At 42.9% G+C, this 144,179-nt stretch overlaps 3 protein-coding genes and 1 long non-coding RNA gene across 6 annotated transcripts; 2 read left to right on the top strand and 2 right to left on the bottom strand.

The window, feature by feature from the left end:
• Positions 1-23,653: 23,653 nt before the first annotated feature.
• On the bottom strand, positions 23,654-80,249 carry tacr1a (tachykinin receptor 1a). Its single transcript, XM_037778695.1, has 5 exons — positions 79,529-80,249; positions 54,174-54,368; positions 35,914-36,064; positions 31,711-31,907; positions 23,654-24,021 (listed from the first exon to the last, which is right to left on the bottom strand). Exons 1-5 carry the CDS (start codon positions 79,930-79,932, stop codon positions 23,676-23,678), a joined length of 1,293 nt encoding a protein of 430 aa, XP_037634623.1. The 5' UTR covers positions 79,933-80,249; the 3' UTR covers positions 23,654-23,675.
• An 18,069-nt stretch (positions 80,250-98,318) lies between these two features.
• Positions 98,319-140,749, top strand: zgc:110329 (uncharacterized protein LOC550500 homolog). 2 transcript variants are annotated; one of them, XM_037778338.1, is made up of 8 exons: positions 98,319-98,644; positions 105,684-105,869; positions 126,448-126,522; positions 126,637-126,732; positions 128,370-128,486; positions 132,692-132,742; positions 136,459-136,575; positions 139,568-140,749. In XM_037778338.1, exons 1-8 carry the CDS (start codon positions 98,546-98,548, stop codon positions 139,901-139,903), a joined length of 1,077 nt encoding a protein of 358 aa, XP_037634266.1. In that variant the 5' UTR covers positions 98,319-98,545; the 3' UTR covers positions 139,904-140,749. The 2 variants fall into 2 exon arrangements, with proteins under 2 accessions (XP_037634266.1, XP_037634267.1); XM_037778339.1 differs by lacking the exon at positions 98,319-98,644 and adding an exon at positions 98,859-98,984.
• On the top strand, positions 113,613-114,853 carry LOC119493194. The gene is made up of 3 exons (XR_005207927.1): positions 113,613-113,735; positions 114,052-114,267; positions 114,372-114,853. It is a non-coding gene; the product is annotated as an uncharacterized LOC119493194 (long non-coding RNA).
• On the bottom strand, positions 115,077-121,742 carry si:ch211-40k21.5 (uncharacterized protein LOC100332117 homolog). Of its 2 annotated transcripts, XR_005207926.1 has the most exons (6): positions 117,865-118,117; positions 117,540-117,710; positions 117,276-117,361; positions 117,064-117,168; positions 115,836-116,080; positions 115,077-115,346 (listed from the first exon to the last, which is right to left on the bottom strand). XR_005207926.1 is itself a non-coding variant. In XM_037778340.1 (4 exons), the coding sequence occupies exons 1-4, from the start codon at positions 121,716-121,718 to the stop codon at positions 115,327-115,329; spliced, it is 669 nt and encodes a 222-aa protein (XP_037634268.1). In that variant the 5' UTR covers positions 121,719-121,742; the 3' UTR covers positions 115,077-115,326. The 2 variants fall into 2 exon arrangements, 1 of the variants encoding a protein (XP_037634268.1); XM_037778340.1 differs by lacking the exons at positions 117,064-117,168; positions 117,276-117,361; positions 117,540-117,710; positions 117,865-118,117 and adding exons at positions 116,280-116,444; positions 121,480-121,742.
• Positions 140,750-144,179: the final 3,430 nt, after the last annotated feature.

Genomic DNA, 144,179 nt, shown 5'->3' with positions numbered 1-144,179 from the left:
CGGGCCAGCCTTCGCTCCCAACGTGCATCAATGAGCCTCAGGTCTGACCCTGTCGCCGGTTCACCAGTTCTCCATCCTTGGACAACTTTTGGTAGGTCCTGACCACTGCAGATCGGGAACATCCCACAAGAGCTGTAGTTCTGGAGATGCTCTGACCCAGTCGTCTAGCCAGCACTATCTGGCCCTCGTCAAAGTCGCTCACATCCTTACACTGGCCCATTTTTTCTGCTTCCAACACAAAGTTCAAAATTCAAAATGTTCACTAGCTGCCAGGTGCCATGGTAACCAGATAATCCATGTTATTCACTTCACCTGTCAGTGGTCTGATTGTTATGGCTGATTGGTGTATATCGTGATGTTAGGAGGAAGCAGCAGGAAGTGAAAGTAGACAGTTTATTTCAGCGTCTGTCGGCGGACTGTTGTTCTCCTCGGTTGTCCTCCGTAGCGCTCGGCTAGTAGCAGCATGGATTCATCAGCACTTCTACGCTCTGATTTGAGTGGTTAGAGCGTCAAGACTGAGATGCATCTGTAGAAATTTGATTAGAATGACATTTCAAACCGCCTCCAAATGTGGATCCGATTAGCAAAAATCTGATTTCCTGTGTTTTAATCAATCTGGATACAGCAAACAGATTTGGGCTGGTAGTCTGCAAAGGTCTATGTTGATGGGCTGAGTTGTTTTCTGGGTTTTCTGTTAGCTGTGTTTTTTCCTCCTGTGTTCCTGTATTACCTTTCCCTCCTTTACCATCTACACACCTGCTCTGAATCAGCCTCAGTTCTTCCTGACTAGTCAGCTGGTTCCCCTGACCTGAGCTTCTCAACCCATCTCTCCACCTGCTCTTCATCCTCTAGTCACAGCTGGTATTTAAGTCCTAGTTTTCTGATCCTTGGTTTTGTTATGTGATGTTTAAAGTTCTTTCTATTGCCGGTAGTGTCCTGTGTTTGGGTCCACCTGCTCCACTCTTCATGACAGCGTGCTATCCTTCAGGCTGGTCACTGCAGCGTCTAATACTAACTGATACCATAGGTGTGATCTGTTCGTACCTGATCCTGACGGCGACACTGGAAGGTGAAGAGAAAGACCAGAGAGGAGAGAGAGGAGAGGAAACTTTCTGTTGCAGAAAGTTACAGAAATAAACTGGGAAAAACAAAGTTCGTAAACTTGTGTTTGGTGGATTATTTCTCTGTTGTTACAATGCTAATTGTCATTGTATTTTACATCGTTGGAAAGCCTGTTTATTTACCTTCACAATGATGTCCAACTTGTAAGGATCATGCATTTGTGGGATGAGCAGCACAGCTGATTATGTGGGTAGCGCCCAAGAAATATTTGCCAAAATGCTCTGTCAATGGTAAACAGTGTATTCTCCTGTTGGTATTGACTCTTGTTTTGAGTTGTTTGGAGGATTGGATGATTGAACTCTCTATCAGTAACAAGGAAAAAACAAGACATACTGGCTATTTTATACTTTATTCATTTAATACACCGTCAGGAGCCTCAGTAGCGGTGGAAGATCCATACGCAGCCACAACAGCCTGGCACCTCCTCCTCATGCTGGTCACCAACCTGGTCACACGTTGCTGTGGGATGGTGTTCCTTTCCTCAACCAGGATTGGTTGCAGGTCAGCCAACGAGGTTGTGTCGGTCACTCTAACACGTACAGCACGCCCAACCTGATCCCACAAGTGTTGAATTGGGTTGAGGTCTGGACTCTTGGCAGGCCGTTCCATTCTCTCTACTCCCACATTGTGGAGGTAGTCTGTGATAACCCTGGCTCTGTGGGGACGAGCATTGTCATCTTGGAGGATGAGGTTAGGTGCCAGATTGTGGAGATATGGGATCGCCATTGGCTGCAGAATCTCATCCCGATATCTCCCTGCATTGAGATGGCCTTCAATGATGACAAGCCTTGTTTTGCCAGTGAGGGAGATGCCGCCCCACACCATGACACTGCCCCCACCAAAGGCTGTTACTCCATCGGTGCAACAATCAGCATAGCGTTCTCCGCGTCGTCTCCATACTTTGACCCTGACATCCAACTTTGGCAGACAGAACCTGGACTCATCACTGAACATGACATTCCCCCACATGTTCAGGTTCCATTGTCTGTGTTGTGGACACCACCGCCAACGGGCCTGACGGTGAAGGAAAGTCATTGCAGGCTTCCTGGTAGCCTTATGAGAATACACTGTTTACCATTGGCAGAGCATTTTGGAACATTTTTCTTGGGCGCTACCCACAAAATCAGCTGTGCTGCTCATCCCACAAATGCATGATCCTTACAAGTTGGACATCATCGTGAAGGTAAATAAACAGGCTTTCCAACCATATAAAATACAATGACCATTGTAACAACAGAGAAATAATCCACCAAACACAAGTTTCCAAACTTTTTTTTCCCAGTTTCGTTGGACACAAGCTGTTATTGGTAAGGTGTGGGGGGATTCTGAAGCTATTCAACCATCTGACAAGCAGTTCTGAAGCAGCATACTGGCCCCATTAGAAAGCCTTCTCCTACAGTATGTAATCTAATGAAATGATGTACAATACAATAGAAAGCTGGGTGGAGTAAACGGCCCTCCTGGGTTTTATTCCATATCTAGGGTGATCATATTGTCAAACCCCCAAACCAGGACCCTTAAGTGCACCGCACGTGCATGCGCTGCTCCTAAAGGCTGAGCCATGTGTGTGTGAATGTGTTTGTGAATGGGTGAATGCTGACCTGTAGTGTAAAGAGCTTTGAGTGGTCAGAAGAAATGAGATGTATAAATGCAGGTCCATTTCCCATCAGGCTACTGGTTACCTGAAGCTCTGCTGACACTGTGGTCGCTGCTATACAGCGTTTCAAAAGAGCCGCCTGAGTGTACATTCTCCGTAGTAGAATTTATTATTATTATCACTTCCTGCTGTTTCTATGTGGAGAGTGATGCTGTACATCTTATACATTCACATAATAATCTATTCCACATGAAATGACTGCTGCAGTACCATCCAACCTGATTCACATTTAACGGTTAGTTCACACTACACAACTTTAGCCCTGTTTTTCCACTCACCAGTTTTTGGAGCTCCCCAACAAAAGCCTCACATCAGACGCAAATCTGCCGCCTTGCAGACACATTCAAGATATCTGACAGGCTAAATATGTGGACCTGTCAGGAAGCTACAGCCAATGAGCGCACGAGACACGATGGGAAGAAACCTGGCGGTAGGGTCGCCCGTACCAACAGGAACTCACTGTATGTGTTGCATACATGCAAAGTGTCCGTTGCACCAACAGGTTGTTGGATGTTAGCATGAGTAAACATCCCAGTGACTGATGTACGGAGGGGAAACAGCGTGGACGTGTGGAAACAGGTTATAATTTAAATGCGTGCCAACGACAGCATCAACGAGCATGTCCACGCTATCAGGTCATTCAGCGTGTCACTTCTCTCGTGTGTTTCCTTGTTTAGTGTGTTGACCTCACCGTGGATTCCTCCTGGTGAAGACCTGGTAGTGTGACCTCCTGTCGCCGGTCAGTCATGTAGTGTGAAATACAGCGACGCAAAGACTCACGATGACGAGACAGAAAGTCATGTAGTGTGAACTTGTCTCCAGGCTGCCTGTACTGAACTCAGACAAGACCAAAGGCATTTCACTCATTTTCCTTCTCTTTTGTGAAAAACCTCGTTAAAATAATATAATAACAGAATATTTACAGTCTGGTTGAATCCAGTGTCACTTATTAAAGACTGGTATGTCTGCATTATTGATTTGATTACAGAATCAATATGTCTGTCAAACACATTTAACTGTACTATGTAGTTATCCGAAACCTCATATTATACTAGTAGTACAACCTCATACTATACTAGTAGTACAACCTCATACTATACTAGTAGTACAACCTCATTCTATACTAGTAGTACAACCTCATACTATATTAGTAGTACAACCTCATACTATACTAGTAGTACAACCTCATACTATACTAGTAGTACAACCTCATACTATACTAGTAGTACAACCTCATACTATACTAGTAGTACAACCTCATACTATACTAGTAGTACAACCTCATTCTATACTAGTAGTACAACCTCATACTATATTAGTAGTACAACCTCATACTATACTAGTAGTACAACCTCATACTATACTAGTAGTACAACCTCATACTATACTAGTAGTATGTACTGATTTGGCCAAAGTGTAGTATGTAGCAAAATCTACAGAATGCCAAAAACACCTGGATGTCGTACTGATTTTGAAAGTAGTCTCCAGTATGCATCGGAACAGTTTACCTCGTCTACTGTATCCCACAATGCAAAGTGCTGGACCGGTAACTTTCGGTCATTTTTGTAATGTAGAGTAGCAGTAGGTTTGCTACTGTCTGTGCTGTTGACTTCCGCTTTCCAAAACCGGAAACCTGCGAAACCCGGCCTAGCGTACTACAAAATAAATCCATTTATGTACCATACTACATACTACTGACGAACGCAGTATGCAGTAAAGAGTACATACTGCGTTCGTCAGTAGTATGTCGTGTGCGGTTTCGGATACAGTCTATGTTCTAAAACAATCCCACATTAAATGGGTCTGTGCTTGTTCTCCCTCTGAATATGGAGGATCAAAGGGTGGGAGGATGTGGAGGACGTGGAGACATGAACAGGAGCACAGATGGTGCTACCTGGAGGTTGTGGTTCCTCTGACACTCTTCAGATACGAGCTCGCTGAATGTCTCTCCGCTGCTTTGGGAAATGACAGGAAGCAGCTGCAGCGCTTGGCTGAGCTTCATAAAGGCTGACGGGGGACCTGAATATTATGACCTTCTATTATAAATCACACATTGGCTGTGGTTCATCTCTCATACTATTGGAGGTCCTCCCTGACCGGTGGTCAGGTGGGTTGTTTCTTTATCATCCTTCCGGTCCGTTAAACCTGCAGTAAGCATCCATCACCATGTTAATGAGCTGCTGGCTTCACTGGACACATTCACTGTCCCCAGGTGGTCTTTTCTATCCCGACAATAACACTTAATCCAGGCGAAACACTCACTACTTTTGAGGAATAGAATGAGAAAATGTAATAATATCAAACATTAACAGAAAATTAATCAGCAGCTTAAAGAACCATGTTGTTGGTTTTTCATGTTTCAGCCAAATCCGTTTTGTACACCAGGCTGCTGCGTTTTAGAGGGTACAATGTGCAACCGAGACGATAACGTTTCTCTCTGCGGAGCCCCATCACTTCACAAGACACGGGAAACCTCTGTTGGTCTGGAGGAGCTGCAGCAGTTATTTCTGCACAAACGTCCACTGTACATTCACTAGATATTCTCAGAGCTAAACTAACTCTTCTGCAGTGTGGAGTGAGCAGCATGCACGTGAGAGTGGAGCGAGAGAGCGAGTGAGAACGAGCGCGGTGTGTGAGTGAAGGCAGGCAGAGGAGCAGAGGAGCAGAGTACAGCAGAGACTCTGGCCCTGGAGACCAAAGCTACGGTCTCCAGGGCGTCCTCCGACCGCGGCCAACACTGTTTAACAGACGGGCTTCACTAGATACAACCAAGAGGTTTTGGTGCTTCACTGTAGTTTGTGTTGGAGTCTGAGTCTGAACAACGTAGCCACACGCGAGCGACCATGAGACACCGACCAGCAATGATTTATACCTGTAAGAAGTTACAGACAGTACCTTTACATTTTGACTAGTACGATTTCAAACTACTTTTGCCATTCATGTGTATGGGGTTTCTCATTACGGATATCCACAATTTAATTCTGACTAGTCATAATTCTAGTTGCAGATATCTTTAATTCCCCTCAACTGTAGATATCTACATGGTCCTTTTTAAATACCTAGAATTAGAGTTTTGACTAGTCATAATGATGTTTTTCAGTTGGACCCCAAAGCAGGACTGGCACAGGTAAGTAAAAAAGGTAACAAAGTTTATTATTAACAACGAAGCAAAAACACGAGCAGGAGGGCAGGGAGCTGGTCGGCTCGTGGCTCGGAGGACTTGGACCACGAGGACCAAGCACATGGGATCACAGTCACTGAGGATGCGGAAGCAGCAGCAGCGAGGCAGACCGGAGGATCTGACAGCAGGACAAAAAGACACTGGTAAGTAATGCGCAAAAGTGAACACTAGAAAAAGCTTAAACTCGAAAATCTACAAAGAGGAAACGTGATGCTCTACCGCATGAGACGGAATTATCTAGCGCCGTAGTGGAGTGGAGACCAGGCTTTTATGGAGAGGTTGATGAGGTTGAGTGGGAACCGGTGTGCCTCGTCTGTGTGTGGCAAGCGGAGATAAACACTCCCCTTACACACATGCCCTGCCATGAGAAAATAACAGAGGGGAAGGGAACAGAGAGAGCAGGCCAACACAACACAACCAACAGCAAAAAACAAAACAACAGAATCAGAACAAAGGAGGTTGTAGATATCTCTAACTGGAGTTAGGGAGAGTCTAAATTAATTACAGACATCTAGAATTAGTGTTTTAGAGGTGAACGTACGGGTTTATAAAGTGTGTCTGGAGACAATAAATCTATAATAGGCTGTACATTTCTAGCACAACTCTCTGGTGAACAAAGCTCTCGTTGGCCACAGACTCCTGATGATGAGCTCTTTCTATTTCATGTCATTTTCTAACTATCTGATCCACAGCGGTCCCGACCACTCGTCTCACAGCCGGCTGCACATAGAGACCGATTTTATGTGTCCAGCTCGGAGGACTAAAGGCTGGTTGTGATTAAAATGAGCTTGTAGCTCGTTGTCTACCTCACTACGGTTAGAAAGAGACCTCGTTGGTGTTTGAACTATGTTTCTCTGATGAGTTATTGATCCGGGAAGTTTGAATCTGTCAATATCTTTCACACTTTACCGAACTATCCAAGTTAGCTAAAGCTTCTGCTGACACTGTTCAGATGCTTTGTTGGGTCGATATCCAATGGGAAGCCTTGATGAGCAACGTCATGACAACAACTCTGACTAGTCATAATGAGGTTTGAGATATCTGTAACTGTTATGTAGGACAGTCAGAACTGAATTATAACTGTTGTTATGACTAGTCACAATGATGTTATAGATATCTGGAATAAGAACTCTGACTGGTCACAATGACGTTATAGATATCTGGAGTAAGAACTCTGACTAGACACAATGACATTATAGATATCTGGAATAAGAACTCTGACTAGTCACAATGATGTTATAGATATCTGGAATAAGAACTCTGACTAGTCACAATGACGTTATAGATATCTGGAGTAAGAACTCTGACTAGACACAATGACATTATAGATATCTGGAATAAGAACTCTGACTAGTCACAATGATGTTATAGATATCTGGAATAAGAACTCTGACTAGTCACAATGATGTTATAGATATCTGGAATAAGAACTCTGACTAGTCACAATGATGTTATAGATATCTGGAATAAGAACTCTGACTAGTCACAATGATGTTATAGATATCTGGAATAAGAACTCTGACTAGTCACAATGACGTTATAGATATCTGGAGTAAGAACTCTGACTAGACACAATGACATTATAGATATCTGGAATAAGAACTCTGACTAGTCACAATGACGTTATAGACATCTGGAATAAGAACTCTGACTAGTCACAATGACGTTATAGATATCTGGAAGAAGAACTCTGACTAGTCACAATGACGTTATAGACATCTGGAGTAAGAACTCTGATTAGTCACAATGAGGTTATAGATATCTGGAATAAGAACTCTGAGTAGTCACAATGAGGTTATAGATATCTGGAATAAGAACTCTGACTAGTCACAATGACATTATAGATATCTGGAGTAAGAACTCTGACTAGTCACAATGACGTTATAGATATCTGGAATAAGAACTCTGACTAGTCACGATGACGTTATAGAAATCTGGAATAAGAATTCTGACTAGTCACAATGACCTTATAGATATCTGGAATAAGAACTCTGACTAGTCACAGTGTAGTTATAGATATCTCTAACGTTAATTCTGGTTAGTCAAGTTTAGCTATTAAATGTTAAAACGGCTTGCAATAGATGACAGTATCATCTGGTCAGTGACGGTCATCAAACAACCTGAGAACATTGACTCTGGTGCTGATTCTATCTACAGGAGGTTTCTTCCAATGGATTTTTTTCGTGTAATGTTGTTTTTCCATTTCATACGTACGACATGAAATATAATGTTGTAGTCATCTGACAGGAAGTGTCTAGGTATTCTAACTGACAGAAGGTTGAGGCCAAGGCTCCAGGAAGAGTGCCGGCTGTTGATCCCAATGTTCGTAGTGGCCAAACAGCGGTACTACAACTTCAGTGTCCATCACGTGATGCCATTGGGCCCAAAAAGACTTTTTGGCTGGACTACAGAGGGCCAGCCCTACAAACGCAAAAGTTTGCCACTGAGTGAGTGACTGACTGACTGAGTGATGAAGTTACAGGATTGGTCGGCCGACTGTTGGAGTTTCCTCATTGGCCGTTGCTCTTTCAAAATGAAAAGGCGGAGAACAGTTCTGTGTTTAGGTTTTCTGGTGAGCGTGTCAGCTGTTCAATGTATCATTACATCGTGCTGTTGTTGTACATGTGCTATTGTTTATGTTCGTTTAAGTTACGTTACGTTGTTGCTTCGTATTGTGTTACCGTGCATTCACACCAAACCCGAAGCAAATTTTGCCATGGAAGAAATAACCACTGATGCTGCTTTGTTCATGTTGTGGAAGTTCCAGATATGTCAAAAAAAACAAACGCCGTCGTGTCTGGGTTCATAACATCATTTAGCGAGCTGTATTCACATACAGTCCATGGCACTGACTGTATCTCGCAAGCCACACGTCGCTACTGCGGTATGAACCCAACATAATAATAATAATAATACAATAAACGGATCGAAATGATGCTGAAATAACGACATTATGATATTGATTTGTAAAAAGACCGAATTCATGCTTTTTCAGGTCTGTCCGCAACACAACAAGCAAACAACTTTAAAATGCTTGTTTTCTGAATGGAGTTCGGATCGATCAGTGCCAGGCTAACATTGTAGCTGCTCAATTAACGCTCCATCTAGGAATAAATATGGCAGCAATGTCAGTGATGACATCGGGAATATCTCAACGCTGATAAACTTTCGTGACGTATGTATATATTGTTACACACCACTTATATGATGAATGCTTTTGATACACATGTTTTAATAAAAAACTGAAATACTTTTAACCTTGCGTACTTTATGTCATGCTAATACCTTTTCACCTTGTATAAAATGTATAATATTCATGTTAATGAGGAGTAGGAGTTAGCAAGCCGTGACGACATCGTGACGTCTTTGACCCCGTGACCAAGTCATCTGACCGAGCGGACGCTACCGCGCCTGCTCTATGGGCCCAATGGATGAGGAAGATCGCCGGAAGATCCGGGTACTTTTCCAGTCGGCAGTCGAGCCATTTTGGCTTGATGCGAATGAACGGGGCCCCGCCTTCAACGCTGTTTCTAGTTCTCGTAATACAGCCATAGTGGGGGCCCATGAAGGCAGCTCAGCGGTGGTTTAATATTCATGCAGTGTGCTCTGTCTGGAGGTCCAGGTCCACGATACAACAGCTACACACTCAGCCTCCTGTTGTTTTTCACCTGTTTATCCACACACACACACACACACACACACACACACATAGTGCGTCGTCGTCTCTCTCATCTCCGTGCTCTGGTACAGCAGGTCAGACTTCACACAGACAGACAGACAGACAGACCTACAGAGTAAATGTTTGTTCTGTTCTCTGTGTGAACATCAGGAAGCTGTACGACTCTCTGTGTGTTTCCATCCTTCAGTCACAACTGTTGTTTGATGAAAACACTCACTTGTACACCTTTTTGTTGCTTGTAATGAACACTGTAATTATTCACTTTCTTTAATAGAAGACATTAATACGGATGTTTTCAAAGATCACAGATAAAAACAGCCACCGTACAGTAAATGTGAGTCCACAGAGAGTCATTAACAATGGAGGCAGTAACAGTGGAAACATACACAACATTAACTCTTTGTTCTTCTCAAATAGTAAAAGCATGATGGAAGTATTGGAGACACGGAGGCGTCTCAACATAAATGTCTCTCAGGAATAAGTAAGCATGATAGAAACAAGCCCAACAGATACAGAACAATAAAGTAGATATAGAACTCTTAGTGTATGTGTCAGATTTATATTTCTCATCCATATACAGTATCACAGGTGTATGAGCAGTATCAGTTATATTATTATATTTCAGCACACTGGGCTTCATAACCTGCATTCAAAGGGCTGCCAGTTGTACACGGCTGATTGGATGTGAATGTAATCAGCTGAGTCAGCAGTTTGAAGGATAAGGCCGTGCTATATTTCTCTGTGTCAACAAATCCAGAAAAGACCAAAATCAACAGCATTAACCTTCTTTCACTACTGTGACTTCTCTATAACCTGTTTGTTCTGACTGAACGATCCAATGATCCTACCAGCAGACTAAATTCCAAGAGACAACGCCTGAGAGCCAAATCGAAGAATCTTAGTCACAGTCCCCAAGCCGAAAGCAGTAACCACAAACAGCCCCAAGAGCACCTAGCGGTTGGACCTGCCCTCCGAATACTACAACTTAATGTTGAAGGCCTGTCTGCAGCCAAGCGGAGCCTCATCGAAGTCCTCGCTTCCCAACATTCCATTGACGTTATCTGCCTCCAAGAGACTCACGTTGGCACAGAGGAAGCAGGCCGCTACTCCATCAATGGCTTTGATCTTCTGTGCTACACGCCCCATACCAAACACGGACTTGCCACCTATGTGCGCTCTGACATAGTTGAAGCTAACCATTTGACAACAATCAATTTCTCTGAAACCATAACCATTGGCGGTTTTCACATCGTTAATGTATACAAGCCCCCGAGTGCCAACTGGGATCAGCAAGTCCTACCCACTTTCCCCCACCCTGCCATCTATGTGGGGGACTTTAACTGCCACCACCCTGACTGGGGATACCCAGCAGTAGATGGTGATGGTGAGGCACTTTCAGCCTGGGCATCCAGAAACGACCTTGTTCTGATTCATGACCCCAAACAAAGAGGAACATTCCACTCAGCCAGGTGGAATAAGGACTACTCCCCTGACCTGTGCTGGGTCAGCTCTTTGAATGGAACCCCCTATCCTGCACAGACCCTCATCCTTGATGACTTTCCACACAGCCAACACCGGCCCTCACTTATACACATTGGCCTACAACTCCCAATCATAAACAGCCCAAGGAAGATGCGTTGGAACTTCCGAAAAGCCAACTGGACGAAATTCAGTGAAACTCTGGACCGGAGTATCGTCACCATCCCACTCCAAACCATCACTGTAGATGAAGCATACAATCGCTTTTGCAGCGCCATCTACAAAGCTACCCACACAGCAATTCCACGAGGCTACCGACCCCTCTATGTCCCATGCCTGGACGGAGAAAGTGCTGCCCTCCTACAAACCTACAAAACATCAGGGGACCCCGAGATGGCAGACCATCTCATTGAATCACTATCTACAGCTCGGCGGAAAAAATGGGAGGAGACTGTAGCAGACCTGAATTTCACCCGCTCAAGCAGAAAATGCTGGAGCCTCATCCGCCGCCTTGGAGCTGCACAGAAACCACCTACCCAAAGCCGACCACCTGTCACACCCAATCAAGTTGCGTCCCACCTACTGACTATTGCAAAAGCAGCCCAAGACAAAAACACCAGAAGATCAATTACAACTGAGCTAAAGGCACACAGAACAAAGCTCAGAGAGGAAAGCAACCCTGAGCCTTTTGAGGTCGCTGAACTGGAGAAAGTCCTGCAGGGCCTGAAATGTGGAAAGGCAGCAGGATATGATAACATCTCTCCAGAGTTCATGAAACATCTGGGCCCCCGAGCTCTAACCTGGCTGACCCAATTCTATACCAGGATAATACAGTCAAACTCAATCCCAAAGAAATGGCGGTCAGCAAAAGTAATTGCCATACCAAAACCTGGTAAAGACCACAAACTACCAGCAAGCTACCGCCCAATCTCTCTACTCTGCGTCCCTTTCAAAATCCTAGAACGCCTTATATTACAACGCATATCTCCAGGAGTAGAAGAGATTCTTTGCGTAGACCAGGCCGGTTTCTGCAAGGGCCGCAGCACAGGAGAACAAGTACTGGCCCTAACCACCTTCATCGAAAATGGTTTCGAGCGCAAACTGAAGACAGGAACAGTATTCCTCGACCTCACAGCTGCCTACGATACTGTTTGGCACAAAGGCCTCCTGCTAAAACTCACAAAAGCACTCCCTGCCTGGGCAACAGCAACAATTAAAACTCTGCTAACTAACCGGAGGTTCAGAGTTCACCTTGGACAGAATAAGAGTGCATGGAGAAAACAGTCAAACGGGCTCCCACAAGGGTCAGTCCTCGCCCCAACCCTGTTTAACCTTTACACAAATGATCTACCCACCACTAAATCCCGTAAATTCATCTACGCTGATGACATCTGTCTGGCAACCCAAGCACCAGACTTTGACTCTCTGGAACAGGTGCTCACGGAAGACCTCGCAAAGCTGGACCAGTACTGCAAAACCTGGCGCCTAAAACCAAGCCCCGCTAAAACAGTCTCCAGTGTATTCCACCTCAACAACGCAAAAGCTGCTTCAGAGCTAAATATCCAACTCAGCGGACTTAAGCTGAAGCACGCCCTCAACCCAACTTACCTGGGAGTGACACTTGACAGGACCCTATCCTTCAAGGAACACCTGAAAGGAACGGCAGCTAAGGTGAAGACTAGAAACAACCTGCTCTGTAAGCTCGCTGGCTCAAAATGGGGGGCAGCAGCCCCCACATTGCGCACCTCGGCACTGGCCCTTGCTTACTCTGCAGCAGAATACTGTGCCCCTGTTTGGTCCAGGTCACCCCACACACACCATGTGGACACCCAGCTCAACACAACCATGCGAATCATAAGCGGGACTATTCGTTCAACACCACTCCCCTGGCTCCCTGTCCTATCCAATATAACCCCCCCACATATCCGGCGAGTAGCATCTACTCAAAGGATGCTTCAAAAGGTCGAAGACTCTCCCCATCTACCAATCCATGCAGACATCTTCAATCCACCCACTGCCCGTCTTCCATCTAGACGACCGATATGGAAGAATACCCCACCAGCCGACTTCACCACCCAATCAGCTTGGGAAAAGGAATGGGAGTCCAAGGATGTCCAAAACAAACATCTGGTGTCAGCCCCCACCCAACAGGTCCCTGGCACCAACCTGCCAAGGATACAGTGGTCAACTCTTAATAGATTCAGGTCCGGACATGGCCCTTGCTTGGCCAGCCTTCACAAATGGGGCAGCAGCCCAAGCCCATTGTGTGCCTGTGGAGAGGTGCAAACAATGGAACACATCATTGAAGCTTGCCCGCTCCATAGTCTAAAAGGAGGGTTAGACACCCTCCATACAGCAGACCAGGAGGCAACTGCATGGCTCAAGGACTTTGCATTCGCTAAATAAAAAAAAAAAAAAAAAATCTGACTGAAGACTTAAATCTTTCAAAACTATATAGTTTCATTCAGTGTAAAATCAGCCCCTTTCTCTGTAAAACCAGTCCAGTTCACAAAGATCAGCACTAATAGCTACACGCAGTTACAGAGGTAGTAATTATTAACATGTTAATTAACATGACCATGTTCAGAGAGCTGGTGGGAACTGAAGCACATTTATAAGGTCTGTCTGCTCAAACTCATCTATATTGGGATGCAATGACAGTTGTGTCATTAAAAATAAATTAATAAAGCTCCCCTTCACGTCATTTTTGAAAATACATGAGAAAAACAAGAGATTTAAACAATCTATGAAGTTCTGCTGCTGTGATTTGTGTGTAAATGTGCAACCTATGGTTTCTGCTGCGGTGGGATCGCTGCAGGTATTTAATACACTCAAAAATGTCTAAAAAACTCTTAAAATAAGAGAATGTAATTAATGTAATCTGGGAAAAAAAGCTCATAAGGCTACCAGGAAGCCTGCAATGACTGCCCTTCACCGTCAGGCCCGTTTGTGTCGACAACACAGACAATGGGACCTGAACGTGTGGGGGAATGTCATGTTTAGTGATGAGTCCAGGTTCTGTCTGCGATAGTTGGACGGCAGAGTCAAAGTATGGAGACGACGTGGAGAACGCTATGCTGATTGTTGCACCGATGGAGTAACAGCTTTTGGTGGGGGCAGTGTCATGGTGTGGGGAGGGGGGGGGGGGAGGTCTCCCTCACTGGCAAAACAAGGCTTGTCATCATTGAAGGCCATCTCAATGCAGTGAGATATCGGGATGAGATTCTGCAGCCAGTGGCGATCCCATATCTCCACAATCTGGGACCTAACTTCATCCTCCAAGAAACAACGCTCGCCCCCACAGAGCCAGGGTTATCACAGACTACCTCCACAATGTGGGAGTAGAGAGAATGGAACGGCCTTCCAAGAGTCCAGACCTCAACCCAATTCAACATGTGGGATCAGCTTGGGCGTGCTGTACGTGTTAGAGTGACCAACACAACCTCGTTGGCTGACCTGCAACGGATCGTGGTTGAGGAATGGAACACCATCCCACAGCAACGTGTGACCAGGTTGGTGACCAGCATGAGGATGAGGTGCCAGGCTGTTGTGGCTGTGTATGGATCTTCCACCGCTACTGAGGTTCCTGACGGTGTATTAAATTAATAAAGTGTAAAATAGCCAATATGTCTTGTTTGTTCCTTGTTACTGATAGAGAGTTCAATCATCCAATCCACCCAACAACTCAAAACAAGAGTCAATACCAACAGGAGAATACACTGTTTACCATTGGCAGAGCATTTTGGCAAATTTTTCTTGGGCGCTCCCCACATACTCAGCTGTGCCGCTCATCCCACAAATGCATGATCCTTACAAGTTGGACATCATTGTGAAGGTAAATAAACAGGCTTTCCAACCAGGTAAAATACAATGCCAGTTAGCATTGTAACAACAGAGAAATAATCCACCAAACACAAGTTTCCAAACTTTCTTTTCCCAGTTTATTATTTCACCCACTTGCTTATGTTTGCTGTGTGTGTATCCTCACACAACGGCTCGTATGATATATTATGAAAAGTTATTCCTCATTTTTCGTGCCTTTTCGTACTAAATGTCCAGCGCCAGTTTCCGCTCCAGTCTTTTCAAAATAAACTTCAGTCTTCACAGGAAACAACTTTGTTAAGTTTAGGGTATGAGGTTTAGGAAAAGGTCATACTTAAGTTACGCCACAGCGGAAGTGGTATAATTTAAGTACAGAAGTTAAAGATAAAAAGTACTTAGTTCGGTTCAGGAAAAGATGGTGGTTTGGGGTAAAATAAAGAAGAAGTGCTGTAACTTAAGTACGGAAGTTCTGTGAGAAATAAATCAACGTTGACTTCTGGTTTCACATGAGCAGCGGTCTCCTGGTGAAAGTCTGCTGTTTTCTGACCCACCCATCCCCCCGACCTCCTCCCTACAAGCCGGTCGTCTCTTTATACTTCACACAAATGCAATTTTTCTTAGTGTCACAATCACCACGGAATGATTCCTGGTGTTTTAGGTTTAATAAGATTTGATAAGTCTTGAAGAGCCATATTGCGATATTAAAGCAGAAAATCATGTAACGAGGATGATTTCAGGCTGAATGAATGATTTGATTATGAGTTCAGGGATTTGTTGACAATAAGAAACAGAATAGAACATTACCAGCCTCATCCTTTCACTTCAAGTTTAAGTTGAATGTTCAGGAGTAAAGAGCCAGAACAACACTGTCCACAACCTGACTGTCAACCTTCTGATTACATTCAGGACATACATGTGAATAACGCTGTAGTATGGCGGCTCACCTGCCTAAGCATGCTGAGGGACAGCTACATCACCATGTGTACTGGAACAGGCACTAGTCTCTCCATGGAGCAGTGGGATGCTGATCTGTACATCTCTCCATGGGTTACGTCATTTCACAACACAACACAGATACAGATATTTCTATATCATGTTCTCTTTTCAGCTCATAATCAAAACGTCACATTAGTAGAGTCACAAAAGAGACTGATGAAAATGTTGGAGTAGATCAGCTCCGTCGTTACGTTGGTTATATACTGTTAGAGGCTGTTCTCTGGTGGCTTTATGTGTGCACGGTGCTGACGTTGTGACCCTGAAACTAAGAGAATTCCTCCTCATATACTATGATGCCATTTATTCTTATTAGTAACTGATGTTTGTCTCAGTGAAGTGATGCATCAGTGAGTGGAAGGACACTGAATGACATCACTCTCAACACTACTTAGGTCACTAATCTGTTCGTCACTGAGGTGGAAATCTGTATCTGTATATATTTTCACCCCATTTAATGATGATGTGTGTGTGTGTGTGTGTGTGTGTGTTGGGCTGGCTGCCCTCCTCCTTTCTGCTGTAATTAGCCTGATTGGAGAGTGAGGGATGGATGGAAACACAGGAAGAGAAGATGCTGATGAGGCTGTTCACCCCGCTGTGGAGCGCGCCTGGCGCCGCTCTTCAGCAACCAGCCGCCATCTTTTGTCTCCATCACTACAAACTATGTGTGTGTGTGTGTGTGTGTGTGTGTGTGTGTGTGTGTGTGTGTGTGTGTGTGTGTGTGTGTGTGTGTTAGCCCGCCGTACGCTCATTTTGAGGAGCACCTGAACAAAGTTGATTACACATTTATTAAAGCCTAAGCTCCTCCTCTGGGGGGTATGATTAGAGTGCCGTGGTCATAAATAAATAAAATACATCAATAAACAGAAGATGAGGTGATATGAATGTTTTTGGAGTATATAGTTCATATAGTGCTCCCTCCACGTCTCCAGTCCTCTCACTGACTCACAGCTGATGCTACGTTATTATGGACACTATGGATGTGTTATGTCATATTATGGATGTTATTTGTCATATTATGAATATTTTGTGACATATTATGAATATGTTATGTCATATTATGAAAATGTTGTGTTTCATATTATGGATATGTTATGTGTCATATTATGGATATGTAATGTGTCATATTATGAATATGTTATGCCATATTATGGATATGTTATGTGTCATTTGCTGCTATAATGACATTTGATGGTTGGGATCAATATGATTTTCTAACGTTGACGAATCACATCAAAATTAATTTCACTGTGACGAGGTTAAAGTGTGACTGAGTCCCATCCTCTGGTTGCTACACACTAAACACACACACACACACACACACACACACTCAAATAGTTGTATTACTATCCTTGTGAGGACTTTCCATCAATCACAGCCCTGAATGTCTAACACAATCGTACCCCGGTTACTCCTCTCCTCTGTGCTCTGTGAGAAACCTGAACCCCTTTAGGAACCTGTGGAGTGACCACAGTTACCAGTCAGTTAATAGTCTGCCACTGTTACCAGTCAGTTAATAGTCAGCCACTGTTACCAGTCAGTTAATAGTCAGCCACTGTTACCAGTCAGTTAATAGTCTGCCACTGTTACCAGTCAGTTAATAGTCAGCCACTGTTACCAGTCAGTTAATAGTCAACCACTGTTATCAGTCAGTTAATAGTCTGCCACTGTTACCAGTCAGTTAATAGTCTGCCACTGTTATCAGTCAGTTAATAGTCTGCCACTGTTACCAGTCAGTTAATAGTCAGCCACTGTTACCAGTCAGTTAATAGTCAGCCACTGTTACCAGTCAGTTAATAGTCAGCCACTGTTACCAGTCAGTTAATAGTCTGCCACTGTTACCAGTCAGTTAATAGTCAGCCACTGTTACCAGTCAGTTAATAGTCAGCCACTGTTATCAGTCAGTTAATAGTCTGCCACTGTTACCAGTCAGTTAATAGTCAGCCACTGTTACCAGTTAGTTAGTTAAAATCCTCCTTTTTTTAAGGTCTCAAGGTTGACAGGTATGGACATCTGATAGTATCCATATTCATCTCACTGTACTTGAGAGGCCTGTTGGTCCACATAAGGAAACACAGGCAGACTCACTGTATGAGCTGATTTACTTGCAGGAGTTCATGCACACAAGGAGCATTTGATCCAGCTCACTGACTCCAAATCATCCAATCAGAACAGGAGGCATCAAGGGTGCAGGTTCAATCTAATCTCTAATCTAATAACTATGTTCTAATAACATCAACGTGATGCTCTCCTTCTCCCCCGGCTCGCTGTCTTTGGTTGAGATGAGCTGATGGTACTGAGAAGGCAGGTGGTCATTCAGTGATATGATCTGTGAATGCTTCTGAAGGAAGGTCAGTGATCGTGGGTCACTGCTGCTCCAGGAGAAGCTACAGCTTCATTTCTCTTCATGCCTTAATATAAACTGGATGTTCGGCTGAATATTTGAAAACTTAAAGGCCCTGAAATAACTTTTCTCTTCAATCAGCTACTTCCTGAGTGATGGACTCTGCATGAAAACACACTTCTGCCAAAGTCAGAGCAGCTGTGCTTATTTCACTAACAGGTTTCTGTGTTTCTCTCCTCTCTGGTTAGAAGTGGGTGGGGCTCAGCTGGAAAATGTGATGTCATGTATTTCTGTGCACCAATCAGGATTTAGCAGTATTTGACCACACCCACACAGCCCTGATAAAGCTGAGTTTGCAAATGTTAAAAATAAATTATGATGGCTGCTTAGATCCTCCTTCCTATTTAATGTTGTGGAGGAATACTTCAGGTTTGTCTTTAAGCCACCAGCATCCCACTAATCCACCAGCTGTGATGATGCTAACACTTTAGCTCATATCATACAGACTGTGATGATGCTAACACTTTAGCTCATATCATACAGACTGTGATGATGCTAACACTTTAGCTCCTAATATACAGGCTATAACTAACAGAGTTCACCTGCTAGCCAGCTTAAAAAGTTGCTTGTCTTTCTGTCTTAACAGCCTTCAGAAAGACAAGATGCTACAGAAATACAATATTTTATAAATACTGAAATATTTTATTTTCATTTCTTCTTATAGTGTGTGCTTTCCCTGTATCACATAAGATATCCTTGTGTTTCCATAGTAACTGAAGCTGGGGGTGATGAGTGACTGCACAGAACACAGTAATATATTAAATCATCATTGAATCAGGAATCTTCAGGACAAACCCTCTGTCCTAACATGTGTATTATAACTGCAGTAAAAGTTCTTCTTCTTTCAGATGGACATCCTCCACTATAATATATATTATTATATTATATATCACTCAACCTAGTCTATGTTCAGGTGAAGCCACTGAACTAAGACATAAATCAGCCAGCAGCTCTGCAGGATGTCTCCCTTTTATATTCAGCCTCTGTGGAGATGCGAGAGTGGAGCGTCATGCTGTCTGATGACAGGATGATTTTTAATGCTGTGTGCTGTACGTGACCTCCTGTCGTCTCTGCACCGTGTTCGTTATTTACTATTATATATAAATGATATATGTATATTATATATTACATATATATATGTACTGGAAAAACAAAGTTTGGAAACTTGTGTTTGATGGATTATTTCTCTGTTGTTACAATGCTAATTGGCATTGTATTTTACATCGTTGGAAAGCCTGTTTATTTACCTTCACAATGATGTCCAACTGGTAAGGATCATGCATTTGTGGGATGAGCAGCACAGCTGATTATGTGGGTAGCGCCCAAGAAAAATTTGCCAAAATGCTCTGTCAATGGTAAACAGTGTATTCTCCTGTTGGTATTGACTCTTGTTTTGAGTTGTTTGGTGGATTGGATGATTGAACTCTCTATCAGTAACAAGGAACAAACAAGACATATTAGCTATTTTACACTTTATTCATTTAATACACCGTCAGGAGCCTCAGTAGCGGTGGAAGATCCATACGCAGCCGAAACAGCCTGGCACCTCCTCCTCATGCTGGTCACCAACCTGGTCACACGTTCCTGTGGGATGGCGTTCCATTCCTCAACCAGGATTCGTTGCAGGTCAGCCAACGAGGTTGTGTCGGTCACTCTAACACGTACAGCACGCCCAACCTGATCCCACATGTTGAATTGGGTTGAGGTGTGGACTCTTGGCAGGCCGTTCCATTCTCTCTGCTCCCACATTGTGGAGGTAGTCTGTGATAACCCTGGCTCTGTGGGGGTGAGCGTTGTTTCTTGGAGGATGAAGTTAGGTCCCAGATTGTGGAGATATGGGATCGCCACTGGCTGCAGAATCTCATCCCGATATCTCACTGCATTGAGATGGCCTTCAATGATGACAAGCCTTGTTTTGCCAGTGAGGAAGATGCCGCCCCCACACCATGACACTGCCCCCACCAAAAGCTGTTACTCCATCGGTGCAACAATCAGCATAGCGTTCTCCGCGTCGTCTCCATACTTTGACCCTGCCGTCCAACTTTCGCAGACAGAACCTGGACTCATCACTGAACATGACATTCTCCCACATGTTCAGGTTCCATTGTCTGTATTGTCGACACCAGCGCCAACGGGCCTGACGGTGAAGGGCAGTCATTGCAGGCTTCCTGGTAGCCTTATGAGAATACACTGTTTAGAGCATTTTGGCAAATTTTTCTTGGGCGCTACCCACATAATCAGCTGTGCTGCTCATCCCACAAATGCATGATCCTTACAAGTTGGACATCATTGTGAAGGTAAATAAACAGGCTTTCCAACGATGTAAAATACAATGCCATTTAGCATTGTAACAACAGAGAAATAATCCACCAAACACAAGTTTCCGAACTTTGTTTTTCCAGTTTATATTATGTAATATTAGATCATGTCTCCATGTCACCGAGACAACATTCTGTTATTATACTTCATATCATAACTGATTTAAATAAAGTCACGTTGCTTCACGTCTGCTCCTCAGTTACACATCAGCTGACGCTGGAATTTATAACAACAGCTTTTATGTGCTGAGAATAGACTGGAGTCGTGGGGTGTGTGTGTGTGTTAGTGTGTGCGTGTGTGTGTGTGTGAAAGTGAAATGATGGGTGACAACAGGGGATCCCTTTCTGCTTGTGTGTGTGTGTGTGTTAGTGTGTGTGTGTATGTGCGTGTGTGTGTGTGTGTGTGTGTGTGTGTGTGTGTGAAAGTAGAATGATGGGTGACAACAGGTGATCCCTCTCTGCTTGTGTGTGTGTGTGTTAGTGTGTGCGTGTGTGTGTGTGTGTGAAAGTAGAATGATGGGTGACAACAGGTGATCCCTCTCTGCTTCTAGTGTGTTTGTGTGTGTGTGTGTGTGTGTGTGTGCGTGTATTGTGAATGCACACTGCAAAGAATATCCATCTTGAAACAAGGACTGTGTCGTATTTTTCACAACAGATATCTGATAAAGTGATATATACTGTACATAACATATATATATATATATAATATAATATATAATAACAAGACTTTCCAAAGCAAAACAAGCTAAACTTGTTTCAGGAAACGTGATTGTTTAGTGTGAAACACTAAGACTAAGACTAAGGCATTGAGTGTGTCTGTTTGTGATAATGACAGCATCACTGTGTTTGTTCTGTACACAACAAAATATGTAAATCTTGAGGATTTAGTTATTAAACTCACTCCAGGATATTTGTAGTAAAAATATTCTGGCTTCCATTAAACCGTTCTAAACTGTGCATGGAGTCTGATTATCTGGATATAAAGTGAAATCAGTTGAAACCAATAAAACTACTTATACAAAGACTGTAGTCTGTATAATTTATGAGACAAGATTAAAATGTTGTCACTGAAATCCCATGCCAATCTTGTCATTTTTTACAGTGGTTGTATGTTTGTGTGTCAGAGGTTAAGACGGTTTTATCCAGCGGGCTTCCGTAGCCGCCGTTACCTAACCAACCTTCTCCTGGAGCCAAGCAGGGTGAGCGGCGTCTCCGCTCCTCTCGCTCTTTTACAGACGTTATGCTACACAGCGAGGCACATCCCTAAAGAGAGCTACGCTCTAACAACGTGCACCACGCCCTTTAAAGATGACACTAACATGCATCCCGTATGACTGGATTACAGTCTGGTGGAGCGACAGCGTATAAAATATGAGAGAGATGAAGATCTGATAGAGGAGGTCAGAGATGACACGTTAACAAACACGACTAAGAAAAAGCACACAAATGAATATAATCCAGCCACATTAAGACACAGAGTGCATGTTACTGCCAGGTGGAGGGGTGACGGCGTGCATTCAGATCACCACCAGCATCATGTGTTTGATGACGGTGGAGCTACACAGACTGTAGCCGAGGTCTCACTTCTTACTGTGAAACCTGAACATGTCATCTGTTCTCCACTGCAGATCCATCTCTGAGCGCCACACCAGGGTCAGAGGGTTTAGTGGTGTCACAGAGAACTAAATCTGGCATTGAGCTGAATGCTGTCGCCTCTTCAGCATCTGGAGCATCTCTACGTTTCAGAGATGATGCTCCCAGCTGTTGAAGTCAACGTTTAGCCGGATGAAAGCGGTGCCAGGCGCTGCCGGTGTTTCAGGTGATTGCTCGAACTTCTCAGCCCGCCTGCAGGGGATCCTGAGAGCGCTCCTCCAGCCAGACAGGCACTGATCCTGCACACTGGACCACTTAGGAGGTCACACACACATGTATGCAAAGTTCAGAGTTCCATCATCACCTCTTGTATCTCCAGTAGCTCCCTGTGAAAACCAGGTTTCCTCCATTAGTCTCTTCACAGAGAACACTCTGTTAAAGGAGGAGCCGCTGTGTTCACGGCATGCTGCTCTCGTGTTATAGCGCCGCTCCAAAATAGACTCTGTGAAGTCACACAGCATGTGAGAGTGAGGATGTGTGAACCTTCAGTCTGCTGTGAAGATCGGAGGAGCTTCTGAACTTGAATGTGCTCTCGTCATCGAAGTGCTCGTCATCACTTGTTTAGTCACTGAGCGAACGTCTCTGATGGGAGTACATTATGACCTGTGAGCAGCAGAAGGGCATTGTGGGTGAGGACAGCGTTGTGGGTGAGTGAGGACAGCGTTGTGGGTGAGGACAGCGTTGTGGGTGAGTGAGGACAGCGTTGTGGGTGAGGAAAGTACTGTGGGTGAGGACAGCGCTGTGGGTGAGGACAGCGCTGTGGGTGAGGACACCTTGTGGGTGAGGACAGCACTGTGGGTGAGGACAGTACTGTGGGTGAGGACAGCGTTGTGGGTGAGGACAGCGCTGTGGGTGAGGACAGTACTGTGGGTAAGGACAGCGTTGTGGGTGAGTGAGGACAGCGTTGTGGGTGAGGAAAGTACTGTGGGTGAGGACAGCGCTGTGGGTGAGGACACCTTGTGGGTGAGGACAGCACTGTGGGTGAGGACAGTACTGTGGGTAAGGACAGCGTTGTGGGTGAGTGAGGACAGCGTTGTGGGTGAGGAAAGTACTGTGGGTGAGGACAGCGCTGTGGGTGAGGACACCTTGTGGGTGAGGACAGCACTGTGGGTGAGGACAGTACTGTGGGTGAGGACAGCGTTGTGGGTGAGGACCACGTTGTGGGGGAGGACAGCGTTGTGGGGGAGGACAGCGCTCAGTGAACAGGGACTTAGTCTCACTTGTAAATGAGCCAACATAACGCTCCGCTGTGAATGAACTGAGCAACAGTCTGAGACACACTCACACATTCACGCCGTCCTTTAGCATGAACACACAGGAGCCAGCAGCGATGTGACCAATCAGCTGCCTCACTGTCCCCGCTGGCTCTATTCCTGCAGGTTGTTACTGGAGTAGAAACTGGACGTCTCCGATACGGTTTTGGAGACGCTCCGGGACGATGACCCGTTTGAGGTGAGGTCCAGGGAGGAGCTATGTGGTCTGGCTCCGACCGCCGCCCCACCGGGCCTTGTACCCGCTACCGCCTTGGCCTTGGGCTGCTCCATGTCATCTCCGACCTGGAGGACGGTGGACACGGTGGTCTCCATCCGGCTGGCCTTGTAAACGCTCGTCTGGGTCTGAAGGTAGCGAGTGGACTTGAGTTCGAGGCCTTCGTAAGAGCCTCGAGGGACGCAGGGACAGAACCGGAAGGCTTGTTTAAAACCGGCACGAAACCTGTGAAAGAAAAACACTGTTAGTCTCATTTATTATTATTATTATTATTATTATTATTAGCCTTTATTTAATCAGGTTAGTCTAGTTTAATATTATTATAATTATTATTATTGTTATTATTATTATTATTATTATTAGCATTTATTTAACCAGAGGCCTGTATTACGAAGCGAGTTCAACATACCCAGGGTATCTTCTCGTTACCTGGCTTCACCAACCCTAACAAACGAGATCACGCTAAGCGGTCCTACAACGGTGGTTATCTACTCGGTAAATCAACCCAGGGTTTCTCATTCTGGATGTGAGTGCGTTCACATGAACGGGAAGGTGTTTGCAGTATATAACCGATCACAGACATGGACAAGTCCACAGATTTACAGACAGACAGGCAGAGCGGCACATTTTACAAAGGAAGAAACTATATTAGACAAATACTAAGAAATGAAACACTTAATCCAGACTAAAAGTAACACAGATGAAGCTGCCAAATGCAGGAAGGAGAAAGAGTAAAAGAAAAAACTCCCGATGTTTGAATGCGTAAATTAACAGTGTTATTAATATAACGGAACTATCAAAAGTCAGATGTAGCTTTCAAGAGTCGAATAGATGAATGAATTACACTTCTTTGTACCCTAAGAGTAACATGTGACCACTAAGAGTAACATATGACCATATCAACCTTCTTTCAGCTGCGTCCCCCCTCTCCGGCGGTGTGAAACGGACTCAAGAGCAAAAAAAAATAAATATAAAAATATAATTCAAAGCGGTAAACACCCACAGCATAAATCCAGCTGTCCTTCCTGCATCTGTCAGTTTAAACTGTGTTGTTTATAGTCTGGATTATGACTTAAACTTCTTCATATTTGTGTATATTATCATACAATCTACTCACTGAGCTCTGATTGGTCAGTAGGAGGTGCTTTTATACGAGTTGATCTCTTATCTGGAACATAACCTGCTCCGAAGCAGGTTAGGTGTTCAGCATAAATTACCATGGTGATCTACCCCGGTAAGAAGTGATCCACTGTCGTAGGACGGAAAACCCTGAAGGGTTAACCCTGAAGTTACCTCGCTAATGCCAAATCCTGCTTCGTAGTACAGGCCTCAGGCCTCTGAGGCCTGTTTCACAAAACCCAGATAACGGATTAAACCGGGGTTTTCCAGTTATCCTGGCTAAGTTTAGCCTTGACTCAGTTTCACGAACGCAGTGGCACATCAGTTACCATGGAGATTTATTCTGTGCAGTTAGCCTGCTCCAGACCAGGCTAACAGCCAGGCTTAATTTATCCTGGTGTCTTATCGGTTCAGTTAGCAGTCACTCCGATCAGAAACCAGTGTGTTTTTTTACAGTTAGTCCATGATCTTATGCATGTATTTTGCCTTATTGTTATTAGCCTGCATTAAAATACCATATTTGAATGCTAATAACAATAAGTACTAACTGAATACATACCACCATTCAGCTAAGTACTTTTATTTTAACATTGTGATCATCATTCATTTTTATTTTTGTAATCATTCATGTGATAATCATTATTACGGTTATATTGTGTTTATGAAGACTGCTGTTCATATTGTTGTTAGAGGTTGATGAATATATTATTGATTAGAAATAGCTGATAAAGTTCACTGGACCAGTAACTATGTAGTGTATATATACTGTACATGTATTGGGTCTGCTGGGGGAGAAACACACAGCAATGATTAATACATCCTGTTACTGTGTATTCTGACAGTGTACTTTGAAATGATCACTTCCTTCTCTTTCTAATCCCCTCAGTATGTATTGTTCAGTGTGTGCTGTACAGACATCCGACAATTTGTGAATTCTGTAAAACACATATCAGTTCTTAATTCTGCATGGTGTGGATGTCCTACACATAACTCTCACTACGACGCCAGGCTGCTCTCAGGCTGTACAGTATCTGGGTCCTGTTAAAAATGATGTTTTCCATGAGCACCACATCACTGACTTCTTATCCATTATGGACTAAATTATAAAAAAAATATTCCCATTGACATAGGCTACATCCAGCCTTCCATCTTTCTTTCTTTCTATATAAATAATGCTAGTATGATGGGACACACCATGCACAATTCCTGCTGTGCTAACTAATGTGTTTTAAAGAATTACAGCCCACACTTAAAACAGCAAATATAATTTGCAGAGGTGCAAATGTCAATGAAAAAAGTGATTTATTTAAAAAGAGTTGACATTTAAAACCACAAAAAAACTGCAGGACTTGGACAGATCTGGAGATAAAAAGACATTGAGGGAATTAGAAAGAGAAGTAAGTGATCATTCCAGTTCACACTGTAAGCATGTACAGTATGTAACATAATGTATTAATCATTGTTATATATACAGAATATGGTCTCGTCGTATTCTAGCATTGTGGATTAGTGGTTGTAATTAATCTTCATAGTAAATTTCCTAAATAATATATTAACTTCAGCCGCTCATTGTTAAGGTGAAGTGACAGTAACTCCTTGAATGGTTAAATGATGACGGTTTCAGTTAACAGCAGAGGTGAGTCAATGTAATGTTGTAGGTAATCTCATAATCTGGCTCAACCTAGTCTCTCCTCCTCAGCCTGGCTCAACCTAGTCTCTCCTTCTCAGCCTGGCTCAACCTAGTCGCTCCTCCTCAGCCTGGCTCAACCTAGTCGCTCCTCCTCAGCCTGACTCAACCTAGTCTCTCCTCCTCAGCCGGGCTTGGCCTTCGTGAAACCAATTAAGCCAGGATGAACTGACTAGACTAGGTCAAGCCTTGCTTTCTCTCTTATTCTGGATATCTTTATTCTGCTTTTGTGAAACAGGCCCCAGGTTAGTCTAATTTATTATTATTATTATTATTATTATTATTATTATTATTATTATTATTATTAGCCTTTATTTAACCAGGTTAGTCTCATTTAGTTTGGTTCATGTGCACATTTCAAAATGGTGCACATGAACTACTGGATCATCCACCAGCGCTGAAAATACACGTGCAACACCTGACATTACTGAGGAATATATTTGAATAAACACATTATGGTCCCTTTAACTCTTCATTTGCTGGTCAGTGTACACCAAAGACATTACAACTTCATGTGTTAAAGGCGTGGCAGGGATGAAGATCATGGATGAGGTCAGCTACATGGACTGTGTACTTAATGCTTCTTTAATAAACTGCAATCATAAAATGAAGAGTTTAGTCATACTATACAGTAAATGGCATCAATGTTGTTGCAGTGTAGTTTACAGAAATCTGAGAGAAATAAAATCCCAACACAGTGTCCTGAACCGTATCAGTATTTGCTGAGTGGAGAGAAACATACATACAGTATATATTTTTGTTCCCTCAGTAGAACCCGTCACAGAACCCCCGGTGCCAGGATGTGATAAAGACTGTCAGTGCGTCATGACGGGGAGGTCTCCGATTAAAGGGGGTGAGATTAGTGAATATGATTGGCCTCTAATCAGCCCCCCGATAATAATGTTCACCACCCTGTGCCCAAGTGTGCAACAGGTGTGCCAAGTGCACCTGACCACAAAAGTACCAGAAGTGCACTTGGCAGAGCCGTCGGTGGAGCTGAACTCTTTTCAAAGTGTCCGTCTCCAACACGCCTGTTGATGTGATAGAATAATGGATCAAAACCACACGTCTGATGTGCACATTAACACGGAGGGTTCTGTGGTTATTTTCAGCAGTCTGCTGCTACGTGCATTACATGGAACCAGCCGAACAGCTGTGTGTAATGGTTCTCTGTAATTGGCTCTCTCTATGTGCATTTATCTCCTGCAAATGAACCAAAACCTGCCAACATCTTCATTAAATTGAGGTCATGAATTATATCTTGTGCGCTTTAATTAATCAAAACGTGTCCACGATTTCATTAAATTGAGGCAAAAATTATATCTTGTGTGCACAAATTAGTAAACTGTGGCTTCAATATGTATTTTTTTTCTCTCTCGGGCTCTGGAAGTATTTACATATTCAGCTGTCAACATTTTTCTTCCACTTCACACCATCTAAAGCAGCCGATGTGGAAATGTTCCCCATCTGACCGACTGTTTACTGTCTGCACCAGAACAGAGGAACAGACTGACTGGTAGAGATGGAATGTAAGGACAGAGCAAAGAGCAAAGAGCAAAGACTGTGTACCTGAAGCCCTCTCACGTTAATTAACACTAAAAGTGACATTTACTGATGACCTTTATTGAAAGGCTCATTTCAGCAGGATAAAGCACAGAGGGAAGAGATGACTGAACAATAAGAAGAGATGAAGAAATCAGACGTCAGTAAACACACCAACACAGACAGACAGACAGATAGATGGATGAAGAGGAGAAGAGGAGGGAAAAAGGGGAAATGTCAATCTCTGAGAGCAGCAGAGGGATGAGGAGAGATGCTTGGAGATGAGATGAGAGGACCATCATCGGTCACACATTTGAATTTAAATAGCTGAGCTGATAGAGAGTTCTCCTATACAGAATGATGATGACTAACCCTGCGCTCACCGACATCCAGCCCACATACTCTCATTTTTAGGACTCTTCCAGGAGGCGAAAGTGTGAAATCGCATTTCTCTGACAGCACAAAGACAATTAACAGGTGGCCGCGGTGCAAGACAATGAGACAATGGGAGGTGATTGATTAAAGACAACAAGCAGAGACGACCATCTGCCTTCATTTTCATAACAACCATCTTTTTATTCATTGATATTTCTGTTGACAGGCAGAATACAGATAAGGCCACAGTTTGACAGTAAATAGTTGATGTTCACAGTGGGATTCAGTCTCAGAGAGGGTTATAAAGTTTGTTCTAACTTCACTTCATGTGTGGAAGTCTTTGAAGTGTGGAGAGTTTCTTTCTAAAGAAGTGACAAAGTGAGAATCAGCAGCCTCTCCACTGAGCTGTCATCTGCTTTACTGAGGCAGCGGTGGAGGACGGACTACTGACTCTGTGACTGTGTGTGATGATCGCTGCTAAACAAGGACATCATGTTTTCCCCCTGAAGTGATGTCATCTTTTCTTTAAAAATGTGGACATATTCCCTCAACAAATGAGGCTATTATTTTGTCATGATCTTGAAAAGGTTTTTAAGGATAGCATCACCAATCAGGAGTCTGTATTGGAAATTAATAAATGACGAGATGATTCAAACCATGGAGTTATGAATAATGTAACAAAACACTGCACCCATGGAGGAAATGAAGTAGTAATAATACTTTTGAAATGATTTACAAGTACTACAAGTACTCCAGTATTCAAATAATGGCCATCAATAACAACATGAATAAAAACCAAATCAGTGCATACCAACAATACAACAATAGTCATTCACTATTTCATTTCATTGCTTCTATCAAGCTGTTGTCAATGAAACTCAGCACTTCCTGCAGAGGTGGCCCTATAGGCGGAATAGGCCAATGCTAGGGGCGCCATTCATTCATCCGTAGGGTTGCCATTCATCCATAGGGGTGCCATCCAGTCATCTATAGGGGTGCCATCCATTCATCCATAGGGGTACCATTCATCCATAGGGACGCCATCCAGTCATCCATAGGGGTACCATTCATCCATAGGGGCACCATCCATTCATCCATAGGGGTGCCATTCATCCATAGGGCGCCATCTAGTCATCCATAGGGGTGCCATTCATCCATAGGGGCACCATCCAGTCATCCATAGGGGCGCCATTCATCCATAGGGGCGCCATCCATTCATCCGTAGGGGTGCCATTCATCCATAGGGACACCATCTAGTCATCCATAGGGGTGCCATCCATTCATCCATAGGGCTGCCATTCATCCATAGGGGCGCCATTCATCCATAGGGGCGGCATTCATCCATAGTGGCGCCATTCATCCATAGGGGCGGCATTCATCCATAGTGGCGCCATTCATCCATAGGGGCGTCATTCATCCATAGTGGCTCCATTCATCCATAGGGGCGCCATCCATTCATCCATAGGGGCATCATTCATTCATAGAGGCACCATTCATCCATAGGGGTGGCATTCATCCATAGGGGCGCAGTCCATTCATCCATAGGGGTGCCATTCATCCAAAGGGGCACCATTCATCCATAGGGATGCCATTCATCCAAAGGGGCGCCATTCATCCATAGGGGTGCCATTCATCCATAGGCTTGCCATTCATCCATAGAGGCGCCATTCATCCATAGGGGGGGCATTCATCCATAGGGGCGCCATCCATTCATCCGTAGGGGCGCCATCCATTCATCAATAGGGGTGCCATTCATCCGAAGGGGTGCCATTCATCCATAAGGGCACCCCTATGGATGAATGGATGGCACCCCTATGGATGAATGGCGCCCCTTTGGATGAATGGCATCCCTATGGATGATTGGCGCCCCTTTGGATGAATGGCACCCCTATGGATGAATGGATGGCGCTCCTATGGATGAATGCCGCCCTTATGGATGAATGGCACCCCTTCGGATGAATGGCACCCCTATGGATGAATGGCACCCCTATTGATGAATGGATGGCGCCCCTATGGATGAATGGATGGCGCCCCTATGGATGAATGGCGCCTCTATGGATGAATGGCAAGCCTATGGATGAATGGCACCCCTATGGATGAATGGATGGCACCCCTATGGATGAATGGCGCCCCTATGGATGAATGGCGCCCCTTTGGATGAATGGCATCCCTATGGATGAATGGTGCCCCTTTGGATGAATGGCACCCCTATGGATGATTGGACTGCGCCCCTATGGATGAATGCCACCCCTATGGATGAATGGTGCCTCTATGGATGAATGATGCCCCTACGGATGAATGGATGGCGCCCCTATGGATATTCATCCATAGGGGCGCCATCCATTCATCCATAGGGGTGCCATTCATCTGAAGGGGTGCCATTCATCCATAGGGGTGCCAAACCCCCCCCCAAGTCCAAACTCCACAGCTTTGGGGACAGAGCATTCTCCAGGGCAGCTCCCAAGCTCTGGAACTCACTCCCCAATCTCATCAGAGACTCCGATTCCCTCACCATATTCCAGTCCCGCCTCAAAACACATCTTTTCTCATCTGCTTACCCATAGCCCCCTCCCACCCCTACCCATCAGTCCGTGTGTATGTATGTGATTGTGCCTGTGTATGTCGCTTTTTGTCGTTCGTCTCCTGTCTGTCTCACACCGTTTTCCCCCCGACTATGTTAAAGCGTCTTTGAGATCACTAAAAAGCGCTATATAAATCTAATATATTATTATTATTATTATTAATTCATCCATAGGGGCACCTATTAAATAGGCCCTATTCACCAGGCAAAAAGACAGAAGTAATTGGATGACTGAATAGTTGCCTAAGTTGAAGTTAGCCGCTATTGTTCCAGTAGCTGAGAACTACTCAGGTTCATAGAAAGTAAAGGTAAGTGGAAACTGTACACTTCTTAGGACAGCTTGCATTCAAACATGTGCGTATTGTAGGGAGACGCTATACCGCAGTAATGGCAACTTGTTTACTTCCGTTATTCCCCCAGATTGGTGTATACGCTCTCTGTCTCTAATATAAGCTACATTCAAATGCAGGCCTGCTTCTCTCTGCAGCTGAAGTAGATATTTGAGAGTTTCCAGTAGCTAAATGTGTGATAGGATGTATTTGTGTGTATTTCCAATAGCTAAATGAGTAATAGGATGTAGGATGTGTGTGTGTGTTTGGTGCTGACCAACCTGTCGTTGAGGCAGCAGTAGATGATGGGGTTGTACATGGTGGAGCTCATAGCCAGCCACATGATGGCCAGGTAGACCTGCTGGATAAAAGTTTCTTCAAACATGTCGGGGAAGAACTGGTGCAGCAGGAAGAAGACGTGGTAGGGCAGCCAGCAGATGGCAAACGTACACACCACCACGATCATCATCTTCACCACCTGTCGGGACACACCACAGCACCATTTTGTCTTCATTTTGTCCTCCCTGTCCATTCTGGTGTGTGTCCATGTATTTTACATCACTACACCATTATTATTATTGCAAAAGCCTTCATGCTGCAAGAGATGCTGCAAGTTTTCAAAAGACCAGATTCAATGATCCTGTCATAAACAGTCCAACAGAACACATGCTCCATAAATAATACAGAATACATATAAAACCATCAATCCGAACTGTGTTACAGGCGGTGCTGTCAAGTTTCTGCTTGTTTTACTGATCTCTAATGATGCTGCTCTACACTGATTGTCTCCTCTGAGACTCTCCTCTCTTTAACCAGCCTCTCTGTTTCCTCAACAAGTGGTGACCAATCTGTCCGTCCACAAAAAAACTCCTCGGCTTTGAACTTTGTCTCTGGCAATGAACTGAAAATAATAGATGGAGAGACGCCACAGATCTGTGAGGCAGCCTCATTAGATGAGGAGGCAGACGGCTGTCTGTCCTGCACATGTAACATGATCAAGAGATTTTTACAGTCAATAAGGAAGACTGAAAAATGTGTTTGCAGTATGTTTGCTTAAAAAGGTTGTTTCTAAGATTTTTGTCTACCACAGCTGCTGAGATACGTCATGTCCTTTCTCCCACAGACACGTCTCCATCCTGTAGCTGTACGGCCGGTAGGAGAGAAGAGTCTGTGACTTAATGCTAACGTTAGCAGATATAATACCATGGATGCCATTCATCTAAGGCTGCATCCCAAAGCTCTTAATTGCATCCCTGTTTCCCTCACTTGCGTCTTTTCCTTGCATCTTAGTCCCTCCCACCATGGAAGCATGGAGAGACGCAAGGAAACCATGTGAGGAGAGAGGAAACAAGGAAATACGTTTGAAGAGACATGAGACGGTCGTTTCCTCTGAAGCGTCACGTGAAGCGACGTCCGTTTCTGATGACAGCAGCAGCTGATCACAGCTGGATTAGCTGTTTATGTCTGAACTGATCTAATACTAATAAAGACAAGTGCAAGCTGCAGTCTGTATTTCTACTGTGGACTGAGTCCTGCTTAGAGGCTCAGGAACCATCTCTACTGGCACAATATCTTTATATTATTTATTCATTATTAGTGTCTGTAGTTATTGATATTCTAATAGTGAGTTAATTATTTCATAATCCAGAATATGACTATGGTGTCTTTTGAACACTGGACATTATTTATTAGGATAAAGGGAAAATGTAAATGATATAACTCATATCAAACGACGTTCAGGAATTATCAGCCTCATGTGACTGAATGGAAATGAGGATAAATGATGTAAAAGGTGTTTGTTGCTGACAGACAGACTCTCCTTCTCTCTCTGACTTTAATAGTATCATTAATAAAAGTTAACGGGGGAAATAACAGATCATAAAAAGAAAAAACATTCTAATAAATGCAGAAAGCTATTTTAAATTAGTTTGTCGGGTATTATAAACCCCTCTCAGTGTCGAGCTCCTTCACTGACGGTGTGTGAAGGAGAGATACTGTAGGTCCTTCTGCTGCTGTTCAGAGCTTCAATTAACACAGATTATAACTAGATGGTGAATCAGAAGACAACTAAAATGTAAAATGTTTAATCTGTGATGTGTCTTCACTCCGGTATGAAACTCCAGTGATGTTAAGAGGTAAAGTTATCAGATCAGTCTGATCGGCAGCAGCGTCCAATCAATAACTGATATCCAATAAGGGGGCGTGTCGGTCGGTAAAAGACTTCCGTGGAGGATATACTGGTGTATCCTCGCTCATAGCTCCTCGATCCTCGATCCTCGATCCTCGATGCACAAATAAGAGCTTTGGGACGGTCTTCAAGATGGCGCACCAGAACAACTTCCGGTTCAAGCGAGGACTGGGAGCGAGGAAATGAAAATTAAGAGCTTTAGGATGCAGCCTAAGACACAAGGAAAAGACGAAAGTGAGGGAAACGTGGATGCAATTAAGAGCTTTGGGATGCACCCAGTGTGTTTCCTGCCTCTGTGATGACCTGCCCCGCCCTAATTAGTCTCACCTGCCCCTGATTACCCTCCTCCCTGGTGTATTTAGTCTATAGGCCTTTCCCATTTGTGTTTTCATACGGCTCAATTTCTCTCCTCGACTCCTCTCCTCGACTAGTCTCCTCGCGTCTTAGTCGCGCCCATGGGAGATGTGAGCGGAGGAGGCGAGGAAAAGACACGAGGAGAGAGGAAGAGAGGAAATATGTTTTTAGAGACATGAGACGTTGTTTCCTCTGAAGCGTCACGTGAAGCGACGTCCGTTTCTGATGACAGCTGCAGCTGATCACAGCTGGATCAGCTGTCAGTCGGCTTTAACAGCTGTTTATGTCTGAATTGATCTAATACTAATAAAGACACTCAGTTATTCTCAGTGGTAGAGCAGCAGTGTTTCCTCTCTGTAGCCTGTTACCTGTTTAACAAACACCTGCACATGAATAACAGCTGCAGTCTGTATTTCTACTGTGGACTGAGTCCTGCTTAGAGGACCAGGAACCATCTCTACTGGATCAATATCTTTATATTATTTATTCATTATTAGCGTCTGTAGTTATTGATATTCTGACAGTAGAAGTTATGTATTAGGCTGAATGTTTCAGGGAAAATGTTAATGATGTAACTCATATCAAACCCACATTCAGGAATTATCAGCCTCATGTGACTGAATGGAAATGAGGATAAATGATGTAAAAGGTGTAAAAGACAGACCCTCCTTCTCTCTGACTTTAACTGGATCCTTAATAAAAGTTAACGGGGGAAATAACAGATCATCAAAAGAAAACTCTTTCTAATAAATGAAGAAAGTTGTTTGAGGTCCGTTTGTTGTCAGCTTTTATAAAGCTCTCTCAGAGTCAGACTCTTTCAGTGACGGTGTGTGAAGCAGAGATCCTGCAGGTCCTTCTGCTGCTGGAACAATGTTCACACCTACAGTTAACACTGTTCACATATACAGTTAACACAGATTTTAACTGGATGGTGAATCAGAGGATAACTAAACTATAAATCTTTTAATCTGTGATCTGTCTTCACTCCGGTATAAAACTCAGTGATGTTGATGTATCAGATCAGTCCGGTCGGCAGCAGCATCCAATCAGTAACTGATATCCAATAAGGGGGCGTTTCGGTTGGTAAAAAACTTCCATGGAGGAGACACTGGAGGATACACTGGTGTATCCTCGCTCATGGCTCCTCCGGCAAGCCTCCTCTATCCTCGCTCCTCGAGATGCATCTTATGTATTGGGACGTCCTTCAAGATGGAGCGCTGAGATCGATTTCCGGGTCACAGCCGGAGGAGCGAGGAGCGAGGAGCGAGGAGACGAGGAGGCAAAAAATCTGGAAATGAGATGCACCTATAGTCAGCGTTCCAGCCTTTCGTTCCTCGTGTGATTCAGACCTTGCTTCCGTGTACTAAGACTTTGTCCAGTGTTTTTTGGTTACTTCTGCCTGTTTTGGACTGACTACCTGTGTACATAGGCACAGTTTGAACTTTAAGGTTCTAGAGAGAATGTAGTGTGTACAACACAGAGAGTTCTAATGTTCATTCATGTTCAATTCATATTACACCCTCCAAACAGAATGCAACACAAAATCAGTTTGATTTCATTGATTTCTATTGGGATGAACTAACAGGCAACGAGCGATGAAGCACTGCACAGCGCCACGTTTAGAGCTGAACTTTTGTCAGACGCCCAGTTTCTATTTATTCCTTATTCCAATGGACGAGGAACGGCTGATTGGTGAAGTTGAAATGAGGAGTTATCTGATACGAAACCTCCTCATTTCACTATAAAACACCTAAAAAAGGAGACAGGAAGACGTTTTATCTTATCTGCCCTGTGTATGGAGTCCTTGTCTATTGGCCCAGCGTGATACAGGCAGACATGAACATTGCAGCCACGTCCTGTTCATATGACACGGTTTGAGTAATCTGATTACACTAGTCTGTAATCCCAGAAGCTGTGGGTAGCTGTCTAAAGTACAGGTTACCTTGCGTTTGGCGGTCAGCTGCTCCTTGTAGCGGTCAGAAGAGTCTCCGGGGATTTCACTGGCCCAGAGGGTCAGTCCCACCACCAGATAGGCACAACCCATCACCAGCAGAGGCAGGAAGTAGATCAGGATGGCCACGCACACGTAGTACCTACAACCACACATACAGTATACATTCCATATCACAGAGAAATCACAGAGAGGATTTCTGACTTTAAAGGAACCACTGTTACCGTATACATTCTCCTAAAATCACACTTGAATAGAACATCAAGCAGTATAGTATATTTACTTCTAAAACCAAACCTACACCCTTTGGCCACACAAGGAGGAGGGGTATCGGATTATTACCAACGAGCACATGTAAACTGTTGACTGACCAGTACCAGGAAGCAGGATTAGCGGTTAGCAAAGTAACTTCAGGGTTAACCCTTCAGGGTTTTCAGTCGTACGACGGTGGATCACTTTTTACCGGGGTAGATCGCCATGGTAACTGATGCTGAACACCTAGCCTGCTCCGGAGCAGGTTATGTTCCAGATAAGAGATCAACTCGTATAAAAGCACCTCCTAATGACCAATCAGAGCTCAGTGAGCAGATCATATGATAATATTACACACATATAAAGAAGTTACAGTCATAATCAGACTAAAAACAACAGTTTAATCTGACAGATGAAGAAGTAACCGTCATAATCAGACTAAAACAACACAGTTGAAACTGACAGATGCAGGAAGGACAGCTGGATTTATGCTGTGGGTGTTTACCGCTTTGAATTATGTTTTTATATTTATTTATTTTGGTCTCGAGTCCGTTTCACACCGTCGGAGACGGGACGCAGTTGAAAGAAGGTTGAAATAGTCATACACGGGTGGAGCACCGGGACCACCGACTCCAATCAGGCACCTTCAACTCAACACAGCCCACGGGACACATCACACCTCTGCAGATAAACGGGGGCCGTCACACAGCTAGTAGTAAAATCAAAAGTTACTCATTGGAGTGAAGGGTTGAATCAATCATCATTATGGTGTTTGCCAGAGGACTGATGAATAGTTTTTCTTTGTAACACGATTAAAGATGTTTGAGGCTTCAGTTAGACTTCTGCTCCAATAACTGTCCAACCAGTTTAAACCCTTAATGACATAATTAAACATGACAGTTTCACTATTTAGCTGATGATGTGGTAATCTATCACAGACACAGTGTTTGATCCGCTTAATTCCCTGTTAGTGTGTACAGGTTAATGTTGGGGTCTGTTTATATACGTATGTGTGTGTGTGTGTGTGTGTGTGTGTGTGTGTGTGTGTGTGTGTGTGTGTGTGTGTGTGCATTAATGTCCATTAAATTGTATTATACCAGTGTGAGCCGTGTAGCGTGAGTGTGTGTTTGCTATCTGACCTCCTGACTCCAGCAGCCACAGAGGGAATATCTGTTTACATCTCTCCCAAAGCTGCAGATGAGACTCACGTGTTCCTGGAAATGAGCTACAATTATGTTAATCCCACTGAATACAGACACACATACAGATACACTATAGGTAGGTGTTATCCGGTCAGGGGAGAAGATGTAGACAGTTAACACAGTGCCTGGAGAGCTCTTCCAGCTTCAGAAACTAGTCTGGTTGACAGGTTTAACTGAGCGGTCTACTTTGAAAATCAACCCTTCAATGCAGTGAAACCCAAAGCTAAAATAAGGGAAGGAGGTGTGTAGTTCAGGTTTGTGCTGGTTACAGGCGTTACCTCTCTCAGTCTAGATCCAATAATCACTATTGGATTGCCTCAATGTTAAAGGGACTATTTGTAACTTTGTATGCGCATAAATGTAGCGGGTCGTCACACATGCGCGCTCACATATGCGCGTTCGCGTGTGTGCCTCTCCAACTCTGCCTGCCTGCCTTCGCTCAGAGAGCGCACGCGTTCTCAGCTCGCTCCACCTCTAGACGTGAACGCGCGCTCACTCCTCACTGCAGAAGAGTTAGTTTAGCTCTGAGAATATCTAGTGAATGCACAGGGGACGTTTGTGCAGAAAAAAAATGCTGCAGCTCCTCCACACCAACAGAGGTTTCCCGTGTCTTGTGAAGTGACGGAGCTCCTTAGCTAGTATTACCCTCTCGTTACCGACCGGGTGCCGGTGTCTCCGGCTGCGGGAGGAGAGAGCAGGGAGACACGCTGCAGAGCGCCGCTGCTTCAGCCTGCACTTAGGCAGGAAAAGCCAACACTGGATCAGATCTAAATCATGTTCATGGAGAGACCTTCGTCTGGTCAGCTAACATTACTGCCAAGCAGCTGAAATATAGAGTGATATTGTGGCTTTAGCTGACTTGTGTCGCCTCACTGTTTTGAGTGATGCTCGTTCAGGTATATTGAGAGCGAGCAAGCGCGAGCCCGACGCTGACTTTCGTTGATTTCACGGCCACAGGTGTCGCTGTTAAGAAGCATTTCTGAAAGTTACAAATAGTCCCTTTAAGTAAATATAAAATAAAGAAAACCAATGAAGTTAATGATCTTAAGTGCTTATTAGATGCGACTCTAGGAAGGTTAAAGGTTAGGTTAAACAGTCTGATGCTTCTATGTGACCTACATCATGGTAAATGGACTTGTATTTATGTAGCGCTTTTCTAGTCTTCTGACCACTCAAAGCACTTTACACTACATGTCAGCATTCACCCATTCACACACCCATTCATACACTGATGGCAGAGGCTGCCATGCAAGGAGCCAACCTGCCCATCAAGATCTGATCTAAATCACCTCCTACTCTATCAGCTGACTACGTTTCATTCTTAGTTAACCAACCACATTCTGCCACGCTGTCCCTGAGCCAATCATATCGTTGCAATCACATTTTAAATTTGTTCTCCTCTCTGCTGCTGTCAGTTTTCATTTCAGTCAGAACCGATGCAACCTGCCTCCATCCATCACCTCCAATCGTCATCATATTCAGCCCAGTCCTGCTCCACATCCCTTCATCGGATCTTCGGCTACTCCAGTCACCACCACAACCAGCACCTCCATCAGTGTTTAGACTCCAGGGGGGAATATACCTATTCTCACCACGGCATCACTACCCCCTTTGATATACTACGTCACCATGGAGTCTAATCAACAAAGACCTTTCACTATTCATCTTATCATGCACCATGTACTAAATTATTGTTCATTCCATATGGAGTTTCTCCTGATTGAAATGCTTGTCATCGTGCTACTGGGTCAGATTCTGCTTGAAATCACACATAATCAAGCAGGTTCATCAGAAACTCCTTCAGATCAGAGTCCGGCAGCAACCAGCCAACTGCGGACAGACCAGCCCACCGACAGACCAGCCCACCGACAGACCAGCCCACCGACAGACCAGCCCTCTGCTGACAGACCAGCCCACCGACAGACCAGCCCACCGCGGACAGACCAGCCCACCGACAGACCAGCCCTCTGTGGACAGACCAGCCCTCTGTGGACAGACCAGCCCACCGACAGACCAGCCCACCGACAGACCAGCCCACCGCAGACAAACCAGCCCTTTGAGGACAGACCAGCCCACCGCGGACAGACCATCCCACCGCGGACAGACCAGCCCACCGCGGACAGACCAGCCCACCGCAGACAGACCAGCCCACCGCGGACAGACCAGCCCACCGCAGACAGACCAGCCCACTGCGGATAGACCAGTCCACCGCAGACAGACCAGTCCACCGCAGACAGACCAGCCCACTGCGGATAGACCAGTCCACCGCAGACAGACCAGTCCACCGCAGACAGACCAGTCCACCGCAGACAACCAGCCCACAGACAGACCAGCCCGTTCTCATTCCAAGGGCATCAAATACTGATGCTTTGTCACGGCTGCCGGTGTTAAATATCCACACTTGAGGCACCCTATAGCACTGGTATGAGACACACCAGGCTTTCCTTTAACTACAATGTAAACCCATCCACGTCAAGGGGAGGTGGATGGGTCCAACAAACACAAGGCTTACATCCAGGAGGCCACTGTTTGTGTCCCGTGCGTTACGTTACAATTAGCTGTTCACAACTTTCAGTTTCATTTTCACTGTACAAACTTAGTATTTTTAAGCCTAACCATGTAGTTCTTTCCTAAAACTAACTACAGTGGTTTTATTGCCTCAACCTAAGCAAGTGTTTTTGTTTACTTGACAACATTAATCACGTGTTTACTGCGACAGAAAAGAGTGACGCCGAGAGGTCTGACAGAGCGCCAGTAACCTGCAGTCGGAGCACCAGCGGGAGGTGGAGAGCTCGGTGCCCGGCAGCAGCGGCTCCTCCTCCAGCCAGGAGCAGAGCTTCACCTTGCTGCTCCGCCGGTCCTCGCTGGGAAGAGCCAACACTGACACAACGCTGCTGGATGCCCAGGCCGTATTGCTGGAGGAAAGGGAGGCACGCGAGAACCAGAACCAGGACTGAGTGGGGCAGACTGTGAGACCCTGCAGCAGTAAAATGAGAGGTTTTCTAAAGGGACTCTGGTGCTCGGAAACGCTACCGCATTTGTCCACAGGGACCGCCACCATCAACACAAAATGAGAGTTCCTCAAAGTAGAAAAGGACTGCAGAGCTGCATGATCTCGACCCACACAGCTGTTTGCAATTACTCTGATTAGACATGTGCTCAGGTTGAGGCAGGGCAGCTATGCAGGGATTTACATGATGCATATACATTATGTGCTAATAATAATAATAAAGGTGTACGTTGTCCTGCCCTAAAAGCTGAGTTTATTGTATGTCATACTGTGTGCAATGGGTCTAAGAAAATTTGACCTTCTGTGTCGGATTGTGTGAAATCAATTTTGAGGCCTGATGGCCTGATAGATGTCTGGTGAATTGTAGAGCTACAGTAGGATGTGAATAGATAAAAGCACATGAGAGCAGAGCACATCACCAGCTCACCTCATCCATCTGCACCGCTCACCGCACAAAACAATCAGCAAGCTTTGGCTGCAGTTCTTCCAGTCCCACAAACCTCTGTTTCGTTTGGCATCCATTGTTTTGGTTTGTGTGTACATACGTAGAATGGCAGATAGAAAATGTTGGCCGACCGCCGGCCGGTGTATCCAGCGTCAGTCTGTGTGGCATTCTGATTGGTTGGTTTGTAAATGTGGGTCACACTATTTCTGACACTGCCAAAACTCCAAACCTGCCGTCAGCGGACGTGTGCGATTTAGGACCAAAGATTTCTCTCTCATCTGAAACATCCAAGAATCCCACAGTGTAAAGGAGCCTTTAGACACACCAGCATTTTGTGGAATAATCAATTCATTCATTCGATTGATTCTGCATTAAGTAAATCTGAAAAAATCGTTAGCATCAAGTTCAGCTTTGGTGAACTTTGTGCCGTTGACCTTTAGCCAGCTGCCTGGTCAGTCCTGACATCTGATGTGTCAAAAAGACAGGAAGTCATCATACTGTAGCAGACTGCGTAGCCTTGTTGCGCCAGCTACTTCTATATAAAAAGTTTATATTGCTCCATAAATAAAAACATGTTTTGTTGATAGTTATGAGACAGCATGATGTCTAACTGCTTATTGTCATAAGAATCAGAGAGCAAAGTCATTTACAAAGAGCTTCAGCATATTATTTTCATGAGCATTTTGCCTCTTGATTACGCCACAGAGCCACAGAGCGAGAGCCACAGAGCCACAGAGCCCCAGAGCCCCAGAGCCCCAGAGCCACAGAGCCACAGAGCCACAGAGCCACAGAACCACAGAGCCCCAGAGCCACAGAGCGACAGAGCCACAGAGCCACAGAGCCCCAGAGCCACAGAGCGACAGAGAGACACAGAGCGACAGAGCCAGAGAGACAGAGAGACACAGAGCGACAGAGCCATAGAGCCACAGAGCCACAGAGCGACAGAGCCCCAGAGCAAGACAGACAGAGAGACACAGAGCGACAGAGCCACAGAGCCACAGAGCAAGAGAGACAGAGAGACACAGAGCGACAGAGCCACAGAGGGACAGAGCCACAGAGCCACAGAGCCACAGAGCCCCAGAGCGACAGAGCCACAGAGCCAGAGAGCCACATAGCCACAGAGCCAGAGACCCACAGAGCGACAGAGCGACAGAGCCACAGAGCGACAAAGCCCCAGAGCTGCAGAGCCAGAGAGACAGAGAGACACAGAGCAACAGAGCCACAGAGTCACAGAGCCACAGAGTGACAGTGCCACAGAATCACAGAGCGACAGAGCCACAGAGCCAGAGAGCCACAGGGCCACAGAGCCAGAGAACCACAGAGCGACAGAGAGACAGAGAGCCACAGAGCGACAGAGAGCCACAGAGCGAAAGAGCCACAGAGCCACAGAGTCACAGAGCCACAGAGCCACAGAGCCACAGAGCCACAGAGCCACAGAGCGACAGAGAGCCACAGAGCGACAGAGCCACAGAGTCACAGAGCGACAGAGCCACAGACGGACAGAGCCACAGAGTCACAGAGCCACATAGCCACAGAGCCACAGAGTCACAGAGTCACAGAGCGACAGAGCCACAGACGGACAGAGCCACAGAGTCACAGAGCGACAGAGCCACAGACGGACAGAGCCACAGAGTCACAGAGCGACAGAGCCACAGACGGACAGAGCCACAGAGTCACAGAGCCACATAGCCACAGAGCCACAGAGTCACAGAGTCACAGAGCGACAGAGCCACAGACGGACAGAGCCACAGAGTCACAGAGCGACAGAGCCACAGACGGACAGAGCCACAGAGTCACAGAGCCACAGAGCCACAGAGCCACAGAGTCACAGAGACACAGAGCCACAGAGCCACAGAGTCACAGAGCCACAGAGCCACAGAGCGACAGAGCCCCAGAGCCACAGAGCAAGAGAGACAGAGAGACACAGAGCGACAGAGCCCCAGAGCCACAGAGCAAGAGAGACAGAGAGACACAGAGCGACAGACCCATAGAGGGACAGAGTCACAGAGTCACAGAGCCACAGAGCGACAGAGCCACAGAGCCACAGAGCCACATAGCCACAGAGCCACAGAGCCACAGAGCCAGAGAGCCACATAGCCACAGAGCCAGAGAACCACAGAGCCACAGAGCCACAGATATTCTTCATATTCATACAGGTACATACATGAAATGTGACCTCTGTATTTAACCCGTCCTTTGGAGCAGTGGGCTGCTGTCTCGCTCAAGGACACATCGACATGCAGACAGTAGGAGTCGGGGATCGAACCGCTAACGTTGTGGTTAAAGGACGACCACCCGCTGAGGGCTGGAACTTTGGGACTTGCAACACCAGTTTTTATGCTTAGTTGTTTTTAATTATTGAGAATAAAGTAGGTAACATTCGTAATTATGGGTGTGTAGATTTAGGGGGGTGGGAGGGTGGATGGGTCCATCAAACACAAGGCTTTCCTCTAGGAGACCGCTGTTTGTGTCCCGTCTTCACAACGTTCAGTTTCCTTTTCCCTGCACAGACGTAGTAGTATGTGTTGGCTATGATTATGGGTTTCTCTCACTGGCCTCATTAATGATATTAGAACCACCGGAGCTCTTTTCACCTCTCAGACGAGTGGAGAAGACAAACGCAGTAAAATCTAATCTGGTCTTTAATTAAACCAAGAGGTCAAACATTCTGCCACAACGTTGCAATGAAACACTGTGTTAACTAAAGCCAACGCACATAGCAGCAGGTCACATGAGGCACAGATAATGTTTAGCACGAGGCACAGGAAAATCAATTCAGAGACAACGGAAGCTGTCACAGTCTAATTAGAAATGTGATTTGTACGCACACAAGTGGCCGTCGAAGTAATGAGCTCAGAGGAACTGTTGAGTAAATCCTGTCGTCTGCGGGGGTGTCGGGTGGAGGTGTGTTTGAGTATGTTTCTGCAGATTGGACAGGACAGACTACTGTGCATCACATCGGTGAATAGAAGTTGTTAATGTATGTCGGTCTTGTAAATGCTGAAAGAACGCGATGACTCTCCAAACTGGGACGTCTTTAAAGAAGAAGAGACGAGAGCATTTCCATTCTTGGCTCTCCTCCCGTCTAAAGTATGTGTGTTATTTCTCAGCTCTTAGGTGTCTGCTTTTTTTCTACAGCCGCTGTCTTTGGCAGACCTACTTTCTCTCTCTGGAAAAGTCCATCATGTCAGTGTGACTTGTCAGGATCAGGCTGTTGTCTTGGTCTGAGAGACACAGAGGTGCTTAATGTCCTCATACCTAGATAACAAGAACAGGTCGTTGACCGTTGTGTTTAAAGGTTTAATATAAGTATAAGTATAGACTGATACTAAAGTAATCCCTCTCAATCAGGCCCTATAACAGTGTGCTGGTGTCTGTATGTAGAGAGACGCTGCAGTCCTCTGCCTGGACTTCCTCTTCTCTTCTAGCGTTGCTGCGGTCAGGACTCTTCTGGGCGTCAAACAGCCTTTGGGCTCCACATGTCTTTGTAACCCTCAGCAGCCAATCACAGCATACAGGGTGTGCAGCCCGTTCTCATTCCCAGGTCGTCAGAATACACAAATTACAGTGCATTACTTTACATACTGTAGGTATAGCTACGAACGGTGGATGAGACCGTTCTGCGTAGTTATTACATTACGTACGTGACGTGATTCGGTACCAACATAGCTACGTACGTAACTTAAAATATCTCAACTCAAGCTGCTCGCAAAACGACCTGCACAGCCATGTTTCCTGTGAGGACAGCTTGGTTCCAACACAGCTGAACAGTCACGTCTCTGCACACGGTAGCTCCTCTGACAAAGAGGCTGTAAATGACACAGTGACACCAGATGTGGTGTCCAGAACGGCATATGGACTCTTTGTGAAGTGCTCCTTCCTCCAGAGTCATCCAGAGTCCTCCAGAGTCCTCCAGGGTCCTCCAGACGGTGAATCATCAACGTGTCCATCATGCAGGGAGAGTTGATGGATCCATTTACTGGTCCTGCTGATTTGCATGATTAAAGTGGTTTGTAAGACGGTTGCTACCACATTCAACACCACACAGCCTCTGCTCAGATTTTGGCTCTACGTTGTCTAAATAAACACCAATAAAAGCAGCCACAATGTGTTAATGAAGAGAGGTCAGAGAGGTCAGAGAGGTCGGAGAGTTCGGAGAGGTCGGAGAGGTCAGAGAGCTTCTGCTTCGTTTATTCTCATTCTCTTTTTCCAGGGTGTGACAACATTCAATCTGTTTAGTATAACTGGAGGATTGTCACTTTTTATATTAAAATAGACACTGTGGCTACTAAGTAATTGAAATGTCTGTTTTAATCCGTTCTACAGTTCTGTCATCACACGCTGTGCCTGTAATAAAGAGGTGCTCAGAGACTAGAGGGTTTCGAGAAGAGTTTTATAGTTTGGAAAGTGTGTCTGACTGGTGGAGCTCTGACAGGAGGAACAGATGAGCTCCTGGTTTAAAGCTGTTATTCCCAGACCTCACAGACACTTCTTAATATGGTTTGATATTTCTCACTGTTTCCCTGGTGTTTCTCCTCTGGTCTCAGGGGGTTCCTGTGTGTGCATGTCGATTGCAGAGAACAACCAACAGAAGGAAGCCGGCGTTCTGGTGATTTTCATGAGATTGAAAATATGTGTGGCTTCAGAAGCTCTCTGCTGACTAATTTATGGAAGAGATGAAAAACGTGTCTGTGCCAACATTTCTTGACACACACAGTCCCAGAGGTGTAAAAACAAGAAGAGATATTTTCTGATATATATTGTAGCCCGCTGGCTGCTATTGATCTGTTATCATGGCAGCAGGTGTGTGTGTTTTTATTGAGAATCTGGCTGCAGGGAGCAGCCACATCACCAAATAATGCTTCTCAGACTGCTTATGCTTGAGCTCCTTTTATAATTTCAATAAAATGTGAAATATGTTTTGATGTTTTAGAAAACCAAAAGTGCTTTCCTGTGTTATCTGTAGCCTATAGTCGGTATCATTCAGGTTATAGGAGCAGTGTCCCAGTCAGGATGCTCCTACATGTTATACAGCAGATATTCTGAATGTATACAGTGAATAAAAGATACGAGGAGATATTATAGATTTTGTTTTAAAACTATGCAGTTTTACATCATTTTGAAACACTATACAGCCTCCGTCTGAACATTCAATTCTTCTGGAAATGACTTTGAAAAAAAAGAGGGACTCTCTGACAGAGGGACTACCTGACAGAGTGACTCTCTGACAGAGGGACTCCCTGACAGAGTGACTCTCTGACAGAGGGACTACCTGACAGAGGGGCTCTCTGACAGAGGGACTACCTGACACAGGGACTCTCTGACAGAGGGGCTCTCTGACAGAGGGGCTCTCTGACAGAGGGCCCAGCAGACCTTCAGCTCCCACTGATGGACGGCGCTTTAGGGAATAGAAGCTGCACTGGGTCACCCTGCTGTCCGACAGGCTTAATCAATAAAACCGCCTTTAACAGATGTCACACACACACACATCTTCATCTTCATCTTCATCTTCATCTTCATCTTCATCTTCATTTTCATCTTCATCTTCATCTTCATCTTCATCTTCATCATCACACTGTGAGTTGTGTTGTTTTAATCTCTTCTCTCCCCCAGCGGACTAAGAGGCTAAAGTGTCTTTGTTTCTTGGCTGTTGGAGTGTGTGAATGTGTTTGTGTGAGTGGCTGTCTGAGCTCATTGAATGAACCGCATCAACATCTATTCTCCAGTAGATCCTGTATATGAGCATTCTGTGGAGGGAATGAATGTTTACATGTAGAATTAAACTAAGCCTTCTTATTTAAACATGTGGCTGGTCAGTGCACATATTGAATAAATGTGTGTGTAGGGAGGAGGGGCAGCTGGAAGTAATGCTGGTCTACTGCTGGTCTAGACTGGTCTACACTGGTCTACACTGGTCTACACGGGTCTACACAGGTCTACACTGGTCTACTGCTGGTCTACACTGGTCTACACTAGTCTACTGTTGGTCTACACTGGTCTACTGCTGGTCTAGACTGGTCTACACTGGTCTACACTGGTCTACACTGGTCACCGCCCCCCTCGCACTGCCACTCGTCCTGTCAATCATAGTGTGTTGTCCCCCCTGCACAAAGCAGCCACCTATACACCACTGGTCTGTTTAAAACTGGCTCTTTTTAACATTAGATCCCTCACTAGCAAGGGTCTGCTGATTAATGAATTTATTATGGACAACAAACTGGACTTCTTATGCCTCACTGAGACCTGGCAACAGCTAGATGATTTCTCCCAGCTCAATGAAGCTGTCCCACCTGGCTTTAATTACACCAGCAAACCCCGTGCTTCAGGGAGGGGGGGCGGTCTTGCTGTACTTTATCGTGACAGCATTAAAGTCTGTACAGTCACCGTCCCCCCTCATTCCACCTTTGAATGCTTAGCCATACAACTCACAGGCTCCACACCCATCATCATTATCACCATCTACAGACCCCCAAAGCCCTCTGCCCTCTTTATCACTGAACTGTCAGCATTATTAACCTCTGTGTGTGCCACGTCCCCTACTGTCATCCTTCTAGGAGACTTCAACATCCACATTGACAATTCTTCTGGTTTTACAAATGATTTCACCTCACTCCTTGAATGTCTAGATATCACCCAATATGTCAATTTCCCAACCCATAACAAAGGACACATACTTGATCTAATCTGCTGCACTGGTATCACCCCTCATAACCTCACTAATGCTGACCTCCCCATCTCTGACCACAAAGTCATCCTGTTTGAAATCGACGCCCCCCTATCCAAAATAAAAGAGCAACGGACCATCTCCCTCAGAAACATCAAGCATATCAACCCCACAGATCTCATCACCCTTATTAACTCCTCCCCCAGTCCTCCCCCATCCTCCTCCCCTGCTGAACTGGTGAATCACTACAACAACTGTCTCTCCTCTTCCCTGGATACCCTGGCTCCCGTGAAAACCCGCACAGTCTCCTTCACCCACACCGCTCCCTGGTACACCCCTTACCTCCGCCATCTCAAAACCACCGGCCGTCAACTAGAGCGGTTATACAAAAAGACTGGACTTTCAGTGCACATCCAACTCTACACAGAACACCTCCACCGTTACAAGAACGCTCTCTCCACCGCCAAATCCTCCTACTACTCCAACCTCATCAGTACCGGTCAAGGTAACACCAGAACCCTCTTCTCAACAGTAAACCACCTTCTTCAGCCTCCGAGAACCCTCCCCCAAAATACCTCCACTGATCACTGCACTGCCTTTCTGGAATTCTTTGAAAACAAAATCAACACCATCCACCAACAGCTGGCCTCATCCTGCACCTCCCCATGTGACCCACCCTGGATGGCAACCTCCTGCCAACCACTCATCAGCACCCTCTCTAACTTCACACCCACAACGGAATTAACCATCACTGAGCTCATCCATAAAGCCAAACCCACTACCTGTCAGCTCGATCCCCTCCCCACCATCCTCGTCAAAGCCTGTCTGCCCTCCATCTCCCCCATGATCACAAGAATAATTAACTCCTCCCTCACCACTGGTACTGTACCCCCCACCCTCAAAACTGCTGCAATTACACCAACCCTCAAAAAACCTGGTGCTGACCCAGCTGATCTGAACAACTACAGGCCCATCTCCAACCTCACCTTCATCTCCAAAACCCTTGAGAGAGTGGTCGCCGCCCAACTTCAGTCCCACCTCAACTCAAACAACCTCCATGAACCCTTCCAATCTGGTTTCCGCCCCAAACACAGTACTGAAACAGCCCTGGTCAAAATCACCAACGACCTCCTCCGTGCAGCTGACTCTGGATTGCTTACCATCCTCATCCTCCTCGATCTTACTGCTGCCTTTGACACCATCTCCCACCCACTACTCATCACACGTCTGACTGATATTGGTATCACTGGTGTTGCACTCACATGGTTCTCCTCATACCTCACCGACAGACAACAATTTGTAAAACTGGACAATCACAGATCAAGGTGTTCCGCTGTTTCACTGGGTGTCCCCCAGGGGTCAGTATTGGGTCCCCTCCTGTTTATCATCTACCTCCTTCCTCTCGGCACTATCCTCCGTCATCACAATGTCCTATTCCACTGTTATGCCGACGACACCCAGGTCTACATTTCAACTACACCCACTGCTGCCCTCCCACCCGCCTCACTCACCGCCTGCCTACAACACATCAAGAGCTGGATGAGCAGGAACTTTTTAAAACTAAACAGCAATAAAACCGAGGCCCTGCTCATCGGCTCCAAAAACAACATCTCCAAATCTCAACCCACCACTGCTCAAAACCTCACCATTGATGGCTTTTCAGTACCATTCTCAAACCACGTCAAGAGCCTTGGGGTCACCCTGGACAGCACCCTCTCCTTTACATCCCACATAAAAAACGTCACCCGGACTGCCTTCTTCCACCTCCGCAACATCTCCAGACTCCGCTCATCCCTGTCCCACTCCAGCACTGAAATCCTGGTTCACGCTTTTGTCACATCCCGAATCAACTATTGCAATGCTGTCCTCTCTGGCATTCCCATCAAACTACTCAACAGACTCCAAATCATTCAGAACTCTGCCGCCCGGATCATCACCCGCACCAAATCCTCCGACCACATCACCCCCATCCTCATCCAACTGCACTGGCTCCCTGTTAAATCCCGGATTGACTACAAAAACCTCCTGCTCACCTACAAAGCCCTCCATAACCTCGCCCCCACCTACCTCACAGACCTCCTCCAGGAGTACGCCCCCTCCCGTTCCCTCCGCTCATCATCAGCCGGACTTCTGACTACCCCCACCTCACGCCTCAGCACCATGGGAGCCAGGGCATTCAGCTGCTCTGCTCCCAGGCTCTGGAACTCACTCCCCCCACACATCCGGCAGTCTGACAATATCACATCATTCAAATCCCTCCTCAAAACCCACCTGTTTAAACTGGCATACTCTCTCTAGCACTCATCATCACCCATCCTATGTGTCTGTACAAATATGTCTCTGTCATGTCCTGCTGTTTTTATATTGTTTTATCTGTCTATGTTTTAATTAATTCTTGTAAGGTGTCCTTGGGTGTCCAGAAAGGCGCCACCAAATAAAATGTATTATTATTATTATTATTATTACACAGGTCTACACTGGTCTACTGCTGGTCTACACTGGTCTACTGCTGGTCTACACTGGTCTACACTGGTCTACACTGGTCTACTGCTGGTCTACACTGGTCTATACTGGTCTACACTGGTCTACACGGGTCTACACAGGTCTACACTGGTCTACTGCTGGTCTACACTGGTCTACACTGGTCTACACTGGTCTACTGCTGGTCTACACTGGTCTACATTGGTCTACCATAGGTCTACACTTGTCTACTGCTGGTCTACACTGGTCTACACTGGTCTACTGCTGGTCTACACTGGTCTACCACAGGTCTACTGCTGGTCTACACTGGTCTACACTGGTCTACCACAGGTCTACACTTGTCTACACTGGTCTATACTGGTCTACACTGGTCTACACGGGTCTACACAGGTCTACACTGGTCTACTGCTGGTCTACACTGGTCTACACTGGTCTACACTGGTCTACTGCTGGTCTACACTGGTCTACATTGGTCTACCATAGGTCTACATTTGTCTACTGCTGGTCTACACTGGTCTACACTGGTCTACACTGGTCTACTGCTGGTCTACACTGGTCTACCACAGGTCTACTGCTGGTCTACACTGGTCTACACTGGTCTACCACAGGTCTACACTTGTCTACTGCTGGTCTACACGGGTCTACACTGGTCTTCTGCTGGTCTACTGCTGGTCTACACAGGTCTACACAGGTCTACACTGGTCTACACTGGTCTACTGCCGGTTTACTGCTGGTCTACATTGGTTTACACTGGTCTAGACTGGTCTACCAAAGGTCTACTGCTGGTCTACACTGGTCTACACTGGTCTCCACAGGTCTCCACCGGTTCTATACTGGTCTACACTGGTCTACACTGGTCTACTGCTGGTCTACACTGGTCTACACTGGTCTACACAGGTCTATGCTGGTCTACACTGGTCTACACAGGTCTACACTGGTCTACACAGGTCTACACTGGTCTAGCGCTGGTCTACACTGGTCTAGCGCTGGTCTATCCTGGTGACGGCGAGGTAAAGAGGTGTAAATATTCTAAATATAGCGTACAGTTAAACTGATGTTGATTTTTTTGCTTTTTTGCTGCTGCCCCCCCGTCCACAGCAGTACACTGCTTTGCTCCCGTTCTGGTACTCCTGTCTGTTTCTACTGTAGTAATACACTGACTATGGATCAGAACCTCATAGAACCACACTGAGAAACACCTGAACTATACCTTCATGTGAACTGACATACATGATTATTACATCAGTTTTAGTAATCAGATTACATGCAGAGCAAGTGTGGAGACGTTGTTGCTGTAGCAGGCTCCAGTATAGAAACAGGTGCAAATGTAAAAGGAGGACATGGGAGGGTTTCTGAGGGTGTGTGTGTGTGTGTGTGTGTGTGTGCGTGTGTGTGTGTGTGTGTTATCTAAGCGTGCATTCACAAACAATGTCATCTATTAATACTCTCCTATGAGAGCGTATTTACTAATTCCCACTGACTGTGAAAGCAGCAGACGGGCCGTCAGACGGGGTGACTGTGATAGCGGCGGCGGGGCAACACCCGGAAAGAAAGACATGTGGGATCTGACCCGGGGTCAGCCTTAATCAGATGTGTCATTTACAGCTTCAGCAGCTGAGCTGCATCTATGTGTCACTGATTACAGTTTCATTTAAAAAGCAATAAGTGCAGCTGGTTCCCCTTAATGAACAATCAGATTAGCGTCGTGCTGTTCATAACAGACCATATTTCCATGGAGAGGTGTGGCAGTAGAAGGGAAGGCTGGCAGCAGAGCAGGTAAACCATCAGGTAGCCATCAGCAGAGCTGTGATCAGAGTGTCTGAGTGCTGCCATGTGTGCGTCATTGCGTGGGTGTTTTTCTGTATTCTCTTGTGTGTGCATGTTGTGGGACTGTACCTGTGTTGGTGCCTTCATGTGTGTGTCGGCCAGTTATGCCAGAGGGATTACAAAGAGACGAATGGAAGAAATTGGAGTTACTGGGGTGGTGCAAAGTGTGAATGAATCCCTGCCAGGCATGCTGCATTTATCCTGTTTCTAAAGCAGCTTCACCAGTTTGTGTATTACAGCAAGCTTTCAGTGTGTGCGAAGGGAAGATTAACACAACAAGACTCCTCGCCTTCTCTTTGATCGTATATCATGGCGTGAGGGGAGATGCAATTGGTCTGCAGCAATGACAGCTTTCGCTGTTTCCTCTACACAAGCAATGCATAAACAGAGAGTGGCAAAATGAGTCACATTATGTTCGTCACTGGTGTGATGTGAAAGGCCTTTGGTTCTATTTTAGCAGCACAGAGAAAGATGGTATGTGGAGGAAAGGTGACCAGTCAGTGGGTCACATGGGGCCTCTAATTCATTCTGTTTTAACCTTCGTTAACCTGCTGCGTCACAGTAATTCAGACGGTGTCTGGCGAGCTCTCTGTCAATCCTCTGTGCCTCTCACAGGATGAAGTGATATGCAAAGAGTGCTGGAACCAGCCCAGGGGCTGAAGGGGCTTTCACACCGCCACAGGGGTATGATGCGGTGGCCGCCCACGTGAACGCGTACACATTTTCACCGTGTTGAACATCTGGCAGCTTTGGCCAATCAAATAGAAGGCCGTAGAAGAAGAAAGAAGAAAAGTAGAGTGATGGAGGAGCTGATAATGCTGGTGTCTAATTCCTGGAGTCGTACAACAGAAAGACTTTATGACGTTCACCAAAGCACCTGTCTTTTAAAACACTTTGCTTTGTTGGGGAACGATCTTGCAGGTAGGCGGTTGTCAGGATGGTTGTCAGGATGGCTGTCAGGGCGGTTGTCAGGATAGTTGTCAGGATGGTTGTCAGGACGGTTGTCAGGATGGTTGTCAGGACGGTTGTCAGGACGGTCGTTAGGGCGGTTGTCAGGGCGGCTGTCAGGATGGCTGTCAGGACGGTTGTCAGGACGGTTGTCAGGATGGTTGTCAGGATGGTCGCCGTGCGGCGCTGGTCTCAGTGTGAAAGCAGTTTAAGGTGTGTCTAAATGTCTGAATGTCCACCAGTCAAAATGCTTCTGGTTGCTTCTCCTGGGTGTTTGAGCTGCTCTGTGCAGGATGACGTACGTCTGCACAGGTTGACACTAGACGGCTGTTTTCACATTCCTCTACTGAAGGAGGAAGGTTTCTCTGTGATCAACTTAGCAAAGAGAGAAATTGAGCTGTTGAACACACAGTAGAAGATCCGGCTTTGACCCTGCTTGACTTTGAATCATAAAAGCACTCAGTTTGCCTCAGGAGTAAAATCCCCTCACACTATAACACTGTTATAGTTAGTAATGTGCATTCTGTGCAGCGCCCTGGCTGAGCTCTCTGAATCTGTTGCAGTTTACAGGACTAACAATATAAAATCAGGTCTGTATTTAGCTTCCTGAGGGATGCTTGAACAGGCTCTTTCATTCAAATTGCAAAGTTGCAGGGTGAAGTTGGAATCAATAGCACAGGTAATCTCGGGGCCGTCAGTCAGGTGTGGCTGATAACTGAGGCCAGGCGGCCACGCAGGACTCTGTTCATCGTTGGCCTTTCACATAAATCAGATTGTGCTTCGGTGTTACGGGAGATGAGGTCTGACTCAAGGTTTTGCTGTGGACACGTTAGTGAGCTAACAGGAGGGTGAAGAGCAAATCTTCGTTCTCAGCTTTGACCTGATTTATAAAGAACTGAACAGAAGAGGAATCATGGGCTTTAAACCTGAAACTTCCGATTCAAGCATTTCTGATAAAAAGCTGAAAGTGTAATTTTTTTAAAAAGTCTGCTTGAACCTGCAGATTCTCTTTTCATTCCTAAAAACTGCTTTTTAAAACCGATTTTTCAACCCTCTTCTATTTATGATCGATTCATTCTCAGTTTGATGTCTTGAATTGATTTGCTGGTAAACTGTTCTTGAAAACTACTCGTGGTGGTCGTCTTAGTAGTTCTAATAGTAGAATCACAAATAGAAAAGGAATGATGGCTTCAGTCTAATTGTTCTTTTCTTTTCTTGCCTTTCAGTAGAGAGCGAACACAAATCCCCGACGACGTGCCTCCAATTTATTCCCCACAAAGCACAAAAAGCTTACGTGCTTTTTCGCCGCTCTCTCTCATTTACACTTAATACAAACAACATCCTCACACATTCACAGTCGATTCAGAAGTAATTAACGGCGCTTGTTGACTGTTTGAAAAGCTGCTCCACAGATACACTCACATCTTTTTGAAGTCACACAGGGTGTATTCAGGCCAGTCGATGTAGCACACCACCCGGCCGGGCAGCTGGTCCGTGTTGGAGTAGTAGTACTGGGGGAAGGCCAGCAGCAGAGCCAGCACCCAGATCACCGCCACCACCACCTTGGTCTCTGTGGACGACATGCGCTGCTGCAGAGGGTGGATGATGGCCATGTACCTGCAGGGTGGAGGGGAGAGGACACCGTGATGAGTCTGGTAGCAGTCATGTGTTAGTCACCAGCACCTCTGACAGGATGCAGTTTGTATGATCACCTATTTACTGGATGATTCATCAGCACTTCACTGTTTGGAAAGTAATAATCTAATAAATCTACTGGTAGGTAGCGTCAATCAGCTGGGTAGCTAAGCTTAGTTTAGTTTAGCTTAGCTCAGCATTTTCTGCTCTGGTTTTTGTACAGATGCAACAAACCAGATAAAACATTCAGATACACACAGATTTTGTTAGTTTTGGATGGAGCCAATCCCATCCAATCCAATTTTATTTTATAAAGCACATTTGAAAAACAACAAAAGTTGACCAAAGCTGTACAATTAAACATGAAAAAAACATGAAAACAACACAATAAAACAGTAAGACCAATTTAAAACCAACAGGACATAATAAAAGCTAACTGTTTCTTGTCTTTTTTTTACACTAAGCTAATCTAATTGGCTCCTGGTGGTAGCATTATATTTATTTCACAGATATGAAAGTGGTACCGATCTTCTCAACGAACTCTAATCTATGAACGTATTTCCCAAAATGTTGAACTATGATGTTATATGGTATTACTTTGGTGCAATGACTATAAGGTCAAAGTTTCAGCGTTCAGGGTGGTTGAAGGTGTTCACATCCGTAACCATAAACAGTGACGGGCCATTTCAGTCATCTGACCTTCATTCAATGTGCTTCACCTGCTCAAAACTAAAATCCCCTAAAACCAGCCGGCAGTGAGGCGGTCTGCAGGACAGGTCTGCAGGACAAGTCTGAGCGTCATCAAAGAAGATACCACGTGTCTCTGATCGAAGCCCTCCTTGACTGCAAAGGATGAAACATGCAGGGACTCTGTATAAGACTCACACTTTTCATCTGACGTGGACGTAAACACCCCCAGATTAAAGCTAAGAGCCAGCAAATCAGTAACGCACACTGCTCAGAAATCTATTCAAAGGAAATATTACAACTACAAGCCCAAACTGCACACTGCAAATCATCATCTTGAACCAAATAATTATATATATACAGTATATTATAATATACTGTATATTATAATAAGATCTGTATATGAGTGAGTTTGACTGCAGGATGAAGAGTCGCACAGACGGAGGATTCATTCATTGTTCAGTCACAAGTTATTCAGGTCCTCGATGGAGGCAAAGAGTAAAAAGAGCTCCTGAAGGGTAACACACACACACACACACACACACACACACACACACATACACACTAAAAAAGACGCTCTGATTTGAGTCAACCTGGTACAAAATCCATTTACTGGATTAAAGTTGTTATTTTTTTATGAGGATCATAAACCAACAGTTCCATTGCAAAGAGTGTTTACTATGAAGCAGAAGTCTAGTCAGAATGATTTCCGTCTGCGTTGAGTAATCACATCACATTGTCATAATCAGCCTGCTCATTAGAGAGACGACTGAATAACTTATATATCATATAATAACCTGTCCATCATTAACACAGAGCCTCATCAGGCTTTAAAACAGCACGATCCATTTGCTCAGTTCAAATAGAATACTTCACCTCCGTTCTTCTTTATCCTCTGCATAGATTTAAATCCCTTTAACAATACTGATAACTCAATAACCTGGAAGCTGTATTTATCCAGTAAAGTACTGATTTGATTTAAAATCACATATTATATTTCTATACTTTACTTTACTTTTCATTGAGCTTAAATATTGTTCTGACTGCCTGCAGTCTGGAAGCATGCATGGCATGCTGAGCATTAACATCAGCACTATTATTTATTTTGGCCCCTTTAAGGCGAAGCTTTCCAGTGAAATGCCAGGTCTAATTACAGGTTTAATCCCACTAATAACCCAAATGAATGTGCTAAATGGAAATTCTCCCTCTAATTATATCAGAGACAAGAGGAGGTCTGTGAAATCAAACGCTCCCAGCGGTCTGCTGCAAATGGGAGATCACAGCCTGGCTTTCCTTTGGTTTTTCTTCATGTAGGTGAGTCACCGTCTGGCTGCCAATGTCACAATCAAACACACACCTGCAGAGGACGGCGGTCTGCTCGCTCCACCGCCCAAACCATCATCACCCCTGCTGGCCCGCAGCACCACGCGAACATCTGATCCTGGACACTAGGCTAGACACCACTAGAGCTCAGGATAAACAGAAAGGCAATCCAGGCACTCCACTACTACTGAACCACTAGAGCTCAGGATAAACATAAAGTACTACCACTACTACTGAACCACTAGAGCTCAGTCAGTGAAATGGGCTCTCACTGTGTCAGGATTCAACATCATGGAGGCCGATGCGTGAGCCACACACTCGCCCGCAGATGGGGCAAGGGAGCCCAGATGTTGTTGTAATGCCGGCTGCCCGCTGGTATCGTTGGGCACGCCTTTTGGTCCTCCTCTGTCGGGTGGTGTGGTGTATTTTTCCGGTGGCACAGGTGACCTGCCAGGCTGACCTATCAAGTGCCAGATGTTCCAGATGGGTGGGGTTTATGTTGCAGAGCTTGAGGAGGTCTTTAGTGTAGTCCTTGTAGCGCCTCTTTTGTCCGCCAGCAGCCCGTTTTGCGTTGCTGAGTTGCCAATAGAGGGCTTGGTGGGGCAAGCGGTGGTCGGACATGCGGATAGTATGCCCTATCCAGCAGAGTTGTTTTTTTGCTAGTGATGCTTCCATGCAGATGGAGTTGGTCATGGAAAGTATCTCTGTGTGAGGCACCCGATCTTCCCAAGAGAGGCCGAGGATTTTTTGGAGGCATTGAATGTGGAAGGCCTCCAAGCTTTTGATATGCCGTCTGTATGTGGTCCATGTTTCTGCCCCATAGAGCAGAGTGGAGGCACATACCACGCTGTAAACAGCCACCTTGGTACTGATCTTTAGGTTTTTGTTTTCGAATACCCTTCTACGGAGTCGCCCAAAGGCTGATGAGGCGACTGTTTATTTCAGTATCAAGGGAGCAGTCTGAGGAGAGTGTGGAGCCAAGATAGGTGAACTGGTGAACTACTGTGAGTGGAACACCACCTATTTGAAAGCTAGGGGGTGAAGGAGGTTGGGTTGTGAGTTGTGCCCTGACTTCGTTTTTTTGAACATTGACCTGGAGACCAAAGGACTGGTATAGGCTGGAGATTGTGTTAAGGGCATGCTGCATGGATTCTGGGCTATGTGCAAAGACAGCGCAGTCATCTGCGTATTGGAGCTCACGGATTTGGCATGTCTTTATCTTTGTGTAGGCCTGGAGCCGTCGGATGTTGAATAGACTTCCATCAAGGCGGTACTCCAGGTGAATTCCATCTCTGTAGCCTAGGGTATGGTGGAAGAGGTGGGTAATGGCTGAGAGGAGGAGATTGAACAGGACCGGTGCCAAGACACAGCCCTGTTTCACCCCAGTGTTGACCTTGAATGGCTCAGACTGGAGTCCTCCTGTGAGAACTCTGGCTTGCATCCCATCATGCAGTTGCTGCAGGATGGAAAGAAACTTGGGTGGTACCCCAAGTTTGGAGAGCTGTTTCCAGAGCAACTCACGGTTTATGGTGTCAAAGGCTTTGCTGAGGTCAATGAAGGCTATGTACAGGTCCTTGCGTTGTTCTCTGCTCTTCTCTAGTAGCTGCCGTAAAACAAAGATCATGTCGGTAGTGGATCTGGACTTCCGAAAACCACATTGCGTTTCTGGAAGAGCACTTTCCGAAATGTACTCCAGCAGCCTATTGAGCATGATCTTTGCCAGCACTTTCCCTGCGGTGGAGAGGAGAGAGATTCCGCGGCTGTTCCCACAGATGGCTCTGTCGCCCTTCTGTTTGTACACCATACACTAATACAATACACTATTATACTACTACACCATACACTATTACAATACACTGTCACACTACTACACCGTACACTACTACACCATACACTACTACAATACACTATTACACTACGACACTATACACTACTACATTACAATACACTGTTATACTACTACACTATACACTACTACACTACAATACACTGTTACACTACTACAATACACTATTACACTACTACACCATACACTACTACAATACACTGTTACACTACTACACCATACACTAGTACACTACTACACCATACACTATTACACTACTACACCATACACTACTACAATACACTATTACACTACTACACCATACACTACTACAATACACTGTTACACTACTACACCGTACACTACTACACTACTACACCATACACTATTACACTACTACACCATACACTACTACAATACACTATTACACTACTACACTATACACTACTACACTACAATACACTGTTATACTACTACACTATACACTACTACACTACAATACACTGTTACACTACTACAATACACTATTACACTACTACACCATACACTACTACAATACACTGTTACACTACTACACCGTACACTACTACACTACTACACCATACACTATTACACTATTACACCATACACTACTACAATACACTATTACACTACTACACTATACACTACTACACTACAATACACTGTTATACTACTACACCATACACTACTACAATACACTGTTACACTACTACAATACAATATTACACCACTACACCGTAAACTACTACACCATACACTACTACAATACACTGTTACACTACTACACCATACACTACTACAATACTGTTACACTACTACAATACACTATTACACTACTACACCGTACACTACTACAATACACTACTACACCATACACTACTACCCCACTACACCATACACTATTTCACCATACACTACTACACTACTACACTACTACATTACTAGACTACTACACCACTACACCATACACTACTACACCATACACTGCTACGCCACTACACCATACACTATTTCACCATACACTAATACACTATTACATTACTACACTACTACACCACTACACCATACACTACTAAACCATACACTGCTACGCCACTATACCATACACTATTTCACCATACACTACTACACTACTACACTACTACACCACACACTATTTCACCATACACTACTACACTACTACATTACTACACTACTACACCACTACACCATACACTAGTACACCATACACTGCTACGCCACTACACCATACACTATTTCACCATACACTACTACATTACTACACTATTACACCATATACTACTACACTACTACATTACTACACTACTACACCACTACACCATACACTACTACACCATACACTGCTACGCCACTATACCATACACTATTTCACCATACACTACTACACTACTACATTACTACACTACTACACCACTACACCATACACTATTTCACCATACACTACTACACTACTACATTACTACACTACTACACCACTACACCATACACCATACACTACTACACCATACACTGCTACGCCACTACACCATACACTATTTCACCATACAATACTACACTACTACTACTACACCATACACCACTACACCATACACCACACACTACTACACTACTACACTACTACACCACTACACCACACTATATAACACCATGCACTACTACACTAATACATTATTTCACCATACACTACTACACTATTACACCATACACTACTACACCACTACACCATACACTATTACACCATGCACTACTACACCATACACTATTACACCATGCACTACTACACTAATACACTATTTCACCATACACTACTACACTAATACACTATTACACCATACACTACTACACTACTACACCACTACACCATACACTATTTCACCATACACTACTACACCTACTACATTACTACACTACTACACCACTACACCATACACTATTACACTATACACTACTACAATACACTGTCATTTAGAGAGTTCACTACTTTGCACCAGCAAAACAACTTTGGGTTTATTTGATAGCATTTTAGCAAATCTGAATCCACCAATCTGCTTATCTTCAAAACTAAAGTTATTAATAACTAAAAGTCAAAGATTCAAATAGATTTGTAATCAAACGTTGGCTGAGAAGCCACAAACACTGCAGATATTAGATGAGAAGATTGAAACTCTCCTCACTGTTCAGTGCTGTAAATATGCAGCCGGTTAGCTTAGCTTAGCATAAACATTCTCTGTCCAAAGGAAACACCACCCACCAGCACCTCTTCATCTCACTAATTCACAAATGGTGACTTTTTCACAAATGGTGTCTTGTTTTCTGGTTTGCAAAAAAACAAAGTGTAAAAATGACACTTAGCTGTTTTATAATGATAATAATAAACTTTATTTATATACCACAATTCATTCATTCATTTAGAACCCATAAAAGAACTTTAAAATGAATTGTGTGCCGGACAGGTAGCCAACGTAAAGCTGTAAAGGTTGGAATAATGTGGACTCTCAGTCTGGTTTATATCAGAACACGTGCTGCTGGGTTCTGGACCAGCTGGAACTGACTAATAGCTTTATAAACACAGACAGAAGAGCGTTATGGTGTCCGGCCTACTGGGACTAAGGGCCTTTCCCATTTCCGATTTTATACGGCTCGATTCCTCTCCTCGACTCCTTTCGTCGACTCCTCTCCTCGCGTCTTAGTCGCGCCCACGGGAGATGTGAGCGAAGGAGGCGAGGAACAGACACGAGGAGAGAGGAAATGAGGAAATATGTTTTTAGAGACATGAGACGTCGTTTCCTCTGAAGCGTCACGTGAAACGACGTCCGTTTCTGATGACAGCTGCAGCTGATCACAGCTGGATCAGCTGTCAGTCGGCTTCAACAGCTGTTTATGTCTGAACTGATCTAATACTAATAAAGACACTCAGTTATTCTCAGTGGCAGAGCAGCAGTGTTTCCTCTCTGTAGCCTGTTACCTGTTTAACAAACACCTGCACATGAATAACAGCTGCAGTCTGTATTTCTACTGTGGACTGAGTCCTGCTTAGAGGACCAGGAACCATCTCTACTGGATCAATATCTTTATACTATTTATTCATTATTAGCGTCTGTAGTTATTGATATTCTGACAGTAGAAGTTATGTATTAGGCTGAATGTTTCAGGGAAAATGTTAATGATGTAACTCATATCAAACCCGACGCTCAGGAATTATCAGCCTCATGTGACTGAATGGAAATGAGATAAATGATGTAAAAGGTGTAAAAGACAGACCCTCCTTCTCTCTCTGACTTTAACTGGATCCTTAATAAAAGTTAACGGGGAAAATAACAGATCATCAAAAGAAAACTCTTTCTAAAATGAAGAAAGTTGTTTGAGGTCCGTTTGTTGTCAGCTTTTATAAAGCTCTCTCAGAGTCAGACTCCTTCAGTGACGGTGTGTGAAGCAGAGATCCTGCAGGTCCTTCTGCTGCTGGAACAATGTTCACACCTACAGTTAACACTGTTCACATATACAGTTAACACAGATTTTAACTAGATGGTGAATCAGAGGATAACTAAACTATAAATCTTTTAATCTGTGATCTGTCTTCACTCCGGTATAAAACTCAGTGATGTTGATGTATCAGATCAGTCCGGTCGGCAGCAGCATCCAATCAGTAACTGATATCCAATAAGGGGGCGTGTCGGTCGGTAAAAAACTTCTGTTAAGGATACACTGGAGGATACACTGGTGTATCCTCGCTCATGGCTCCTCCGGCAAGCCTCCTCGCTCCTCGCTCCTCGAGACGCATTTTAGGACTTGGGAAGTCCTTCAAGATGGAGCGCTGAGATTGATTTCAGTGTCACAGCCGGAGGATCGTGGAGCGAGGAGACGAGGAGGCAAAAAATCGTGAAATGAGATTCAGCTAAAGACATGGGTCAACTTTTGTGTGTCTGCTGGGAGAGAAACGCTCCGAGGATGGTTCCTGAGCCTCTAAGCAGGACTCAGTCCACAGTAGAAATACAGACTGCAGCTGTTATTCATGTGCAGGTGTTTGTTAAACAGGTAACAGGCTACAGAGAGGAAACACTGCTGCTCTGCCACTGATAATAACTGAGTGTCCTCTTAATTAGTATTAGATCAGTTCAGACATAAACAGCTGTTAAAGCCGACTGACAGCTGATCCAGCTGTGATCAGCTGCAGCTGTCATCAGAAACGGACGTCACTTCACGTGACGCTTCAGAGGAAACGTTTCATTTCTATTAAAACATATTCCCTCGTTTCCTGTCCTCGCATGGTGTCCTTGCGAAAAGACGCAAGTGAGGGAAACGTGGATGCACTTAAGAGAATTGGGATGCACCCCTTGAACTCCAAATATCTGTCTATGGGTAATATCTGATTCCTTCTCGCTGGTGGGCAGCGTGTGTGACATACACCTCCAATTATCCACAAATAGCAGCTAAACTGCCGTGGCAATGCAGCAGTTCGATATTAACACCATGAGGCTGCTACGCTGTTTTCCTGAAGAAACGGAAGTGATTAAGAAGGAAGCAGCTGAAGCGACAGATGAAATTGCCTTCAAGCCTGCCACTGATTTTTTTGTCCTTTATTCCAAATTGCATTTGAAGTAAAGGCCGTGGTAATCTGATCATGGATTTACTTCCTCTGGATCATTGGCCTCTCGGGGGCGGAGAGGGGGGGGGTGGGGAGGAGAGTTGTTGCTGTTGGTGTTGTTTTGCAGAAAGAAGCGTAAAACTCTATCAGAGGGGGAAGGTAGCAGAGCCCGGTGTGTGTGTGTGTGTGTGAGTGTTGTTTGGTAATTTGAAGGATTGTCACTGTTGCTTCCATTACTGTCCACAAAAATAAATATGACTCCTTCAGCCAACTCGGTCTCATCAATAACCAGCGGACAATCCCGTGCCCTGTGCAAAACCAGCCTGCACACCACAGTGTGTGTGTATGTGCACTTAGAAATGCTCCTGCTAAGCAGCGTCTGTGAGGTAGAAGATGAGCTTGTTGAGGTCAGAATAATTTAGAAAATCCATTTAGAAAGCGTGCTGGGGGTGACCAAAACACAACTAAACACAGAAACACACTGTTAAAACAGAAAACACCACTAAACACAGAAAACACAATTAAACACAGAAACACACTATTAAAACAGAAAACACAGCTAAACATGGACAACACAATTAAATACTGAAACACACTGTTACAACAGAAAACACAACTAAATACAGAAAACGCAACTAAATACAGAAACACACTGTTACAACAGAAAACACAACTAAATACAGAAACACGACTAAATACAGACCACACTGTTATAACAGAAAACACAACTAAATACAGAAAACGCAACTAAATACAGAAACACACTGTTACAACAGAAAACACAACTAAATACAGAAACACGACTAAATACAGACCACACTGTTATAACAGAAAACACAACTAAATACAGAAAACGCAACTAAATACAGAAACACACTGTTACAACAGAAAACACAACTAAATACAGAAAACGCAACTAAATACAGAAACACACTGTTACAACAGAAAACACAACTAAATACAGAAAAAACACTGTTACAACAGAAAACACAACTAAACACAGAAACACACTGTTACAACAGAAAACACAACTAAATGCAGAAAACACACTGTTACAACAGAAAACAAAACTAAACACAGAAACACACTATTAAAAGAGGAAACACAACTAAATACAGAAACACAACTAAATACAGAAAAGACAACTAAATACAGAAACACACTGTTACAACAGAAAACAACTAAATACAGAAACACGACTAAATACAGAAAACACAACAAAATACAGAAAACACAACTAAATACAGAAACACACTGTTACAACAGAAAACACAACTAAATACAGAAAACACACTATTAAAAGAGGAAACACAACTAAACACAGAAACACAACTAAACACAGAAAACACAACTAAATACAGAAACACGACTAAATACAGAAAACACAACAAAATACAGAAAACACAACTAAATACAGAAACACACTGTTACAACAGAAAACACAACTAAATACAGAAAACACACTATTAAAAGAGGAAACACAACTAAACACAGAAACACAACTAAATACAGAAAACACAACTAAATGCAGAAACACGACAAAATACAGAAAACACAACTAAATACAGAAACACACTGTTACAACAGAAAACACAACTAAATACAAAAACACAACTAAATACAAAAACACAACTAAATGCAGAAACACACTGTTACAACAGAAAACACAACTAAATACAGAAAACGCAACTAAAAACAGAAACACACTATTAAAACAAAAAACACAACTAAATACAGAAACACAACTAAATAAAGAAAACACAACTAAATAAAGAAAACACAACTACATACAGAAACACGACTAAATACAGAAAACACAACTAAATACAGAAACACACTGTTACAACAGAAAAAACAACTAAATACAGAAAACACAACTAAATACAGAAAACACACTGTTACAACAGAAAACACAACTAAACACAGAAACACAACTAAACAGAAACACAACTAAATACAGAAACACACTGTTACAACAGAAAACACAACTAAATACAGAAACACAACTAAACAGAAACACAACTAAATACAGAAACAAAACTAAATACAGAAAACACAACTAAATATAGAAACACAACTAAATACAGAAAACACAACTAAATACAGAAACACACTATTAAAACAGAAAACACAACTAAATACAGAAACACAACTAAACACAGAAAACACAACTAAATACAGAAACACACTGTTACAACAGAAAACACAACTAAATACAGAAACACAACTAAACAGAAACACAACTAAATACAGAAACAAAACTAAATACAGAAAACACAACTAAATATAGAAACACAACTAAATACAGAAAACACAACTAAATACAGAAACACGACTAAATACGGAAAACACAACTAAATACAGAAACACACTGTTACAACAGAAAACACAACTAAATACAGAAACACACTGTAACCACAGAAAACACAACTAAATACAGAAACACGACTAAATACAGAAACACAACTAAACACAGAAAACACAACTAAATACAGAAACACGACTAAATACAGAAAACAACTAGATACAGAAAACACAACTAAATACAGAAACACACTGTTACAACAGAAAACACAACTAAATACAGAAAACACACTATTAAAAGAGGAAACACAACTAAACACAGAAACACACTATTAAAAGAGGAAACACAACTAAATACAGAAACACAACTAAATACAGAAAACACAACTAAATACAAAAACACAACTAAATGCAGAAACACGACTAAATACAGAAAACACAACTAAATACAGAAACACACTGTTACAACAGAAAACACAACTAAATACAGAAAACGCAACTAAACACATAAACACAACTAAATACAGAAACACAACTAAATACAGAAAACACAACTAAATATAGAAACACAACTAAATAAAGAAAACAACTAAATACAGAAACACGACTAAATACAGAAAACACAACTAAATACAGAAACACACTGTTACAACAGAAAACACAACTAAATACAGAAAAAACACTGTTACAACAGAAAACACAACTAAACACAGAAACACACTATTAAAACAGAAAACACAACTAAATACAGAAACACAACTTAATACAGAAACACAACTAAACACAGAAAACACAACTAAATACAGAAACACACTGTTACAACAGAAAACACAACTAAATACAGAAACACAACTAAACACAGAAACACAACTAAACACAGAAACACAACTAAATACAGAAACACAACTAAATACAGAAAACACAACTAACTATAGAAACACAACTAAATACAGAAAACACAACTAAATACAGAAACACGACTAAATACAGAAAACACAACTAAATACAGAAACACACTGTTACAACAGAAAGCACAACTAAATACAGAAACACACTGTAACCACAGAAAACACAACTAAATACAGAAACACACTGTTACAACAGAAAACACAACTAAACACAGAAAACACAACTAAATACAGAAACACACTGTAACCACAGAAAACACAACTAAATACAGAAAACACAACTAAATACAGAAACACACTGTTACAACAGAAAACACAACTAAACACAGAAAACACAATGTTACAACAGAAAACACAACTAAACACAGAAAACACAACTAAATACAGAAACACACTGTTACAACTGAAAACACAACTAAACACAGAAAACACAACTAAGTACAGAAACACAACTAAATACAGAAACTGTCATGTTATCACTGCCTGTAGTCTAGGGTTTCCTTTTGTTTCCTATGTTTCCCTGTCCTTTTGTCTCTTGTGTGTTTTCCCCTGGTTTGTCTAGTTTGTCAGTGTGTTGAGGGGTGTGGCCTTCCTCCTCCTCCTCCTCCTCTGGGCGGGCTCGGCTGGAGCAGCTGAGAACAATCTACCAATCATCACACCTGCAGTATATATATCCCGGTTTTCCTGCTACTCATCGCCAGATCGTTCCGTCACTCACAGTGGTATTTACCTAAATCAGGCTTCCTAGTATTTTGGCTCTCGTCTTTGCTGTTGCTCTCGTTTTGGATATTTTGGACTTATCTCGTGTTTTTGTTTGCTCTGTGCTCAGGTCTGTCACCTGCCAGCTGTGGCTGCTTCAACCTGCCTGCTCACTCCTGAACTTGGCTCCTTGATCTACCTGGAACCCTTTTTGTTAAAATAAATATTCTTTTTGTTCCACCTTTAAAACTCTCGTTTGGTGTGCTGCATTTGAGTCCACGTTTTTGGGAACTATACATAACAGAAACACACTGTTAAAACAGAAAACACAACTAAACACAAAAACACAACTAAATACAGAAACACACTATTAAAACAGAAAACACAACTAAATACAGAAACACAACTAAATAAAGAAAACACAACTAAATACAGAAACACGACTAAATACAGAAAACACAACTAAATACAGAAACACACTGTTACAACAGAAAACACAACTAAACACAGAAAACACAATGTTACAACAGAAAACACAACTAAACACAGAAAACACAACTAAATACAGAAACGCACTGTTACAACAGAAAACACAACTAAACACAGAAAACACAACTAAGTAGAAACACAACTAAATACAGAAACACACTGTTAAAACAGAAAACACAACTAAACACAGAAACACAACTAAATACAGAAACACACTGTTAAAACAGAAAACACAACTAAATACAGAAAACACAACTAAACACAGAAAACACACTGTTACAACAGAAAACACAACTAAACACAGAAAACACAACTAAGTAGAGAAACACAACTAAATACAGAAACACACTGTTACAATAGAAAACACAACTAAATACAGAAAACACAACCAAACACAGAAACACACTATTAAAACAGAAAACACAACTAAACACAGAAACACAACTAAATACAGAAACACAACTAAACACAGAAACACACTGTTACAACAGAAAACACAACTAAACACAACTAAACACAGAAACACAACTAAATACAGAAACACAACTAAATACAGAAAACACAACTAAATATAGAAACACAACTAAACACAGAAACACAACTAAATACAGAAACACAACTAAATACAGAAAACACAACTAAATACAGAAACACGACTAAATACAGAAAACACAACTAAATACAGAAACACATTGTTACAACAGAAAACACAACTAAACACAGAAAACACAACTAAATACAGAAACACACTGTTACAATAGAAAACACAACTAAACAGAGAAAACACAATGTTACAACAGAAAACACAACTAAACACAGAAAACACAACTAAATACAGAAACACACTGTTACAACAGAAAACACAACTAAACACAGAAAACACAACTAAGTACAGAAACACAACTAAATACAGAAACACGACTAAATACAGAAAACACAACTAAATACAGAAACACACTGTTACAACAGAAAACACAACTAAACACAGAAAACACAACTAAATACAGAAACACACTGTTACAATAGAAAACACAACTAAACAGAGAAAACACAATGTTACAACAGAAAACACAACTAAACACAGAAAACACAACTAAATACAGAAACACACTGTTACAACAGAAAACACAACTAAACACAGAAAACACAACTAAGTAGAAACACAACTAAATACAGAAACACACTGTTAAAACAGAAAACACAACTAAACACAGAAACACAACTAAATACAGAAACACACTGTTAAAACAGAAAACACAACTAAATACAGAAAACACAACTAAACAGAAAACACACTGTTACAACAGAAAACACAACTAAACACAGAAAACACAACTAAATACAGAAACACACTGTTACAACAGAAAACACAACTAAATACAGAAACACGACTAAATACAGAAAACACAACTAAATACAGAAACACACTGTTACAACAGAAAACACAACTAAATACAGAAAACACACTATTAAAAGAGGAAACACAACTAAACACAGAAACACACTATTAAAAGAGGAAACACAACTAAGTAGAGAAACACAACTAAATACAGAAACACACTGTTACAATAGAAAACACAACTAAATACAGAAAACACAACCAAACACAGAAACCCACTGTTAAAACAGAAAACACAACCAAACACAGAAACCCACTGTTAAAACAGAAATCACAACCAAACACAGAAACACACTGTTAAAACAGAAAACATAACCAAATGCAGGTTATCTGCATTAATATCTGAATCCTCCAAACAGAAAGTTGAAAAAAACAATCTTGCATGGTTTGCTCATTTTGTACGGCTGACGGAGAGTTGACCTGAGTAACTTTATGAGTCACCAACCATGGCAACACTAACATGTCCCAGATGAGTGTTCATCCCTGGAAACAGTTGTTTTTACCCCATTGCGTTGTCTTCTCTGACACTGCTAGTGTTTCTGTGTTTGGTTGATCCTTCTTTTTTTAAAGCATGTTTTTCTTGTTGGTTGCAGCAGCGTATTGAGCTTTCAGGGCCTCCGTACTTATCACTTCATTTTCATTAACAATCAAAACAACTACTTGACAAGATGAAATAAGAATACCAGATGAAAAGTAAGATCACCAGAAAAGTGGTAATCTTCTTAAAAAACCTTTTGGTCATGTTTGTTGAAATTGTCTTTAAATCCCGACAGCAATCAATAAATCAAATGTTCTGATTAAAAAGAGAAAAAATCTGATATCTGTGGCTGGACTCTAACTGTATACCTACCTGTCTACCTACCTACCCGTCTACCTACCTACCTACCTACCTACCCGTCTACCTACCTGTCTACTGTACCTACCTGTCTACTGTACCTACCTACCTACCTACCTACCTACCTGTCTACTGTACCTACCTACCTACCTACCTACCAACCTACCCGTCTACCTACCTACCTACCTACCTACCTACCTACCTTCCTACCTGTCTACCTACCTACCTGTCTACCTACCTACCAACCTACCCGTCTACCTACCTACCTACCTACCTACCTACCTACCTACCTACCCGTCTACCTGCCTACCTACCTACCTGTCTACCTACCTACCTGCTTACCCGCCTACCTACCTACCTGTCAACCTACCTACCTACCTACCTACCTACCTACCTACCTACCTCCCTACCCGTCTACCTGCCTACCTACCTACCTACCTACCTACCTACCTACCTACTGACCTGTCTACCTACCTACCTACCCGTCTACCTGCCTACCTACCTACCTGTCTACCTACCTACCTGTCTATCTGTCTACCTACCTACCTGTCTATCTGTCTACCTACCTACCTACCTACCTCCCTCCCTACCTGTCTACCTGCCTACCTACCTACCTGTCTACCTATCTACCTGTCTACCTACCTACCTACCTAACTACCTACCTGTCTACCTGCCTACCTACCTACCTGTCTATCTGTCTACCTACCTACCTACCTCCCTACCCGTCTACCTACCTACCTACCTACCTGTCTACCAAATCTCTACTTACCTACCTACCAACTGTCTACCTACCTACCTACCTACCTACCTACCTACCTACCTACCTACCTACCTGTCTACCTACCTAACTACCTACCTACTTACCTACCAACTGTCTACCTACCTGTCTACCTGTCTACCTACCTACCTGTCTACCTACCTGTCTATCTACCTTTCTACCTACCTGTCTACTTACCTGTCTACCTACCTGTCTACCTACCTACCTAGCTGTCTATCTACCTGTCTACCTACCTGTCCTCGTACCTAATGATAATGTTGGGGGAGTGTCTTTGGAGGGAGACCTGAAGGGACGGACTGTCAGTGTTGATGACTTGGTGTCTTCCTCTCTAGATTTAGGGACTTTTGGAGCTTGTGCTGCTGCTTTCAGTGGAGAAGAGTTGGTAACACTGGGCTGGTTTTTAGGTTGGATATTTTTTAAAATGTGACGTACTCTTGCTGGTTTCTCCAGATTACTGACCCTGGCTCTAAGCAAGGCACTACCAGCCTCTAATCAGAGTTGATTTGTCAGTGAGAGGAGATGACAAGTGTTGATTGGAGTGTTGTTTCTCCACCCAGAGGTGACATCGCTCTGAGGCAGCTGTTCAACATTCTCTAAATGTGTGCCACTGACTCTGATGGATGTGGATTCATAGAAGTCTTTCAAAATGCTCACACTGAAATGAACAGTGTGAATTCTTGATGCTGTGTGTGCAGTGAGCTGACCAGCAAATAAACCAAACCGGTTCAGTATTCCATCAGGAGGGACATTAGACCAGAGATACAGACACATATATGGTATCCCATCGTCATGTGACATAACTGCATGTTGCCATCAAGCATAAGGAAACTGAAACAGTATCAGTATCTCTGGAGGTAACGTCATCTCTCATCGAGGGACACGGATCAGGATCCAGTGTTTCCCGTAAATTATGCCCACTACAGTTTCATAATGAACTGATAATAGTTCTACATTTCTCCGGTGGGGTCGGTTGGCCACCCGCTCAGTCTGCCCGGGAGATTTAACTCAGCGGGTGAATGGCGGCTGCTCGCCTGGTGTGACAGGATCCCTGTTGGACTTCTCTCGGCGGTGCGCACCCCTCGCCGCTTTCCGGGTCCAGTTTGAACCGAGGGGGGGGGGGCTGTGAGATGATAAGTTGAAAGGTGTTTCAATGATACCAATACATTTATTTATCATGTAAATATATTTAGACCTTTGCATGGGCCCCACCACCTGGCCTTGGGTCCCCCCTGGCCTTGGGCCCGGGGACAGCTGTACCCTTTGCCTCCGCCTGACGGCGGTCCTGTCTGAGAGTACCAGAGAGCGCTACCCTTGGTGTGGTGCACTGTTCTCAAAGTTCAAATGATTTCAACTTTGACCTTGGTTGATCTTTAAAATGCGCAACCAATGAGAAGAGCTGTAACTGTTGTTGTTGCCTAGGAACAGTGAATGGCGTTCCTTGCTCTCTTTTCGGGGAGATATTTTACGTGCACGTCTCTGCGCCCGACTTCGTGGTGAGTGAAGAGCAAATCTCTGATCATGTGAAGGCAGCTTTACTTGTCCTTGGTCCCACGTCTGAGTGCTACTGACTGTGGTGATCCCCTGACTTCAAAAAATAACGCCACCGTTCACAGTCATTGTAATCCGTCTGCTACTTCAGCACCACGGACAGCGCTGTGGACTTCTCAATACACAAGACAGTGAGAGACGCTTCTGAAACGCTTCTGAAACACGCTGCGGTGCGTCAGGTGGAATCACAAGCATCGTCTAGATTGACCACAATCAACTCTGGCTGAGCCGTGATCGGGGCCGTAGACTCTAACTGACTAACCTCAGTCAGATGAAAGTCAGGCAGACTAGACTAACATATTCACTAATCACCTAACAGCACTTTAACAATGTCGTTGTGAGCCTGTTAGCATGTTGGTGTTAGCATTCAGCGCAAAGCACTACTATGGGGCCTCACAGACCTGTTAGCATGGTGTTAGCATTCAGCTCAAAGCACTACTATGGGGCCTCACAGACCTGTTAGCATGGTGTTAGCATTCAGCTCAAAGCACTACTATGGGGCCTTATAGACCCGTTAGCATGTTTGTGTTTGCATTCAGCTCAAAGCACTACTATGGGGCCTCACAGACCTGTTAGCATGGTGTTAGCATTCAGCTCAAAGCACTACTATGGGGCCTTATAGACCCGTTAGCATGGTGTTAGCATTCAGCTCAAAGCACTACTATGGGGCCTCACAGACCTGTTAGCATGGTGTTAGCATTCAGCTCAAAGCACTACTATGGGGCCTTACAGACCTGTTAGCATGGTGTTAGCATTCAGCTCAAAGCACTACTATGGGGCCTTATAGACCCGTTAGCATGTTGGTGTTAGCATTCAGCTCAAAGCACTACTATGGGGCCTTACAGACCTGTTAGCATGGTGGTGTTAGCATTCAGCTCAAAGCACTACTATGGGGCCTTACAGACCTGTTAGCATGATGGTTTTATGTCAACATGTTGGAAATAAATATTGCGACTTTAAGGTCCGCCTGGCTACTACACGCCCACTTATTTCAGACTCAACATCTCCATCTAATGTGTTTTTTTCTCTCTCTTGTATTTCACTTGTAATTTCACTATTTATCAGGCTAATTCATTTTTCAGCTTTTAATTGTGTCTAGTGAAAATTAGCTGTAGAGCTAACCCCGGCACATTTACAGTGAGTTAAATGTCAATGTAATTTAATGTGTACTGTCGGCCATAAATAAACAAATAACCAAACAATAAGGCCCATTGATCCATAAATGTATAAAAAATAAAATATATGTGTTTATGATTTGGGAAAGGCTTAAAGCTGCAGTAGGCAGAATATTTTTGGCATCATTGGGCAAAAGTCCCATAATAACCTTTCAACATATTGTAATTCAAGTGTTCTGAGAGAAAACTAGACTTCTGCTCCTCTTCATGGCTCTGTTTTCAGGCTTTAGAACATCTAGTCTGTGACGGGAGACTTTGACCAATCACAGGTCATTTCAGAGAGAGAGAGCGTTCCTATTGGTATGGTGGGCGGTGCTTGGTATTTCCTCAACTGATCTAACCATGGCTTGTCACAAACTTTCTCATTTTACAGCTAAACAGTACACTACAAGATGATTCTGAGAACATCTGAGGAGAGAAATAGACATTACAGTAACAGAATATTGATTCATATTTAATCAGCACTGCCTAGTTTGACCATTTGATCAGAGTTCACGAGTGAATTACGGCTGCTCAGAGGAAGCACACTCCAGATCAGTTCTTACTGCTTGTTTTCCTCCGGTCTGTGAAATCTTGCAGATGCCATTAGAGCACCGAAGGACACGGGAGGACACCAGAGGACACCGGAAGACAACGGAGGACACAGAGGAACATATTTTTTTGGGATTACCTGTCTCATGCACTACTGTCAGGATAAAGTGACCGTTTTACAAAAATCACATCTTTTAATCATATTTCTACCTACTGCAGCTTTAAGTCAGGGTTAAATGAGAACAACCTGAAAGCTACAAAGCAAAATTTCACTCACAGGAGAAATCCAAAATGGATGACTTGAAAATGGAAGCCAGACAGAGTAGAGGGAAATTCATATACCATCGACATTGTCTTCTTTGTTACATCTATCTCTGTCTATTTCCTGTTTCTAGTCGTGTCACATACAGTCGTCCTTTTGAGGAGCAAAAACACATTGTTCCCACTTTTTATGCACAGAGAAGCAGAAAGAGAAGGGTGGGCAGAATAACTTCCCATGATGATCCCTCTGGGGACAAAAGACGGAGGAGGGAGTGGAGGAAGTGGGAATTGGAGGAGGGAGGTGAGAGAGCTGGAGAGGATTCATTGGTATGCTGTGCAGCCATGACCTGGTCAGTCTGGAACAAGCTGGCTGTGTGCTTCAACTACAGGTGAGTAGAAAAGATCCAGAATGCTCCACTCTCAGTCAATCAGCCTTCATTTGTTACTGTAGCTCTTCAGCTGTGTGAGGGGCAGCATGGACTGTAGTAGCTCAGGAGTCAGAGAGGAGAGGCAGGCAAGTGGTCACAACGCTGGCAGGTTGTGACTGAAGAGCCCTTAAAGGAACAGTCCACCCCTGAGCACTCAGCACTGATATCTGATCAGCCATAACATTCAGACCACTGACAGGTGAAGTGAATAACATGGATTATCTGGTTACCATGGCACCTGGCAGGTGGGAGGGGGGGGGGGGGATATATTAGACAGCTAGTGAACATTTTGAATTTTGAACTTTGTGTTGGAAGCAGAAAAAATGGGCCAGTGTAAGGATGTGAGCGACTTTGACAAGGGCCAGATAGTGCTGGCTAGACGACTGGGTCAGAGCATTTCCAGAACTGCAGCTCTTGTTGGATGTTCCCGGTCTGCAGTGGTCAGGACCTACCAAAAGTGCTCCAAGGAAGGAGAACTGGTGAACCAGCGACAGGGTCAGACCTGAGGCTCATTGCACGTGGGGAGCGAAGGCTGGTTTACATCTTACATCGTTGTCTGAGCCAATAGAAGAGCTACTGGAGCTCAAACTGATGAAAAAGTTAATGCTGGTTCTGATAGAAAGGAGTCAGAACACACAGTGAGGAGCAGGGTGTTGCGTATGGGGCTGCGTAGCCGCAGGCCGGTCAGGGTGCCCGTGCTGACCCGTGTCCACTGCCAAAAGCGCCCACAACGGGCACGTCGTAAGCATCAGAACTGGACCACTGAGCAATGGAAGAAGGTGGCCCGGTCTGATGAATCACGTTTTCTTTTACATCACGTGGATGGCAACGAGTTGGAGGTGTTGACTCGGCCTCCAAATTCTCCAGATTTTAATCCAATGGAGCATCTGTGGGATGTGCTGGACAAACAAGTCCGATCCACGGAGGCCCCACCTCGCATCTTCCAGGACTTAAAGGGTCTGCTACTGACGGCTTGGTGACAGATACCACAGCAGACCTTCAGAGGTCTAGTGGAGTCCATGCCTCGACGGGTCAGGGCTATTTTGGCGGCAAAAGGGGGACCTACTGAATATTAGGCAGGTGGTCATAATGTTATGGCTGATCGGTGTATATATATAGATATATATCTATATGTATAGATATATATCTATATATATACTGTATATATACATATCTATATATATATATATATATAGATATATATATACTGGAAAAACAAAGTTCGGAAACTTGTGTTTGTTGGATTATTTCTCTGTTGTTACAGTGTTACAGTCATTGTATTTTACATCGTTGGAAAGCCTGTTTATTTACCTTCACAATGAGGTCCAATTTGTAAGGATCATGCATTTGTGGGATGAGCAACACAGCTGATTATGTGGGTAGCGCCCAAGAAAAATGTTCCAAAATGCTCTACCAATGGTAAACAGTGTATTCTCATAAGGCTACCAGGAAGCCTGCAATGACTGCCCTTCACCGTCAGGCCCGTTTGCACTGGTGTCGACAACACAGACAATGGAACCTGAACATGTGGGGGAATGTCATGTTCAGTGATGAGTCCAGGTTCTGTCTGCCAAAGTTGGATGGCAGGGTCAAAGTATGGAGACGACGCTGAGAACGCTATGCTGATTGTTGCACCGATGGAGTAACAGCTTTTGGTGGGGGCAGTGTCATGGTGTGGGGGGGGCATCTCCCTCACTGGCAAAACAAGGCTTGTCATCATTGAAGGCCATCTCAATGCAGGGAGATATCAGGATGAGATTCTGAAGCCAGTGGCGATCCCATATCTCCACAATCTGGGACCTAACTTCATCCTCCAAGATGACAACGCTCGCCCCCACAGAGCCAGGGTTATCACAGACTACCTCCACAATGTGGGAGTAGAGAGAATGGAACGACCTGCCAAGAGTCCAGACCTCAACCCAATTCAACACTTGTGGGATCAGCTTGGGCGTGCTGTACGTGTTAGAGTGACCAACACAACCTCGCTGGCTGACCTGCAACGAATCCTGGTTGAGGAATGGAACGCCATCCCACAGCAACATGTGACCAGGTTGGTGACCATCATGAGGAGGAGGTGCCAGGCTGTTGTGGCTGCGTATAGATCTTCCACCGCTACTGAGTCTCCTGACGGTGGATTAAATGAATAAAGTGTAAAATAGCCAATATGTCTTGTTTGTTCCTTGTTACTGATAGAGTTCAATCATCCAATCCACCAAACAACTCAAAACAAGAGTCAATACCAACAGGAGAATACACTGTTTACCATTGACAGAGCATTTTGGCAAATTTTTCTTGGGCACTCCCCACATAATCAGCTGGGCTGCTCATCCCACAAATGCATGATCCTTACAAGTTGGACATCATTGTGAAGGTAAATAAACAGGCTTTCCAACGATGTAAAATACAATGCCAATTAGCATTGTAACAACAGAGAAATAATCGACCAAACACAAGTTTCCGAACTTTTCTTTCCCAGTTTATATACACCATCAGTCAGACACCGACAATCTGTCAACAGATGCCCCTCAGCATCAGAGGCCGACGCTCTACGTACCTCTCTTGCTTTACTTTTTACTCGTTACATGTATAGTATCCTTTCAAAATAAACTTCTGTTTTCACAGGAAGTTAGGTTTAGGGAACACAACCACTTACTTAGGGTTACTAGCGACTCACGGGGATCACGGGACCGACGAGCTGTTGTATTGATAGAAGCTAAATGGGACAAAGTGCGATGGAAACATCTTATTATGCCCTCTTCTTCTGCATTGTTTTCCAACTGGAGAATTGGCGCCACCTACTGCTTATCTCGATCAATCAACTAATGATTGCACAATGGTAGTGGATGGAAACACATGCTCTTTAGCATTTTTTGCCAATTTTCTTGAAATTCGATATTGACCAATCACGTTTGAGCAGGCTTTGGTCACACGCAGGTAAACAGTCTGTGTGGAGAGCAAAAGAGGCGGAACGCATTGGCAGAAAAGTAATCTGGGACCCCCCCCCCCATTTCTCTCATCTGATGATGATTTAGCTTTTTATTGGTTTAATATGAGCTGTTAAACTGGCTGCTGGTGAAACAGTCTGGTCCTAGACGTCGTCTCTCAACTAAACAATTGGGTAAACGGATATCCACAGAAATACTGGCCACAGCCTCCAGAGGCTAAGTTGTGGTGAGGCCGATAATCACTGAAATACTGAAGGATATAATCATCTTAATTAATGAAGCCATAAAGCAACTTTTAGAAAATCCATAGGAGCTAAAGTAGAAAATCTTAGTTCAAGGGGGCTGAATGAGCCTGGATGCAGACATGCTTACATGTCAGAGTCCAGGTCAAGTCTCAAGTCTTTGAGATAGAGTCCAAGTCAAGTCTCAAGTCTTTGAGATAGAGTCCAAGTCAAGTCTCAAGTCACTGTGTATGCAACTTGAGTCCAGGTAATAAACAGGAATCCTCATCTCTGCCTGAATATCTCTATTACGCTGGGTCTCAGCTGTACTGGTGATCTCTGGGTAATGTAGTGCAAGAACACCACAGGAGTGACGGATAAAAAGAGACGTATCAGCTGCAGCCCGGTTCCCCCGTCCCCCCCGATCAGATTCTGCAGAGTCGCTTCATTTACTAAAAATGATTTCATGTCTATCAACTAATAGCAGCTCTTCAGCTCATACAGGAAGTTGTGAATGAAAATGAAGAGGTGAAATATGAACGAAACAGCAGTGAGAGATGGCTGCGAGGTCACAGCGGGTGAATCCACATTTCAGAAATTCTGAAATACCTTTTTACCACCACAGCCAGAAAAAACATCTAATGCTGTCAGTGTGATTTAATGCCTCTGGAGCAGGATTTAATAACACCTTTTGTTGCATGGAAACGGTTCAGTGGAAAGAAACCAGATTTCTTCATCTCCCTAAGTGGCAAATTTGCCTGAATGTGTGGATCTGCCTTTTTATTCCCACTTCCTCTTTTCCTAAAGGTTCAACTTCATTCTGGAAAAGGTCAAGTTCATGGCAGCTCGCTGGAGGAGATATAAACGGAGGAATTACAGCCCATTATCAGCTGAGACCTGATACGCTTCAGGCAGGATAGATACAGCTTTATGTGTACAGTAGGAACTTTTTATTATTATTATTATTATTTATATTATTATTATCAGTATGTGTCACTTGGATACAAACACATGGATGCACGTCCCCGTCCCCCCCCCACACACACACACACACAGATAGCCATACTCAGGCACACAGCAGCGTTTTATGCATCTAATTTCCATCCAATCTCATTGTCATGAGAAGCTGTCAGCAGTGATGAATATGGTTCTTTCACACACCGATGTTCACTGAGAGGAAGAGAAGTCTCCCAAACCCCAAATATAGTGTCAGCAGTCACCACAGTGACTGACATGAGCAGATAAAACACAGCCTACAGCTGGTACGATTACTGGCCACCTTTAGCAGAGGCTTTATTTCTACTCGGACTTGATCCAGAGAGCAACAAACCAACCACGACTGTGTCGTTCCACTCCCTGAGCTCCATAGAGCGTCCTTCAACATAAAACAAGTCCTCTGATGGAGAAAAGAAAGCTCCACATTACAGCATTTAAATAATAGGAACAAAAAACTCTCCACACTGTCACACAGACTAAACTGTGGATCACGTTTCATTGTTTTCAATGAAGACATCTTTCAAAATCCATCAACTGTTCTCTGACTCAAACTCAACCACCACCACAGCTCTGTGTATTAGTACTATTGTATCAATTCAAAACCAAACATAACACACAATAACTGTAAAGTAGAGAGCCGTTTGCTTCACTCTTCTACACCGAAGAAGAACCTTAAAAAATGCATCAACTCTTACTGGGAGGTGAAACATTGAGCGTCTCTCTTCATTCCTTGATGAGCTCTATAAGACTAGTGCCAGGTGAGGGAAGGGTACATTCTGTAATTATACGGCTCATACCAGTCACAGCCTGGTCTGCAGTTCATCCGGATCAGACATGCAAAAAGATTCTTTCCCAGTTGTGTTGCAAGAAAGGACAAACAGTGTGATGTGGATGAGAACACTATTAAAGCCTATTGAAGCAGGATTTCTGAGACACATTATAAACTGTATATATACTGTATGTAGCACAATGAAGAAATGCTCTCATTGTTCTTGTAATGGGATCTTGGTTTATGATAAATACATAAAAGATGCTCCAAAGACAATGATCCATATAGTATCAACACACTGTTGTTAGTGTCATTGTTTAATGGTGAATCATTTTGATGGGTGATGACTTGATGGTGGTTTAATTGTGCACTTTAGAGAAAGACATGAGCTCACCTGTCCAGAGCGATGGCAGTCATCGAGTAGATGCTGGCGAAGACAGCCGCGATGGGAAAGAAGTTGTGGAAGCGGCAGTAGACCAGACCGAAGTACCACTCGTTGTGCACGGCGTAGGTGAAGTTGATGACCGTGTTGAAGGCGGACATGGAGGCTTCGGCGAACGCCAGGTTGAGCAGGAAGTAGTTGGTGACGGTCCTCATGCGTTTATGCGCCATAATAATCCAGATCACTGTCAGGTTTCCTACCACGGACACGATGACTATACAGCTGTACGCTATGGCCCAGAGCACGATCCTCCAGACCGGCTGCACGAACTGGTTCCAGTACGCGGTCCCGTTACTGGTGTCGTTGGAGCCGCTGGTCCAATTTGACGCATCGGTGAAATTGAATAAAGGATCCATTTTGCAGTTTAAGACCTAAAGTCACTCAAACCACCGCCTATAAACCCAGAACATTCCAGTGAAAGACGCCGGTGCCAAACGCAAAGCGAACGATAGAAAGTTTGAGGAAAGCTGGACCGCCGCGCGCTCTGTAGGAATGCTCACTGACAGACTAAATAATACATTCAGTATTATTCATAGACTCTTTACCATAACTATCTATTACTATCTATTAGCCTACTCTAACACTTTTCGCTGTGCGTAAAAACGTGCCCTTTACGCGCATTACAGTACCAGAACAAGTGTGTGTTCCCAGACTGGTGAGACAAACCAGCGCTCCGTCCTTCTCCCTCAGCCGCTCTGAGCTCTCTGCTGCGTCTCTGCTGCTCACCAGCTTTATGTAGTGAGCCGCCGAGCCGCCGAGCCGCCAAGCCGCCGCCGCCGCCGCCGCCGCCGCGTACCCGTCCATCCAACAGGCAGTGAGTCTCTGGAATTATGATTCTGTTATTTATTCCATCAGACTCAGAGCGCGCGGCCCAGCTAACAGGGTTATCATGCCTAAATACCTCTCATCTGATTAAATTGGCTCATAATTCCGTTGTTGGCAATAACAAACAGCGGGAGGATGAATGAATGGATTCAGGCACATGAGTAATAATATGCTAATAACATCAATAATAATGCTTGTAGTTGTGTAGCGGCATCATTGATGACATCCATCTTGAATAGATTTAATCTAAATATACAATTTAAGAAGTCCATTTTTTCCTGAATGGGGTGCGTGAGAAGGTGAGGTCCTCCCACTCACTGCCCCCTCTGCTGGACTCCCAGTCTGGACTGGCTATCTGGAGATCAGCTGTTTTATAGGATGTGATCATACTGATGACAAAAAGTGGAACATGTTTCAGAAAGCTTCTTTACACATGTCCTGTGCTGTTATACCACTCTCTTCTGTAATAATTAATGACTTGACTCTCGAGAAAAAAAACATAATGTAAAGACACGCTTAATAATATAATATAGATTTTTACTGATAACCGCTACAACAATCCAGGATATTTTCTTGAGGAGAGAACACTCCTTCACTGAGCTTTATATATTTGATCAGAGCCGTGTTCCTGTCTCCGTTCTTCATGTCATGTCCCCCAGAGGAGCGCTGTGAGAGGGTGAATGAGCTCATTAAGGGCTGCTTCCAGACTGGAGAGTGAAAAGTTGAATGAACCTTTACTCACAGCCTCTCCCTGTGTGATTGAGTAGTAGAGGAGCCACAGGTGCTGTGAATCTGACAGGTGTATGCATATATCTGTGTGATATATTAATATTTAAACCTACTGTTTTAATGTAAGCCATAGCGGCATGGCTCTGTGGATGGTGACATCAGTCTGATGGTCCTGGTCCACACCGACATGGACTGACATAAAATGTTTTACAGACATTCATGGTCCCAGAGGATGAATCCTCATGTGGTGATCTCCTGACTTTTCCCCTTGTGTCACCAGGTCATCCAACCTTTCACTTATCCAGTGAAACATCTACTACATGGATTGATCCCCTGAGTTTTCCTCTAGCGCTGCCATGAGGTTGACATGTCTTTAAAACAAATTGATGATCATGAAATTTGGTGCAGACATTCAAGTCCCCCTGAGGATGAACTGTAATTGCAACACGTTGTCATCCCAACTCATCACATAGGCTACTGACACTTTGTCAGACTCTTCGGTGTAAACACGTAATTAATGTTGTGAATTAAACAAAATCTCTTGCTTAGATTCAGTCAACAAAACCACTTGGTTAGGTTTAGGAAAAACATGGTTGGGCTTAAACTGACGACATCTGTACAGTGAAAAGTGACTTCACGTTTGAAGAATAAGAGTGGGCTGGTAACTGTTGCTGATCCTCTGAGTTTTAATTCAGCGTCATTCAATTTGTCCAATGCTTCGGTTTATAAACGTCTGACATTCCCATCAGCCTCAGCTGGACTTTGTGTTTAGTGCTAATTAGCAAATATTAGCATGCTAACGCGCTAACTTAAGGAAACATTATACCAGCTAAACATCAGCATGTTAGCATTGTTACTGTGAGCATTCAGATTTACGTCTTGCGCCTTTTCACACATGCCATGGCAAAGCCGGAAGAGATGGGACAGGGACGGTCCAGCAGCTAGTGCTAATGCAACACGGGGGCAAGGCTGGATGTATGTTAATGCGGTGGAAGACTTCTCTTATTATTTACAGGAACATGGCGGGCGAGGAGCGTTTTTGTCCGTTGCCAATGTTCTTGTAAAGTATTTAATATTAAACAAGTTGTGTTTTTTTGAGGCTAGTCATGTTTTTTGTGAACTACTTGAATCAGAAACACACAGAGTCACGGAGTCTTGTGATTGGTTTGTTTGCTCCACGTGAAAGCGTCAGACGGCATTTACGTGCTTGTCCCTGTGTTACGGCGCTGCCATGGAGTGCACTGGTTTCTTCTGCTCCCATTTTAACAGACGCTGCAGCCTCCGTACTGCTAGAGGTTCATCTGTCTGCATTGGACGGTTGCTCCCAGGCCATTTAACCCAACCCCCCAGGAAGAGCGCCGGCCGTCAATCCTGACTTTCGTAGTGGCCAAACAGCGGTACTGCAACTTCCGTGTCCGTCGCGTGATGCCATTGGGCCCAAAAATACTTTTTCCCATAGACTTCCATTGGGAAAGAGACGTCTGTAACTCAGAGGGTCATTTATTAAGTTTTTAAAGTTATAAAACGCACTAACAGCTGAATCCAGAGTTATGACCCAGACCGAGGCTGGAGCGCAAGCCATGGGCGAGTGTGACGTTGGGACCCCGTGACCAAGTCATGTGACCGAGCGGACGCTACTGCGCATGTTCCATGTGACCAAGATCCGGTTACTTTTCCAGGCGGAAGTTGAGCCATTTAGGCTTCATGCTCCACTGAGAAACTCTCATAGGAATGAACGGGGCCCCGCCTCCAACGCTGGATCCAGTTCTCTTAATACATCCATGATTTAACCCCCGCCCTAACAACGCCAGCCCAGTCCACCAATCCTGTGACAGAGTTTTGAAATGGACGTCTGTGATTCACAACTGACGTGGCGGTGACTGTTGAGCAGTTCACCACTGTGCCTCCTAGACAGAGAAACTGTTAATGTTAGCTTGATTTCTGTGTACTCACATCATTATGTGATGTTTCTGTATTTCCACAGTTAGCAGGTACTAGTCTGCTGGTCTGGGGATCGGGCAGGGATTAGTTTGTTTTGGGGCTTGTGTTTTCTGTTGTGGGATTTCTTTCATCGTTCATTATCGTTGTTTCTTTCATTAATAAGTAGGCAGGTGTTTGTTTTGTCTTTTATATACATTTGTTTTTTTTGACCAGTTAAAAGCTGTGAATTTAAGTCAGAGGAGATTGTTTGGTTTGTTGCTGGTTCGGCACCAGTCGGGGACGTTTCCACCGCTGATTTATTTATGGTTTATATATTTGTGTTGCAATTGAGATGTTTTTTTCCTGTGGCCTTTAATAAATAGCAGTTTAACGTCTGATTACACCGGCTTATGTTCTAACCCTAGACTAAATAGGTATGTAACAACCAGCAGTATTACTGCTTTCATTCACAACACACACAGCCATACCGGCGTTTTCCATGAAATGTGCTTGATGTGGGAAATTGTCCCGTCACACATGACCCCATGCAGGAAATATTCCTGAACATTGCATGTTTGATTCACTGTAACGCATCAAGACTGCTTTAGAAATGAAACAATAGGATTCCCTTAACATCCTGTGTCTTCCAGATGTGAACAGACGCTATTTAAAGCACTTCTCATCACTAATCTTAGCCAGGCAGGAGAGCTGCTGATTACCACAATAATATTCTCGTGAATGAATGCATGAACATTACCATGTTAGTTAGTTAAAGCCACAACAACTAAGAAATAGCATCCAGTAGGAGAAGTCCCAGCTGGAAACACTGCAGACAGTAGAGAGTGAGACACACTGCAGCGCTCTATTGGAATAATATTGGAAAAAGAACAGACAGAGAGTCTTTGTCATGCACTGAGGCCATAATTTACGACCTCAAACTCACAGAGCACAGAAAATCATGCAATTCGCGTCTTTGACACTCCACTCTTTTCTGCCTCCCTCTTCACAGCTTTACATCATCTCACTGCAGGGTATTGCTTTCATGCCGGCTTGTTCTGCGTTAATGGCGGAGTACCCAGAACCTCATGAACCTCTTGTAGGATCCTTTTGTGGGTTTCCATCTTGACGAAGGCTCACTGGTAAAAGAGGAAGCAATGCTATGTATGAGCACTGTGACCAAAATGGCAGATATGCAGTCGGTCAGTCCATTTTTCCATCTGTCTGTCCAATCAGAGGGACAACTCTGGGCCAGGTTGCTGTAAAATTTCACATGATTTTCTTCTTTTTTTTTCTAGTGTTATCAAGTAAAAATTGACAAAACCTGTGACAAAGTCCATGAACGTGAATTCATGGTCCCCAGGGTGACCACCCAACTTTCTGTAATGATAGGATTTATAGCCCTTATTACAGATCAAAATCTATACCATCATTGCACCGTGAGACATTGGTTCACAGATTAGAGTCAACATCTGATAGCACAGCACACTGACTCTAACTCATAATTCAGTTAGGCTGTAGTAGCCTAAATGAACATAGATGTTTATGTGTAATTGTATAAAATTGAATATAAACTTTCTGTATGTGTCTAGATGTCTTTAGAGGCATTAGAGGCTGTGACATCATGACTTATCACATTCACTACTTTCTCCTCCTTTAATCACAGGACTATCCCCTCATGACACACTGACAGTTTGGGAGTCCTGTAGAGAGTTTTCCTCAGAGGACACGTATTGTTGTCTGGGACTACGGAAATTTTTCTTCAACTTTAGTTTTGTACCCGAACCATCTCTGTCACATCATGTTGCTCACCACAGCCACACATCTACCTGTAGGCTATTAGAATTTAAATGTGGAGCTCAGACCACATTTTGTCCAGGATGCAGACACCGTCCGGGTGAAAGACTGACGGAACAGCCGGTCCTGAGGGAGTTATAAGAGGAGCTAAATGCCTGTTGATGCGCAGAAGGAACTGTGTAGAATAATTTATCAAAATGACACGTTTGATGTGCACATAAGCACAGAGGGTTCTATGGTTCAAAACTACACTAAATGTAACCAGCGGATTTCTGTTTTGTCCGTACGTAATTGTGGCTTGACAGTGCGCAACATCACTCTCGAGACTGCAGCGGTGCGCTGTGCTGGCTCTCTATAGACACACTTATCTCGTACGCACAAATTAATTAATAAGTGGAACATGAAAAAGGTTTATGTAAGTATAATATTGTTATCATTTTAATTGTGTTGAAAACCGGGACATTTGAGTGTTTTACAGATATTTGTCGGGACTCAGGACACATCAGCTTGGAACCGGGACAGTCCCGGACAAACCGGGACGTCTGGTCACCGTAGTCCAAGGCCAATAAAGCAGCATCGTGCCCCTGTATCCCAAAGACATGCAGTTTGAACTCTTATATACTGTTAGTATGTTGTCACTTTGATTTAAATTAAGTAGCCTGCTGGCCAAACAAGACTAGCCAGCCAATCTAACGGATCTGTGTCGCTCTACGGAAGAACAGTGGCACTTTGCGCTAAATACTAGCATCTTCATGCTAACGTCTTCCTGCTAATATTCCTATAGTGACAATGCTAACATGCTGATGTTTACCATCTGGATTTAGCTTGTTAGCATGCTAACACTTCTAATCAGCGCTAAACACAAAGTACCGCTGAGGCTGATGGGAAAGCCGTTAGTTTTACAGGTATACAGAAACCAAAGTATTGGACTAATTTAAATTTTGACCTGATGACGGCGCTACATGAAGAGTTAGAGGATCACCAAAGTTTATCATGAAGGAACGTGAATGTCATGGCAGTTGATCCAACAGCTGTTGAGACATTTTACTTAAAACTACATACAACAGACCAACAGCAACTTTCTACAGATACATGTGAGCTTTTACTGGGGGAGGGTGGTTATTGTTGCCTTTGTTTGATAGTGAAGACAAACAGGACACATCTGACCAAGAAGAAGCTGACAGGCTTTACTATACTATACTAGACTAGACTATACACCGATCAGCCATAACATTATGACCACCTGCCTAATATTGAGTAGGTCCCCCTTTTGCCGCCAAAACAGCCCTGACCCGTGGAGGCATGGACTCCACTAGACCTCTGAAGGTCTGCTGTGGTATCTGGCACCAAGCCGTCAGTAGCAGACCCTTTAAGTCCTGGAAGGTGCGAGGTGGGGCCTCCGTGGATCGGACTTGTTTGTCCAGCACATCCCACAGATGCTCCATCGGACTGAGATCTGGAGAATTCGGAGGCAGAGTCAACACCTCCAACTCGTTGCCATCCACATAATGTAAAAGAAAACGTGATTCGTCAGACCGGACCACCTTCTTCCATTGCTCCCGTGCCCATTGCAGACGCTTTTGGCGGTGGACACGGGTCAGAACGGGCACCCTGACCGGTGTGCAGCTACGCAGCCCCATACATCAGTGCGTAGCTTCCTGTGCCTCCTATAATCCCTGTTCTGTTCTGCAACAAAAACCTGGATGATGTGAGTTTGATCATCTGCTGGCAATTAAGGTGTCGCTTAAAAAACTAATTGCACACTAAACTCCACGAAGAATAACTAAACCACGGGGAGACGCAAACCAATATTGGATGTTTGTAAAAAGAAGAGGAGCTGCTGCTCAGTGTGAAGACACAGAATCACTCCAACATGCAGCAGATTCATAGAAAAGTGCACAAACAATCTCCTGTCAATGTTCACTCCTTGTCTGCAGTCCATTAACAGCTCTCACCCACCAAGTCCTCCAACAAATCACAAACTAGAAGTTAGTGGGATGCAGCGACGTTCATTTCCTGTTTCTGTTAGCAGAGGGCCACTCCATCACACACACTCACCCTCCTCCTCCTTGTAGCGAAGGTGAGAGACGCCCATCCCTCAGTCTCCATGGTCCATCCTGGTAGAGAGACCAACACAGTCATTGTGAACATAGACATATATACATAGACATATATACATAGACATACAGTTTATACATAGACATATATACATAAACATATATACATAGACATATATACATAGACATATATACATAAACATATATACAGTACATAGACATATATACATAGACATATTAACATAGACATATATACAAAGACATATATACATAGACACATATACATAAACATATATACATAGACATATATACATAAACATATAAACATAGAGTAGACATATACATAGACATATATACATAGACATATATACGTAGAAATATATGCGTAGACATATATATACATATATACGTAGACATATATGCGTAGACATATATGCGTAGACATATATACATAGACATATATACATAGAGTAGACATATACATAGACATATATACATAGACATATATACATAAACATATAAACATAGAGTAGACATATACATAGACATATAAACACAGACATATATACGTAGACATATATACATAGAGTAGACATATACAGTACATAGACATATATACATAGACATATATATAGATATATATACATACAGTAGACATATACATAGACATATGGTAAATGGTAAATAGACTTGCATTTATATAGCGCTTTTCTAAGTCTTCCGACTACTCAAAGCTACACTACATGTCAGCATTCACCCATTCACAACACTGATGGCAGACGCTGCTAAGGTGCCAACCTTTGCCCATCAGGATCTAATCTAAATACCCATTCACACTCCGATGGCTATGCCTTCAGGAGCAATTTGGGGTTAAGTGTCTTGCTCATGGACACATCGACCTGTGACCCGGAGCAGTAGACATATATACAGTACACACAGTAGACATTTACATAGACTTATATACATAGACATATATATACAGTACATTGACATATATACATACAGTAGACATATACATAGACATATATACATACAGTAGACATATACATAGACATATATACATAGACATATATAAACTGGGAAAACAAAGTTTGGAAACTTGTGTTTGGTGGATTATCTCTCTGTTGTTCCATTCTCTCTACTCCCACATTGTGGAGGTAGTCTGTGATAACCCTGGCTCTGTGGGGGCGAGCGTTGTCATCTTGGAGGATGAAGTTAGGTCCCAGATTGTGGAGACATGGGATCGCCACTGGCTACAGAATCTCATCCCGATATCTCACTGCGTTGAGATGGCCTTCAATGATGACAAACCTTGTTTTGCCAGTGAGGGAAATGCCGCCCCACACCATGACACTGCCCCCACCAAAAGCTGTTACTCCATCGGTGCAACAATCAGCATAGCGTTCTCAGCATCGTCTCCATACTTTGACTCTGCCATCCAACTTTGGCAGACAGAACCTGGACTCATCACTGAACATGACATTCCCCCACATGTTCAGGTTCCATTGTCTGTGTTGTCGACACCAGCGCCAACGGGCCTGACGGTGAAGGGCAGTCATTGCAGGCTTCCTGGGAGCCTTATGAGAACACACTGTTTACCATTGGCAGAGCATTTTGGCAAATTTTTCTTGGGCGCTACCCACATAATCAGCTGTGCAGCGCCTCCCACAAATGCATGATCCTTACAAGTTGGACATCATTGTGAAGGTAAATAAACAGGCTTTCCAACCATGTAAAATACAATGACCATTAGCATTGGAACAACAGAGAAATAATCCACCAAACACAAGTTTCCAAACTTTTTTTTCCCAGTATACAGTACATCCCCCCCACTGCCAGGTGCCATGGTAACCAGATAATCAAAGTTATTCACTTCACCTGTCAGTGGTCTGAATGTTATGGCTGATCAGTGTATTTACTGTATATACTATACTGTAACCTTTCCAGATTCGGTCACAGGGTGTCATGTGGTTACCTGGTCTGTGCCTCAGACCGGAGCAACCAGAAGGCCTCCACACTTTTATATGGCTCTCAGTCGTTGTTTGAAATAAATGCTATAATTTTAATTAATTTTCCCTGTAAAATAACTTCAAAGCAACTTTTTATTTATTTTACTACGTGTTTTTTAACATCTGTGCCACGCTTGAATGGGGCAACGTATGTGTTGACCCTTCATTGTCATTTTGCCGTACAGTATGTCCTTCTTCTCCTCTCTGAACCAACACACCACTGATGATACGTCTCCATCTGTCAGATGTATTAACTGCTAACACACTCATCTTTCCAACAAGGTCAGCGTGAGTGAAACCAAATTACACTGTCGTCAAATCAATTCTACGTCCAATTTCCTGCCACCGACTGAGTTTTGACAGATTGCATCTGCAGTCAGAACTGACATTATTCAACTGAAATCATCCAATCAAATTTATATTTCATATGTGTGGGCATGACCATTCAATAATCCAGTTTTCATGTTTGACAGAACATTATTGTCAGAAATTTAAATGGAAATGAACAAACTAAGATGAACTACTCTCTAGTATTACCTCGGCCTGTTTATTGACTACATGTCCAATAGACTTTTATTTTACAATTAGCAGACAGTGTGCTAACCAAACTTAAAAAAAGCAAACTGAGCTTGAATTCATGAGAATAAATGATTTAAGATGAGGTGAATGAAAACACGCATGCAGCTTCCTTACAATCCTAATATTGTGACAAGTGCTTTCTAGCTGCTGGTTATTCAGAAATGCCGTCACTCTTTGTGATTGAAGGGTTTAGTAGATCCAATCACAGCGAACAGAAAAACAAGTTAGTGGCAGGTGATGTGAATGAGGATGATTATGATGACAAGTTGTTTACTTCACCACTGCTGATGATATAATCCTCTCCCATCAGCCCGATGAGCCCGATGAGCCCCGGCTGCTGAAACTGATGGAGCCATTTTGTTCCTTCTGTCATCAGCTACTGGAACTATTCCTCCAGACTATCCAGGAACACAGCAGTTATTCTTCAACGTTAAAGAAAAGCTATTTTCTCAAAGCTGTCATCACCACTGTGGCTGATACTGAGCATCACGTTGTCATCAGCTGTTGTGATGGAGGCGATGTAGGAGTCTGAGGTGAGGCAGTCACAGTGAGAGGACATCAGTACTGGAGGAACAGGAGTATCCTTGTTGTAATAGGTAGTGATGATAGCTTTCAAAATGGCATCATTCATTCATTCAGCTGTGTATTTCATCACAGAGAAACATCATCGGACGTGTAATGGTTTTATTACAGCAGACAGGAGAGAGATGACAGGAAACGAGGGTGGACACACTTTGAGGAAGGTCCTCAGCCAGACGGGACACAACACGTCTTCAATCCCAACTCGTCAAACTGGCCCTACATGGTGGTGCAGTGGAGGCTGGACCCTTACCAAAAAGTAGTACACTTCAAGTTTATTTTATGAAGTATACTTAAGTAAAGTTCAAATATTTATTTCCCCAAGTATACTTTATGTAGTATGTATACTAATATCAATGTACTAGTTGTATACTTGTAAGAGTTCTACTTTAATACTTCTTAGGACTGAATTAGCCCACTGTTTAGTTTATTAAAGTATACGTTGAAGTAGATTCGAGTCTGCACTTACACAGTGACTTGAAACTTGACTTGGACTTGAAAAATGACGTGTGAGCATCTCTGCTTTTTAGTTCATGAAAGTACACTTTGTATACTTTAACCTATAGTATTCAGCCAATGACATAAAGGGACTTTCTCCTTTTGCTGTTTGACTTTATGATTTGTGATGAGATTAAAAAAAATCAATACGATTTGTTTTTCTCTCATGCCTCCACGGTGGAGGAAATTCTTTATGAATTGAAGTAAATTCATGTCAAACATTATTTTACCAACTCTCGCACATGTTGATAGGCTACTCTATCAAACAGTAAACACGACTACAAACCAAGTCTACCTTTCTGTAGGCCTATAAGGCAAGGATACTTCATTATACTTTTCTTAAGTATATCTCGATCAAAAGATAAAGTACAAGTAGGCCTGTAAGTCAAGTATACTTAGACTTTTCTGTATACTTGTCAGTTGAAGTCAAGTATACTTAAGTATCATTTTGTTAAGTATATCTCTGATAAGTACATAAAAAGTAAACTGAAATATTTGACCTTTAAACTTGAATAAACTTCCTTTTGGTAAGGGGACGCCGGGATAGGGTCAGTTTACAGTAGAATCACCTATCACGAGCAGAGCTCTCCTGGGTCAGGGCCCTGTGTTTGTTTGACCCATCCATCGCCAAGTGGAATTTGTTGCTCTTTATACTACGTAACCTGACTTCCTCTTTTACTACCGCCATAACTACAGTCACGTACTCAACTTCTCTGGATTTCTATATTTCATAATAAAAGACAACCAAACTAGATGTGACTCCAGTCCTGTCTCTCAGTGCTACCTACTAGTGTTCACTCTTGATGTTTGATGCTCATCTGTAATCGCTCAGTAGCTGCTGAATGTATCACCACCAGCGTCCCTGGTTGGAGACACCAGCAGGAGCCCACTGATTCTCAGGGATGGAGATGATTCAGGCTCAACAGAAGTGACCTCTGACCTGTGAGTGTGCAGGAGTCTTTCAAAGCTCTCAGCAACCAGACACAGATTAGGTTTCAATGACGTTTAATGAGTCAGAGCAGACTGGGATGAGCCCCTATAGGAAGGAGGAGGGACAGCTGCTGGGTGGGGGGACGGCTGCTGGGTTGAGGAACGACTGCTGGGTGGAGGGACGGCTGCCGGGTGGAGGGACGGCTGCCGGGTGGATGGACGACTGCTGGGTGGAGGGACAGCTGCCGGGTGGAGGGACGGCTGCTGGGTGGATGGACGATTGCTGGCTGGAGGGACGTCTGCCGGGTTGAGGGACGGTGGAGGGACGGCTGCTGGGTGGAGGGACGGTGGATGGATGTCTGCTGTGTGGAGGAACAGCTGCTGGGTGGATTGATGTCGGCTGGGTGGAGGGACGGCTGTTGGGTGGAGGGATGTCTGCTGGATGGAGGGATGGCTGCTGGGTGGAGGGATGTCTGCTGGGTGGAGGGTTGGCTGCTGGGTGGAGGGATGGCCCAGCAGCCCCCAACCCCCCCACTCTACTCACTCTACTCTGGGATTGGCCTCGGCTTGACCCAAGCACATACGCACGTACACACACATAACCACTCCAGATAACTGCAAAGCAGACAATAGCTCTGTCTCCATGGAGAGTCTCAACATGCACCTCCCATCCTGCTAACCAGCCTTAGATCAGCACCAGTGGCGGCCGGCCAATAGAGGGCCACGGGGCCTGGCCCCACCCACCTTGAGCCACCAAAAAAAAAAAAAAAAAAATTATAAAATTATTAATTATAAAAATTCTAAAAATTCTAAAAATTGTTAATATGTGTGTTTTTGACCTATGGAATATACCCGTAATATTTGTAAAATAGGATAACTGCGCCAAATATCTGCTTTCCTCCTTGAACTCTCTGCTAGTGCACCTCTCAGCTGCTCACATGCACTTTCTGGGGCCAAATGGATTTGGCCCAAGGAAGGCGGGTCTAATAAGCAGTACAGCCAATCACTGATTAAAGATATATGATTACAAGCATGAATGACATACAATTCATCCAATCAGCGCCGTAAAAAAGACTTCCGGGGGGGCCAAACTGATTTGGCCCATGGCGCACGTTCACGTTCACGTGTGTCTCTCTCTGTTCTCGTCAGGGCTCATGTCAGTTCTCGCGTGATCTTGACAATGGAACAGCCAAGCACTAGTAGCGCTACTCTTGCAAGACTCAACCCTAACTCGATCAAATCTCTCCTCCAAGACCCGTTTGAGAGAAGGACTTTGGCGGAGAAACTCCTGGTGAAACAACTGGGCCCAGATCAACCTCCTGGACTCAGCATAAAACAACAGACCGGCGTACAAGGCAAGCCACACATGCGGAGCTTCTGTAAAGACTGGTACACGAGGAAGGCCTGGCTAGCTGGATGCAGTCAAGCTAATGCTGTATTTTGCTTCCCATGCGTGCTTTTTAAGTCGACAGGGTCAGATTCAGCATGGGCAGAGACGGGAGTAAGAGACATGAAACACTTGTCTGAAAAAATAAGAAAACACGAGAACACCAGGATGCACATAGATAACTCCGTGAAGCTAGCTATGCTAGGCAGAGTGAACATTGCAATGCAGCTGGACGAAGGACACAGGCTTGCGGTAAAGAAGCACAATGAGGAGGTGGATAAAAACCGGCACATTTTATCAAAAATAATTGATTGTGTCAAGTTTTGCGGGGCTTTTGAGTTAGCCTTGCGTGGGCATGACGAGACTGACTCCTCGGACAACCCCGGCGTGTTCAAGGGACTTGTGGACTTTGTAGCGTCCTTCGACAGTGTGCTGGAGGAGCACCTCGAGACAGCCAGCGTTTTCAAAGGCACGTCGAAGACGGTACAGAACGAGCTGCTGGACTGCATGCTGTCGGTTGTAAGGGATTACATTCTGGAGGAAGTCAGGAACATGCCTGACTTCAATAAGAAGGTCATTGAGAGGTTTGCCACTCAGAAGGACAGAAGAGCAAAGTTCCTTTATAAATGATCTGTCGTATGTTATATTAACATACTGAATTGTATGAATAAGATGTCCTTATGTCAGTGTTGGAATAAATGATAAAAATGTAACTGCAAAGTAGTAATGCGTTTTTGATACCTTTTTTTGCATTGAATCGTACTAGGATGTTTGTTGAAATTGATTGGCCCTACCCAAAAAAAAATCCACCAGCCGCCACTGATCAGCACCATCCTGCTAACCAGCCTTAGATCAATACCATCCTGCTAACCAGCCTTATATCAGCACCACGGACAGCAGCCGGAGCACCACATTTATCAACGCTGATTGAACAGCGTGCCCTGGACTCAGCAGCCAGATGTTCTCACAGACACAGATGTCAGTAGGTGCACATCTTCCAACATATGAGACGTAACAGTTACAGGTCTATAGATTTAAATCCATGATCCTACTCCATAATAACAGAACCAGAATTCACCCATTAAAGGTTCATCCTACAGGTCTCATTAACAACACTGCTTAAGAACCATTCCTTTTTTGTTGGACTGTCCTTTCCATGAGTGACGCAGCGCGGCGTGGCACACTGTTTAGAGCTGAACTTTTATCTGAGGCCCAGCTGTTTCTATTCATTCCTGTCGCTCGCCTTGAAATCGCCTCAATGGACCAGCAGCGGCTGATGGGCGAAGTTGAAATGAGGAGTTATCCATACAATACATACATTTCACATCTGTTGGCTGTATGGTATGTCATATCCAGTAAATATCATAATGTTAAACAGAATAAACGAAGGAAGATCAGTGGTTCCGTCTCCAGTCTGATCTCCAGCTCACAGCTGATAGGTACAGGGTGGGTTAGGGCCTACGTGGTTTGTCTACATGACGTAACAGAAGAGCATATAACAGATTCAGTGTGGACACGGTGAAGGAAGGTGATTTTTGGGCCCCTGACAGCTTCTGGGCCCCAGTGCGCTGGAGAGGTCACTGCACACCTGCACAGGTGAGAGCTACAGGCTTTACTGGATGCTCCCTCTGCAGAGCATTCACCCTGCAGAGCATCACGATGGCTGCAAAGAGGAAAGCCATGAAGTCCACTTTGGAGGCTATTTAGCCTCCAGATGGCCGCTGCACTGCATGCATACGATGTGTAAAGTGAATTTATGATAACACTTATACTGTAAATGCTGAAACGATGTATGGTAGATTAATACATGTTGGAAAGAGATTTATTGTCACTACATCAGCAGTAGCTGTCCTGGGGTCTTTAAATAACTGACTATCTAGGCTGGAAATTGTCCCTTTTGACAGAATTTTTTGGCACTTCAAACAACTGCAGTCAGCTACTCACATCTCATCTCAGGTGAGGAAAAGTTAATCTCACAGTCTTTAGTGTCCCGACAGAAAGGAGACCTCAACGATATATGCCCCTCACATATTTGTGTGTGTGTGTGTGTGTGTTTGTGTGTGTGTAAAGGAGGCTGGCAGAGCTGGATCCAGATGATTTAACAGAAGAAATGAGCTGGTTTCTGAATTTAAACTCAATCCGGTCCCTGCAGACCTGCAGACTGTCAAACATTTCTGAATTCCAAAAAGTTATCTGCCCTTTCGATTGCTTCCAGTAGCTTGGCCTAACTTCCCTCAGAACATTTAAACTCAATTATTTGTGAAAGATGTGAGACTGTTTCGACCCTCAGAATGTGCACAGAGGTGACACATTTAATTCCTCCAACGAGCATCAATGAATATGATGACGAGTTAGAGAAGAAACATGAGCTTTATGGATTTTACTGAGCAGAGCATGATCACTCATTCATCTCTTTGCGCACTTCTTCTTGTTCATGATCATGTGGGACTAGACGCAATCCCAGCATGCATTGGAGGTACACTATATGAACGGTAGTCAACGGAGAGTGAAAAATATAGTTTGGATCCCTGTTGAAGTGTTCCATGAATCACACATATGATGTTTGTACATTTAAAATATAATATATCAAGTCTCAGTTTGTAGTAAAACTGTTGACTGAGAAAATACGTCATTAGAAAGACGACACAGCCTAAAGTGTGGTAATGACGTCTCTCTCTCTCTGAAGCTACGATGTCCGAGTGTTTCCTACTGGGATGAACTCACACCAGCAACACCTCCGATCCTCCTTTCTCTTCCTCACTGATAGAACACATCAAGAGTCACTGATAGAACACATCAAGAGTCACTGATAGAACACATCAGCTATGATAACGCTTCATCTGTACGTGGTAGCTAAGTTAGCTAGCTAGCTAGTGTTGGTGGTGTGGAACATAGCTAAGTTAGCTAGCTAGCTAGTGTTGGTGGTGTAAAGGCAGATAGTGCATGTTTAAAGGCAGATAGTGCATGTTTAAAGGCAGATAGTGCATGTTTAAAGGTAGATAGTGCATGTTTAAAGGTAGATAGTGCATGTTAAAAGGTAGCTAGTGCATGTTTAAACTTCTTAAAGTCCTCATAGTTCTCATATGGGGGTCAGCCTTGGTTGTGGAGCCTGATGGCTACCAGCATGAAGGACTGACCCAGGCGCTTTGTGTTGTGCCGAGGGGGGATGAGTCTGTGGCTGAAGGTGCTCCTCATCTTGACTAGCTCATCATGGAGGGGGTGGCCGGGGTTATCCAGGATATCGTCCATCTTCCTCCTCATCTGCCCTCTGCCACCACCTCCAGATTGTCCAGTTCAGATCCAGCCACAGAGCTAGCCTTCCTCAACAGCCTGTTCAGTTTGTTGGCATCCCTCGAGTTGGTGTTACCCCCCCAACATGCCACAGCAAAGAAGAGTACACTGGTTACAACAAACTGGTAAAACATCTGCAGCAGCCTATTACACACATTGAAAGCTAGCTAGTGTTGGTGACGTGGAACATAGCTACATTAGCTAGCTAGCTAGTGTTGGTGACGTGGAGCATAGCTAAGTTAGCTAGATAGCTAGTGTTGGTGATGACGGGAGATGTAGTTCACTGAGCAGTTTCACACTAAACTAAATGATACTACGAAAAAAACGGAGACTATGTTGACTGGCAAAGTTATGTTTAAAATGTACAAACATCATCTGTGTGATTCATGGATCAATTCAAACTGGAACAAATAAATATTTATCTCTCTCCGTTGACTACCGTTCATATTTTTTATGAAATAAGGTCTGATGTGGTCCACCTGAAGGGGTGGGACTTCCCCTTTCTATATTGTGTTGATGAAAATCTCTTTTTGATTGGTCCTCTCCGGCATAAGGTCAGAGGTCGTCAGGTCAGCCACAGAGCAGATTACAGGAGACATAATAAGTGAGGATGTTTAAAGAGGATAATGTTGGTTGAAGGACTCCAGTAATTCATCAGCTGTGACCTGATGTGACTCATAGCTAGCTGCTTCTCTGTGCAACACACAGTGAAGAGTACACAGCAGGTGAGGTTGCACATCACCGGAAACTGAAACGACGCACCACAGCACCATAAACGTACTTCTGTCCAGGACCCAGCAAGTCAGGAGGAAGTGAAACTAGTGATTCCAATAAAAGTAAGAACACAAAGCAACTTGTTAAAATGGGAATAAACACTTGTGCTGATAATCACTTGGGTGAACACATGGCCGGCTTTACAAGTGAGTAAACCTATTTGTGAATGCATCGGTAATGTACACAAGCACGCCAAATATATCCAACAAGTGGTGGCAACAGCTGATGCAACCTGAAGCAAGAGGGATTAGCTGCTCTGAGTCCAGAAGTAATGCATTACAGCTACTCTTAGTAACTAATGTACATTTCTAAAGCCTGTTTAAGTGTGTTTTGACTCATGTGCACATTCTGGTCACGTTCATTTGAATAGCTTTTTCAAGTCAGATCACATGAAGAGAAAAGTATTGCAACAAGGATTCATTACCTTTAAGCCTCATTGGCAGTATGTCTGTAACCTGTTATTGTGTTACTATGACCCACATTATTTTTATTTATTAATTTATTTGACAGGGACAATACATGGCATTGTTATACTTAATTAAAGTGCAACCGATGTAATGTACAATATAGACTTCTAGCTTTAGCTTATTTGCAGACCTGGTCCCTGGTTAGGCTTTTAAGAAAAAATGTAAATACATAATACCACATTATACATAAAATCACCTAATACAACATCGTACATTACAATCAATTTACATATGTATGTTTCCAATCAATAATCTGTGATGACAGGTTTGGTTTAGTTTCAGCCAGTGTTTCACCTTTTCATTAAACGTTTTCAGGTCAGGTTGTATTTTTATTTCTGTTGGTAGGGCATTCCAAAAATGCTTCCTTTTACTGAATAAGATGACTGACCGAAGGTTGTTTTGTGCTGTGTCACTCTGCAGTTACCATTTGTTGATCTCGTAGTGGCTATTCTATTGGTATTCAATTTTGTGACATATGGATAAAGTACAGCTGGGAAGAAACTGTTCACACATTTAAAAATCAATTTGATAAAAGAAACTAAGCAGCGTATACTTTATTTAGAGGTCATTCTATTTTCATCCTGTTCATTGATTTTTTTGTTTGTTGATAAATTACTTTTTACAGGTATATTTTTGTCCTCTCTGTCTACCATGTTCCACACCTGTTTTGCTACTACAGAGACTGATCTAGTACGTCTGACCTCAGTGTCAAAATATCTTTACTATTAACTATATATCGTTATAGTTTTTAATATTTCACAAACAATAAACATTGAAATAATAATGTAACAATGTATTATAGTTTAAACTAAACACAGCATGATGTTAAAAATGAATTCAGTTTCAGTCAGCTAAATGCAGTTCAATAAGGAAGATGCGTTCACTGCCCCTTTAAGAGTGTAGTCAAAACAAAGCGTGGCCTGGCTCCGGCCGCACGGAAGTGCTTTGGTTTCGGTGGTTACTGCCCACAATAGTAGGAGAGAAATGAGGGCTGACACATATTTAAAATTCAGTTAGCTCTCCTAAAAGCGTTTTTCATTTCACTAGTATTTGATGTTTCATTCCTATTCTATAGATATTGCCTGAACTGAACGAAGACTAGCTAGCTAGCTTGTTAGCTAGGTTCACTCATGTCAGCAGCCATGCCGTCCTACTCTGAACTGAGGAAAAGCAACCACTTCTACTACTTCATCAAATTTACACTCAATATCTACTCAATGCTCTTCTCGGTAAGTTTCTGCTTCATTGATTGGCATATATGCGCCATAATAACAGTGTGTGCTTATTGTAGCCAGTAGCCAGCCACCAGCCAGTAGCATCAGTGAGTCATCTCACCAAACTTCATTCAAAACACCTGCGTTTAAATGTGCTATCTGCTGAAGCCACATGCACGCATTTCACAACATAACATCAGGTATATTACGAGTCTATGGGATATACTGTACAAGTCGGCATACACCCTGAACAACGAGCACGACTCATCGGATCACATTTTAAATGTAAATCACGGATTCGCCTCCAACTGCAGCGAACATCCACCTGAATACCGTTCCAGCGTGAGATAGCTGGGTATGGGGTACAGCTCAGATTTCATTGATTAATAGCCGTGTGTTGGCTAGGGCGCATTCCGTATTTACCAGGAAACTATAACGAATAGGGAGTAAAATGTCAATTGTGATAACAATTAGTGTTTTTGTTGTTGAGCATAGCAATATTAAGTTGCTCTATTTTCTAATGGGATTTGGTTTGGAATTCTCAGTATACTAGCTAGCTGCTGAATGGTTAGCTTGCAGGATGGATATTAGCACTTGAGACACCATGCATCCTCCTACATTTGAATCTGTTGTTCATACAATAATTTTGGGCAGTCAAATAATAAACCAATCTACCGAGATATGAATAATAGTATTTGGTATTGAGACAATACACAGTGATCTGTGGCTAGCAGACAGCCCGGTGCTGCAGGGCGTTGGATCCACTTAAAGGGACGAGAATGGGGGTAAATAGTTCCGCCGACAGAAAATAGGACCAGGCTCAAAGGCGCTTTTGTTGGTCATCCAACCAATCAGGCTCACATTATGATTAAAATGGATCATATACTTACAGTAAATTATATATTGATAATTTATTATGATACCTGATGATGCCCTATCTGACATGTAAACAGGTAAAGTTTTCTTGTACAGAGAGAATTATTCCAACTTTTTAACATCTGGTCCTGGCGTGTTCACAGCATCCTGGTTAATTAGGAGTAAGGTGAGCCCACAAATATCAATTCACTTCAGTAAAGTTTCACTGCTCACACTGTTTCAATCTGATGCCAACACTAGACTGTGGTTATTTCATCCAAATAATCAAAGATGTATTAAGTATGGCAAGATACTAGACAGGATATTAATTAGAGATATCGGCAGCATCATCTTGACTAGTCAAAACTCTGATTCAAGATATCCCTAATTACATTTTGACCAGTACGATTCAAACTACTTTTGCCGTTCATGTGTATGAGGTTTCTCATTACAGATATCCACAATTCAGTTGCAGAATTGCGGATATCAGCAACTGAATTATGACTAGTTGTTATTCTAGTTTCAGATATCCACAATTTAATTCTGACTAGTCATAATGACGTTGTAGATATCTCTAACTGGAGTTAGTACATTTTTAAATTTCTGGAAATTGTAAATTTCTAGCACAACTCTCTGGTGAACAAAGCTCTCGTTGGCCACAGACTCCTGATGATGAGCTCTTTCTATTTCATGTCATTTTCTAACTATCTGATCCACAGCGGTCCCGACCACTCGTCTCACAGCCGGCTGCACATAGAGACCGATTTTATGTGTCCAGCTCGGAGGACTAAAGGCTGGTTGTGATTAAAATGAGCTTGTAGCTCGTTGTCTACCTCACTACGGTTAGAAAGAGACCTCGTTGGTGTTTGAACTATGTTTCTCTGATGAGTTATTGATCCGGGAAGTTTGAATCTGTCAATATCTTTCACACTTTACCGAACTATCCAAGTAAGCTAAAGCTTCTGCTGACACTGTTCAGATGCTTTGTTGGGTCGATATCCAATGGGAAGCCTTGATGAGCAACGTCATGACAACAACTCTGACTAGTCATAATGAGGTTTGAGATATCTGTAACTGTTATGTAGGATAGTCAGAACTGAATTATAACTGTTGTTATGACTAGTCACAATGATGTTATAGATATCTGGAATAAGAACTCTGACTAGTCACAATGACGTTATAGATATCTGGAATAAGAATTGGGACTAGTCACAATGACGTTATAGATATCTGGAATAAGAATTGGGAGTGGTCACAATGACGTTGTAGATATCTGGAATAAGAATTGGGAGTAGTCACAATGACGTTATAGATATCTGGAATAAGAATGGGGACTAGTCACAATGACGTTATATATATATCTTGAATAAGAACTCACACTAGTCACAATGACGTTATAGATATCTGGAATAAGAATTGGGAGTAGTCACAATGACGTTATAGACATCTGGAATAAGAACTCTGACTAATCACAATGACCTTATAGATATCTGGAATAAAACTCTGGCTAGTAACAATGTAGTTGTAGACATCACTAATGTTAATTCAGGATAGTCAAGCCTACTGTAGCTATCAAATGTTAACAGCTTGCCATAGTTAAGGCCATTTTGAATGGGATGTCCTAGGTGATTCACAGATTCAAGCATCAAGCTTAGTAAGCTTATTATAGAGTACGATCTAAGACCTGCTCTATCTATAAAGTGTCTAGAGATAACATATGTTATGATTTGACGCTATATAAAAATAAATTGAATTGAATTGAATTTCAGTATTTCCCACACTCCCACACTAACACAGTTTTCTTTTATTAAGCCGACCCTGGTGTTTTGTTCCTCCATCTCACCCCTACAACACCTTTATCTCCAGGAACATTGTCAGAATAATGTTCAGTTTGCACCACCACCACCAATCTGCCCGACTGTGTTTGTCCAATATACAGTATACACCCTAAAGCATATTATTGAATATGACTCCAAAACATCAGTAGTTTGATTCCATTAGTGTTTCATATGATGTGTGGATGCTGTCTGTCCCTCTTACCGCTGTGGTTTAGGACAGTGTGGCCCAGCTTAGCTCAGCTCAGCTCAGCACAGAAAAGCTTCTACGTTTGGTTAATGTGATTTCAGTGTGATTCTTATGACAGGACTAAAGCTGCAGGTGTCAAGTGGGATTTGAATAGGTCTGGTTGATTTTATTTCCTCTTTTTCACTCCAGGTTAGTGACAATCCTACTGTATCTGTCCCATCATACTGCAAATAACATGCAGTTACATTTAGCATTGCATTAGGACATTACACAAGCATGTTTGCTACAGGTAGCTCCATCCTTATTGTAAAGCAGGCTTGAACACCTACAGTATACATACTGGGATTAGGCTATTTCCTGGCTCCATGTATCTTTGCACCGTGTCCCTGTTTAGCAGTCATGGGTACCGTCAGAACCCATCAGGATCTAGTGAACAAACCCTTAGACCACAAGGCGTCCCATCGTTCCATTGTCCTGGAATGACGGATTCAATAACAGTTCCAGGTTTTGCCTTTTTTTCTGGATGGTAAAAGTCTGCTACTCATTTTTATCTTCATTACTGCAGCAGTGAAGGCAGGAAGGCTGACACTGGAGGTGGGATCCAAGCCAACTGTATCTGCCAAAGCTTTATGGAGGGTTGAAGTAGATGGACCCGACTCTGAAGGCAGATTGAAAATCAATAGCAGGGAAGAACACGCTGGTTATGTCTCTTTTTGGAGCTGTTGCATCAGTCAAATATAAACAGGGGAGCCACACTCTCCATTTGACTAATGTGTAGTCGACAGATATTTTACAGTTTTCAGCTTAGACTTGGTTAGCATTAAGATAAGATATAGATCATTGTTAATCATTTAAATGTAATGCTCATTATTCACTGTGAGGCTCTATGTTCCAGCACACGGAGCAGCTAGATGCAGTGGTGGAAAGTCATTTTTACTCTGACAGCTTTAATAAGCTTATAAAAACAATACATCGTTAAATGTATTAAACCAGCATTATATGTCCTACCATGTATTTACCATATATGAAATTAAACAAGTGACTCCCTACCTTTTACATAAAAACAGTGTCTGGTTGGGGCTGCATGTCACGTTTCAGATGTCTGTGGGTAGTTTGCAGATAGGAACTTAACTGTTAAATTAAACAGAACATGTCGTTACATACCTGCCAACCATGAGACCTCCAAAAAGAGGGAGGATTTCTAAACCAAAGTGGGGGGTCTGGTGGTCCTCCCCCAGAAACATTAGAGTTTCAGAGACTTTGTTTCCTTCATTCTGGTGACTTTAAAAGGGTGAAAATAACAACAGCATTTTTATGTTAAACTTTTGATTTTACCTTTAAAGGGATTGTTTGTAACTTCTTACACGTATAAATCATTGCTGGTCGGTGTCCCATGCGTGCTCGCTGACTACGCTGTTCAGACTCAGACTCCAACACAAACTACAGTGAAGCACCAAAACCTCTTGGTTGTATCTAGTGAAGCCCGTCTGTTAAACACTGTTGGCCGCGGTCGGATGACGCGGGGGAGACCGTAGCTTTGGTCTCCAGGACCAGAGTCTCTGCTGTACTCTGCTCTTCTGCTCCTCTGCCTGCCTTCACTCACACACCGCGCTTGTTCTCACTCGTTCTCTCGCTCCACTCTCACGTGCATGCTGCTCACTCCACACTGCAGAAGAGTTAGTTTAGCTCTGAGAATATCTAGTGAATGTACAGTGGACGTTTGTGCAGAAATAACTGCTGCAGCTCCTCCAGACCAACAGAGGTTTCCCGTGTCTTGTGAAGTGACGGGGCTCCGCAGAGAGAAACGTTATCGTCTCCGACCAAAACTCCGGTGTCTCCCCTGTTCCCTCCGGCCGCGGTCGGGAGGCTGAGGCAAGAAAAGCCAACACTAGGATCAGCATTGATTCATGGAGAGACCTTCATCTGGTCAGCTAACATTACTGCAGTGATATTGTGCTTTTAGCTGACGTGTGTCGCCTCACTGTTTTGAGCGATGCTCCTTCATGTCTATGTAGAGCGAGCACAAGCGCCAGCAACATGACGCTGACTTTAGTTGACTTAACGGCCACAGGTGTTGCTGTTAACAAGACATTTCTGATTCTTACAAACAGTCCCTTTAACTCCCAGGAAAGAATATTGAATAATTCTCCCCTCTGGTGTGAACTTGTTTGAATCTCTGGTATAAACTAATATTCATCAGTTTTTAATTCATTCATACATTTTTTGCACCTGCTTGAGTATTTCTTTGTCTTAGTTCTCTCCCTCTCTCACTCACTGAAGCTCCTTTCAGACACAACGCGACAACGCCACCACTGACCTCTGAAACCCGTTATTTCCAATGGCTTGCGCCGCACAAAGAAGGCTTTTCTCTGCGTCGAGCAAAGCCCAACTTTGGGCGCTGCACGCTGTGACCCATTGGTGAGTGCAGCACAATGTTGTGTCGTGAGCAGCTCTCTTCTGTCAGAAAAAAGATGAGGTGTAGTTGTTGTCCAGATGGACAGTAGGGCTGATACAGGCTGTTCAGTGCCAGAAACAGGTTGAGATAACAAAAAGGTGTGAAAAATTGCCATAAATCGGGAGAAATATGGGAGAATTGTGACCCTGGGGGAAACCGGGGAGGGCTATGAAAAACAGGAACCTACCGGGAAAATGTGGAGGGTTGGCAAGTATGACAAGTTATGTGTGGAGTCTCTCACATTTTACACATCTGTTACGATTTTATAAATCCTTTGGTGTGGGCCAGAACACTACCAACCCTGGCTTTAAGTAGGGATGCATCAGTATTAACAATCTAATAGTGTAATTAATAATAATTAAATACTCGCAAGGGCCATTTTTATGCTGACCAAGTATTTTTACATGTAATAGTTGAAGTCTGTTTTTCTGAAGCTGAATCCATGTGGTTGTTGTTATTCTCATGGATCACTGTGACTTGGTCCGACTGAATCCCGGCTAGACAGGATAGTATTGGCTGTTTAATCACTCATATTACATAATGGAGACCCAACATATGTGCAACACTTTATTCCAGCTGTAATTTGAGTTTATTCAGAGAATGAAAAAAAAAAAAGCATGTATTGTGATAATTGTGATTTTTGTTAACTTTGTTACCACTACACCATGAGGGGAACAAGTTGAATCATACACTTCTAGGGACTTTTACTTTGGAAAATCTCTAAATGAATCCAGTCAAAATGTTTGATTTTCAGCATGTATGTAGTCAGAGATGTCCTGAAGTCAAATATATCAGTCATTGTCAGGAATTATTATAACCCCAAAATCAAAGAATAAAGACATTTCCCTCACAGATTAGTGATATTTTCTTTTTAATTTATAAGGGACATGTAATGTTTTATACTTCTGGTGAATATAATCCATCAATCTTATTTCCATAAATGTATTTTGTATCTACAGTTCCCTTTGTTAACACCTTATTTTGAAAAGCGGACGTAGTCCCACGTGTCTACTTCCCACGTGTCTACTTCCTCTAACTTCTCCAAGGTGGTCTCTAGCTCTCCCGTCAGCTCCGTTCTCTTTATCCATCCATGGTCAGCTCCATCGGGGCCGTTTCAATGCAGAGAACAGAAATGTCAGTATCTGGGTGTTCTACAGTTGTAGCGTCGGCCCATTTGACCACGGAGACGAGAGCGACGGCCGGCTCCACCGCACGTTACGGCGATACGATAATGTTTCCTGTCCGTGACAGAGTTAGCATGCAGCTTTAGCTCTGCTCTGTCTAGCTCTGCTTCTCCTTCAATGTGTGAAACCCAAAGTGTTTCCATCCTTTACTGGATGTGTAGTGTTTACCACGCTGGATTTAACAATGGAGGGTGCAGGTCGTATCCACGCTGACCCTCCAACGTTTTATACTTTCTGAGGTTAGTTTTGGTTGACGGATACGGAACGGATATGACGTCAAGATACACAGACTACCACAATAAAAGCGATAACTTCTTCTACATCCACATAGACTCTGATGAAGCAAATATATCCATTCTGGTATTAAAACATCTATTACAAAATCGTTCACCTCTGGCCTCTTGAGACACAAATACTACATCCCAGAAGACACATGACAATTACTATATAGTTCAAAACACTATTTGTTGCTCATACTGAGGAATGTCATGTTTTTTTATGAGCTCTTCTCTCTTCCCCCACTTCCTGCCTCCAGCTGATGGGTCTCTGTGTGCTCTGTGTGGGGGTGTACGCTGAAGCGGAACGGCAGAAGAACCGAACCCTGGAGGGCCTCTTCCTGGCCCCCGCCGTGGTGCTCATCCTGCTGGGCCTGGTGATGTTTACAGTGTCGGTGGTGGGCATGGTAGGATCGCTCCGGGACAACAAGACCCTGCTGCACATGGTAGGGGGGGGGAGGGGGCATGAGTGCATGTCTTTTAATATACATGGTGTGTGTGTACGTGAACAACTCTTTTGTTTAAGGGTAGCATTGTTATTTTCGGAATTGAATATAATTTGGGTTGTTAGCCGAGTAATGAGGAATAAAGCAGAAAACTCATACATACGAGGGTACTCTACAAACTGTGTGTTTAAACTAGGGCTGTCAAAGGTAACGCCATAATAACACGTTAACGCAAATTTGTTTTAACGCCACTAATTTCTTTAACGCAACTTGAGCTTTTTAGGTTGTAACGGCTCAGTTTTAAAGCTAGAGGGTAGATCCTGGTATCATATGAAACTAGTAAACCGAATGAATCATTGGTACCTTTTATGGCCATTTTCAAAAGGGGTACCTTGACCTCTGACCTCCAGATATGTGAAGGTCAGAAATGGGTTCTATGGGTACCCACGAGTCTCCCCTTTACAGACATGCCCACTTTATGATAATCACATGCAGTTTGGGGCAAGTCATAGTCAAGTCAGCACACTGACACACTGACAGCTGTTGTTGCCTGTTGGGCTGCAGTTTGCCATGTTATGATTGGAGTGTTTTGTGTTGTTTATTGATTTACAATAATAAATATATACATACATTTGCATAAAGCAGCGTATTTGTCCACTCCCATGTTAATAAGAGTATTAAATACTTGACAAATCTCCCTTTAAGGTACATTTTGAACAGATAAAAAACGTGTGATTAATTTGCAATTAATCGTGATTAACTATTTTAATCGATTGACAGCCCTATTTTAAACATTTATATACTGTATGTGTGTGTATATTTGTATGTAAATATACACACTCATCGTGTTCAAAGTTTGCCCAACAGCAGCAGTTCATATAAAACCTTTAAATCAGCGATCACTTCGGATGCTTTCTTTTCACCTCCGAACCAGAAGCACAGCTGTTGGTTTTGCCAATAAGAGAAAACGAGCCAAAAGGGAGCGGGGATATATTATTGTGGTTGCTATGCAACTATCTAAGTAGCTTAGCTAAATAAACTGAAGAGAAAAGGGGATTAAGAGTTCACAATAAAAGAGGAAGTCAGTGATGTTTCTGCTCATGCTGTGATGAAGAGGAGGAGCAGCTCATTTCATACCGAGGAAGCCATAAAGTTAATGTCCCTCTCTGAGAAACATTTACATTATGTTCCTTTATGCGCTGATATTTGCTTCTCTCAGCACTGGTAGGCTGGTTAAACTCAGTCCAGACTCCTTTAATGTTGATCCATTTGCCTAAACGCACACTCAGACTACAGCCGGAAAACCTTCATTCTTCCCCAGAGACGATTTTATGCCAAAGATGCTGCCTGTAAATAGTATAAATAATTCTATATATAACAGCAGAAGACATGCGATGTTGATTAAATATGTATCTGACATCTGAAATAACAGGTGTAACCGGCTAAATCTGGAACAGCCTAATTTTTCACCATGTTCAAAACTAATAAGTTATAGGTCTGATTTGACTGAAACGCTGTGAAGGAAGGGGGTGACAAAAGTGTCATTGTGAAACAGAATGCAGCACAATAATCATTTAATCTTGATTATATTGTTTTCATAATCATTGGAAGCCAATATTGAAAATAAAATTAGATTAATTGTCCAGCCCTACATTGATGTATTGAAGAATGAATTTGTATTCAAGGACTAGTCCATTTCTTTCCCAAAAACCTGGAAACCGTTATCCATGCCTTCATATCTAGAAGATTAGATTACTGTAATTCATTGCTCTCTGGCCTCAGCAAAAAATCCCTCTGCCACCTCCAGAGGCCTGTACTACGAAGCAGGATTAGCGGTTAGCGAGGTAACTTCAGGGTTAACCCTTCAGGGTTTTCAGGTGTAAAAAGGTGGATCTCTTTTTACCGGGGTAGATCTCCATGGTAACTGATGCTGAAGAGCTAACCTGCTCCGGAGCAGGTTATGTTCCAGATAAGAGATCAGCTCATATAAAAGCACCTCCTACTGACCAATCAGAGCTCAGTTCGGGGATGGTATGATAATATTACACAAATATGAAGAAGTTACAGTCCTAATCAGACTAAAAACAACATAGTTTAAACTGATAAATGAAGATGTACAGTCCTAATCAGACTAAAAACAACATAGTTTAAACTGATAAATGAAGATGTACAGTCCTCATCAGACTAAAAACAACATAGTTTAAACTGATAAATGAAGATGTACAGTCCTAATCAGACTAAAAACAACATAGTTTAAACTGATAAATGAAGATGTACAGTCATCAGACTAAAAACAGCACAGTTTAAACAGACAAATGCAGGAAGGACAGCTGTATTTATGCTGTGGGTGTTTACCACTTTGAATTATGTTTTTATATTTATTTTTTTTTACTTGGTCTCAAGTCCGTTTAACACTGCCGGGGGCACAGCTGAAAGGAGGTTCAAATAGTCATATACGCCACGTTCAAGCCACAGGATATAAAGAAGTGTAATCCATTCATCCACTACAATCCGAAAAGGCTATTTATATTTAGACGACTATGTCTGACATTTGAGTGTTCCGTTAAATTAATAAGTCTGTTAATTTACGCATTCACACATCGGGAGTTTTTTCTTTTACCAGCTGTTCTTCCTGCATTTGGCAGCTTCAACTGTGTTACTATTAGTCTGGATTAAGTGTTTAACTTATTCGTATTTGTGTAATATAGTTTACTCTTCCTTTGTAAAATGTGTCTCTCTGCCCGTCTGTCTGCAGTCTGTAGACTTGTCCATGTCTGTGATTGGTCAGATACTGCAGACACCTTCCTGTTCATGTGAACACGCTCATAACCAGATGGAGAAACCCTGGGTTGATTTACCGAGTTGGTAACCAACTTCGTAGGCCCGCTTAGCGGGATCTCGTTTGTTAGGTTAGTTAAACCAGATAACGAGAAGATACCCTGGGTATGTTGAACTGACTTAGTAGTACAGGCCTCTGCTCAGCCAAAACTCTGCAGCTAGGATTTTGACCCGGACAAGGAAACATGACCACATCTCACCGATCCTGGCTTCCTTACACTGGCTACCTGTTGCTTTTAGAATTGATTTTAAAATATTACTGATTACTTACAAAGCCCCGAGAGGCCTTGCCCCAAGTTATTTATCAGATCTATTATCGCCTTATATCCCTTCCCGCACTCTGAGATCCTCGGATGAGTCGTTCCTTGCGGTTCCAAGGTCCAGATTCATTCACAAAGGTGATAGAGCCGTTCCAGTCAGGATAGTCCTAGACTATGGAACGACCTGCATGGGGAGCTCAGGGCTGCAAACTCTTGTTGTATTCGAAACCGCCCACTACATACTACTGACTAACGCAGTATGCAGTACATTTTCAACTCCAAAAAAGGCAGATAACCACAGTTCCTGTTAATTTATAAACAACATATTTATTGTGATATTTAAACATGTAAGTAAAAGCCTCTCGTCTACAGACGATGCCCACAGACAAGAGGTTGGACTCTCCTGAAAGGCTAAAGTGGGATATCTTTTAGATATGGGTAGCAGTGTTTAAGAGACTGAACTGGGTATGTCTGATCAATAAGATCGATCTTTTTTGCAGTAAAAGCATGCCCAATGGGGTATCTGACCGTGAGTGCTGAGATGGGGGAGATCTCAAACTGCACGCTTTCGCCTTCAATGTTGGTGATGTCAGAACGAATGGTACGGAGGGTAAGTACCTCCTCCTTTCCCTCCAGTTGAAGCTGTTGGACAGCAGCAGCATTGAAGGCGAAAGCGTGCAGTTTGAGATCTCCCCCATCTCAGCACCCACGGTCAGATACCCCATTCGGCATGCTTTTATTTCCATCCAAACCATGGTTTCTGCAGTGCAAAAAGTACATTAATCAAATTAGTAATATAAATTAAATACTAAGTAACAAAATTAACAAGCTGTTCTGAATAATAATCAATAAATGGCTTGAAAACAAGGGAATGCAAATTAACATAGATCAAAATAACAGGCTTACATTCACAGGGACGCATGGCATGAGGGTTGGATGGAGCAGCAGAGAGATCTGCTGGTTCTGCTGAGGGCCTTATATAGTGTTGTGAAACACACCTGACTGCAATTGGCAATCAGGGGGAGGGGGATGATTGGCTTCAGTGGCTTGAGGCACACCTGTCAGTAGTTGGCCAGCAGGCAGGGGAATGATTGCGATAAGGTGATCCTGTCCAACAGAGACTGCCATTTTGACAGCATGGAAGAATTTACTACAGGTCTCTAGAGAGCTCCAGCCGGCTCATAGCAGTCTGTGAGCGTGACCGCCTGGCTGGTAAGGTAGCGACCCTGGCAGGCGCTATAGCTAGCTGTCACGACAGTTTGTGGAGCTTCTAAACTCTAAACGTTGAAGCAAATGTTTGATTCACCGTCTTATATCGTAAAACTGTCAACATTCTAAATCTACACAGTTGATTTCTCACCTTAACATTTTCAGAAGTGAATTTAGTGATGAAATAGCTACGAAAAATGTAAAAAACAAACCGTTTTTGGCTGTTGTTGTTGTAACCGTAGCCTGTAGCGGTCCAGAGCTGTAATAACTAATACAAGTAGGACTAATAACACAAAACCAATAGTAGTGGATGTAAAAGAGTGATAATACAACTATCGGAATTGATATCATTGGGTTGTCTTCAAACGGAGCTTCCAGCTATCTCAGTCCACCATACATCTGGCTAGCTCACCAGCACTGTCCAGCATCTCTCCTCAGTACGTCCATGTGTGTTGGTGTGAGACGTCCCTGTGATCGATGCCCGTGCGTTGGTTCCCGCAGCATCAGCATGCTTGCTGGGAGTTCTTGATGTCTTTGGCAGTGACCGAGAAGTCTCATTCTCCAGGCTGCCACTTTGTCACTTAGCTTTGGTAGTCCCTCGTTAGCCTTGGTAGTCCCTCGTACAGACGGAATTAATTAATGATGGTAGCAGTTGGTGTCAAGCAGGCAGCAGACGCGGCAGCAGATGCAACCACAATCCCGGTGACATCCAGGTGAAACCCCGCTCCAAGTGTACCCCTGCCCCAGGTATAACCTCGCTCCAGGTGTAACCTCGCTCCAGGTGTAACCCCGCTCCATGGTTACCTGTGAGACAAGAAGGCACAAGGACTCCCGGGAAGGAATGTTGTTAGTAACAATGAATGGGACATGAATATATACAGAAGGAGAGAGGAGCTCAGTGTGTCATAGGAAGTCCCCCAGCAGTCTAGGCCTATAGCAGCTTAACTAGGGGCTGGTCAAAGACAGCCCTTACTATGAGCGTTATCAAAGAGGAAAGTCTTTAGCCTACTCTTAAATGTAGAGACGGTGTCTGCCTCCCGGACTGAAACTGGGAGCTGGTTCCACAGAAGAGGAGCTTGATAGCTGAAGGCTCTGGCTCCCCATTCTTTTGGAGACTCTAGGAACCTCAAGTAACCCTGCTGCATTCTGGGAGCGCAGTGCTCTAGTGGTGTAATAGGGTACTATGAGCTCTTTAAGATATGATGGGGCCTGACCGTTTAGCGCTTTGTAGGTGAGGAGGACGATTTTAAATTCTATTCTTGATTTTACAGGCAGCCAGTGCAGAGAAGCTAATACAGGCGTAATATGATCTCTTTTTCTAGTTCTTGTCAGTACACGTGCTACAGCATTCTGGATCAACTGGAGAGTCTTAAGAGACTTATTGGAGCAGCCTGATAATAAGAAATTGCAGTAATTGAGTCTAGAGGTAACAAATGCATGGACTCATTTTTCTGCATAATTTTGAGACAGGATGTGTCTGATCTTCGCAATGTTACGTAGATGAAAGAAGGCAGTCCTTGAGGTTTGTTTTATGTGAGAGTTAAAGGACATATCCTGATCAAAGATAACTCCCAGATTCCTTACGGTGGTGCTGGAGGCCAGGGCAATGCCATCTAGAGTAACTATATCATTAGATAATTCGTTTCGGAGGCGCTCAGGGTCAAGTACAATAACTTCAGTTTTGTCATCAGGAAATTGCAGGTCATCCAGGTTTTTATGTCCTTAAGGCATGCTTGAAGTTTAGTTAACTGGTTTGTTTCGTCTGGCTTGATCGATAGATATAATTGGGTATCATCTGCATAACAATGAAAGTTTATGGAGTGTTTTCTAATAACATTGCCTAAGGGAAGCATATATAAGGTAAATAGAATTGGTCCAAGTACAGAACCCTGTGGAACTCCGTGACTAACTTTGGCGTGCATGGAGGACTCATCGTTAACATGTACAAACTGAGATCAATCTGATAAATAGGACTTAAACCAACTTAGTGCAGTTGCCAATTAAATGTTCCAGTCTCTGTAATAGGATCATCAAATCAAATCAATTTATTTTTGTATAGCGTCAAATCACAACAGAAGTTATCTCAAGACGCTTTATATATATATCTATCCAGGGAGAGGGAGGAGGGGAGAGGGGGAGAGAGAGAGAGAGTCTAGCAGCTGTAATAGCTAGTTGTACTACTAGTATAATATGAGGTTGTACTACTAGTATAGTATGAGGTTGTATTACTAGTATAGTATGAGGTTGTACTACTAGTATAGTATGAGGTTGTACTACTAGTATAGTATGAGGTTGTACTACTAGTATAGTATGAGGTTGTACTAGTATAGTATGAGGTTGTATTACTAGTATAGTATGAGGTTGTACTACTAGTATAGTATGAGGTTGTACTATGAGGTCTAGCAGCTGTAATAGCTAATACAAGTAGGACTGATAACACAAAACCAATAGTGGTGGATGGAAAGAGTGATAATACAACTATCGGAGTTGATATCATTGGGTCGTCCCCAGACGGGCTTTCAAGTGGAGCTTCCAGCTGTCTCAGTCCACCATACATCTGGCTAGCTCACCAGCACTGTCCAGCATCTCTCCTCAGTACGTCCATGTGTGTTGGTGTGAGACGTCCCTGTGATCGATGCCCGTGCGTTGGTTCCCGCAGCATCAGCATGCTTGCTGGGAATTGTTGATGTCTTTGGCAGTGACTGAGAAGTGTTATTCTCCAGGCTGCCACATTGTCACTAAGTGTTGGAAATCCCTCGTTAGCATTGGTAGTCCCTCGTACAGACGTAGTTAATTAATGATGGTAGCAGTTGGTGTCAAGCAGGCACCGGACGCGGCAGCAGATGCAGCCACAATACCGGAGACCACCAAGATCCAGGTGAAACCCTGCTCCAAGTGTACCCCTGCTCCAGGTATAACCTCGCTCCCGGTGTGATCCCGCTCCAGGTGTGACCTCGCTCCAGGTGTGACCCCGCTCCACGGTTACCTGCGAGACAAGGAGGCACAAGGACTCCCGGGAAGGAATGAAGTTAGTAACAACATGGACATGAGACATGAGTATATACAGAAGGAGAGGGGAGCTCAGTGTGTCATAGGAAGTTCCTTATGACAGTGTGTCATAGGAAGTCCCCCGGCAGTCTAGGCCTATAGCAGCTTAAGTATAAGTGTTATCAAAGAGGAAAGTCTTTAGCCTACTCTTAAAGCTGCAGTGCGTAGAAATCCGGAAAACGCAAAATCCTGCATCCCCTCGAGCTGCTCTCTCCTCTCTCTCCTCTCTCCGCTCTCCCCTCTCTGTCCGAAGCCCCTCCCCCCACACGAGAACGGGCATATGCACGCGCTTCATACGTGCTCGCTACATCTGAGGAGGCTACCGCAGCGAGCTACACATTACCTTCTAACGACATCAACAGTTACCATGGCTGAGTCACAGGTGAGAAAAATACTTTGTCACAGACCACATTTAGCTACCACGGACAACTTTGAACATATGACAACAAACAGTATTTATGCTTAGTGTAAAATAACGCTGGAGACCGACGTCAACAAAAGCTAAAGTATTGTAAGACTTTGCTGCATTTGAAGTGTTTCGTTTATAGACCGAATAAAAGCAATTGTTTATTTTGTAGACGAAATGACGAGCTAAACTTTAGAAACAACGTAGCCCAATGTTTTATTCAATCTATATCATAGCTAGCTGGCTAACGTTAGCCAACGGCCAGTTGCTTCTTCAAGTTTCAGTAACGCTATCTTTCTAAGTTTACTGTTTTTTAGTCTGTATAGATAACTTTACACATCTGAAAATAAATAAAACCATGACCATGTTATTCATAATGGAAATGGTAATTTTACATTTGTTACATATCTATTACTAACAGAGCACCGTCGAGTCAGATCCTGACTATGTCCTGGAGCAGCCGGCTAGGAATGGACGAGGGAGAGGGAGAGGGAGAGGAAGAGGGCGAGCTAGTGGACGTGGACGTGGCAGAGGGTCTGGCCGGGGGAGAGGACAGAGTCAGCTTGAAGACCCTCTGGCTGAAGATGACTTCAGCAGAGTACAACTACTACAAGCTCGACGGATATCAGATGAACAGGTAACTCAAAATATAACATGTCCATACTTTATGTCCACATTATGATCATTATTGTTTATTCATAAATAAAGTAATACTTTTTCCCTGATCTACTGTCTTTCTAGGCCAGAATTCAGAGTTTGAGCCTGCAGCAGTGTCGGGAGCTTCTGGGGAGATGTCTGTTCAGGGATCCCAGCCTCATTTTTGATCTAATGGTCAGCGCTCCTCCACCAGGTCCTCCTGGCCAGGACCCCAATCAACCTGAGTGGTGTGTCTGCATGAGGTGCAGGGAAATGCCCACTGACGTGGAAAGGAAGTGCTGTGGCCAGCCACCACAGAACTGCATTTCCCTGCTACCTCATGTGGACCTCTACATCCTCCATGAGGGTGTCCTTCGCCTGGCCAGGAGGATCTGGAACGACATTAGGGCTCAGCAGGACGTACCCAATCCCGGAGAGGACAACAGACAGTTCCGGTATGCTGCTTACCGGCAGTTTGTCGTGTGGCAGTATGGAGCCTTGGGGCAGGGTAACAGAACAGTAATTCCCAGCTGTTGTGTGTGGAGGATTAGGGACAAATACCCTGATCCCCACCACCAATATGTGGGCTTTATCCCACGCAGGCTCTGAAACAACCCCCCCCGCCCCCACCCCCACCCACACCCACACCCAACCCCCCCTGTGTGATGTGATATTTTTGTAGAGTATTTACATTTTACTTATTGTTATTCTTGCCATTGTTTTTGTACAAATAAATCCATTGAAGGATGACCACCTGCTTTTTTTGTTCACGACTGCCAGTGTCAATACCATGCAGTAAAAAAATTCAGCTCACTTGGGTAACACTTTTATTACATTAAAAAATATAGATGACAATCCCAAACATTCATAACACACCAAAAAAAAAGTTTAGAAAAAGGTAAATTAAAAAATAAGTACACCATCTTTCAGTGGGGCTAGGCCTATAGAACATGTCTGACCCCTGGTCAGTATTTTTGAGTGGTGGCCATAGTAGGGGTGTAGGTGGGGTCGACTCAGGTGAGGTGTCGCAGGGGTCACATCTTCTCCTATGGGCGGCTGCTCACTTAGGTAGTCCTTGGCCTTGCGAATGAACAAAGAATAGCATGTTAGAATTTTGAAATCAGTTGTTTAGTTTTGACTATAACGTCACACATATAGGCCATATATATAGGCTATAATATTTTTTAAAAGGCTGCTGTTATGCATATATAATAACTTATTTAGCATGCAACTCTATGCTGGTCTTTTGTTGGTTGAGAAGATTCTTACTCTGCCTCTCATGCTATAGTACCATATTATTTCAATGACAACATGTCAATACGTCTTTTTGTGTGTCAATGCGTGATGTCTTTACATTATCATAAATTATACCTTTCATATAACATCTCTGTAGTCGTCAAAAAGCTGCTTGTAATTAACAAAATCTATATGCAACCTTTATCAACTAAAATCAGAATCAGTGTAATGAGAAACTATTTTGTGAAGGCTGCAAGGGTTAGTGTGAAAACATGCAATTTGGGTTTCTGAAGAAGGGATGTTGAATGAGGCCCACTGAAAGAACTTCTATACCTTGTCGTCGACTGACTTGTGTGTGCAGTAGCTCCTCTGTGGTTGGAGGTGGAATACCACATAGCAAACCATACTGCCGCGGGTCATCAGGCCTCTGGCGTCTCACACGCGGCATGCCTCTGTCTGCTGTGGTGCGGCTTCGGAGGATGGCCCTCTGGAGGTCAGGAATGTAGCCATAGTCCTTGTCGACCTTCATTGTGTACAGGCTCCACTTCCGCGACTTCTTGTTGTACAGCTTCCGGTATCTGACATAATGAAATTAGCATATGACCGAAACAGGAAAAGATGGTTATTGAAAAATGAATTTGTGATAAATTTGCAAAACTGCTGCCTGTGCAAGGGCAACATTCATTATAATTATTCATGTATAAATTTGACCTTATATTATAAAACTAATATATTTCCGTTTTAGTGGGTATACTGTTGTCAATTTTAAGAACTTACTCAATGGAGCCATCAGCTTTTCTCTGCACTGGTCGGTGGACATGATGATTATAATCCAAACCAGCAAGTAGGGTGCGAGCTGAATAGACGGGCGGGGTGAAACTGAATCTCTTGCTGGCATACATCAGTATGTGGTTGTGAAATGACTCAAGTTCTGCTGTAGACCTAAACAGTAAAAAACAAGTGTTAGATCTTTTATGTTGTCATTAGTTGATACATATAGTCACAATCAGTGGTGGACAGTAAAAAAATAAAAAGGACTTTGATCAAGTCACTGCATGATTTACAATCATCTGTATTTTAGAGATTTTTCAAAAAGGGACCCACTCTCTGCATGATCTTTCCCAAGATTTACTCACTTTTTTCTTCCCTATGTGGGTTTTTTAGGGAGTAAGCCAGGAGCTTCCTTTGTTTGAGTTAAATACTTTTGAACATAAACATTACATGTAAAACCCATGCCCACATACCTAAATCCCAGGTACTTCACTACTTGACCCAGCCAGCGTGCATTTAGCACTATCTCAGTGAGTGCTCTGTGTGCCACAGATCCCTTCTCTATCCATTCCTTGTCCCTGTTGTCCGACAAGGGTCCATGGTGACAGGCGCCAAGAGCCCACTCGTGTTCTCCTGTGACGTGATGGAGTAGGCCAGCCCACATGTCCTAAGAGAACAATAACGCATCAGCAATGATCCGACACATTACGCTGAAATGATGTCTGCAGCTGTGAAATATTTCTGGCTCCACAAGTGTAGCAATATAAATAACAGTTCATATAGTACTTACAAAGAAGTCGTCATAGGTTGCCGACATTTTGGCACAAAACCAAAAGTGGTTACACACATCCTTGCTCCAAATGAGTAAAATGGAGCACCCCTTCTGCTGGCTCGCCTGACCACAGAATGAAATGCAAAAACAATCAAAGAAAATTATTGGTGTAAGCAAGTTTTGTGACGAAGTGACAATGAGTTCAAATGAAATACATTCCATAATATTACCTGGTGGATCTTCTTTCCAAGGTTTTTCGATCCGTGCCACATGTCAAGGGTATGGCGAACTCCCCATGACTTATATATGCCCTTGGCTGTATGAACAGTGAACAAAAGACATTTGTAAGTACAGACATCTACACGACTCCTGCACAAGTCAACACACATATTAAAAATGAATAACAAACTAAAAACCTATATACGTACTAAAGAGTGCAGCTATCTGGCTATGAGCATCAGTACATATTTCGCTCAAATTTCCTATTTCCTGACGAAGTGTGTCAAAAGTCCGGATGAAGGCTTCCTTCTCCATGATGACACTGTTCCGCGCCGTTTCACGTTTGTCCACTGTCACCATGGAGATGATGTCTTTAGAGTCATTCTCCATCACACTATATGTGCAGTACTGTGCACAGAATCCAGGGCTGTCCATCCGACCATCTCCTTTTAAAACAAAACATAAATAATCATTTCAGAAATTGGAACACACTTTTTTTATGATTCACTCTAGTGGATATGATACTGACCACTTCCGGTTGTACAACAACCGGTATTTGTCAGTATCATATCCACAAATCTATGTCAAAACAGAACTTACCCAGGGCCACGACACTGGCTTTGGGCTTTAGCTGGGAAATAACTAATCCTCGCTTTTCTTCCCAGAACTGTTTTATGGTGTCCACACAGTAGGTGTCCTGTATTTTGAAAAATGTGGACCTTCCCACCATCCCCATGTTCATAAATTTGAACAGTAATGCCACTTTCGCATAGTTGTTTCCAGAGAGGAGGATATTGACAGCCAACATGAAGTCCCCTATCAGCATCCCATACTTGAGAGCGGACTGTGAACTCCAACGCCACACAATATGACCAAAGGGACACGTCTAGAAAAAAAAGAAGAGTGACAGAAAGCAAAATGGGTTTTATTGTGCATATCAAAGCTTAGTGCGGTGCTGCATATATTTTGCACTATACAACACATAATATGGGCAAAAAGTACCACACACTCCAAAGTCATGAAGTACATATATTTTCCAAAAATGGCTGTTCCTGGCTGGTGTCAGCTCAATGTACAAGATTCTTCACAGCCTTGCCCAATTCTCACCAAGGCAGTTTGTAACAGTTTGTGATGCAGCAATTACAATTTGCTGCTTACATTGTTAAAATATTTTAAAAAACAACATAATATCAATACTGTAAAATAAATACTCACCCACTCAATGATGGCAGCTGTGGCCCTGGATTTGACTGTCACCTGAAAGGGTACATGGGCTTGGCACGCTGCATTGGTAACAGGGTCCTTGGCGGTACACATAGGGATGGGCAGCAGAAGGTACTCAGCCAGCAGCTTCAAGTTTAGATGATAGGCAATAGAAGCTGGCTGGCCAATGACCTCGTCTTCTCTCTGGGGCTGGAGCTTTTCTGGCATCTCAGGTGCATCTGTGAGAGTCGGACCGACGTCTGAAGAGTCATGCACAGTGTCCTCCATACTTATGGCTGGAAGTGCATCCAAGCGAATGCTCGTAGAGGGGAGGGCACCACCAGTTCTGTTGGGAAAATATTATGAATCACAAAAAAAGCACTGTGAAATGGATACATAATGTCAGACATGTAGGACACATGTTATGTAATTACATTCCTTGCACTCACTGAATGTGAACATAAGCTATAGGCCCCTCATGTGACACCAAAAAAAAAAGAAAATGGATGGATAGATAATTACACACACCACAGTGACTTACCGGACACACAAAGGGAAGATGTAATCAGCATCACTGTCGTCATCACTGTCGACTTCCCTGGTCTCCTCCTCCTCCTCCAAAGATGAGACAGACTCTGTCTCTTCAGCGTGGCACAAGGTGTCATCTGCCCAGTCAATGCTATAGACAGGATAAAATTATTTAGTAATATTATCTTGCACCAATATACAAGGGGGCACATGCTCAAAATATAAAGAGGAAATTCAAAAACAGATAAACTTACATGGAATTCTGAATGTCGTTGAACTCCTCTACATTGATGCGGTCAGCATTCAAATCAAGTGATGCCATACTAAGCACAATGAAATAATAAGAGAATAAGATCACATTACTGCTCATCACAAACTCTGAGACCAGAATATAACCACCAAGAATGCAGGATATAACTCATATGCTACCATATTTGTCACTGGCATGGAAAATATACCTTGCATCAAGTTCCTGTACTGATCCATCCTCATTGTTGCTGGTATCCAGCTCTCCAACACCAGCTACTGAGAAGTCATCATCTCTGAAAATTAGGGAATCAAGTTTAAATCAAAATGAACCAGAGGGAGGGCATCTGTCTTGACAAGTTCAGCTGGTTTCCCAATGATTCTTCATGTGGACATCAATGGAAAGGCATAAGCCAATTCTGATTGCACATAATAGCCAAAAAAACAAAACAAGTTAGACTCACCGGTCAGAGAGAGATTCAGCCAAAATGCAAGATACTGCTGGGTCTGGCAGTCTGGCAAAGTGTCCAACCTTGTGTGGTGTTGACATTACCCTTATCTTCTCATAGCTGTAAAAGACATACATACAATACCATTATAGATTTTGATCATATATGTCATTGCAAAAGGAATATAAAACAAAGTATAAATAAGAAATGATGACATTCTAGACTGAGATTACTAAGAAATGACTGTACAGGTTGTGAATGAGGGTGAAACCTAACTCCATTGCTGGTGGGGTTTAGTGTTGTGGGGGGGAGATGAAGCTTAGCTTGCTTATTGTTGAAAAACAAATAAAATGGGAAAATATGAATCACAAAATGGAATGTAATTTGGAAATCAGGACTCAATAACATATAAAAAATAGTAATAGTAATAGTTTAGTTCGCTAAATAATAATTGCTGTAAGCCCTGTTCACATTATGACTGTAAACACAAATAACTATCCAGGGGGTGGATGTTGCTGGGATGGGGGATGGGGGATGGGCATGGGGTAGTTTGAAGGCTGTTTGTTTTGTGCAAACCACGAAGACTAAAGAAACTGGTTTATAACAATATGAAGGCTAGATTATGTCGGTGGAAAACGCGCTTCCCCCATGGGACAATAAACAATACTGAACGGGGAATTATGAGTAGTGTTACTCATACAGGTATAAGTAGCGTTACTGTATGAGTAACGCTACTCATACAGGTTACTGTATGAGTAACACTACTGTATGAGTAAGGTTACTGTATGAGTAACGTTACTGTATGAGTAACACTACTGTATGAGTAAGGTTACTGTATGAGTAACGTTACTGCATACAGTAACTACATACAGTACTGTATGAGTAACACTACTGTATGAGTAACACTACTGTATGAGTAACACTACTGTATGAGTAAGGTTACTGTATGAGTAACGTTACTGTATGAGTAACACTACTCATACAGGTTACTGTATGAGTAACACTACTGTATGAGTAAGGTTACTGTATGAGTAACGTTACTGTATGAGTAACACTACTGTATGAGTAAGGTTACTGTATGAGTAACGTTACTGTATGAGTAACACTACTCATACAGGTTACTGTATGAGTAACACTACTGTATGAGTAAGGTTACTGTATGAGTAACGTTACTGTATGAATAACACTACTCATACAGGTTACTGTATGAGTAACACTACTGTATGAGTAACGTTACTGTATGAGTAAGGTTACTGTATGAGTAACGTTACTGTATGAGTAACACTACTCATACAGGTTACTGTATGAGTAACACTACTGTATGAGTAAGGTTACTGTATGAGTAACGTTACTGTATGAGTAACACTACTGTATGAGTAACACTACTGTATGAGTAACACTACTGTATGAGTAAGGTTACTGTATGAGTAACGTTACTGTATGAGTAACGCTACTCATACAGGTTACTGTATCGAGTACTACTGACTGTGATGTGTCGTTATATAGCGGCAATTCTATGGGAATTACCGTCCGTTCTTTCTCTTAGTAAACTTATGGGTCTCTAAAGCCCTTTGAGATGACAGACTGTGATTCAAGGATCCAGCTACAGTAGCTACATAAACATAAACATGGACTTGAATTAGCCGCAGCAAGCCTCGGGCTACGGTTAGCAGAAGGCTAACGTACTTTCAACCTGGCTACTCATCGCCTGCTTTCACGGTAAAGCTACCTACAAACAAATCAGTACAAAACATTTAGATATTACAGGAAAACGAAGTTAGTAGCTTACCTGTCCAGGAGAAGAACTGCAAGCTCGGAGTCCAACGTGAGGCCGATGCTGTCCCGGAGATCTCTCCACCGCTGAAACGCTTCGCCGATATTGACACGCGTTTTATTCCGCTTATTGTCGGACTCTCTTTTGGACTGTCTTCTTGAAAAGTCTGTCTTTCTTTTTTTGGGTTGTTTTGAGGTGTAGGCAGTTGCTGCCAATGCTGGAATAGCAAGCTTTCCAGTAGGTTGTTCCGCCATTGACCGAGTCTTTCACTATCTGCAGAGACCAGACGTGAACGCGCATCTCCTTTTGTGGAACAGCCAATAGGAACGCTCTCTCTGAAATGCCCTGTGATTGGTCAAAGTCTGCCGTCACGGGCAAGATTTTCTAAAGCCTGTAAACAGAGCCATGAGGAGGTGCAGAGGTGTAGTTTTCTCTCAGATCACTTGAATTACAATATGCTGAAAGGTTATTATGGATTTTTTGCCAAATTATGCCAAAATATTGTTGCCTACTGCCACTTTAAATGTAGAGACGGTGTCTGCCTCCAGGATGTGATGGTCAATGGTATCGAAAGCAGCACTAAGATCTAACAAGACAAGTCCTTTGTCTGATGCCATTAGAAGGTCATTTGTAATTTTCACTAGTGCTGTCTCTGTGCTATGGTGCACTCTAAATCCTGACTGATAATCCTTGAATAAATGATTGTTCTGTAGAAAGTCACACAGCTGACTGGCAACTGCTTTCTCGAGTATTTTGGAGGTAAAGGGAAGGTTAGATATAGGTCTATAGTTGGCTAGGACCTCAGGATCAAGAGTGGGCTTTTTAAGAAGAGGTTTAATTACAGCTACTTTAAAGGACTGTGGTACATAGCCTGTTAATAAAGACACATTGATCATATCCAGTAAAGAGGTGCTAACTAAGGGTAAAACTTCTTTAAGCAGTCTAGTTGGAATAGGGTCTAGGAGACAGGTAGATGATTTAGATGAAGAGATCAGTGAAGTCAGTTTGTGGAGGTCGATGGGAGAAAAGCAGTCTAAATATATATCAGGTTGTACAGCTGTTTCTAAGGTTCCTAAGTTTGAGGATTCTTCCTGTTTGGTGGAATGCCATATCCTTTCCAGTTTCCTCGATGCTTGCTTTAATTTACGTGTTTGAGGGTTATACCATGGAGCTGACTTCCTTTGTTTTATTAACTTCTTTTTTAGAGGGGCAACAGAATCAAGTGTGACTCGCTACTAGTATAGTATGAGGTTGTACTACTAGTATAGTATGAGGTTGTACTGCTAGTATAGTATGAGGTTGTACTACTAATATAGTATGAGGTTGTACTACTAGTATAATATGAGGATGTACTACTAGTATAGTATGAGGTTGTACTACTAGTATAGTATGAGGTTGTATTACTAGTATAGTATGAGGTTGTACTACTAGTATAGTATGAGGTTGTACTACTAGTATAGTATGAGGTTGTATTACTAGTATAGTATGAGGTTGTACTAGTATAGTATGAGGTTGTACTAGTATAGTATGAGGTTGTATTACTAGTATAGTATGAGGTTGTACTACTAGTATAGAATGAGGTTGTACTACTAGTATAGTATGAGGTTATACTACTAGTGTAGTATGAGGTTGTACTACTAGTATAGTATGAGGTTGTACTACTAGTATAGTATGAGGTTGTATTACTAGTATAGTACGAGGTTGTACTACTAGTATAGTATGAGGTTGTACCAGTATAGTATGAGGTTGTATTACTAGTATAGTATGAGGTTGTACTACTAGTATAGTATGAGGTTGTTGTACCAGTATAGTATGAGGTTGTATTACTAGTATAGTATGAGGTTGTACTACTAGTATAGTATGAGGTTGTACTACTAGTATAGTATGAGGTTGTACTACTAGTATAGAATGAGGTTGTACTACTAGTATAATATGAGGTTGTACTACTAGTATAGTATGAGGTTGTATTACTAGTATAGTATGAGGTTGTACTACTAGTATAGTAAGAGGTTGTACTAGTATAGTATGAGGTTGTACTAGTATAGTATGAGGTTGTATTACTAGTATAGTATGAGGTTGTACTACTAGTATAGAATGAGGTTGTACTAGTATAGTATGAGGTTGTATTACTAGTATAGTATGAGGTTGTACTACTAGTATAGAATGAGGTTGTACTACTAGTATAGTATGAGGTTGTACTACTAGTATAGTATGAGGTTATACTACTAGTATAGTATGAGGTTGTACTACTAGTATAGTATGAGGTTGTATTACTAGTATAGTATGAGGTTGTACTACTAGTATAGTATGAGGTTGTACTAGTATAGTATGAGGTTGTACTAGTATAGTATGAGGTTGTACTACTAGTATAGTATGAGGTTGTACTACTAGTATAGTATGAGGTTGTATTACTAGTATAGTATGAGGTTGTACTACTAGTATAGTATGAGGTTGTACCAGTATAGTATGAGGTTGTATTACTAGTATAGTATGAGGTTGTATAGTATGAGGTTGTACTACTAGTATAGTATGAGGTTGTATTACTAGTATAGTATGAGGTTGTACTACTAGTATAGTATGAGGTTGTACTACTAGTATAGTATGAGGTTGTACTAGTATAGTATGAGGTTGTACTAGTATAGTATGAGGTTGTACTAGTATAGTATGAGGTTGTACTACTAGTATAGTATGAGGTTGTACCTCTAGTATAGTATGAGGTTGTACTACTAGTATAGTATGAGGTTGTATTACTAGTATAGTATGAGGTTGTACTACTAGTATAGAATGAGGTTGTACTAGTATAGTATGAGGTTGTATTACTAGTATAGTATGAGGTTGTACTACTAGTATAGAATGAGGTTGTACTACTAGTATAGTATGAGGTTGTACTACTAGTATAGTATGAGGTTATACTACTAGTATAGTATGAGGTTGTACTACTAGTATAGTATGAGGTTGTATTACTAGTATAGTATGAGGTTGTACTACTAGTATAGTATGAGGTTGTACTAGTATAGTATGAGGTTGTACTAGTATAGTATGAGGTTGTACTACTAGTATAGTATGAGGTTGTACTACTAGTATAGTATGAGGTTGTACTACTAGTATAGTATGAGGTTGTACTACTAGTATAGTATGAGGTTGTACCAGTATAGTATGAGGTTGTATTACTAGTATAGTATGAGGTTGTACTACTAGTATAGTATGAGGTAGTATAGTATGAGGTTGTACTACTAGTATAGTATGAGGTTGTATTACTAGTATAGTATGAGGTTGTACTACTAGTATAGTATGAGGTTGTACTACTAGTATAGTATGAGGTTGTACTAGTATAGTATGAGGTTGTACTAGTATAGTATGAGGTTGTACTACTAGTATAGTATGAGGTTGTATTACTAGTATCGTATGAGGTTGTACTACTAGTATAGTATGAGGTTATACTACTAGTATAGTATGAGGTTGTATTACTAGTATAGTATGAGGTTGTTTTACTAGTATAGTATGAGGTTGTATTACTAGTATAGTATGAGGTTGTATTACTAGTATAGTATGAGGTTGTATTACTAGTATAGTATGAGGTTGTACCTCTAGTATAGTATGAGGTTGTACTACTAGTATAGTATGAGGTTGTATTACTAGTATAGTATAAGGTTGTATTACTAGTATAGAATGAGGTTGTACTACTAGTATAGTATGAGGTTGTACTACTAGTATAGTATGAGGTTATACTAATAGTATAGTATGAGGTTGTACCTCTAGTATAGTATGAGGTTGTATTACTAGTAGAGTATGAGGTTGTATTACTAGTAGAGTATGAGGTTGTATTACTAGTATAGTATGAGGTTGTACCTCTAGTATACAATGAGGTTGTACTACTAGTATAGTATGAGGTTGTACCTCTAGTATAGTATGAGGTTGTACTACTAGTATAGTATGAGGTTGTACTAGTATAGTATGAGGTTGTACTACTAGTATAGTATGAGGTTGTATTACTAGTATCGTATGAGGTTGTACTACTAGTATAGTATGAGGTTATACTACTAGTATAGTATGAGGTTGTATTACTAGTATAGTATGAGGTTGTTTTACTAGTATAGTATGAGGTTGTATTACTAGTATAGTATGAGGTTGTATTACTAGTATAGTATGAGGTTGTACCTCTAGTATAGTATGAGGTTGTACTACTAGTATAGTATGAGGTTGTATTACTAGTATAGTATAAGGTTGTATTACTAGTATAGAATGAGGTTGTACTACTAGTATAGTATGAGGTTGTACTACTAGTATAGTATGAGGTTATACTACTAGTATAGTATGAGGTTGTACCTCTAGTATAGTATGAGGTTGTATTACTAGTAGAGTATGAGGTTGTATTACTAGTAGAGTATGAGGTTGTATTACTAGTATAGTATGAGGTTGTACCTCTAGTATACAATGAGGTTGTACTACTAGTATAGTATGAGGTTGTACCTCTAGTATAGTATGAGGTTGTACTACTAGTATAGTATGAGGTTGTACCTCTAGTATAGTATGAGGTTGTACCTCTAGTATAGTATGAGGTTGTATTACTAGTAGAGTATGAGGTTGTATTACTAGTAGAGTATGAGGTTGTACCTCTAGTAGAGTATGAGGTTGTACCTCTAGTATAGTATGAGGTTTGGGATACAGCCTCTGTCACTTTCAAATCACTTTTAAGAACTCACTTTTTTAGAATTGCTTTTCTGTGATTTTATTTGTTTTATGACATTGTAGTTGTTTTACCCTTCAGGTTTTATAGATGTTTAGTTAGTGGCTTTTAGTACCTTTTGTTATCCCTGTGTTTTAAATGTGTTGTGTTTTTTATTGTAAAGCACTTTGTAACTGTTTTGAAAGGTGCTATATAAATAAATATTATTATTATTATTATAATTATTATTATTATTTGGTAGAAGTGTGACTAGGTGTGTTAAACGCTGTATGAATGTTCTCTTTGTCCCTCTGCAGTTCCTCTGTGTTCTCTGTGTGTTGCTGCTGCTTCAGGCCGTCGGCCTCACCACGGCGCTCATCTTTGAAAACAAGGTGAACGTCTTATTAGTACATTCTCATATATTAGCCCTAACGGTAGCCTCTAGCCACAGCCGGGTCACTACTGACTGCTAACAATGACCTCCTCTCCTCTCTCATTTGATCTAGACTTCTGCATTGTTTCAGAGCAGTATACGTGAAGGAATTAAACACTACTACGATGACCTGGACTTCAAAAACATCTTGGACTATATGCAACAAAAGGTAGTTTGAAATTTTATCTAGAAAATGTGACATTTATTTGGGAGATTTGTGGACGTTAGTAATGATTACAAATTTGAATACTAGGTATTGTTATAAAGTGATGGTATTGTTTGATATTGTTGTGATATGCAGGTGTAGGATGAACAGATGTGGGATGGACCAGAAGGGGTTAACTCGGAGGATTTCAGTCCAACCAGTTTAGCACCAAGCTGCTCATTTCATATCACAGATGATGAGATTGTTGATTTCAGTTTGAACCATTTCTATTTCCTTATTTTCAGTACTTACTGTTGTGGCGTGATGAGCACACACATACCTGCTCTGTCAGACCCTCCTGGGACGTCATCATTTCATGACAAACTGAAGACGTCTAATAAGTCTTGATAATGATACGACTGGACCTACAGTGTGACTACTTAGTATTATGGTTCATGTATGTATTTATGGTTCATGGGGTGGCTGTGGCTCAGAGGTAGAGCGGGTCGCCCACCAATTGGAAGACTAGAAAGGAGATGTATAGATGCAGGTCCATTTACCATTTACCATGTAGCTGGATCAAAGATGGTTCTTTAAAGGACACACCATTCGACATCATGTTTTGCTTCTCTAAAATCAGACTAGGAAATCTAAAGGTGTCTTCTAGAGCAGCAAAAAGACAAAGTAGTGTCTTTTGGTCTATCTGATGGACTGGGTAGAGCTGCAAACAATGCTGGGAATAAATAATATACATAATATATAATAATAATACATTAGTTGTGGCAGTCTACAGCTGCTAAATCTACAAAGAGAATACATGAATAAAAGAAAAATTGCTGCATGTTAGGGCTGTAAGAAAATATCAAATATTGTAATATTATGTTTTGTGATACTGTATTGATTCTCAAAATCATTGTATCAATTTTTAATTAATAGTTTACATGCAAAGTCAGTCAGTCAGAGTAGTGCTGTGATGTTGGATGTTAAAGAGACAGTGATAAATGCTAATGCACATCCCAAAAGTACTATACTCAGATTTTATGCATATGATGGTGTGTTATTTATACTATGACAATTTTCATAAAATTAGATTTAATAAATTGCTTACAGTATCGCAATATATTGAATTGTAACCCCTGTATCATGATACCATGATATCATATCGCCAGATTCTTGCTAGCACACAGCCCTACTACATGAGCTCTCTGTTTGAGATCCATTTTTCATCTGAGCATCAACAGTAGAAGTGACCTCAGTATTGGCTCCACTGAACCATATTCTGTACAAGTTCAGTTTCTCTTGTCTGTAATTGGTGTCCTTCATCGTCTAGGAAAGGTCTCAACACGTTTGACACAGGATTAATTGTCTCTGTGAAGTACTTAAAAATGTCAGAAACTCTTCAGTCTTCACATGAGCTCCTGTTTCATCTCCACATGGACTTCAGTCTGCTGTAGGACTGGGATATACAGAGAGATGGTTGTCTGGGTGGCGTGATGAGATCGGGTGTGTGGATTACACAGCAGACGCTGTAACTCAGCGGGATGGTTTCATCTGAAAGAGCTTCAGCTTGTTGTCGTTTCACATTTAAATTTGACGTGGACCTTTTGTTCTGATGGCATGCTTGGTTCCTAACTGCCTTGTCTTGCTGTTTTGTCTTCCAGTTTTCATGTTGTGGAGGGGACGAGTATAAAGACTGGGGAGTCAACCAGTACCATTTCTGCAATGGTACTGGTCCACTAGCCTGCGGGGTTCCGTATACCTGTTGTGTTCGCCGCAAGGTGAGTGCTGGAAATTTACACAAAATCCCATAAAACATCTGCAGCAGCTGTTACTTCCTGTAAATGCTGTCACACCTGTGTTACAGTTCAGTTGGTCCAGATCAAGGACAAAGAGACCTCTTAGTTCTCTAGTCGGGTTCGTGGTCACACTGACTTATTACAAATCAACCGCGAGGACTGAACACATGGGCTGGCTGGCAACTAACTCACTGATTGATCATCCTGCATCATCATCAGCAGCACATGAACCCCCATCGGGAAATCAAAATCACACCACATGTGATTATTTGGTGCTCACCAATAAATAACGGATTATGGGAAACCGGAGTTGGTTGAAACCACCCCAAGAAACTGCAGTTCAAGCGTGGATGTATTGTAAATGAAAGGAAACACTTAAAGGGACTGTTTGTAACTTTTTACACGTATAAATCTACCGGGTCGGTTTCCCATGCACGCTCGCATATGCGCGCCCGCGTGTGGCCGGAGTCTCTGCGCCGCTGCCTGTTTGCCTTCACTCACAAACCGTGCTCGTTCTCGTTCTCGCTCTCTCGCTCCAACTCACGTTCATGCGCGCTCACTCCACACTGCAAGAGTTAGGTCCAAGAGTTAGTTTAGCTCTGAGAATATCTAGTGAATGTTCGTTTCTCTTCATGCTTCAGCCTCCGCGGCTGAAGCAGGAAAAGCCAACACTAGGATCAGCAGTGATTCATGGAGAGACCTTCATCTGGTCAGCTAATATTACTGCCAAGCAGCTGAAATATAGAGTGATATTGTGCTTTTAGCTGACGTGTGTCGCCTCACTGTTTTGAGTGATGCTTGTTCATGTCTATTTAGAGTGAGCCACCGCGAACCCGACGCTGACTTCAGTTGACTTAACGGCCACAGGTGTCGCTGTTAACAAGCATTTCTGAAAGTTACAAACAGTCCCTTTAACATAGTACAGTATATAACACAATACAAACTAAACCTGTAACGGACATTTAGTCAACTCACTAGCAACCTGTTCAGACAGGTAGTTGCCGTGTGTCCTATGGATCTGGATCACATTGGTTGCTTGGAAGGCCGCAATCAGACTGACAATGTTCACAGAGTAGAATGTAAATAGATGAAATTAGCTTCTCTTTGTTCGCACAGATTTTCAGTTTCTACTCTGAGATGAGGGCCCATTTCAGGGTAACCAGTTCAGCCAGTTAATTAGCAGGTATTCATACTAGGGATGCTAATTTAAAAAATGTTTCTAACCGATAACCGACCCTCGTTAACCGATTATTAACCTGTGTGTGTCGCATTCAGCCGTGCTATTTTTAGTGCCTAGCAAGCCGCCCAGCTGCAACAAAAAGCCGATGCACACACAGGTTAAATCATCATTTATCACCAGCTGCAGTGTATGAGCACAACAGACAACTGAGTCCCCGGTTCACCAGACCGGGAGAGTTACTGTAGCAGCCATGATGCTGCGTGCATTGTCCCAGTAAGTCTCCACCGCATTATTTAGTCCGTTAGTTTAGCAGTGAGATTGTCAGCTGTGTGTCTGCCCGGCGTAACGTTAGCGAGTGTCTGACAGACCGTGTGTGTTTGTGCTACGTTAGCAGCTGTAGCGTTGCTGGTGACTTCATGCTCGCCGTTGTCACACACATAAGGTTTGTCAGCGCGGCGTAACGTTAGTGTGTGCGTGCGCGTGTGCGTGTGGCTGTCAGTGGCGTGATAGCTGTGAACGTAGGTGTAGCAGACAGTGTGTGTACAGATTATTTGTCGGTGAATAAATGCTACAACCATGGATATATTAAGAGAACTGGATCCAGCGTTGGAGGCGGGGCCCAGTCATTCCTATGAGAGTTGCTCAGTGGAGCATCAAGGCAAGGCAGCTTTATTTGTATAGCACATTTCAACAACAGGGCAATTCAAAGTGCTTTACATAAACATTCAAGAACATTGCGACAAAGTGCAAAAGAAAATTACGACATAATTAAAACAGTTATAAAAACATTAAAACATTAAAGATTAGAAAATAAAAACAAGCTAAAAATAAAAGCTAGGATAGAAGCTAAAATAGAATATAACACAAAAGAGTAAAATCTCTAGTGCAGTATATAAGATCATTATCTGGTTTAATTAAAGGCAGCAGCAGCAAACAGGAAAGTTTTAAGCTTTGTTTTAAAAGAACTCAGAGTTGGAGCGGTCCTGCAGGTTTCTGGGAGCTTGTTCCAGATATTTGATGCATAAAAACTGAATGCTGCTTCTGCATGTTTAGTTCTGTCTCAGGGGACACTAAGCAGACCTGATCCAGATGACCTGAGAGGTCTGGATGGTTCAGAACGTAGCAGAAGATCAGAAATGTATTTTGGCCCTAAACCATTTAGTGCTTTGTAAACCAGCAGAAGTATTTAGAAATCAATTCTCTGAGAGACAGGGAGCAAGTGTAGAGACCTCAGAACTGGACTGATGTGATCCACTTTCTTGGTCTTAGTGAGGACTCTGAGACACAGGGAGCCAGTGTAGAGACCTCAGAACTGGACTGATGTGATCCACTTTCTTGGTCTTAGTGAGGACTCTAGCAGCAGCGTTCTGAATCAGCTGCAGCTGTCTGATCGATTTTTTAGGAAGACTAGTAAAGACGCCGTTACAGTAGTCAAGTCAGCTGAAGATAAATGCATGGACTAGTTTTACCAAATCCTGCTGAGACATCAGTCCTCTAATTCTTGCTATATTCTTCAGGTGATAGAAGGCTGTCTTTGTAATTGTCTTAATATGGCTGTTAAAGCTCAGATCAGAGTCCATGACTACACCAAGGTTTCTGGCTTGGTCCGAGCTTTTTAACATTACAGATTGTAGGTGAGCACTAACCTTTAATCTTTCCTTTTTGGCTCCAAAAACTACGACCTCAGTTTTGTCTTTGTTCAACTGAAGAAAATTCTGGCACATCCAATTACTGACTTGTTCAATGCACTCACTCAGTGCTTGTATTGGACTGTAGCATGAAGTCTAAATGGCTCGACTTCCGTCTGGAAAAGTACCCGGATTTTGGCGGAGTAGCGTCTGCTCGGTCACATGACTTGGTCACGGGGTCCTAACGTCACGCCGTCATCACGGCTTGCGCTCCAGCCTCGATCTGGGTCTCACTCACATGAACGGAGGAAGGGAAATAACTCTGGATTCAGCTGTTAGTTCATTTTACAACTTTAAAAACGTAATGATTTAAATAAGGACTATTAGAGTGTTCATACTGGGGAGTTGATTCACCTCAAAATAAATGATCCTCTGAGTTACAGACGTCTCTTTCCCAATGGAAATCTATGGGAAAAAGTCTTTTTGGGCCCAATGGCATCACGTGACGGACACAGAAGTTGTCGTACCGCCGTTTGGCCACTACGAAAGTCGGGATCGACAACCGGCGCTCTTCCTGGGGGCTTGGCTACAACTCCTCCAAGCCAACTTCCTGTGTCTGTAACTCCGGCTCAGACTCTCTTAAGGGGGGCTGTTTAGGTGGACCAGCTTTTCTCCTTTAAGTGACGAGCCGCTCCTCTGAGTTTTGCTCAGCTTTCTAGCTATTTTTTAATTTTCGTTTAACCAATTAATCGGTTAACATTTCTAACGTCGGTTAACGGTTAATTATTAACATCCCTAATTGATACCGATCTGTTCGGTGTCAGTGATGTTACAGCCATCCTGATAATCCTAGTCGCTGCTGATGGTGGTTGAGAGTTAGTGATGTCTCCTGCTTTATCAAAGCAAGAAGAAACACTTTATTATCTACACATCAGAGATGTAATTGATTGTGTGAGAGAAGTGTCTTGTATGTGGCCTTTCGCAGAGTTCTCTCTTTAAATGAACTGTTGGACCCTCGTGGCCCCCTCCACCCTCTATACGCCCGATATCACTCCTGACCCTCGGCTCAAAACACTGATAATGTCTCTGGAAGCAGTGGAGCTGTGCTGGAGAAATTTAATGACCGAATCATCCAATACTCTCACAGCGGGAGTTGATTAGGAAAACTGTCTGGGTTTCAACTGTTATCGGTTCCTACCTGTCGGGGCTACAGTCATTCTGCAAACACTTGAGTTCACGCTCTGGCTGCCAGGGGACAGGAACACTCCCTGGTGATGAGCTTTACTCCCACACATGTCCCCATGGTGTTGTCTCTGGTCATCATAGTGCACCTAAAGTCTTGTCTCTGACTCTCTAAATCTCTAAAACTTTTTCCACAGGTAGGAGAGGTCATCAACACTCTGTGTGGTTACAAGACTCTGAATGAACAGGTAAGAGGAACAACTGCTCATTATAGACACATCTAGGACTCCTAACAGCACGGCAGCGGCTCATTAGGACATTTTAACATGTTGTACCCACTGAGATAACGTCTGCTGTCTTTTCTTTCATCATATTAGAGCTGCATAAATTAGTCAATTAATTGAGGAAATAATCATCGGATTAATTGATAATAGTCATTAGTTACTACATCATATCTTCACTATTATTATGTTTAACATTGGTTTTATTTAATCACACTGACACACTGGTGTTATCATGAGTATGCAGTTTAGGAATGAGCAATATGGATAAAATCATTGTAATTATCTTATATTATAAGAGGTTTTTTTTTAGTATGTTAGTATGAATAGTACGTTAGTATCGATAGTACGTTAGTATCTATAGTACGTTAGCGTGAATAGTACGTTAGAGTGAATAGTACGTTAGCATTAATAGTACGTTAGTGTAAATAGTACATTAGTATTAATAGTACGTTATTGTGAATAGTACGTTAGTGTGAATAGTACGTTAGCATTAATAGTACGTTAGTGTGAATAGTACGTTATTGTGAATACTACGTTAGTGTGAATAGTACGTTATTGTGAATACTACGTTAGTGTGAATAGTACGCTAGTGTGAATAATACGCAAGTGTGAACAGTACGCTAGTTTGAATAGTATTCTAGTGTGAATAGTACGCTAGTGTGAATAGTACATTAGTATCTATAGTACGCTAGTGTGAATAGTACATTTGTATCTATAGTACGCTAGTGTGAATAGTACATTTGTATCTATAGTACGTTAGTGTGAATAGTACGTTAGTATCTATAGTACGTTAGTATCTATAGAACATTAGTGTGAATAGTACTTTAGTATCTATAGTACATTAGTGTGAATAGTACGTTAGTATCTATAGTACTATATTGTGAATAGTACGTTAGTATTAATAGTACGTTAATGTGAATAGTACGTTAGTATCGATAGTACGTTAGTATCTATAGTACATTAGTGTGAATAGTACGTTAGTATTAATAGTATGTTAGCATTAATAGTACGTTAGCGTGAATAGTACGTTAGCATTAATAGTACGTTAGCGTGAATAGTACGTTAGAGTGAATAGTACGTTAGCATTAATAGTACGTTAGTGTGAATAGTACATTAGTATTAATAGTACGTTATTGTGAATAGTACGTTAGTGTGAATAGTACGTTATTGTGAATACTACGTTAGTGTGAATAGTACGCTAGTGTGAATAATACGCAAGTGTGAACAGTACGCTAGTTTGAATAGTATTTTAGTGTGAATAGTACGCTAGTGTGAATAGTACATTTGTATCTATAGTACGTTAGTGTGAATAGTACGTTAGTATCAATAGTACGTTAGTATCTATAGTACGTTAGTATCTATAGAACATTAGTGTGAATAGTACTTTAGTATCTGTAGTACCTTAGTGTGAATAGTACTTTAGTATCTATAGTACATTAGTGTGAATAGTACGTTAGTATCTATAGTACTATATTGTGAATAGTACGTTAGTATTAATAGTACGTTAGTGTGAATAGTACGTTAGCATTAATAGAACGTTAGTGTGAATAGTACGTTAGTATCGATAGTACGTTAGTATCTATAGTACGTTAGTATTAATAGTATGTTAGCATTAATAGTACGTTAGTGTGAATAGTATGTTCGTGTGAATAGTACTTTAGCATTAGTAGTATGATAGTATTAATAGTATGTTAGTGTGAATAGCACGTTAGTATAAATAGTATGTTAGTATGAATAGTATGTTAGAATTAATAGTATGTTAGTGTGAATAGTATGTTAGCGTTAATTGTACGTTAGCGTGAATAGTACGTTAGCGTTAATAGTACGTTAGTGTGAATAGTACGTTAGTATTAATAGTACGTTATTGTGAATAGTACGTTAGTGTGAATAGTACGTTAGAGTGAATAGTACGTTAGCATTAATAGTACGTTAGTGTGAATAGTATGTTAGCATTAATAGTACGTTAGTGTGAATAGTACATTTGTATCTATAGTACGTTAGTGTGAATAGTACGTTAGTATCTATAGTACGTTAGTATCTATAGAACATTAGTGTGAATAGTACTTTAGTATCTATAGTACATTAGTGTGAATAGTACGTTAGTATCTATAGTACTATATTGTGAATAGTACGTTAGTATTAATAGTACGTTAGTGTGAATAGTACGTTAGTATCGATAGTACGTTAGTATCTATAGTACATTAGTGTGAATAGTACGTTAGTATTAATAGTATGTTAGCATTAATAGTACGTTAGAGTGAACAGTACGTAAGCATTAATAGTACGTTAGTGTGAATAGTACGTGAGTTTGAATAGTACGTTAGTGTGAATAGTACGTTAGAGTGAATAGTACGTTAGTGTGAATAGTATGTTAGTGTGAATAGTACGTTAGCATTAATAGTATGTTAGTGTGAATAGTACGTTAGCATTATTAGTATGTTAGTGTGAATAGTGCGTTAGCATTAATAGTACGTTAGTGTGAATAGTACGTTAGCATTAATAGTATGTTAGTGTAAATAGTGCGTTAGCATTAATAGTATGTTAGTGTAAATAGTGCGTTAGCATTAATAGTACGTTAGTGTGAATAGTACGTTAGCATTAATAGTACGTTAGTGTGAATAGTACGTTAGTGTGAATAGTACGTTAGCGTGAATAGTATGTTAGTGTAAATAGTGCGTTAGCATTAATAGTACGTTAGTGTGAATAGTACATTAGCATTAATAGTACGTTAGTGTGAATAGTACGTTAGCATTAATAGTATGTTAGTGTAAATAGTGCGTTAGCATTAATAGTACGTTAGTGTGAATAGTATGTTAGCATTAATAGTATGTTAGTGTAAATAGTGCGTTAGCATTAATAGTACGTTAGTGTGAATAGTACGTTAGCATTAATAGTACCTTAGTGTGAATAGTACGTTAGCATTAATAGTACCTTAGTGTGAATAATACGTTAGCATTAATAGTACGTTAGTGTGAATAGTACGTTAGCATTAATAGTACCTTAGTGTGAATAGTACGTTAGCATTAATAGTACGTTAGTGTGAATAGTACGTTAGCATTAATAGTACCTTAGTGTGAATAGTACGTTAGCATTAATAGTACCTTAGCATTAATAGAACATTTCTATGCTATTTTGAACAGAGCCCATGCTGCTAGTCTCCTTTGAAAAGTAATATGTGATAATAATAATAACAAAACATATAACGATGATAATCTTGTGAATATGAAATTGTCTAGTCTTTGAATATAATACACATCACCTCTGTAGTATTATCTAGTGTTTCATGGCTTTAAAGGAATGTCCAGGCTCTTGGTCAAAGCTTATTGTCCTCTCAGAAGCATTAGCATTAGCATTAGCATCAGGCTGTGTGATGTACTTGTTCCTGAGAGGAGGTGTTTATGACTGAGAGAGTATTCTCTTTATCTAATGTCTAGTTTACAGTGATGATGTGTTGTTGCTGGATGTCAGGGAGTAGAAGGTCACTCTCTGATGCTAATTGACTATTTTTCCATCTTCCAGCTTCTAGTTTTTCTAGCCAGCAGCTGAAGTTGAAATACTTTCTACTGTGTGTCAGAAACTGACTGGTTCTAGTTCTCTTCTTGTTTTCGAGCAGCGAATGTTGAGTTTGAGTTTGAAACTGAAACTTTCCTCTTGTTGTCTTCCTCTGGTCTGTGCATCAGCGTGAAACCCTGCATGAGTTGATCCATGTGCGAGGCTGCATCCATGCAGTCAACCTGTGGATGAGTGACAACATTGGAATAACTGTTGCTCTCTGCTGCGCCATCGGGCTGCCTCAGGTAATTTAAAACTCACTGACACTGAACTGGGTCTGAAGCCCTCTTTCCAACCAAATGCTCCTCTTCAAATTAACCTTGATATCTGAACTGTAAACTCCCCACTTCCTGTGAAACTTTCTCACATTTTAATTTGAACAACACTGCCTGGCAAATTGTGTTCCACCCTGCCTAAAAGACTGATTTAACGCTGTCCGAATATTTAACATTGTTAGCAAAAACTAAATTCATTGTGGAGTAAATTTAAGTTTTCAGTTTTTGATAGTTTCATTACTTCTGGTAAGTCTGAATTTCTCTCCTGCGTATTACAACATCCACAAATCTTCTGTTTCATACATTTAGACCCCCTCAGAGAGGAGTAATTACAATAATTACTTCTCTAAACAGCTGCATAAAAAGCAGTTTTTCTTTCCAGCACCACTGCTCCACAATAAATTGTAGCTCATAAATTTTGTCCAGTTGAAATAAACACATACTCTTGCAGTTAATAGTGCCCTCACACCACTGTTTTCTCCTGAGTTTCTAATCCTACTAGGTTAACAGACAGGACGTTCATTCCCTCACTGTGTTGATCCTGTAAATAAGTGTTGCTCTACACAAACAGACGTCTGACTGTTGGAGATATTATATTACTGAGGACCATCTAAAAGCTTGAATCAAAGTAAATACAATTGTAATCCAAACACATCAAATTACATTAACCTCTAATGCCCGGTTCAGACTACACGATGTCAGCCCGACACGGCCGTCATAGGGTGTCAACTCGGATCGGGAACGATAAATGAGTGTCGTGTGCGAGAATCGATCGTTTTATCTCGTGTAGTGTGTCATAGTACACAACAACCGACGCCGTGTCTGGGACGCCTCACGACGTCTGGGACGCCTCACGACGTCTGGGACGTCTTGGACGCCACACGACGTCTGGGACGCCTCACGACGTCTCACGACGTCTGGGACGCCTCACGACGTCTGGGACGCCTCACGACGTCCCGACAGAAGGTCTAGCATGTTTTATTTATTTTTTTTTTGCTTTCCAAGACATTCCGTCATGGCCATGAATTTGACCGGCTGAGCACGGATGCACACAGCTGTAAACAGACGCACATGGCTACTTATTCTGCAGAATGATGTCATCGGACTGTTACCGGACCTCGCCGTAGGATATTCAATCTAGGTTGTGTCGTAGTAAAAAACACCACCGTCGTTGCGTCTTTGCGCATGGAGCATCCCGTTGCGCGCTCGCTTTCTCTTCTCCCTGTGAATTATATTTGTACTGTTTTCCCCTGGAGCCTCGTGGGCCCCTTTACATGGTCGGGCCCCTTTACATGGTCAGGCCCCTTTACTTGGTCGGGCCCGGGGGCTTGAGCCCGTATATTAAGACGGCGGTGCCGGGAGAGTGTGTGTGTCGGACGTGTAGTCTGTCATGTGTCGCGGTCGAGTCACGACAAGAATGAATGGCTCTCAATCGTCTAATCTGACATAGTGACCTTCGTAACCATCAGAAATATTCTGTAGTCTGATCCTGGCATTAAGGACCTTCGGTTTTCTATCCCCCCAAAAGGGGCGTGGCCTTGACGTTTTGCGTTGTACCCATATGTACCGGTCTGGTCTATGGCGAGAACCCATCGGCAATCTGTCTGACGATGAATATCTGGGCCAAGACTTACTGTTCCGTACGCCCGTTTACAGTCCGATCAGCGATTTTAGACGCAAGACTGGATTTGGACGTCTACGACCGGACCGTTCACTGGTAGCCAGTTTACCAGATCATTTTAAGATAATAAAATGTAAATCATCAGATGATAGTCGGTGGGCTCCCAGATTGTATTCTGGCCAAAGCGTGCTTTGCTCTCCACCAGTACTGTTTACCTGCACTCAACCAGAGCCTGATTTAAAACGCTTCATTGTGACTAAAACACGGCGCCATAGTTGCTGAATTCACCCACATTGACCCAGTTTAAAAGTAAATGAATTCAAGCTGCAGATTGTTTTCAGTTTTCTCAACAGAAACCTTAAACTTCCACATAAGGGATAATGTACAGCGAGCTGGTCATTGTTGTGAAAGAATCCCTGACAGAGCGATGCTGCACCCCGGACGCGAAGAGGACGGGTCTCTCATCGCCTTGAAGGGGATTCTTTCACAACAATGACCCGCTAGCTGTACATTATCCTGCTCATTACACGGCTACTTACTGAAGAAATCAATAATGACACAAAAACAGTACTCCAGAGTCCGACATCAGAGCTGCGCCCATAGCAACGGTCTGTTATACATAGCAACAGTCTGTTATACGTAGCAACGGTCTGTTATACGTAGCAACGGACTGTTATACATAGTAACGGTCTGATATACGTAGCAACGGTCTGTTATACGTAGCAACGGTCTGATATACGTAGCAACGGTCTGTTATACGTAGCAACGGTCTGATATACGTAGCAACGGTCTGTTATATGTAGCAACGGTCTGTTATACGTAGTATCGGTCTGCTATGCGTAGCAACGGTCTGATATACGTAGCAACGGTCTGTTATACATAGCAACGGTCTGATATACGTAGCAACGGTCTGATATACGTAGCAACAGTCTGCTATACGTAGCAACGGTCTGTTATATGTAGCAACGGTCTGATATACGTAGCAATGGTCTGTTATACATAGCAACGGTCTGTTATACAGAAATTACAGAATGCAGAACGCCATGATTGACCAATCAGAATCGAGTATTCAACACAGACGTGTAATAAACGCCGTTATGGCTCATGTATCAGAATTTTAACCTTTAACTGATTGGATGTTTCTGGGAGTTGTAGTTCACCTCTCACCAGATGATTCTAACCTAGTACAGCAGTTCCAGTGATTCAACCCGCCACCTATAAAAGTGCTCTAATTAACCGTGTCTATGGAGAAAAAACCCATTCTGGGACCAAATGAATTGATAATTGAGTGAATCAATAAAGACTTGAGGCATTGAAAGGACTTGCATTGTGTCCCTGCAGCTGCTGGGCATCATCCTGAGCTGCGTCTTCTGGAACCTGCTGGTGGACATGAGCGAGTCGGCCGACATGGTGGACTTCAAGCTGAAGAAGGCGGAGGTCGAGTACAGCGAGCTGGACCTGGCCGGCGCCGGCTGGTGTATGTGTCTGCCGAGGGACGGCGGCTACCTGCCCGTCCCCGCCGCCGAGCCCGATCTGGACCCCATCGACGTTCACCTGCAGAAGCTGAAGAAGCAGGCGCCTCGCACACACTCACAGCTCCGAGAGCTGCAGCAGTCCATGTCGGCCACCGGGCTGGACGAGGTGGACGTCGGCCGCAAGCAGAAAAGGGAACACTGATCGGTCGTTTTGCCCTTCCTTGCCTTTTGGGTTTTTGCCTTTTTTTCTGTCATTGTAATAATTTTTTGGAGTCGTGTTGCACTACGTAATGGTTGAACATGTAATGGATCAGCTGAAGGGATCAGAACTACCTTGGCACTTTGTGGATGAATTTGTTTACTACAACAATAGATGGAACAACATTGGCTTTTAAAAATACATTTCTTTTGTATTGTTTGTGGCGGTTGAAATTCAAAGATTTATGGCATTATATCACATTTTGTTAAATTGTTTTAGCCTTTGAAACTGAGCTGTGTCTCATGTGCTAAAGCTTACCTCAGGCTGAAGACAGCCCAGTAGTCAGAGGACAGTTCTATTCGGTGTGTTAATTAACGGTAGCTTGAAAAGATGTTTTTCAGTGTTGGAGAAATAGGAATAGCAAAGTATGTCTTGCTTGTAGCGTCTGTGACGGATGTGTACAGTTTGTGTATTATTTCTTTTTATCATGATTTCTATTTGATTTTGTGCAATCAGTGTACATTGTAAGACTGGTAGTTGTGGAATAACATGGGATGCATGTTTTGTACTGTATATAAAGTAAGTTAAAAAAAAAAAAAAAACAAGAAAAAGTCAGTTTACATGTCAGGCTCTCATCGGGGGGGCTTCAGTCTATTCCATTTTTAAACTAAACTTTTTATTCCATCTTTTAATGGAACAACTAAAGGGATTGTCCAGACTCCAGATCGGTGAAGAGGGACTCTACGATGGTTTTTGTATCTGAGTTATGCACTGTTTTGAGCTTCCCCCTAGCTCCTGCCTTGTATCAGCACTAATGTTCTTGTCAATAAAGCTGAATTTGTCTACTGATTTTTGTGCTGAGTTGTTCTGCATAGAAACATTATGAAGATGTCACAGACATTTCATCTGAAACATGTTTCAGCCTCCTCATTCAGAGGATTATCTGTCACTCTGTAGCTCACACCTAACTTAAAGGTGCCCTGTGGAGTTTGAACTGAAGTCATATGTACATTTAACATGTCGTGTGCGTTGTTGAGCTCTAACAAATGTGTTGAATGGAACATTTGCAATGCTGATTTTAAATCTAGCACGTCTTGGTGCGTAGATCGGTGAAATAGTGTGAAACCAGGAGTGTGTACGGCATCACACACACATGGAAGTTTAAAACGGGGTCATACACTCCTAGAAAAGCAGCTCCACAGTGGTGACCTCCGCTAGAGGTCAGAAACGTTCCACTTCCTGCCAGCAGCAGAGGAAACCTCCTCTAGTGGTCACGTCTTTCCAGATCAGACCGATCACTAGAACAGGATGATTGTTATATCCACATTTCTTTTCTGTATTTCTCATGCAGATCAGCATCTAATTGACATTTGTATATTTATTACATGAATATAATGAAACAGACACTATTTACTGAATTTGATCAAACTACTGTCCTGTATATAAAATCTAGTTTACTGTAGTTCAGATTATAAAACAGTATTGTGTTGATAACATCAGCCGTGGTTAAATAGGAAACTGACTTGATTACTATGAGTGAATTATTTAAACAGCATTTCTGCCACAGTGAATCTGTCCTTTGTTTTTTAATCACTGTGAGAAAAAATACCACCAGGAACAATATAATAATAATATCATAATATAACAGTACATTGTTTTATCTTTAAATTAGTTTTACAGAAATGTTTTAACACAACAAAAAACTGACACAAATCATAGAACTCCCCAAAACAGCGACCCCAGAGGTCAACTGACTGCTGTCACACTTTAAAGGTCAACAAGAAACACAACACAATATGACAACGATCACAAGAACTCCAGTAGCCTAACAGGCAGGGAAACTGGGATCCAAGGAGCCCACTGACCTGGGGCGATCAGGGTCTACTGAAGGAGGCTGGGACACGGGTCTGGGGCGAAGGGGTACAACACATGCGCAGTGTAACTGGAGCTGCAGTCGTGCATTGCTATCGGCTCAATTTCGACGAGACCAGACCAGGATTTACTGCGCATGTGTTGTACCCCAAAGAGATGACGCGTTGAAGATCCTGACCAGCCTCCTTCAGCAGGCCTGAAGATCCTGACCCAGCCTCCTTCAGCAGGCCTGAAGATCCTGACCAGCCTCCTTCAGCAGGCCTCGGGGGCATTCAGGAAGCCAAGAGCACCGCTCGATACGGCTGAAGCAGGTGGGTTATCACATCTGGTAATGCTTGGGGGCTCAGACCCCCTCCTACAGGGCGTACTGCCAGGATCTGATCCAGGATCTGATCCAGGATCTGATCCTGCCAGGATCTGATCCTGCCAGGATTTGATCCAGGATCTTGCCCAGCCAGGATCTAATCCAGCCAGGATCTGATCCAGGATCTGATACAGGATCTGGTCCAGCTTTGGACTGAACTGTTAAAGGTTCTACATTTTGGGAGTTAAGCCTTCTTGCAGAGAGTGAGATGAAGACTGATAGTTTTTCTTGTCCAGGACCAGTTGCCAGGCAACCAGTGGAGACTCTGTGGCCGCGGTCGTATAGTCCTCTGTCCTTTCCTAACCACTTGTCCTTGACCTCCATGGATATGAGGACAAGACGGTGCTCAGAGTGTCCCACTGCACCCCCACTACGCTACGTAGCGATGTGACGGCGGATGTTATTGATGTGGGTCTGTCGTGGTGCTGCCACAAGGAACAATCAAACCAGATATGACATGTTAATCAGTGAGTTTTAGAGAAGTCATGTCTAACTATCCCCCTGTCTCTATGTGTTCATCAGTCCACTCATCAGGAGTCCCACGGTGTAGAACCCAGCACTACAGGAACAGCTTTGGTCCAGCTGCAGTTGTGCATTTAAATAAGTCCTTATGGAAAGTTGATTCTATTGTCGTTTTATTGTCTTCTGTCCTGATTTCACTGGTTTCTTATATTGTTCTTGTGGCCTTCTTTCTGCTGGGTCCTGATCCCAGTAAGCCTTTTCAGAACTCTCTGTCATGTTTCTGGTGTGTCTGTCTTTTGTCTCTGCTCTACTGCTTCATTTATCGTCAATACGGATGCCATCCTCCATTTTTGCTGCAAAACAAATCTACCTACGGGTACAGATAGAGTCACTTGAACCTGAACCTGAACCTGAACCTGAACCTGAAAGAAAGGGAATAAACCTATTTCCCAAAATGTTAAACTTTTCCTTTGAGTCCGTGTTTTCACTAAATCTAAATGTCTTCATGACGGAGGAAGAGTCGCTCAGCTCAGCTAAAAGCACCGTGTAGCCTGTTGGCGGAGTGAGAAACATGTCGATCTTTTAGGACTGAAATTTGCATCTCCAAATGAGTTCATTTTAAAAACAAACAGCCGCGTTAATTTGATTCACAAACAGCTCCCAGCTCTCTCTCCTCCTGCAGGTCATCTGTCCTCATTCACTCTTCACCTCTCTTCCTCTCTCATCATAGTGATCAGGAGACGGCAGGTGGAATAATTATGACAAGGAGAGGAATTACGTCAGCCGTAAACACACACACACACACACACACATACACACACACACACAGAAACACTCAGCGCAGGATGTGCGCACATCCAAACAAGCCGTGATTATGATAATATGGACACGAACTGTTGCTAGGATCTGGAGGGAAAACACAGCGTTATCCGTCAGGAACAGGCTCACTATCAGAATATCCAGCTCAGATAATATACAATGATTCCTGGAAATCAGCTGAAATGATGCCGTCAGTAGCAAACAGCAGAATATACTGACTGCCTGTCAACAACCTGCAGCCTGATGGAGGAAAACAACACAACTACAGACACATTCTATCAGTTTAGTTTGATCATTACAACACTCTCAGTATCAGTGCTGAAGGACCATGACAATGACAAGTATTCATATTTACTTAAAGGTACTATACAGGTGCAGCTCCAAAAATTAGAATATCGTAAAAAAGTTCAATATTTTTCGTCAGTTATTTAAGAAAGGGAAAATGTAATATATTATAGACACATTACACATAAACTAAAATGTTTCAAGCATTTTTTCATTTTAATTTAGATAATTACAGCCTACAGCTCAAAAAAGAAAGAAAAAGGGTATCTCAAAATATTAGAATATTTCATAAGATCAATCAAAAAAAGGATTTACAATACAGAAATGTCCAACTTCTGTAAAGTATGTGCATTTATACGCTCAATACTTGGTATTGAGCGTATAAATGCACAAATTACTGCATCATTGCGGCGTAGCATGGAGGCGATCAGCCTGTGGCACTTTTGAGGTGTTATTGAAGCCCAGGTTGCTTTGATA

Source organism: Sebastes umbrosus, chromosome 8, assembly GCF_015220745.1.
Source record: "Sebastes umbrosus isolate fSebUmb1 chromosome 8, fSebUmb1.pri, whole genome shotgun sequence".
NCBI lineage: Eukaryota > Metazoa > Chordata > Actinopteri > Perciformes > Sebastidae > Sebastes > Sebastes umbrosus.
This window is presented reverse-complemented; position numbering and strand designations above follow the sequence as displayed.

Bases quoted from the DNA above. Each gene is read 5' to 3' on its own strand.
- tacr1a (XM_037778695.1), bottom strand. From the start codon at position 79,932: ATGGATCCTTTATTCAATTTCACCGATGCGTCAAATTGGACCAGCGGC. The intron at 54,369-79,528 runs GTGAGCTCATGT...TCCACCCTGCAG, and splicing joins ACTGCCATCGCTCTGGACAG to GTACATGGCCATCATCCACC. The intron at 31,908-35,913 runs GTAACCTGTACT...GTGTCCCGACAG, and splicing joins AGCTGACCGCCAAACGCAAG to GTGGTGAAGATGATGATCGT.
- si:ch211-40k21.5 (XM_037778340.1), bottom strand. From the start codon at position 121,718: ATGGCGGAACAACCTACTGGAAAGCTTGCTATTCCAGCATTGGCAGCA. The intron at 116,445-121,479 runs GTAAGCTACTAA...TTTACTGTTTAG, and splicing joins GCAGTTCTTCTCCTGGACAG to GTCTACAGCAGAACTTGAGT. The intron at 116,081-116,279 runs GTAAGTTCTTAA...TCATTATGTCAG, and splicing joins AAAGCTGATGGCTCCATTGA to ATACCGGAAGCTGTACAACA.
- zgc:110329 (XM_037778338.1), top strand. From the start codon at position 98,546: ATGTCAGCAGCCATGCCGTCCTACTCTGAACTGAGGAAAAGCAACCAC. The intron at 105,870-126,447 runs GTAGGGGGGGGG...GTCCCTCTGCAG, and splicing joins ACAAGACCCTGCTGCACATG to TTCCTCTGTGTTCTCTGTGT. The intron at 128,487-132,691 runs GTGAGTGCTGGA...CTTTTTCCACAG, and splicing joins CCTGTTGTGTTCGCCGCAAG to GTAGGAGAGGTCATCAACAC.